The sequence below is a fragment of the Perissodus microlepis genome, chromosome 17, assembly GCF_051167445.1.
Source record: "Perissodus microlepis isolate ML-2025 ecotype Zambia chromosome 17, ASM5116744v1, whole genome shotgun sequence".
Classification (NCBI taxonomy): domain Eukaryota; kingdom Metazoa; phylum Chordata; class Actinopteri; order Cichliformes; family Cichlidae; genus Perissodus; species Perissodus microlepis.
Genome location: NC_140477.1, coordinates 36,950,576 through 37,082,591, shown reverse-complemented (window position 1 = coordinate 37,082,591; position 132,016 = coordinate 36,950,576). Strand labels below are relative to the sequence as shown.

At 44.7% G+C, this 132,016-nt stretch overlaps 7 protein-coding genes and 1 non-coding gene across 17 annotated transcripts in view; 6 read left to right on the top strand and 2 right to left on the bottom strand.

Moving 5' to 3' along the window:
* sbf1 (SET binding factor 1) overlaps positions 1 to 22,945 on the bottom strand; it is a 49,124-nt gene extending 26,179 nt beyond the window's left edge. For 4 of the 8 annotated variants that reach the window (XM_084910092.1, XM_084910091.1, XM_084910094.1 and 1 more), the window contains exons 1-6: positions 22,699 to 22,945; positions 4,433 to 4,518; positions 1,988 to 2,125; positions 1,783 to 1,911; positions 839 to 949; positions 1 to 52 (exon numbers count right to left, since the gene is read on the bottom strand). The exon at positions 1 to 52 is cut by the window's left edge and continues 26 nt beyond it. In XM_084910092.1, coding sequence (XP_084766218.1) covers positions 1 to 52; positions 839 to 949; positions 1,783 to 1,911; positions 1,988 to 2,125; positions 4,433 to 4,518; positions 22,699 to 22,753 — 571 coding nt within the window. In that variant the 5' untranslated portion in view covers positions 22,754 to 22,945. The remainder of the gene's footprint in view (positions 53 to 838; positions 950 to 1,782; positions 1,912 to 1,987; positions 2,126 to 4,432; positions 4,519 to 22,698) is intronic. The other 4 variants (XM_084910097.1, XM_084910095.1, XM_084910098.1 and 1 more) reach the window with 2 other exon arrangements.
* Positions 22,946 to 38,341: 15,396 nt separating this feature from the next.
* On the top strand, positions 38,342 to 50,326 carry adm2a (adrenomedullin 2a). Its single transcript, XM_084910117.1, has 3 exons — positions 38,342 to 38,783; positions 39,026 to 39,280; positions 45,162 to 50,326. Exons 2-3 carry the CDS (start codon positions 39,189 to 39,191, stop codon positions 45,571 to 45,573), a joined length of 504 nt encoding a protein of 167 aa, XP_084766243.1. The 5' UTR covers positions 38,342 to 38,783; positions 39,026 to 39,188; the 3' UTR covers positions 45,574 to 50,326.
* Positions 50,327 to 61,396: 11,070 nt separating this feature from the next.
* glt8d2 (glycosyltransferase 8 domain containing 2) lies at positions 61,397 to 85,832 on the bottom strand. Its single transcript, XM_084910112.1, has 11 exons — positions 85,649 to 85,832; positions 84,466 to 84,670; positions 82,557 to 82,600; positions 80,860 to 80,952; positions 80,518 to 80,719; positions 80,272 to 80,389; positions 80,101 to 80,185; positions 79,598 to 79,710; positions 79,285 to 79,451; positions 74,224 to 74,336; positions 61,397 to 74,143 (listed from the first exon to the last, which is right to left on the bottom strand). The coding sequence occupies exons 3-11, from the start codon at positions 82,573 to 82,575 to the stop codon at positions 73,965 to 73,967; spliced, it is 1,089 nt and encodes a 362-aa protein (XP_084766238.1). The 5' UTR covers positions 82,576 to 82,600; positions 84,466 to 84,670; positions 85,649 to 85,832; the 3' UTR covers positions 61,397 to 73,964.
* ankrd16 (ankyrin repeat domain 16) lies at positions 85,187 to 93,072 on the top strand. The gene is made up of 7 exons (XM_084910111.1): positions 85,187 to 85,695; positions 86,523 to 86,743; positions 86,819 to 86,861; positions 87,222 to 87,330; positions 87,462 to 87,623; positions 89,099 to 89,177; positions 91,897 to 93,072. Exons 1-7 carry the CDS (start codon positions 85,358 to 85,360, stop codon positions 92,058 to 92,060), a joined length of 1,116 nt encoding a protein of 371 aa, XP_084766237.1. The 5' UTR covers positions 85,187 to 85,357; the 3' UTR covers positions 92,061 to 93,072.
* Positions 85,824 to 85,911, top strand: trnay-gua (transfer RNA tyrosine (anticodon GUA)). The gene is given in 2 exon segments: positions 85,824 to 85,860; positions 85,876 to 85,911. It is a non-coding gene; the product is annotated as a tRNA-Tyr (tRNA).
* Positions 93,073 to 93,187: 115 nt separating the features above from the next.
* Positions 93,188 to 107,383, top strand: gdi2 (GDP dissociation inhibitor 2). The gene is made up of 10 exons (XM_084910110.1): positions 93,188 to 93,342; positions 100,303 to 100,410; positions 100,692 to 100,791; positions 100,918 to 101,052; positions 101,148 to 101,346; positions 101,463 to 101,594; positions 103,710 to 103,809; positions 104,363 to 104,534; positions 104,839 to 105,038; positions 106,256 to 107,383. Exons 1-10 carry the CDS (start codon positions 93,298 to 93,300, stop codon positions 106,406 to 106,408), a joined length of 1,344 nt encoding a protein of 447 aa, XP_084766236.1. The 5' UTR covers positions 93,188 to 93,297; the 3' UTR covers positions 106,409 to 107,383.
* A 126-nt stretch (positions 107,384 to 107,509) lies between these two features.
* Positions 107,510 to 110,170, top strand: asb13a.1 (ankyrin repeat and SOCS box containing 13a, tandem duplicate 1). Of its 2 annotated transcripts, XM_084910115.1 has the most exons (6): positions 107,510 to 108,027; positions 108,550 to 108,737; positions 108,969 to 109,125; positions 109,201 to 109,335; positions 109,563 to 109,754; positions 109,868 to 110,170. In XM_084910115.1, the coding sequence occupies exons 2-6, from the start codon at positions 108,645 to 108,647 to the stop codon at positions 110,023 to 110,025; spliced, it is 735 nt and encodes a 244-aa protein (XP_084766241.1). In that variant the 5' UTR covers positions 107,510 to 108,027; positions 108,550 to 108,644; the 3' UTR covers positions 110,026 to 110,170. The 2 variants fall into 2 exon arrangements, with proteins under 2 accessions (XP_084766241.1, XP_084766242.1); XM_084910116.1 differs by having other exon boundaries at positions 107,510 to 108,737; positions 109,213 to 109,335.
* A 1,033-nt stretch (positions 110,171 to 111,203) lies between these two features.
* LOC146370044 (ankyrin repeat and SOCS box protein 13-like) lies at positions 111,204 to 119,087 on the top strand. Of its 2 annotated transcripts, XM_084910114.1 has the most exons (6): positions 111,209 to 111,374; positions 113,779 to 113,966; positions 114,071 to 114,227; positions 114,305 to 114,439; positions 114,989 to 115,180; positions 115,443 to 119,087. In XM_084910114.1, exons 1-6 carry the CDS (start codon positions 111,332 to 111,334, stop codon positions 115,568 to 115,570), a joined length of 843 nt encoding a protein of 280 aa, XP_084766240.1. In that variant the 5' UTR covers positions 111,209 to 111,331; the 3' UTR covers positions 115,571 to 119,087. The 2 variants fall into 2 exon arrangements, with proteins under 2 accessions (XP_084766239.1, XP_084766240.1); XM_084910113.1 differs by having other exon boundaries at positions 111,204 to 111,374; positions 114,989 to 115,556.
* Positions 119,088 to 132,016: the final 12,929 nt, after the last annotated feature.

The following is a 132,016-nucleotide window of genomic DNA, read 5'->3' as shown; positions in this document are numbered from 1 at the left end:
AGGCCAGGACCTGAGGAACTCTGTCTAAACTACAAACTGGGGCCTCATCTGTCTGTAACACAGAGGAACCAGTGTACAGTAGGGCGCACACAAATGACACACACGGGTTACAACATCTGGAGCAGGAAGTGTCAGCTAGTGTGCGTTCAGAGAAAATACACACTTCCTACTGTACGTGCACCGTGACACGAGTCATCTGTGTTTAAAAACAGATTATTAGATCACAGTTTCCAGGTGGTGGAATTAAAATAAACATGACCTTAAAAGAAAATATGAAAACAATGAATGAAGGGGAAATTAAAAAGTAAAATGAGGAACAAGTTATTACCACATTTTTATATGTGAAATACAGGGTTTATTAACCTGCTGGAGTTTTCTGCAGATTTCCAGCTCATCTGTGATTGGTTAAAAAGGTGTGTGCATATATGCGTCCACGATATGACAACGTGAGGTTAGAGCACACACACTTTGTTACTGCTGTTCAACACGACAGGTCTTCAGTGTTTCTACCAAGCCTGTGACACCAGCGCTCAGCCACAGATGAGAGAAACCCACAGAAATGCACAACCAGGTTATACAACAACCTTTAAACACAAAGAGCGCTGGATGTTCATGCTGAAAACGCAGCTACACTAGCAGGCTGTGCAAAGCTTTGCTTCTATACACACAGCTGGCTGAGCAAAGCATCAGCTGCCACTTAAAGTCTGACATTAACACATTTTACAGAGCCTGATCGGTCAGGGAGAAACGGCACTGGTTTAAATGACCCCTGAACTCAAATCATCACCTCTGGCAGGTCATGCTGCATCGTCAACGTGACAAAGACAGGAAGTTATACCTGGGAGCCTCCAGCGATGGGGATGACACAAGTGAGGAGATTCCCGACAACCGTTTCCAAGGGCGCAGACAGACCATCTACGTGGACGGTGTAGATCAGCCCCAGGCAGTTCTGTTCAACCAAGAAACACAGAGGTCAAGGGTCAACGACAAACCCAGCACCACGAGGCCACAGCAGGGTTTCACACACAGACGGCTGGAGACTCATTTACACAGCAAGGCCGCAGGTTCCAGTGCAGTCAGGCGTTTGTCTGAAGCCAGCATGTCTGTCTTCAAGTCGCAGCTAATCTCTAATAATGCTTGAAATGATCAGAATCAACAAATTCAGTTGTATTTTGCTTCCCTGTGAAAGACGACAATAACACCACTCAGAAAGTTCTCTTTGGTGATGTGCAGCTTTGTTATTGTGAGCTCAAATATGGGCCTTTTTTCAGACATTTTTATGTCTCTGTCCCAAACTACAGTTTCATGGTAAGAGAGAATGTCAGCCTCTAGTCTTTACCAGACTTTAATGTCCAGATTTCAGAACTGAAGGTGGCGGTCGGGGCTTTTTAAAAAGAAGTACTACAAAAAGTAATTTTCTATGTCCAAACTTTGCACTGTAAAGTCTTCGTAAACCACGGACGCTCGAACAGAAAATGCTCTGAAACTGTGATGATTTGAGAATGATTTAATAACTTGTTTAGAAAGCTGTGCGGTTTCTTTCATGTTGGACGTCCATGCATGTGTAGATACACCCGTGTGCATACACCGCCACCTTTGCCACAAACAGAATCAGCCTGCACACATAATCCAACTCCAGCCAATCAGCTTATTAGTTCCTTCTTCTTTCAACATTCACTCATCGTTTAAATAAAACGTATATTAATTGAATGTTGTTCATCTTGTGTTGTGTCATATCTACATACATAAATGTCACATGTGGAAAAGCTGTGTGAGCCGTACCCTGAACACCTCGGTGTGATCCAACTGGGACACCAGCACCAAGCTCTTGGGGGCAAAGATCTTAGCTGGTTGGACGACGGAGAGCACCTCATCTGCTTCGTCCGCCTCGCTGGCCTCAGCCTTCTGCAGCTGAACACAGGGTCACACATTACTGTCACATTCAATTATTCAATTTTAGTTAAATCATCATTTGACACCGTCTCACCTGGGGGTTGTCCAGGCCCTCCCAGAAGGTGAAGCAGGCACAATAGTGACGGTCCGAGTTGATGTCAGTCAAAACCGCTACGAAGAAGGAGGGAGGCAGCTGATCGGGAACCAGCTGCCAACCGCTGGGTTGGCAGAACTGAAGAGCAAGGAGGAGGGGAGGAGGGGTGGGAAGGTGGTGGCAATATTGGGGCAAGAGGTGAAGACACAGTGAAGGAGAGAAAGATAAACATTAGCAAACGTATCAGACAATAGTAGCTCACATGGTGGGACAACACCTCGATTCATCCAGGGCTGGGCTTCCAGTGTCCCAACAAAACAAATGGTGAAAACATCTCCAACTGCACCACAGCTCGCCATGAGCGACGGCTCCATATATGACAGTGATATACGTGGGCGATCGTGGCGATCGTGGCTCAAGAGTTGGGTGTTCGTCTTGTAATTGGAAGGTCGCCGGTTCGATCCCCGGGCTCTCTGTCTTGGTCGTTGTGTCCTTGGGCAAGACACTTTACCCTCCCGCCTACTGGTGTTGGCCAGAGGGGCCGATGGTGCGATATGGCAGCCTCGCTTCTGTCAGTCTGCCCCAGGGCAGCTGTGGCTACAACTGTAGCTGCCTCCACCAGTGTGTGAATGTGAGAGTGAATAAATAGTGGAATTGTAAAGCGCTTTGAGGCTATATAAATGCAGTCCATTATTATTAGTAAATCAATTTCCGATTTCAATACAATCGGTTATAGTGTGTAACATTTAAATATTGACTTGTAAGAAATGTAACTGGAGCCGTCGATTCTGTCAGAGTGTTGACACAAAGCCCACAGAATCAATATTTACAGGGTTTTTCTTTGTCACTCTTGTGTCAGTTGCTGTCAGTTAGCTGACGTAAGCCTGATGTAAACAGGGACCTCCAGTCAAATAAAGCCAAACCGTTCATGTAGCATTTTTAGTTTTTGTCGTCGTCCGTTTCTGAATCACAGCGCAGATATGCTTTTAACTCGCCGACCCCTTTAACCACACTGACTGCTCAGGCCAGACAACCGACCTAGATTCAGACACTATCAATGGCCGGGACTGATCCGATGACAGGATGTGAATATTTCACAATGGCTTTGCAGTTTGTTATAGATTCAGTAGGGCTGCTCAATTAATCGAATTTTAATCTCGATTACGATCTGGGCTTTCAACGATCATTAAAAATGACTGAGCCGATTATTAGCCCCTCCCTCGTGCTTTACTCTCGCGCTGCTCCGTGTGGCAAATCGAGCGCACCTCTCTGCGTTTCGAACACGCGTCACAACAATTAAGAGCAGCGGTCTCCAACCTTTTTTGCGCCATGGACCGGTTTATGCCCGACAATATTTTCACGGACCGGCCTTTAAGGTGTGGCGGATAAATACAACAAAATAAAACTAGTACCGGTACCGAAAAAAAGAAAATGTATTCATAACACACGTGAAAAGACCCAGGAAAACTGAGTAAACGATAAAAACGATAACAAAATAACGCGGAAAACCGATAAAAACCCTGAAAACCACACATTTCACAGCTGAGCCTCAACTCTCGCGGCCCGGTACCAAACGACTCACGGACCGGTACCGGTCCGAGGCCCGGGGGTTGGGGACCGCTGATTAAGAGGACCCGAGGGAAGCTCGGAAAGCTCAGCAGAAGTTATTTGGAGAGGAGAGTGACTGCCGCTGGTTTAAAAGAGAGGTAAAAAAAAACATTATGGGTTGGCGGAGTCAGACGTGGATCAAGTAGACACAGTGTGTAAACTTTGCTACGGTGTCGTAGCTGCACCACAGAGCAACACTGCAAAGTTCACTAAACACAGATGTTTACATTTTTCATTTATTTCTTATATTGCAAACATTTGCACTGTTATCAGTATTTGCACTATTTTATATTATTTTTTGACAATCTTTAAAGTCATTATTCAACACATTGTTATTGTTAAATAAATATCGTCAAATAATCGAGATCTCAGTTTCAGTGAAAATAATCGTGATGATCAGTTTTGCCATAATCGAGCAGCCCTAGATTCAGTACATAATTTCAACCTAACGTCCAACCTTTATGCAGAATATCTAATCATAAGCTAGAACATATGCATAGGAGTGAAAGTCACTGTAAGCACTGAGGGTTTCTCGTTAGGCCTTCGGACAGTAGCTAACTACTTTAAATGAACTGAACAGGACAGAAACGTGTATTTAAAGTGGATACGTGAGGTCAGGCTGGCATGGATAGGTTCAATATGAGCATCAACAGCACTGCAGTGAAGGTCAGTCCTCCACAGTTTCTGCACATGCTCACCTATGCATGACAACGAAATAAACAGTATTTGTTTAAATCACGTAAATAGGGCCTATAGCTGCCGAGGGGATGGAACCGCTAACGTTGACAGATTTAACTGTCTTGTTCTGGCCCCGAGGATCACAGATACATGACTTACCAGCTCTACGCCTTGTGGGAATGGGCTGTCCTCCCAGTCTTTCTCAGGAAACCGCTGGAGAATGCGACCTTGACCTTCACCTTCCACTGTGCAGAGACAGAGAGACAAATCCAGAGGTCTGAGTACATCCTTACAGCTAGCTGCTGTCTGCTTGTTTCTACCAACAGTCCTCTTAGACCTGAAGCATGAATGAGTGAAATACTCATGTAGTTTTTTTGCCTGAATGCAAACCTGGAAGCTGCCTGATGAAGCCAAAGTTGAAGTGACACGTGATCAACAAGCTCATGTGTAAAACCCATGTGTGCAATAAGACTGTAAATGAACAGTTCTAATGATTCCAGCTGTATTCACGAGCTTATTGTCAGGCCTGTCCTTTAAATGGGTTCACGTGTGCCTGCTAAACATTAGTGAGATGTGTTAAAATGCTTGTTTGCTGCTGGTTAATGAGGCCATTTCCTTTGTTGGTCAGGGCCTGGCTCATCACAGCGGCACAATGACACAACAATGGCGGACTTATGTAACCACCACAAGCCCGTCTTTCAGCCTAGGTCCAGCTGAAGCCCAGAAGGCTGCTTAATGGCGGCATTCATCCGCAGAGAGAATACACTCAATCCACGCAGTACAAAGGATTGATATACAGAACACAACAATATAATGCTAAATAAAGAAGAGGTGCTCACCAGCATTAGACAAACCTAAAACATTATGTACCAAATGTGTCTCAGAGAAAACAACAGAGCCTGTGGGCCTTTACTGAGAAACGAAACCAGAAGTACAGACGATACAAAAACAGAAAGTAGGCCAGCTCCCAAAACACAGGGGAATTCATTCTGTCGCCTGTACACGAGTGTTACGTGGACGCTGTGGGGCGAGGCTGTCAAAGATGACGGCTTCGTTTCCTTTCACTTTAAGACGAGTGCCCCTCATTCCCACACTGTGCCAGCCATGTCCTTAGAGAGCTGATGCTGACCCCACTGCTGGAGAGGTAAGCTACACACAACAACTATCACTTACTTTGTCACCACAAACTTCTTTTTGATCAGCTGATATAAAGCATATGGACATGTACACAAAAGGCATGTGTGGAACGCAAACAATAAGCAAAGAGTCCCACAAAAACAAAAACCCAGCAGAAATGAGACGGAGGACGAGTTACGAGGTTGTTATGATCATTTCAGGCTCTATGTTACAACACTTTGACTCCACGTATCAAGTCTGCAGAGCCAAAACTGATAAAATGAGCCAGCAACACACCTATGCCCTCTAACTGACAACAGGACCCCCACTGCTGCACTGACCAGGTCAGAGCCAGCGTCACTGTCTCTTCATGCTGTCCGTTTGTCTGCAGAGCTGTTCAGTTTCTCCCAAATGATTCTAATAACATGTGGCTAGAGATACATTATGTCAAGTTTAACATCAAACATAAAGAAAACAATGAACTGAGGAAAAAGACTCCTGTGGTCATTTACACAGGCTGCCCAGCAGAGTCGACCGTTAGCACTCTGTGTTACTGACAGTCACGCCAAAGAAGGAGGAGCAAGACTGTGTTCACAGCTTTACTGCGATTGGCAGCAGCGAGCAACCAGAGGCTGGAAAAAGGAAAGTATATTTGCAGACTTCAAGTGATTAGGGGCAAAGTAAGTGAAGCCACTACCAGCCAGAGTGAAGAATACGACCAGAGTGTGGAACGCTCATGAGTGACGTGCAATGAGCAAATCAGTTCCTCTGTGTGTGGTTGAAGAACAAGCAAGCATAAACACACTGTGGTGCAGGTTTGTGCGAACGAAGCTAGAAAGGATAAAGTATACTCACATCTTAGTATCACAGTATTGGACTGAAAACTGGCTCCCAGTACGAACTGGGCTGTAATGTTTGCCTGCATCCATCATTCTCAGTGACAATGTTCAAATGTGAATAGTTCTGTGTCACTGATCTACTTACTTCTTGTTATAAAGGACTTCAATAGTGTTTGCTTTCATTAAGTGCTATACCCTAAACGCCCTACTTGAAGTTGCACGAGTACAATATATGAAGTCAGAGAACATGACTGCGCCTAAGACACAGTCTGTCTAAAGCCTAATCCACGGGCCCCCACAAGTGAAAGCATAGGTGTCAACAGACAGCTGCAGCAGGCATGAGGGTAAAAGGCCACAACAAGCCCCGAGCTACAGTAACACCTCTGTACCATCTGCTGGATCACAACTGACACAACTCCTACGTAAAATCACTGTCAGAGCTGATAGAAGCACAGCCAACTAAGAGACAGGAGACGGGTGCAAATGTAAATGTGACGAGTTAGTCTACGAGCATTTGACCAAACCTGTTCATGGGGATTTTGGGGGTGGGGGTGGGAGGGGCTACCGAAGGTTATTTTGAAATGTATGACTTCACTCCATCAGAAAGTTACGACAGGTAGGTTAGGGTGACAGACGTGCTGCGTGCGCACAGATCAGGGCTCAGAAAGGAAAAAACTCAAGAGACCATCTCAGGAAGACAACCACAAGTTGTCTGCTTCAAACACAGCTGTGTGGAATAAAAGCTCAAAGTTCAGAGTGCAGATCCAACGGTCCGATGGTGAAGTGAAACTAAATACATCTAAAAAGTCTTCAGCTCTTACAGGGACGGCACGTTGAGTGCAGCTCAAACACAAACTTTTCTCTTGTAGCCTGACGTACACACCAGAGCAAGTTCACAAGTTCATTAATACAACCTGGCTGATGAGTGAATTCAGCTGCTGGCTGGCTCTACATGCATCATATTCAACATTAAAACTATTTTCATTGTTCTCACAATAGGAAAGAGGATCTAATCATGTTACAATGCTGATATTTATAAGTAAATGATGCATCAAAAGGAAAGCAAACCTGAAAGCGAAACAGGTTTTGCAGCTGGCAGCGATCAGAGTCAAGTCCCGTCTGTAAAAGTCATCATAGCGCCTGTTCTAATGTCTACATATACACATGCTATACCTACATTGGTATACTGGAGAAGTACAGTTGTAAAGCTTGAAATAATCCTGTAACCGTAGGTGGAACATGCTGTGCAGACTGCTTCGATCAAACTTCCCATCGTTAAGTCTATTTTTTCCAGCTCCTGCAGGAATTCTGTTCTGTATCATTGGAGTGAAGTTCAGTTTGTTGGGAGACACTTTGCTGCTCCATGAAGTCCATGACAACAGCTGCATAAGAAACAAGCTTTGTCTTTTGAAACAGAAAAGGAATAAAAGTACTGCACAAGCAGGGAAGTCCGTACTGCTTTGCTTTGGTCAAATGAAGCCGTACATAGCCTGTATGATGGTCTGCAGGTAGGCCACAGCCCGGGGCTGTCACCTCCAAAACATTCAAACTCCTCCGTTTTGTCCTAACAGGACGCACTGTAACAGCATGTGTCTCGTTTCCACATCCAAGCTAGCACAGTTAGACCGACAAATCAGCTGGGCCAGTATACTGTGATATTAAATATACACGTGGCAGTCCTTCACCTGGTACAGTGTGTTAACATGAGTGACACACCCATATTAGCAAATGCAGCAATTCAAAGCCAGCACTACGTGAACCATGGTGAAGATTAAATTCTTTATTTTAAACACACTCATGCTGGACGTGATTCTGCACTGAAACCATAAGCTGCATGTCACTGAGGTGCAACCTGAAACCCATCTGGAACTGCACAGCTTGATTAGATATATCAGAAAATGATAACGTGATAATAACAAATGTGATTCACAATTATATTCTGTTTTGTTAGCATAGCATTAGCGTGTGGCTCATGGCTCGCTTTCAACAATCACTTTGCAATTAAAACGAATCGCTAATGGGTCCTTAGCCCATTAGCCCCCAGTCATACATCCCATAAAGCAAACATCAACACACAATTTAAACAGCAGCCAGAGCTCAGCAAAGGGTGCAGTGGTTCAAGCAGCAGCAGCAGACAGCAGGCATGAGAGCATACAGAGCTGCTGCTGATGCAAGACGAACGTTTCAAAGAGCTCAATCTCAGTCTGAGCGGCGTGACAGGAATGTGCATCGAGTAGAGCGGCCTTGCAAGCAGATGACATCCAGCTATCAGCCTGACCTGTTGTTACACAACAGCAGGTTAGTGAATGGATATGTATTATTTGCACTGAGGCTTTTCATCCTTGGCCATTCTCAAGTTTTTCATTATAACCAGGTTCCAACATGTCCTGGTCCATGTTTTAAAACAACATGTTTCTGGGATCAGTGTCCTTCACACACACAGGCTCCGACAATCAGCTGGTTTTTATTTTGAAAGATCAGCTGCTGCCAACCAGCTAGCACCAGCTTGGCCCAATTTTCTACTTACTGTGTAGCTGACCACGCCCTTAATAACATTCAAAGACTGGCCCCAGAGTTACACAGGGTGCTCCACAAATTCATCCATCAACTACAACACTAGTCCTTGTTCTGCTGTAAAGATGTGCTTGAGGTTGAGGGCCAATCTAACCAGAACTGTACCAACTGGAAAAGGGGTTCATGCTACATCAAGCTCACTTAGGCACAGAGCAAAAGAAGATGTGCTGTTGCCAGCTGCAGTCCAAGATGGTGCTAGTTATGTTTCACTGCTGACCAAGTCACATTTTCCTGTCAAGGATAATAACGTACATTTCATCTTAGGAGACGACAACGTGGCCAACATTTTAGGGGTAGCATCACGGTGCAGTTCCTGAATCTCCAAAATCTCAAAAGTAGCTGAAAAACTGATAAGTTACACATGGCCATTTGGATACAACTCACTTTATGTCAGAGCTAAAGACCTAACCAAACGTCAGCATCCTGGTTATACTGTGGTTCTAGCACTTCTGACCTGAAGTGAAGCACCTCGTATCTCTGCCACTTTAATGCTATTTTTCATGTCCACTCGCAGCAGAGCCGTCTTCTGCTGACAGTAGGGCTGGGCCATATCGTACCGTTCACGGTAATACCGGTATAATGTTGGGCAACAATAAGAAAATGAAATATTGCGATAGAATATGGGTAAAACGTGCATGCGCAGTGCCTTTGTTTTCATACGCACATGGCGGAAAAAGCATGGCGGCGACGCAGAATGAGGAGGGCGAAAGCGGATCGTTGAATGAAACGGATGAACCAGAACTGGTTTGTTAAAATGCTGCAGCTTCAGTGGTGTGGAACTGGTTTAGCTTTCGTCCGTCAGATACACAACAAAGCACTATTTTTGGTAGAGCATGCTAGCGGGCCGTCGTTATTACCGTGTTGTTTGGAAAATACGGCACACTTAAAATCAATCCTTTGATTTTTCTGAAAATCGTCAGAGCCCCTTATAATCCCGTGAGCCTTATGTATGAACTCTGGTTGTGTTTACTGACCTCGAAACGATTTTATGTACACGGCGCTCGAAAATCAAAAATCAAATGTGTCAGTACGACTTTGCTAAGCTACGAAGCCGCACCGCTTGATGGATTGTCGGAGCATTACGGCTGTCGTAGGCGGAGCCTCGCGGAGTGATACGTACTGCGCTTCAACATAATATTACCGTATTGTGTGTGTTTAACCTCTTTTTAGGTTTTGTGGATGTTATACATGGTTATGCTGAGGATGTGTCGGCCAGTTTCCACTGGAAACGCCTTTTGGTTAAACTGTCAGTGAGGAATTTGCATTTGCACTGTTAAACTTTTATATAACTTTAATGCAGATAAAAAACAGCTGCTTGTTTAAGTGAAAATACATTGATGGGTTTTTGCACTAATAAAGTTGTGGAGTTGTAAAGTATTTTGTCTAGTGTCAATTATATCGTCAGTTATATCGTTATCACAAATTTTCAAATGTATATCGTGATATTTTTGGTCATTTCGCCCTGCTCCAGCTGACAGAAGTAGTCACACCTCCAAGATGTGTTCAGGTTGTGTTGTTCTAATTAAATCACAGTGATAACCTCTCGAACAGTCGCTCACAGTCTTAGTTCATGTGAACAAGGAAAGTGTGCACAGGGCTGTTAATTATTAACCTACCGATATAATCTGTACAACTGCTCCGATCACATGCTAAATCAATCTTGTATCACCCACAACATAAGATGGTCAAGCTCATACACACAAAGACCTGGAACGTTGTAAAAATGTCAAAGAGAATGAGAGGTCACAAGTCACACCGACTTCAAACACCTCAAACAACAAAAGGAACCCCTCCAAACGAACTGGTTTAAAACCAGCCGTCCACAGTGCTAACGGAGCAGGGTTAAAGCACTGTACTGTGTTTCAGTTTAGACATCCACCTCATGAATCAGAGTGTGACAACAGTTATGCTTTTACAGTGACAGAGACATGTCCAACTAACTCTTCCCCATCTAATCAAACAGGTTTCTCATTCAGCTTTGAGCTATACTACTTTATCCCACAGTTACAATTGGAGCCACAATCCACTGTGATCAAGAACACATGAAGATGACCAGGTCATGCAAAGGTTACCAAAAATGGTAGAAACACAGCAAGGTGAAAGGGCAGGAGAGGGGAGGACGTGGGTCAGTGTGTGCGCCACATGTATGACTGCTGGCAGTGACACAGGATGAAGGAGCCTGAATGATCATGTGATCCCTGAATGATGGCATTCGGGGTTGAACTGAGTGTGTAGCTCGCTGTGTGTCACGCTCTTGCTGCTGAAGCAGACCGCAGCTTCTCGCAAGCTTCCAAACCACAGTGACACGACATCAGGCCGTTTCTACGGCGACAGCAGTCAGGACCACAGAGTCTGGTGTCTTTTCGTGCTGGTGTGTGTGCAGATTTGTAACTATGTAGGCTGGTCCGAAGCAACGCCACCACTGAACAAGACCCGGGGAGGACGTTTACATGCACTGCAACTGTTTTTCTGGTATCTCACGTTTTAAACTGCTACAACATGTCCAATGTTTCCCACCCTTTTAACAGCAGCTGTTATTTATTTAGCAATCAAAGATCAAGTTACAAGTGAACACTCCCCTCACTTTCCTATTCTGGAAGTTTCAGTGCTACAAGTGATCTACCCGAGCCCTTACGAGCTTCTTTGCCCCAGCAAGGTGAACATTTGTGGTCCTGGATATCATTCAGCTACATTTCCAGTCTTTCTTCACCATCTTTGACAGCAGATGGCCAAAGAGTCTTTGTTTGGATGGAGAGCCTTTGCCACTAGGCACAACCTCCTGCAGACAGGGAGCTGGTTGATGCGCTGTGGGCCAAGCTCAATCTGAAAGGATGGAATTGGAGCACGTCCACAAGATAAGAATTTCTATAGTCACAAAGCACTTAACAACTACACGAGGTAGTCGTGTTGAGCATCTTAAAAGAGAGTGTTCAATAATTCATTTCATAAAACATGAGCTTGCTTCCTTTCACTTGTGCACTCAACCCATTACAGACACAATCTTCTCTTCTTCACAGAATCTTTGTGTGGAAAACATCGATAATGCCAAGATGATGCAGTTGCAAATGCACACATCATTAACACATTCTCAGCTTGCATGGACTGAATCTTTGTTCAGATAACATCTCCAAAGCAGAACTGAGGCCTTCGTGGTGAAAAGCTATGACTTCATCATCACCACACCCTCTGTCCTGCTCTTTCTGCTGTCCGCCCAGCTTACACACCATCGCTCACTCGTGCCATTTGTCAAATATACTCATCCAGGACAGTGTTTCTGTGTGTGATCTAAAGCACACAGGCTCCTCGTGGGTACACAGTATGGTTCACTGTGCCTGAAATCCATACAGCCGCTCAGCACATTAATAAGAAACACTTGACATTCAGCAGTGTCTCTCAGTTTGGTGTTGGATAACACGATACCCTCAAATAAGACAATCCCTGTTCAAACCTGACTGGATGAGCAAAGACGCCTTTTAAGAATCAAACACAGAAAAAAAGGGTCCATCTGGCAAACGCCGTCGCCCTGGAGACAATGTGGGACGTTTTCTTTGTGCAAAAGCTCTTCAGCAAACTCACATCCTTCCTGCAAAAAGCTCCCCCCCCCTCCAAAGCGCCAAACAAAAAGAAATGGCTTTCCAGGAGAGGAAACGGCCTCACAGAGAGGCCCAGCAGAGTGACCAAACTTTCAGCTGTAGGATGCCACTTGCTTCAGATCTAACACGTCACAAGGCTGATGATTGATAACATGAGCTTAATTTCTTCTTACTTTCACATTTGGAGCTACATGTTGTTTCCAGCTGTCCTCTGCTGCCAAACACATTGAAGAGCATGGGAAAAAAGCCAAGGCTCACACAACACAGGCCATCTACTTCCCAGTCTCTCTGAATCAAATCCACCCACCATTCAACTTCCACTCGACTCTTCAGACAAACACCGTCAGCCTGTTACTCATTCACATCATGTTCAGACACAGCATAAGACAACACAGAATTATTGTTTTCATTCAGATATATATGTGCGGCTCAAAATAGACTTTATACGGCTTAAAATCAGTTCACATAAGATGAGAATCTGTGGATTCCAATCCCGATCAAGGAAATCCCTCAAAGAAACCTCACAGAGCAGCACGTTGGTAACCTCACTGTGGTTTTGCTCGACACTGATTGGCCCAGCATAGAGGAGAGAGCAGTGCATCTTCTACCTTTGTGCACTCTCCTCTGCTAGAGCAGCAGAACAAACAAAAACACAACTGTTTGAAACTGTCCGTGTTGCCAGAGTTTCTGGGGGTTTGACACATAAACCGACCTCCTGACTCTGCCTGTAACCCTGGAAGACATTTTTTCTGTGATGTAAAGCAGCGGGCCCCAGCCCCGGGCCATGGACCGGCACCGGTCCGTGAGTCGTTTGGTCCCGGGCCGCGAGAGTTGAGTCTCGGGTGTGAAATTTATGGTTTTCAGGGTTTTTATCGTCAACTCCGTTTCCCTGGGTCTTTCCCCGTGTGTTATGAATAAATCTTCTTTGATACTGGTACTGGTTTTATTTTGTTGCATTATCCCCGACACCTTAAAGGCCGGTCCGTGACAGTACTGTCAGATATGAACCGGTCCGTGGCAGAAAAAGGCTGGAGACCGCTGCTGTACAGCACGCCTGACAGCATCACTCATTTCAATCAACTGAACTCTCAGTTCTGAACTATGATCTTTGATATCCTGAGCTTTAACACTTAGGTCAGTGCTTTTCATTATCAGTACTCGGCTCGAGTCAGTTTTAGATGTTTTCCATTACAATAGAGTACCATGGCCAAAGGTCCCGTGCAATGTGACAGGGACACCACATATAGTATTTAAAAAAGCAGCAGGTAGCAGTTATTACCACCTAATGGAAAACCCTAACCACCAAATAGGGTTGAGCTGAGTAGCTGAGTAGGCACGAGTCGAAAAGGGCTTTTGGTGAGTGCCATATGTAATGATATCTCATTAGCTAAGCAGATATTAAAATGCAGCTCTAAAATACTTTTGAAATCACAAAACACTTAAAGACTTGTCCTCCTAAACAGGTGCACCAATCTGAACAAAGCATTGCATCTAGTGCAGCTCTGTGTAACCTCAGAAAACCATTTCATTATTAACAACCACAGCTTATGTGCTACATGCAAACAGTGATCAGACACAGTGGATTTAGATTTCACATGAAATATCTTTACTGGTCCTTAAATTCTATATTTGTATAGCTGAAAGCCATTCAGCAGCAGTACACGGCTGTAATGAGTAGTAGTTGGTACTGTATGCTCTCCAGCGCCATCAACCAACCACCTCATAAAGAAACTGAACTTCCCCTGTCGTAGTTCTTTTAAACACAGTGGAGAAACTTCTTAAAAATTTGTAGCAAGTTCTCTGAAAATTGCCCCACACACACACACACACGCGCACACACACACACACACACACACACACACACACACACACACACACACACACACACGTGTGACACATCTATGAGGAGGACGTGGGGCACGGTGGGCAATGAGGGTGTAAGAGCTTCATCAGGCTTTCAATACTTTGGGAAACAAACCACAGCACAGAGTAAAGACGCGTTAATTAATGAAAGCAGATTCTTCATCACCTCCTTACAGAGAGGAAATATGGTCCCGGCGAACACGATGTAGATTCTGCTTCCGTGTTCTCCCCCAGAGCACGGCAACAGGAAACCTGACTCAATAGATGTGTGCTATTGCGCCTTATCTCCTGGCACCCACACCTCTGTCTTTACTCAGAAATGCATTAAATCCCTTTAATCATTTCATTTGTCTTTTCTCCCTCTGCAGTCTCCTATGTCACACTAACTTCCATGGCATTAATCACCTACACACACGTAACGGAAATGACATCTGGTTACTTGGGCAACCAACAGCCAAGAAACAACTACGTGTCTCATAACCAAACAGGAACCAGACTACGAGACAATGAAGGCAGACAGCTCTGTCGGGACAGCCCCCAGAACACTGTGCAGAGGTTATCAGGCACCCCTCATTTCTTTATATTTTACGTTTTAGTCCTTGGACTCTAACATTTTCAGAGGATTTTTGCTTGTTTGTTACACCAGCTAACAATAACGCATGAATCATTCAACCAATAAAAAGACATTTAACTGAAAGCATGAACCAAGTGTTTGGTCTACAGAAACTGGACTCGAGAGAACAAATGAAGACTTTCAGGCCTACAGCAGACAAACAGTATCTGAAAGTGACGGCCTTCAGAAACAAGAGGGCAAAGAAAGCTGACAGACTTCAGCTGATCCATACAGTGATCCCTGAAGACTCAGCAGAAACGCGTTCAACAGAAAAGAGTCTGTCAAGAAGCCATTCTCAAGGCACAGGCTGACCAAACGGCACAAGAACTGGACTGAAAACCAGATCATCAGAGTGACGAGTCCACATCTGTGTTCTGGTTCAAAGTGTTGTCAGTATGTATGAAGAGGTCACAGGGGGAGTTTCTACAGCCATCTGTAAAACATGGCGGAGGCTCTGTCATGGTTCAGAGCTGTTTCAGCCAGTTTACTGTGACAAGTTGGGGCAAAACATAACAGCTGACGTGCGCACAGCACCACCCGGACACATGGGTTCATTAGCACAGCTAGCCCTTCCCTACAACCATGTGCCAGCTCCTCCCTTCTCACAAAAAGATAATGAAACAAACGGATATTTTCCTGGAAGTGCACAGGTGCACGTCCCATTAGCTGAGCATCACAAACACTCACAGACCCAGAATTGTCCTGCACATCTGAGTATGTCATGTCTGACCGAAGACGAGTGCGTTCATATCGCAGCTGCAAGCTCTAACTTTAATCCACACAAATACATGATGTGAATTCAATTGATTAAGCTAATTATTTGTCCAATATGTAGTTTCACTAAGCCACTCAGAGTCTATTATACAGAGTTTTATAAAAGCTCATTCTCATGACTTTTTCAAAGATCTCTGTTCTTAGAAATGTGTCTGAAATTTTCACGGATTAATTCATTGATTTTTCAAGATTTTTCACACCATACAAACACGTCCATCTACTGCATTATATAGCATTTTAATTAAAAGAAGACCAGGTCTGTTTTACAGGAAGACACGCAGTAAATGTTTCTTCAAAGCTACATGACATGATGTGACATTTCTATCATACTTCTAAGCCTGGTAACTGTTAACCAGGAATGTAGCTAAAGCATTACGTCAATAAGTTTCAACGATGTTGTTCTGGGGGAGGAGAGAGCAGCCAGGCACAGACTGGGTGGGGCACGCGACCTCTAATCTGTATGTTCAAACCAATCACAGGCTTCGTATGAGATTAGCACAAGCACAGTGGGTAACTGAGGGGCAGATTTGATCTGGAGTCCATGTTAATAGAGATGAGACTTAATCTTGTACCACTGGTCAAGTTTCAGTAGTTCTTACTGCAGGAAGAATAACAACAAAGCACTAATAGCAGGACGTCTGCACAGTGCCAGCTTAATGTTGTTCCTTTTCACTAATGGTATTAGTTTCTTTTAAAAAATGTAGAAGATTAAAATGAGCATCATCCTCTTACATACATAGTGATGTGGTTACCACAACAGGCAGCCAGCTGCACGCAGCCAGCACTGGTAACCCTAACAACCCCCATCTCATCTTTAAATCAGAAGTGCTCCGGACACGCTGGAATCACCCCGCAGGGTTTGCAACGATTGCTCCCTTGAGCTCTGACGGGCTAACTGTGAGCGGCACTGACTCAGCCTTTGTCCTGTGAGGGGACAGCGAAATTCTCAAAATTCCAGGGAAACCATCAAAGCATGAGGAGGGAGGTATCCATAGCCCCCTTCACACACACACACACACAAACGCACACAGAGTCAGTTTAATATATTCTGTTGTCTCCACCTTTAAACAAAAAGTGTTTTAAACCATAAAGTGTGTAAAATTGATGACTAATCCTCAGATCACAGATTTTAACTGCAGTGAGTCTTAAAACAAGCACACTGACTAACACAACCATGGATCCCTTCATATAAAATCAGCATCACAAAAACACAAATTTGTCCTGCACAGCCTCAAAGTACAACTTGAGTACGCCATGCCTGACAGAGGAAGAGCTGTCTGCTGACAGAAGTGGTCCATATGGCCGGTACGAGCCTTTATGTAGAAGCATGTATCTGTACCCCAACACACACACACACACACACACACACACACACACACACACACACACACACACACACGGGGCCCTGGGGCCGTCGTCTCCCTCATGAATAACAAGCATTCAGAGAAGCAGACAGACTGCTGTATGCAGCACGAGGCAACACAGCGAGACTACGGCCAATCAGAGTCACCGATTACAGTTGGGTTATTGCATGTTCTTCTACTGAACCACCATGAGAATAGCAACAGTACTAACTTGGCTAACTTAATCCATGTGTCATGTGTGCCGCATCCTGCACTCTATCCCAGCACCATCCTCACCTAAACTAGCGCTGCAATGACTCGTCGCCATAATTGAATTGTCGACGTGTCATATACTAAAACCATGTGTTAACAGTTACTGAAATAATCCTACACTAATCAAAGAAAAAATGGCAAATTAGTTGACTCGACTCGAGTCCTAGTGAGGACACACCTGAAGCTGAGCATGTATGACTCTCACAACACTCAGCATCAGGACAGCCATCACTGAAAACAGCAAGCAATAAAAATCACTCTACATTTATAATCAGTGAACTCGACCAAAACTGGGAAAACTTTCAATTGAGCCCAAATGCTGCCACTACTAACTCAGTCTGTGGGTCACCATTATTGTTTCAAAGGTGGTCTTTCCCTGTGTGCTGGCAGCCTGTCCAGGTACTGCCCCCCTGCAGCAGCTCGGACAGAATAGGACAGGTGGTTTTCAAATATCCACATTTTTACCAGTCGGTATGCCAAAACTGTTCTTCACAACCAGCAGACCACATGCGGGTAAACGTTGCCATGGTAATAAAGCAAACACTCAGAGACAGCCACAAACAGGCAGGCCATCAAAAGTTGCATGCACACACACACAAACACACACAAAGCTGCAGTTCACCACAACCACGGCTGTGACCCAGCGTCACTCTGTCCCCCCTATGAAAGGCAGATTGTGTGGGCTATTTCTGGAGGGCCTGAAAGGCTGCTGCTCTGGAGCGATGGAGGAAGTGGTTGCCCACAGGCAGGCACTGCTGGCAGCATCACACACACTCCTCTATCCTCCCCAAGCCCCCTCGCTTCATCTCACTTGCAATATGAAATGTTTTTATTTGCCCCTGAGCCTTATGAAGCATCACGTAAATCTGTCCTTGCATTTGCTCACTCAGTTCTGAACGCGCCTGTAAGCACCACAGAGTTACAGCTTGGATACTCCAACCATTCAAACTGGCAAGGTCACAAGAGGCAATATGTTCGTACCAGATGATGCCAGCACATACATATTCCTATATTTCTACAAGAACGTGGGTACAGAAGATGTGCGTTCTTATTTGATTGTTATAGAAAATATTTTAAATAAAAACACGACAAAGACTGATGCATGTGAGATATGGTATCAAGTCTTCTGAAATGTTATTGGTTTCTGTATAACTTTATAACACACCACCTTTAGGATATAAAATCTCACAAGTAATACTTTTAGACATTTGTGTTGGACTTCATCATTATTAGAGTGAGTTTTGAGTAATGGCCAAACCGCTTTGTGGTGGGGTCACACCAACTTCTAATCAGGTGAACACTTGTGCCAAATTTGAAGAAATTTCCCAAGACAACGTAAAGGCAAGCAGGTGGACAGATAATAACATCATGCAGATTAAGAGAGGGTATCACAGGTAAAACCTACTAAATATCATTATCCTAGCTACGGTGGCTGCTGTAGGACAAATAACTCTGGCTGCTGTTCATCTGTAGTGAGTAGAGCCTGTTGTCCACAGCTGTCAACATGTTTTTACTCTGGAGGAGGCTGTAAAAATGTGACAGGAGTGCGAGACGAGTCGATAAATCAGTGCGAGTCCCTTCTGACTGCTGGCAGCCATACTGAGGTGAACTGTTGAGCATATTCTCCACTTTCTGTCTTTAAGCGCTGCTGGTTTTGCCACCGTTAGCCGTTTACTGGCATCCGTAAAACTTTCTTTGAAGTCGAATACTGTTTGGCACTTTGCAAATAAACTCATACAGTGTGAGAATGCAATCAGAGAGCAAGTGTGGATTTTAGAACACAGACCAAGACTGTTAACTTGTAACCAACTGTTGCCGCTGTTAAGCCGGCTCGTTAGCTGTCGGTAGACGGGAAGGTCACATGTCTAATGTGCAGACAATAACTGCAACAATATCAGGAATAAATGAGCATGTTGATGCACATTTTCCTGTGTTGGAGGCCTGACTTTTGATCTGATGATGATGCTTGAGATGAGGAGGAAGACTATGACGTTTTGTTGGTTTTTGCTTCTTTGGTGAAGGGGACGCCTTCTCAGATGACAAAACACCAGGTCTGATTGTTCACATGTTGAATGTGAAATTTGCTTTCACAGCACAAGAACGTGTTCTGTTCTCGTCCGTCTTTAGCTCCACCCACCACACGAGGAGGTGGAACGGTGACATCTATCTCAGCCGCCGTATTCACGGTGCTGGGACAATGTGGTGCCTTCCACAAACCGCTGCTCACTTCTATTTATCTTTAATGTACCAACTCTAAGTTTATAACAATACATCAGGTTGTTCCAAGATGTAGTAAATGTATATTTATGAGTACAATATTCATTTTTCTGTCAAATAACCTAAAAAACAACTGACCGCACCTTTAAATGCTTTGCAGACATTCATATAAAAATCAGATATGACTATAAAGCAGTGCTGCCGAGTGATTTCTAAAATACATCCTGATTGTGTGTGTACAGTGTAAATGCTCTATCAAAAATCTGCAACTTCACATCGAGTATCATCACACGGTCCAACCCTAACACGTCTCGGAGACACGCTGTATGCACGCGGTGTGTGAAGAGGAAGTGATCCGAGCTCTGTCACAGCTCTGCTGCCAGTAAGATTAACAAGCTTCAGCGCTGAAACCAAAACACACTTTTGTTCTTTCTTTACAGGACGTGTTTTCTACGTGGAATCACGTACTGGAGCTAGTTTCAGAATTACGCTCTAAATCACTTATGTGAAGTTCATCGTTGCTACAGCTAAATAATGCATCAGCCTCAGTCATTCGTTCAAGTCTGAGTCGTGGCAACAAAAGTGGTGCCAGAGGCGAAACATGGAACTTTAAACCCAATCTCCACCACAATCACTGCTACAAATCTGTCCAGTCAAGAGTCACAGCACACTGATTGATGCCACTGACGTCCTGTTAGCAGTGTCACAACTCCACTATGACAGCGACACCATGACACACACGAGCCCCGATTCATGCTCGGTCATCCCCTCTGTGCCCCTCTCCGTGTCCTCCTTACTTGACTGCAAGCTGTGGAGATGTTTTTGTGCGTAAAAGGAGGCTGGCTGCCAGAGCTGTCACTGCAGCCTCAAAACAGCCATCCTACATTCTGTTTAGGGCCGCCACAATGACCAACACCCTCAAACTGAGTGCCAGAGGCACACAGACCAACTACAATAGAGCCTGTGTGTTTGTGAGTCTTGAATGAGACCAACTCGCAGAGGCTCAAACCAAACACGCCTCTTTCCTGGTTTTCAGACACGCACTGGGGGACAATATGGATTCTCACTCTAAACATAAGTCTCCCTCTGGACTTCTTCGCCTGAACTTCCTGTTTGGGCCTCAGACTGTGAATCCAATTGGTCGCCAACTCGGCACACGGCTGTCAAAACACTGTGACATGCTGAGTTTTTCAAGAGACCCTCTCTAGGACAACCACACCTCGGGGCAACTGCGAACTCTTCCCAAGCCGCAGGCAGCCATCTTGGCTCTAAGTAGGGCTCCACAGATTGTCTAAGGCGGCATCTTAGCAGAGCAGAACAGTTCCCGGATAAACAGAGGGACGAAGGTTCAAGGTTTTCCCTCTGGGTCGCATCCGTTAGAAAGTCAGCAAAGGGACACAAAAAAATCTGACAGATGGACGTCGTGTTTGTAAACACCCACATGGTTCCTCTGAGAGGCAGATGAGCAGCGATGATGTCAGCCCCGACAACCTGTCAGTGCCCACGCTTGCAAAACATTCCACTAACTGAGTGACAAGCAGCAACCACCCAACTAACATAAGCACACACACACGTAGACAGGATGCATGAAATATTTAGACACAGGAGGAAACGCCACTGTACTGCAGAATTCCTGGTATTCTTATACTCGAGGACCTTTCATTGTTGATGCGAAGCCAAGTGTTTTCTTTACAGTCAGTTAGTGCCAGCACACTGTAGCTGCAGCATTGGTAGAAACCAAAGTAACCCTGCATAAACACATGTAAAGTCAGAAATCTCCAAATAAACAATAATGGAAGCTTTGCATTTGGAACCAGAAGAAACTAGGAGAAGATGGACCCACCAAGCACGTGGATGAAGGCAAAAAACGTCCTCGTTGCAAATGGGGACGTTTACCACAACAACAACGCCTTCAGCCTCTAGAAAGGCAACGTTAGTGTAGCCACACCAAAAATCATCATCACCCTCAAAGTGTTTGGTTTTTATGAGGCACGGAGCGTTTGATCCATTAAGCCACCGTGGCTTTAATGTCTGCTTCCCAGATGCTTTTTACTGGCATGTTCTGCTCTGCAATGCATTCAGGCACTGTAGCACAGGAAGGGGAGTTTCTGCAGCGCTTGCAGCGTCCACGTTATAACATCCTGTATTCCCCCCTTCTGAAAGAAACATACAACACGCAATAAATGCATTCATGTGTCAGAAAGGGGATGTAGGCCACCCCAGCATCACGATAAAAGCCAGTCCAGAGCCTGCTTTTAGCCACAAGGGCCTCGTCATGTTACAAATTTGCCTCTTCTGAATAAATCATAAGCAAAAGGAAAAAATCACTCTAAATAAAAGACAACCACGTTACAAGTTGCATGCTTCCGTTGGATAGGCGAGCTGAATATTTCATGATTAAACGGGCCATTATACTGCACAGATCTAGGCCAAGGCTCAGGCTGAAGGGAGGGGGGCTCAGATAACGGTCCAAACCCCGTCCCAGCAACGCGAGGGAACACAGCTCCGGTCCGAGGGGGCTCAAGAGGGGGGCAAAGCCATCTAGGTTAATCCAGACAAAACACACACAAAGAAAACAATAAGCAATTGCAGCAGGAAGAAGCATCGATTTGTACTTTTAAAGTGATTTGATCAAGTCCAGGTGGACGTCAACGCAGCGTGGCTACTCAGGACCCTGCAGCCACAACAACACTGACAAATCGCTGTCACATCCTGTGTTAAGCTACCCCTCAAAAAAGTCATTTTCCCAAAACGCCACTTCTAAGGCTTGCAAATGAGAGAGAACGGGCAAGATGCGGGTGAATAAATCCGTCTTAAGTCTCACCGACCAAACTGAAAGCCCCTCAAAGCTAGTCCTTCTAACGTTAGCTCTTAGCAAATGAAGTTAGCCCAAGTTTTCTGTCACCGGAGTGAGGCAGCTCGGTTTCCGAAGCTAAAACGCCATTGGAAGTTGGCGGTTGTAATGGAGTTCTCCAAGCAGCTTCTCCTACAGTCACAAATGTGACACACCGGCTGACAGCCTCGCATTCAACTACACTAATCCCGTGAGGCCTGCGCGCCCCGGTCTAAAGTTGAGGGCTAGCAGCCAACTGACAGCGCCCAAGTCGGTTAGTTGTGAACGGGGGCCTGGCCCGTCCCCGCCTCCCTCCCCTCCTCCTGTTTGCCCACAGCTAATAATACGCCGTTAAAGCTAGCAGGGCTGGCTAACTCAAACACCCACCTCGCTTCTCTAGGTCGTAACCGACCACAACAAAGTAGTCGGCGAGCCTGGCCATCTTGGAGGCTCACGGCGACAGGCCTTTAGCGCTAAATCCTCTGCTCTTTGTGCCGTCAATAGTCCATTCACATCCTGCCGGCGACAGACACATCACGGGCGACAGTAGCATCCTTCCAGCTGCACCCCGCCGCCATACTGTCAGTCTGCCTTGCCCTGACAGCGGAGAGCCGCGAGTCTGCGCACTGAGAGACTTCCAGGGAGGGGCTGCTCGACAGGAATGTCCCATGTGGGGAGCCAAACCAGCTCAGGGGCCAACAGTCTGACCAAAACCTATAATAAACTCAAAGAAGTTTCGACAGTGCCGGCGCTAAAGGGGTGAAAGGTGGCGACGGATTTTCAGTGCCCTGAAAGAAAGAGGACCCACAGAAATGTAGTGCAGCTGCCTTTCCTGAAGCGAACAGCCAAACGCAGTCCTCCTTAAGGGAAGCCCAAGCATTTCAACTAAGACGCAGATTCACCACAGAAGCTAGGAAGAGTGCTACTCTTTAAAAAATGATTTATTTATTTATTTTTAGCTGAGTGTTTTTATGTTCACTGGATGTTTGAATCCGTGATTAGAGGGACACACTTTGAGATAAGAGCAGGCGTAATATTAATACAAAAAATACCGTTTTTATTGATTAGTCAGTAATGAAAACAATTGTTGGTTCACATGAGTGAGGTCCACTTCTGCTGCGACAAAGTTAGTAAACACATGATTACTGTGGCAGATTGTTTTTCATCCTCCATCTTCAGATCCCAACATTACAGGTGCAGACTACTGGAGCACCTCAAACTGTTCCTCTGCTTGACCGTGCAGACATTACAGAGATGTCGTATGCAAAGATTAGGTTAGAGCAAACATAATGACACGTGTGATGAACACACACGTTTGAAATGAAAAGCAGGCACCCTCGTTTTGAAGATGATCGGCCTGAATGATGATCTTCCAGACCTATTGCCTTCTTTGTCAAAATTTCCTGTTTGTGTTTCGTCTGAATTGTCGTCAGTCAAGGAGAAAAAAAGAGGAAATTTCAACTTAAAAAGACAGTAACTTTGTCTGTTTTACTCATATTTCATCATGCTGAAAATGAACCCTTAAAGTAATGACAAGAGGCTGGAGCTCATCTCAAAATCGATTTCTGTGAATCATTCCAGGGACCCCCATTTGTTCTCCTGTGTTATGGATGCAACAGCAAGTAACACCTGGATGGGTTTGTTCTACGACATTTTCCCCCACATCAGTCTGAACTGCTGCGACTTCCTCTTTTCTGGCTCGCTCTCACCTCCAACGAGTCCAGAATGCAGCAGCGAGGCTTCTTAGTGGTTTAAGCAGATAGCATGACATCACCACAGCCTGGGCCTCCTTCCATTTGTGCAGTGTTTGTTTTACAGCACTCATTTTAAAGCGCTTTCAGTCTGTCACTTTTCCTCCAAATAACATTTTATGATGGGGAAAACATTCATAGCCTCACCTGGCAGGATGATATTCCCAAACTGTAAAAACTGCTCAGTTATCATGACAAAAATCATCATTCACACTGGCTCCAAGTTCCTCAGTGGTGCCTGCAATCCCAGATGACCCAGCACATCCTCAGAGGCCCCGTGTTCAGGCCCCGGCGGCTCGGGAGGGATCTAAATAATACTAGACAGTCAGTTTTACAGTCATTGCTATTTGGCGTACTACTTTTACTGACTTTTCCATTTTTTCATTGTGTTTCAGTCGTCTTTTAACTTGATCTGAAATAAACTTTAACGTTTGGGGGTTTCTTTGTTTTACATGAGTACTCTGCTTCTGGCTGTACAAAGCCAATGTTTAATATGAAAACATTTAATGTTTTGTTCCAATAATACATTTAGCACATAGCTCCACTTTGAGTAGGTTGAGAATTCATATTCCAAAGGAATGTTATGGGAACCATTTAGCGGCACAGATTAGGCCCAAATTACCATTCAGACATTAATTATCTGCTCCGTGTGAGCAGAGGTCCACACCCTCAGCCTCAGTGCCAAACCATACAAAGATACTGTCAGATTTGCCAAAATGTTTGTGGGGCATTATTCCAAGTTTGTGTAGCCAAAACATTCCCCCAACTCCACCGTCTCTCATCACGGCTCCACCACACTGATCGAGGCTACAGAGAATGGTGCTCCAGACTGCAGTGTCAGTTTCTATGATGCAGTAAGGAAGGCCTAATAGCCCACATCCGTATGGCCTGTCCTTGCTGTCAGCACTGTAACAGCCTTGAGAGACTCCCAGCACTTCCTGTGCTTTCACCTTTGACCTAATGCTCCTATCGCTCTCTGGTCGCAAGCTATCGTGTTCATGGGATGTCATGTTTTTTTGTGAAGAGCGTTGTTTTCCCGAAACTCCGTAAAAACTTGGCTCTTCTCCTTTCTCACAGAGTTATCTGTGACCCGGGACTGGGCACGATGACAATAGGCCTCCTCTTTGATAAGAATGGCTTTTGACAACCAAACCTATGTTAAGAGAAGATAACATGTAACTAAGGTCACTGCTCTGGTACTAATTCTTGCTGCTGATATTAATTCTGTTTTAACTTTGAAGCATGCTTGGTAGGTTGCCTGAGAAATGACAGCGGCGCAATGCTTACAAAGATGGGAGGACAAGAGCAGCTCCATCGCTCTAACCCTTCAGATTAAGCAATGCACATCACTGAAACAAGCGTGAACTCTGCAAATGTCCAAATTATTAGTTACTAGTACTATGGCCTTTGACTTTAAATGAACATGCCGAGCGTCTGTGCTCTTAGCTGGAAATGCTCTTCCTCTTTCGTTATCAAGACGCTGAAGCTATATACAGCAGGTTAGATTAGCAAAAGTGAATAAAGATAATCAACCTGTTACTGAGCTGAATGGAGTTGCATTGGCACTCGTGGCACTTGAAAACCAGTCAAAAGATCAGTAATGCTGAAAGATATAAAACCAAATCCTTACTTTAGCGAGACTGTTCCAACCCACCCTCTGACAGCGTGACGTCATATTCAAAAAGAGTCCAGACCGATGCACTATGACCTTTGTTGCACTGTGAACATATGAAAGAGCCCAACATGAGCCGGTTTTTTTGGTCTCCTTGGTTACCTGATGCTAACAAAACCAGAACAGGAGCTACCATGCAGTGATGGGTATCTCCCTTACATCATTTTCATGCGGTTTTGGCGCCTTTATCAATTGAATTTAGACCGCAAGTGACTTGAATATCATTGCATTCTATTTATTTGACATTTAATGCAACATCTTAATATATTTGTGTGTAAAAATAAAGAATCTGGATTTGCATGAATTAAATGAAATCATATAAGTCAAGCCAGATTTGTGCATCGTAACTTGGTAGTTGTTTTTCTTTCAGCATACATAAGATGGCCCTGTGCAAGTAAAGATTACACATCACAGCTTTACTCATTTACTATATTCAGCTACCATGTCTGTCTTTGTGTGCACATTTTATTTCTAGGAATAAAGAAGAAGTGAGGCGACATGCCTGTCCTATCACTGATCCTCTGCTCTTCTGTAGCCCAATTAGAGCGCAAAGCAGGTCTGTGCAGGATGCAACAATCATGTGACTTCCTGTAGACTAACCAACAGACAGGAAGTGGTTTGAAGGCCTCATGCACATCATTGCTCTTCACGGGGCTATTCCAGCAGCTGACTTCCCCTCAGCTCAGGTGAAGCATAGCATATGAAAATGCTTCGCTGAGCAGGTGCTGAACCCTTTAGTTGATTTCTAATGAGGGATGTTTTAATATGATATGCTGTTAAAACACACACACACACACACACACACACACACACACACACACACACACACACACACACACACACACACAGTCTCATGTCTGTCACTGAGGTAATTTGAGCTCTGCATACACAAAGGTAATGTGGCCAAATATTGTATGTACACCAAACTGCTGCTTGCTCAGTTGTAACTGAGTGTTTGTACCCATAACACCGAGGATGAACGACTATAAACAGGAAAACTATTCCATGCATTTACTACAGTAAGCATTAAATGGACTGGATCTTGTACAGTGCTCGTGTTCTCTGCTTGAGCACTCAAAGCCTTTTCTACAACATGCCTCATTCACCCACTCACACCCTTTCATACAAACACTCTTTCTGTTTTTCTCCTCAGGTGTGTCCTGTGAATCATTCCAGGGAAATCCAGGTTGTGAGGGGCCAGTCCACTTTTTTATTTGATAATCTGGGACTTTGACTCAACAGATGAAAAACAAACAAACAAAAAAAGATCATAACTGAATAATTAGAGACTTGGATACACACATCCTAAAGACTTTAACTCCAGAGATCTTACATAGGGCCATGAAAGTGACTCGTCATGAAACCCGCTCGGTAACTGTCCAATAATTCTCATTTTTCTGAACTCAGTAAAGTGTCGTGTCAGAATATAGTTTATGATTATTTACAAATATGTCTTAAATGAATACATCCTTACTCTCTAAGGTTGTTACTTTTTAAGCAACCACATGTATCAGATGAGATGGGCCTCAGCATCCTGATAACACAGAAACTAAAACTCATGGTCATCAGGCTGAATCATAGCTTACTGTTCCCCATAAAACTGTAAGATAACTCCATATAAAACAGTCTGAGTGGCCTTTGCAGTGAACATTAAATCAAGTTTGCCTAATACGTCATTTCTGCTGTACAATCCCTGCAGTGGCTTCACAAGGTGATTACAGAATAACAGCACATCAGTACATGGAGTCGTTAGCTTTCTATGTGACAAGTAGGATCACTTATTCAGTGGTCATGTTGTGCTAACATGCTATCACATTAGCTAGCATTAGCCACTTTAAGCTAGTGGTCATCACAGGTAAGTTTGTACTCCTGTTTGCAGCATTTCAGCGTTCACACGTTACACAGCCACTGCATGTGTGCCATCATAAACCCATCAATTCTAATCAACCTGGCCCTGACCGATCCCGTCTCCTACAGGTAACATTCATCAGGATCTGATGACTGAAGACAACGAGAGAGCGAGGAAGGTTAGTGAATAAGAAGGTTTAGAGGATTAGTAAGGATGAAGGACGAGCGCAGCTATGAAGACGATGGGCAGGTGGACAGATGACGTACCTGTGGAGGCATGGAGATGTCTAGAAGAAAGGGCAGTTTTTAAAATGTTTATTTATGAGGTTTTATATTTAAAATTACATAAAATCCCACAAGACAAAGGAAAGAAGTTCGAAAACAACATCCAAGCACAGACAGAGCCCACACAGCTTAGTCAGTCCACATCAAAAGTACAGGAGCAATGCTGGAGTCTGAAGAAGATGATCTTCTGTGTGAAGTTAGAGAGTTCACCGAGTCCAGAAGATGTGGGGAACAAGTCCAGCAAGGAGTCAGGGTCCGGCAGAGGTGTGGTTTCACATAAACAAGTGCAGTCAAATGATGTTAATATGATTGAGAAAAGGGCCGCAGATTTCAGAAAATTTAAAGTGACGACGAAGCTCTCAATATACAAACATGCCAAACACTAAACATGGGAGGAGATGGTGAATCCAGGCTCTAAGAGTCAGTCTTTTAGCTACAATCACACCAAACATTAAGGCTTTCTGAAGGGGACGTCGGGGAGCAGCCTAGCACTGCAGCTATACCACCTGGCTTTACTCTAAAGTCATAAATCAGGTTATAGACAGTAAATATCTCCTCCCAGGAACTCCTGAGTGTAGCACAGGACCAGAAAAGGTGGCCAAGGGTTCCTTCCAGTGCTTTGCATTCATCACACAATGAGGAGATAGACGGACAAATACTGCCAAGCTTCGTTTTTGTCAGGGTCCTGGGTCTCCTGACCCAGCATGTTTAGTTCTTTGTGATTTTTGTATTATTGTACTTGTGTGAGTTATTCTATGGTTTCTAGTTTCGATCCCTTGCCCTTCATGTTTCTCTGTGTCCCCTCTGTTCTGTGTAAGTCTGTGTCTGCATGTTTGAGTTTCCCTCTGTGTCTTTCGGTTCTTAGAGTCCTCTGCCTTATGGTTTATGTCTCTGTGTTTCTTAGTTGCGGTCTCCACCGTGTCAAGTTCGCGTCTCTGTGGTATACTTCCTGTTTTGCTTTGAAGGTCCGTGTCTTATGTGGATGCGTCCTGCTTTGCTTGTCTCATCAGTCCTGATTTCTCCCAGCTGTGCCCTCCTTCTGTGTCTCCTTCTCCTCGTTACTTCCCAGTGTATTTAAACCCTGTGTTTCTCTGAGTCAGTGTCGCGTCGTCCCTCATGCTGTGTGGATCTCCCTGTGGCTCACTGTGAGTTTAGTTTGTGGGTTTCTCCTGCCAGCGAATAAAGCTGAGTTCTTTGTGTTTAAACCTCGTGCCTGAGTGCCTGCATTTTGGGTCCAATTCCTGCCTGCCGCACAGCAATTCATGACAGTTTTAGAGAAATGCAAACGATGGAGGACTTTGAACTGTATAAGTTGTAATCTGGCATTTCATTGGCCCATCAAGCGTCTGATATCTCTGCTTTCATGTCCTTAACCCAAGCATCTCTGCTGTGGTGCTGTAAGTGTACAACGTGTAGTAAACTGGCTGATTAGGCGTTGACAATAAAAGTCACTATGAGCAGGGGGCTGATCCAGATGGGAGAAAGACTGTTTAACAAAATTCCTGATTTGTAAATAAATGAGCAGAGCATGAATTCAGACTGCAGCTGAGCAAATGAAGCTAAACAACTGTCGATGTAGAGGTGCTTAGTAGTGTGAAGACCTAAATCTGACCAGTGCTTATACACGGGGTCCATCAAACACAGTGAAAGAGAAAGGTGGGCAGGGGACTTTAACCAGATTGTTTAATAGTGAGAGGAATGGAGAAGAAGTGTACTGCTGCCAGTTTGCAAGCACAAGTGTGATGTGCAGAGCTGCTGTAACTACAGAGGGATAGATCTGAGCCATAACGTAACGATATGGGGAAAAGGTTAGAGGAGTTAGAGGAGAGGGGATCGTCAGTGAGCCACAGTTTGGCTTCATGCTGAGTAAAAGCAGTACAGAGAGAGAAGGTCACAATGAGTTTCACTGTGTCTTTGTGGATCTAGAGAAAGCAGACAATAGGCTGCCAAGAGAGGAACTGTGATGCTGCATGAGGAAGTCAGAGTGGCAGAGAAGCATGTGAGGGTGGTGGAGGACACGTATGACACAGCGTGCAGGACAAGATGTGGTGAGGTGTGGGGGAGTGACAAGTGGCTCCAAGATGGGGATGGGTTTACATCAGGGGTTGGGCCTTTTTTGTTTGCTGTGGTGACTGACAGGCTGACTGATGAGGTGGAGGAGACTCACAAACAACCTAATGCTCTGTAGTGACAGTATGCAGCAGGTGGAAGAGAGCCTGGAGAGGGGGGTGGAGACAGGAGGTTAACTTCCTGGGGTCAACCATCCACAAGAAAAGTGAAGAAGAGAGTGCAGGCAGGGTGGAGTGGGTGGAGATGTGTCAGGAGTGATTTGTGACAGAAGGATAGCAGCAAGAGTGAAAGGGAAGGTTTATAAAAGGGTAGCCAGATGTGCAATGATGTAACAGGAGGCTGAGCTGGGATGTGCAGTGACCAGGAGGAGAAGCTGGAGCAGTTTGGACACAAGCATGAGACACTGTGGACGTGTGCACGAGGAGGGAGTGTGGATATAGTGAACATCACACAGCTGCTCCAGGTGCTGAAGGAGAAACTGAGAGTTTGTTGAACCTGACGGTGAGGACGTTAGAGTCATGGACTCTGTCACCTTGGCAACAGGCTCCGTTTCCTCATCTCAGGGTTAGATTCAGGGCAAAAAGGGCTTTTAAAACACAGCATGGCAAAGCCCAGCTGTGCAGATGACCACAAACTAATGTCAGATAGAGCAGCACTGACCTGAATATGGACTGCATGACACAGCTGCACACAGAGTGTAAAGGAGGTGAAACAGCATGAAGATAACACAGATCTACAGCTTACATATTTTAGACGAGATGCACAATTAAGTGACCAAAGCAGGTTTTCACACTGTTTTTAGACGGAGCTGTTAGGATGTAAGGTCACTGTGGTGTTGCAACCTCACACTGAGGAAGCAGTTTTTCTATATGATGTGCATGCACACAGGAAAGAGGAGGCCAACCTGAAGCTGTGCTTGTTTTGGGTACAAGTGCATTCAGCATGAGGTTAACAAAGTCTACTTTGCAGCACCTAATGCACACACTCACACTCGTATTTGATAGGCTGCATCTTTGTTTTTCTTCACATTATGCATGCTGAAGGGCCCGTGCTGCGATTGTTTGGCAATCTCAATTTGATGAAATGAAGACACTTAACATGGTCTTGCTGAAATGAGCGCGGTCCTCCCTGACAAAGCTGACATCTGAACATACGATGAACATACGAGCAGATCAGGTCCTTACACTCAGAAGTCGCTGACAACTTTCTCCGACTTACTGAAGAACTAAACTCTTTGTTTGCTACAGATTTGGGGCAGAGGTGATGTAAACTCTTGGTCTCCTTTCGATAACCTTGGGGTAACCTTTGACCCTGCTTTCACTTTGCGTGATCATGTATAATCTCTGTTGTTCGTGGGTTTAGGTCATCACACCTGCTTCTACGTACTCTCACGTCACACCAGTGACCCAGCTGCACTGACTCACCACCGATTCCATTTTTCATTAAAGATTCGAGTTGTAACTTTCAGAGCTCTTCGTGGACAGGCAGCACCTTTGATCAGCTCCCTGAGGTCATGTGATCAGTGCCTGCTGGCTGTGCATCACATGAGGCTGAAAGGTAAAGCAGACAGAGCTTTTCTAGACTATCGAGCTCTGTTGGGATCTGTGGACTCGGTGGTCTCTTTGAAAAAACAGCTAAAACTCAGCTGGTCAGACTTAACTTTTGTTGTTACTTTTTGTTTTGAAGCACTTTGTGATGTTTGTCCTGAAAGATGCTCTACAAATAAAATCTTTATCTCCAAAACCTGAGGGTGCCTTAAAGCTGCCACACAGACCTGCTGGTGCCTCTCTTCTTTAGTTCAGAGGATGTTTTCCACGGGTGTGTTTCTGGATCATGTCCACTTCTTTCCATAATAGAATTTTAACCTACATTTGCGACAGTGATTTCTGAGCCAGTGCAGTAATCTCTATGAGAGAATCATGGCTGTTTTAAGGCAGCACCTCCTGAGGAGCCAAAGGTCGCTGGCATCCAGTACGGACTTCGGTTTTGTGCCCGATGTTTCTCCACATTCTGAGATCGCTCCGTAATTACAGACGTGCTGTTTTGGACACTGGTGAAACTTTGCTTCCTGATGATGGTCTTTTTTACCCAATAATGTTTTATTAGTTACAAAATATCCCCTCAGCTGTTCACTTTCAGTACCACTTACACATTTGTTGTTCCCGTCCCAACTTTTGTGAGTTGTGTTGCTGCCAACAAATTCAAAATGAGTCGATATTTGTCATGAGAGAGTAATTCTAATCTAAAGTAGTGCTTCTCATATAATGTTGAAGGAGGTTCAGTCTGTTAAAGTTAATCATGCTGAGAGAAGGAAGCTTCCTGAAGCCCTGGGAAGGAAAAAAGGTCCGTCACGGGAAACTTTACCTTGGATCTGGAATTCTACACTTTGAAGGTAAATAAACATTTAAGACTGAATGCCACTGACATACCAGGACACTGGTACGTGCACTAGAGTTAGATTAAAAGAAAAATCAGAGGAAGAGTCTGGATTCTCACTCTGACTCCTGTTTGGTGAGAGATGCTGTTTTGGACCTGACTTTCATTATTAGACTCTGTGGGAGTTTGTCAGCTCCATCATGTTTCCCACAATGAAATCCAATCGCTTATTTGTCCACTGCACTGTCCTGTAAGCCCCCTCCCTCCACACAGCAGTGCACTGGTGAGCAGCCATGTCAAACAAACTGCACTGAGAGGCTCGGACGGAGACAACGGGCCGCTCAGACAAACTCGCTTGTACACAATCTCAAAACAAACAATGCAAATACTGAACAAGCCAAGAGGACGCTAACCTCGCAACAGTGGGAAAATGTTTGCGTTTCAATTCTTCACAGAGCTTCTGCCTGAAACCCAGGACAACACCCTGATCTGAAGTTTATTTCTGAGTCTGAATACGTTGGTAAACGATGTTTGTTCATATTTTGGAGGGGTTAAGTCAGGCTGGTCCTCATGGGAAGCACCAACGTGTACTCAGGGACAGCTGGAGAGGCTGCACTGGGCCTTCTGCTGATGTAACATGAGCTTCACTAGGGGGCAGCAATCATTAGACTACCACAGGGTGGCTGGTGTTGGCTCAGTGAGACAAACTAGAAACACTGTAAAATAGACAAAAAACAAAGAATAAATATGTGACACGGCAGCTTCACCTGGCTGTGTTAGTTTAAAGGCTGTAGGAGGGAGAATCCACAAGGTGTGGACTGTTTCACTGCAGGGGATGACCCCACGCTGCCCTGTTTTTGTATCACGCGCCGCGAGGAAGCAGAAACACGCACGTTTGCTCAGAGGGGCCGCACAGTGAGCTGCAGGTGGTGTGTGTTTGTGTACCCAGCCCTTCAGCTCAGTGACTTCCACGTCACACCGCCTCCGTCTGCTCAGGCGATGAATTTGTTTTGCATCACAGGCCGTCGCACTCCAGAGCCTCGAGGGTCTGTTTATGGACCAGTGCATCCGAAAGGTGCGCTCAGCATTTAAACAAACACGCTTACAGAACTGTGTGTGTCTGTTTGGGTTTGTGCTTCTCCACATTTAAGTCACAAGTGCTGCTTACACACAAAAGAGGCAAAAGACATTCACACCAAAAACATCCAACCAGAGTCGTTGAGTAAAAGCTGTGATTGATCAGTGTGAAGTGTACTGTTCAAAAGAATTCAAGGAACACGTTTGTAGCAACGGTCAGTTAAACTTGTGGGATGTTGATGTGATCAGTTAGGTAGCAGAGAGGGTTGTTAATCTGTTTCAGCTGCTTTGGTGTTGATGAAATAAAGAACAGGGGGAACAATGAGGCAACCCCTGAAACAGCCATGCTCCTGCAGGTAGAGGACACACGTGCAGAGGTTCCTCCTGGCTTCATGGTGAGAGCATGCAGGCAGCTCCTGGAGGATGAAGGGATTAATACTGAAACATAAAGGTCATCTGATGTCTCCATGTTGCACCTCAGACTGTCGGTGTGCTCCATGATGGGCAGAGCTGGGAATGAGCTGGACTCATTCTACGTCCATGTCAGTACAGAGATCCAGCACGACTGGATTTCTGTCCATTGAGGTCTGATGTGTTTTCAAAGTGTCCTGTTTTTGAGCAGAGCCTGACACAGTGAGTGCTGTTAGGTGACCGTCATCAAAACCAGGTTTTCTTTGGTAATGTGTGCGTACGCTGCAGTTTACAGTGATGCTAGCAAGCAAAAAAAGTAGATGAATCCACAGCTACACACTCACGACTTCCTCCTATTTCAGTAACGTTTGTTAGAACATTGCAGGGTCCAGTGCTTTGTCAGGCTTGTTTTTTAAAGATTTACACTTTATGAAGGAGCCAAAAGACAAAGTGTGACTCGATTTATTAAGATGAATAAAACAAAGACAAGCTACAGTGTTTCTGTTTAAACCTGAACACTGAGCCACTCCCATTCACCTCTGCAATGCTAACTTGAACTCATGAATGCAATGAAGTCCTTAATAACATGACACTTAAGTGAAACAGCTGAAAAGTGACTTCTGCGAGGATCCATAAAATCCTCTGTGGTTGTGACGAGGCTGCTCAGATATGGTAACCACGTCCATTTATCAGCACTTTGGTTAGCTGTCTGAATCCCAGCTCCTCATGTGATCATCTCCGTGGAAAGACAAAGCTAGGGCTCTATGCTTACAGCTCTGGAGCTCCAGTGCATTTGAAATGTTGCTTTTTAAGGACCACTGTTTTCCAGTTTGAGCCCAGTGTAGTGACACTTATTAGTTTTACTGTTTATGCAACTGTTCAAAGCTTCATATTATCAGCGGACGTCGAGATCTTTGATCAGTTGAGTACATGTTTGCATGAGTTTCAAAGCCACAGACAGCAGCTCCTTTAAAGCTGCCCTGTGCCATCCTGGGCACCGACACAGTGCATCTTCTCATATTTGCTAATTGCAGATCAAAACAAAAGTAAAGAGAGCTCATGCCCGAGAGATCAAACCAAGCGGGAAGCCTGTGTTCAGAGTCCAGCGGGGGCCGATTCGCAGGCTGCTGTCACACACCAGAAAACTCTTACATAAACGTGTCAGAGCCAGTAAACGGTGGCTTGTTTTCTCAGCCAGTCTGACTGATAAATGAGTTACTGCTATCTGCCTACGTGGGGGAATTTCAGGGACCACTGTGTCATCACAAAGCAGTTGCTGTTGGTGCAGACTGTGGGTGAAGGTTAGAGCAGATTCAACATGCACTATTTAACCTCAGCTCTGATTACAGGAGGTGAAAGGTCAGAACGTCCCTCACCTGACTGCACTCCTGTAAGATGGTACAGTGAAATGTTTAAACCATAACCTGCGCAGACACATCTTCTCACAGATGGATGAAGGGGTCAGCTGTAGCTCTTTCCAAGGCTCTGATGGTGTTATAACACGAGATGATCACAGCAGGGCTGAGCTGTAAGGGGATATTGCTGAGGGTGCAAAGCTGGCAGCTACCTCTAATGAACCTGTCTTAGTGAATATCACTCTACATAAGCCTCACAGTGCACTTCAGGCTGGGATCACACGGCATATTATAGCCCAAACCCAGCAGAAACATCCAAGTCATGCTTCCAACCATGTCTCCAATGTTCTCCTTTTGAGTTTGCCTTTTGAGACCAGTGGTGCCAAGCAGTACTGATCCACTTCTCTCAAACACTCTTTATTGCTGATGGTCTCCTTACAGCAGCTTTTGTTAAGGGTGGAATATGTTAAGTGTCAGTTGAACACTCAGTTCTTGAAGGTGATGTACTGGAAGTGAGTAAAGGATGTGATCAGCTTCTTAAATGCCCCGTGCCGACTTCGTCACAGCTGCCCCAGGCTCAGTGATGCACATGAGGACCAAAAGATGCTCCATGTGCTCCGATCCAACAAAAGAGTTACTGTAGCCCAGATTACTGGAAAACCTCAAGAAGCACACACAGCTGGACCAGTAAAGAAGCTGATGGACTCCAGTCAATCACATTTTTCTATCAGGTCGATATGTGACATTCACAAACGTATGCAGGCAGCGCGGGGCTCTGGACAATGTTCTGCTGTGATCACACTTTGAAATGTACCATCTTCCTAAACACCTTTATGGCAGTAGCCTCTTCCAACGTGAGGATATGCTCTACTTCACCGCAAGGAAACATTCAGAAATGGTTTTACAATCGAGACAAAGATTTCAGTGTCTTCACTTGGCCTCACAAATCCCTAAATGTTAATGAAATTGAGCATCTGTGGGATGTACTGCAGAAACACGACCAATTCATTAGGGGGGCAGGACAAAACAGGCTGTGGAAGAGAGCCAGAGAATAATAATAACTGATGAATAAACACAGAGAGTGAGAAAACTGGATGAAGAAGAAACACTCCCCAGCCCCCAGCAGTCTAGGCAAACTGTGACGCAACTAAGGGAGGATTCAGGGTCACCTGGTCCAGCCCTAACTATATGCTTTAGCAAAAAGGAAAGTTTGAAGCCTAATCTTGAAAGTAGAGATAGTTTCTGTCTCCTGAATCCAAACTGGAAGCTGGTTCCACAGAAGAGGGGCCTGAAAACTGAAGGCTCTGCCTCCCATTCTACTGTTAAATACTCTAGGAACAACAAGTAGGCCTGCAGAGCGAGAGCCAAGTGCTCTAATAGGGTGATATGGTACTACAAGGTCATTAAGATAAGATGGGGCCTGATTATTTAAGACCTTGGGGGAGTTTTTCCTTCCTACTGTTGCCAAACTGCTTGCTCATAGGGGGTCATATGATTGTCGAGTTTTCTCTGTATGTGTTATTTTAGGGTCTACTTTACATTAAAAAGCACCCTGAGGTGAATGTTGGGTTCTATATAATTAAAATTGAACTGACTTGAACAGAGAGGCAATGAGGAGAGGTCAGTATGGGAGATATTGGCTCCTTTAATCCTCTAATCTGGGCAGCTGAGCTGTGTGCTCCTGTTCCTGCATATGTTTGATCAGGTTCCCGTCTTCTTCCTAAGTGCACATCCCTGTTTGTTAGTTTAACGCGTGTTCCTAAGTTGGCAGTAGATGTGTGTGCCTGTGTGCTTGGCCTTCTCTGTGTGTCAGCCCCCTGATGGACTGGGGACCTGTCCAGGGTGTAGCTTGGATAGGCCGCAGCCCCTCGGTGACACATAACTGGATAAAGTAAGCGGTTAGAAAATAGATGGAAACTCGTGGCTTATGATTACAGTGCAGGAGAGTCATAGAGTCAGCTGGAGTCATCTGATTTTCCTGTGTGATCTTTGACACTGAAAGCCTTGTGGCACAACTTGCTGTTGTTCTCTGGACATTTCGAGAGTCTTTTCAAGATTTATCTACTTACTATGAAACTGGACATGGCATATTTAATGCTTCTCTTTTTAAAACCCCAAGAAATGAAAACCAACTTTATTCTCATAACTGAAAAAGCATTAAAAATAAGAACAGACAGTAAAAACAAAAAGCAATGACGGTGTGCTAACCACAAGTACAGCACTGGGATGATTCAGGCAGGAGTCGTTTAACACACATTTTTCATGATTTGTTTCGCAGTATTTCATGTTTTCCACAAACATGTCATAATGTCCAGCTTGTGTCTTCAGAATTAAACATTTTGCATCCGGAGAGAAGATTCTACACGCTGAGCTGGAAACATTGGCAAAAAGCAGCTATGCGCACTCTTTCTATCCAAGTGCTTATTGTGTTTTTCTGTGTCCGTGTTTATTTAGATGCAGAGGTTATGAGCCTGAGAGGATTCTGACATCAGCAAAAGGGCGAAACAACAAACATTACATCTCCGAATTCCTCGCGGAGTCTCTGCTTTTTCTGTCCTGTCTCTGTTTCTACGTGGATCCTCTCATCGCGCCTTCTTGGAAACGAAAGTTGCGCAACTGCCTCTGAGGCAGCATCAGGTGTATGAATTAGCATCAGGCCGACAAAGAATAGTAGGAGGGGACTTGGACAGCAATCCTGCCTAATGAGGTGGAATAATCTTCACAGGATTCATCTGAGTCATTCTGCAGAGTTGTAGGATGCATGTTTAGACTTGTGACATAGAACTGTAAGAGATTACAAAATACAACCGAAAATTACAGCATCTGCCGAATAACCCAAATAAAACCACGCGTGCTTCCTACCAGGAACAGACACCAGCAGCAATAAAGTGTGTGAAGGAAATATTCACGTGTGGAAAATGTGTTAGTGCCGCTTCGCGATAGCCTGACTTACCAGCGAAGCGGAGAGTCTGTGAAGATTCCCGCATCTCTTTCTATCTGCTTCACACACGCGGGCTGAGGGCGGTGATAAGGTGAAGAGGAGGGTTTGACTGCTTGAGAAATTCATGCAAACGTGAGGCATTTTCCTGCGCGTGCACGTGGTGGATTATGATAGCATGAAGTTCTGGGTGATGGTGTTAGTGCTGGTTACTTGTTAGCTCACAGCTGTGCGTCAAGTTAAAGTTCACGGTGCCATTTTTAGCTTTGAAGTACTGATAGCAGATGTTTAGCACAAAAGGTGTCTGGTGTTCAGCTTCTAGGACCTTTAACTTAAAGCTGTAAGTGCTCTGTTCTTTGTCACATCCAGCAGCATCTTTTATAGAAGGACATGAGAACTGGGACTCAAACACAAGCGAGCGCTTCTTGTGATTTTCGTTTATAAAGGATTAGCAGTGGGATGGGTTTGTGTACCATATCAACGCTGGATTTCCCGAGTTTAGCATATTATACCCTCCCAGCACCTTTCTGAAAATTGCCCACCAGGAATAGAGGCAGTGAACTCCGCCTTCTCAGTATTTAAACCCACAATATCACCCGGAGCTCAGAGAACCGGAGAACTTGATCTTGACCAACACGTTTGGATTCGTGGGAACTAAATCCTCCCTCTGAGCTCTAATTGCCTAAAAGGTGAGACTAGTCTTTGCTTATTTTATGTAAAATAAAAACAAATATAAAACAACAGGCAGGACTTCACGGTGACTTTATGGATTTATAGTTTGCAGTTTTGGGACATTTGTTTTAGCATAAAGTAAAGTTCTTGGTGCATCAGTTTGACTGGTGCTATGAACGTTCACACTGTCGTGCTTTTTTAAAATATATATTTGTTTTATTGGCAGCAGATTGACCCATTATTTACTTTCCCCCTAAAGGTTCCATCTGCAGTCTCCAATCCGCCTACCTTGGACACATTATCACACTTTTTATTTATTTATTTATTTTTTCCTCCCACTCCTGGGATTTAACCTTCACCCAGTCCGTCACTTCGCCCCCTCCTACCCAGAAAGAGGGTGTATAGTTGGAGTCGGCCCGGAGATGCGGTTCCTTTTCCCGCTGACTGTGTATTGCATCAGCCTGCTTTCCCTCCAGCAGGCTTTGCCGGCTGAGGAGAGACCCGGCACGAACAGGTAGGACACACCGCTGCACTGCTGCTGTATTAGTGCTACTTTAGTGCCTACAGAGCAACTCTGGACTGTCTGATAGGAGCGAAGAAGGCAGCTGGAGCCGCTGCATGCCAGTGAAATCTTACTGTTCATAGCTGCACTGCATCGGGCAGAAAGCACAACATCAGCGTTGTTAACACGTTTTAATGGACTGTAACGTCGTTACATCCCGACGGGACTTTTCCCGTCAGTAACGTCGTTTAGTTCAAACACTTTTCACTGTTTTTATTCGAACATTAGCGTCATATTCTCACTGGAAACGTTTTTCTAACAGAGATAAATAACGTGCTCTAAAGTTCAAAATAAAGACACGCTGATATTTACTCTTCTGTGAGTCTGACGCACACTGCGAAACGTTGAATCACGAGGGTTAGTGTGTGTAAACGTGTGTCAGCCTGACAGTAGATAGTGTACGCTTGAAGGTCAAAGGCTGTGGCTTTATCTTTGCTGTTCCACATCCACACGGAGTGTATCTCAGTCAAAGCCCACAGAAACCCACAGACCTGCGTGAGTTTGGAGTTTCAGTGTTTTTAGAAGGCGAAATGATCTTTGCAGTTATGAAGGATATGATGAGAAATCACACCTCAGCTATAGGTGACCTTTAACCTACATTTAACCCTGCCACTGAAACATGACTAAAGTGAGTTAACTGAGCCCAGAGTTGCTCTCAGCTTGTTTTCTATAAACAATTCAGATGTTTTTCCAAAGCCCCAAACTTCGCCTTAGTCCCAGCTCTTCGTCTTCTTGCCTTACGTCTCGGTGTCACATGATGAACCACTGACATATGGGCTTTTGTTTGGTTTGGTCTCCCTGACATCGAGCAGGAAAATGTCATTTCCAAAGGTGGGAAAACCAGTTTGTTATTCTGAATAGCCCAGTCGTAGATACCATCACGGGTCATTGTAAAGGATATTGTGATTGGATGAATGGCACCTGTACTTTTCCACTCTTTTGGTGTCAGAGCAGGATTTCATTAGACACGAGGCAGCAAACAGACGTCCACCCGGTCAGAGGCAGGGAGCTCTGTCACAGTGGCAATAAGTGTGCCGGGTTGCATAGTTGAGGATGTGGATGAGGTACAGTGAAGGGCGACCTCTTCTGGTTGGGTGTGGAGCCGTAACTCTGTGCCAGCGCTGATTCTGCAGTTTTAAAGCGAGCGCCGTGGAAGAAGCTGCTGTTTCCCATAATGTGAAAACGCACTTGAATCTAATCCAGTGTAAGAGGATCCGAGGGTGGAGCTTTCCTCCAGGTGGGAAAGCGCTCCTGTGGCCGTGTCTGTCATCTGGACAAACGGCTGCTGCTGAAACCCAAAGAAGGGGCAGCTCTGTTTGCACAGCACCTGGCCGGCTCCGTAATCCCCCATCAGTCCTCTGCTCCATTACAAATGTTAAAGGCTGCAGTTCCAGCTCCGTGTAGTTAATTAAACCTTGTTTTATTGCCTTAAAAAAGCTGATAACAAAACAAGAACAGGAGTCGTCACATTTCCTCATGACTTCTGTCTTTTAGATTATCTCAGATAAATGGACTCCTGAGTGCCTGCAGCTGAGCACTGCAGGTACTGTGGAGTACGTCTGAGCTGTTGTTGACCACTTACAGAGACGTGCAGGTGAAAGGAAAGAGTCTGGGCTCTATTGTGCTGTAAGTGGTTTTTTACCAGAGTGGATACAGAGTGGTCTGCCTCACAGACCGCGACTTCGACACCCTCCTAACGCATCCTGTTCGGTTCCTGTCACCAGCTGACAGCATGATAACAGCGGACACCACCACTTCACATGTTTTTGTCTGCTGGACTCTTGAGCTCAGATGTCTGTCATTCCTTCCACGTCCTGTGTTTGTGTCCATATTGTCTCTCTGTGTCCTGATATGGACACAAAAAGATGTTGTAACAATGCCAAGCAGGCGCTTTCCAAACGAGGAGAAATTGTTTGTTAAGCATAAGACGGGCAACACATACCCCTCATTATCATTTTACATAACATCTGTTTTTGTAGTTGAAAATAGTCTGCAGCCAGACAAGTTAAACATGGCTTTAGGAGTGAAGCGGCTTTAGGTCCAGATTTTGGAAGTGGGAAGCAGCTCATTGCTTGCAGACTGAAGACTTTGAAGCTGGTTTGCGGTCAGGCTTTTGTTCGATGGACTCACTTGGCCCCGGCTTTGTCTGGATCAGCCTGTGTGCATAAGTTGGGCTGCAAGTTTGTCTGAACATTTCAGGGCCGAATAGTCGCGTTTTCACCGAGCACCAACATGACTATCAGAGAAAAACACCTCGCAGAGCATGGCCTGAGCCTTTCTACTGTTTCTTGGTTTGGGGTCCAGAGATTTGATGTTTCGATTCTGAGCATCTCTTTAAACCACCTTTATTCCTCTGGGATGATTTCAAATTTAGCGCCTCAACCCAGGCTTCTTCTTATACATCTACTTTGATTTGCAGCCTGTTGTAAACACTGAACTTGCTCAGGGCTGGTGTGGAGTATGTGTAGAGTACAAGCATCTCAAGGTAAATCTGCACAAACACAGGCTGAAGTTGAGAAGGTTGCCGGCAGGAATTCCGCTGTGGATTAATGTCTAAGACCTAAATTCCAACGTTCACATCCTTAAAGAGCAGGTTTCTGCTCACACAGAGAGCCACGCCGCTGCACATGAATGCACTGTACGTCATGTAAGAGTAGAAGACATGCATGTAAGAGGATCAGTGTGTGGTTTAAGTTCCTCAAAAAGGCATTTGGAAAATAAAAGCAGCTTCCGAGGGGAAGAGAAACCACCTTTTTGATCACGAGTGTCTTGTCTACATCCATCAGAATTATGTGGTTTGTGAACTATAACTTGGCATCTATCAGTTCATGTAATTCACCGGCTGGAGTTTATTCAGAGGCCAAAAAGGCTTGAACAATAGAAATTAGTGCCCAGCTCGTTTCATTGAGACACAGAGATTTCTGTCAGCTTTCGCTCCTCATCCTCGGATGGCTGATTCCCTTTGAAACATCTGTAAACGTGTACGTTTGAAACGTAGTGGGTTTAAATCTGAAGTGTTAGGGTTGGGATTACTGCGGGCCAATCTTAGGAAGGCTCAGGGTTGGGTTTATGTTTCGTTTCCCCTCCATGAGACCTATGGCTGGAATTTAAGATTAGACTATGACTTGCAGGGAGGCCAAATCTGCTCAGAGACTTCAGCCCAGATTTGACTTCCTAAAACAACTAATACAGCTCGTTGTCATTAATAGAGAAGAAAAGGAAACACGGCTGATCTAAAGGTACTGGCTTCACCTTTAATCTAACTGTTAGGTCCTATGAAATCATCAGCAAAATGTGTCTGAAAGCCATAAACTTGGGATATTGCAACACATCAGAAACCAGAAGCCTGGACGTCTTTGATTTCCTGCCAAACACAAAGGTCTCCTTCACTGTCTGTCTTCATGAAATTAAATCAGAATACTTTAATACTTTCTTTTATAATAAAGAACATCAGATGCCTGATGTGGACATGCACCAACTGAAGATGCAGAGCCTGTAAGTCCAGGCCTGTGTGAGGGTTTGTATGACTGGTTAGACTGCAGGGAGGTCAGGCATTGTTCCAGCTGCAGGTGATGTTGGCCCAACCAAAACGCAGAGCTTGTTCCCGGGCACATATTTATTTTTCAAGACCATTAACTAAGTGCACCAGGTGCTCCGATGGTTTGCTCGGGAATCGGAGGCACTGCTGTCATTGATCACAAGGCTTTTCCTACGCTGCGGTGCGTTGCTCCTGGGTTTAAAACATAATCCCCTTTACCTCATTAATGCGCACAATAAACAGAGCTGGATTACTGGCCAGGAAAAGCAAGGGGGGGTTGCCATGGGGTACCAGATGCTTTTCTTAGATGTGAGGCAGTTAGCATGTTGGATTGTTATTATTGCCTACATCACTACAGCACCTTAACATTGCACATGGCAGCTGCATGAGTGTATTTTTCAGCCCCAGTCAGAAAAGATTGATGTTCTTATGTTAAACTTTTGTCCTCCTGGATCCAGGATACAATAAGAAAGAGTCATCAGCACCACAGATTACAGCTGCTATAGACTCGCATCAGTCACATCCATTATCACTGCTGTTAAAACCAGCCTGAAACAATGAAAATGCTGTGCGTTACAGTAAGTATCCGTATGGAAATATACAAACTATACATCCTGTCATTGGGTTGTGTAAATGCGTTTATGAGATCTGTTGTGGGGCCACCGCTGCAGCTATGCAAATAAGCTTTAAGCTTTCACCGTGCAGACCATGTGGGTGTAACTTGATGATGTGGCACTGTGGCAGACTGCGGCCTGTCCTGGAAATAGTGCTTTCCTCCGTCTGCGGCCTACCATTATGCAACTATTTATTCAGCCATCGCCACTGTTGGATAGCAGGTCCTCTAAAGGCGACCGGCCCTGCCAACAGTGAGCCAGCAGCTGCACTTAGCGTCTCTGGGAGGAGTCTCAAACCAACCACAGGCTGTGAAGTCTTGGAGAACTCAGCAGGGAGTGTTCATGAGAAGATAACACGAGTTAGCGTTTCACATGTGGAAGACACGTTTTATAATTAAAATGGTGAAACAGAGCTATTTTTCCATCTTTGCTTCGAAAGGCAAACACGAAAGATGGATTCATTCTAATCCTAAATGTAAACCTCTGGCAAAGATTCCACCTTTTTTAGTTCATCCAGGCACAACATGATGTTAAGCCCAGTGTCACAGCAAAATATTTATCCTGGCAACTTTGGGAAATGAAAATTGTGGCTTTAACAGATGTAGCTGACACTGTGACGCCAGATATTCTTCACCAAACAGCGATCTTATCCCAAACCTTACTGGTGCCAAAGCAAAACCAAGCAGTGAGAAACACCAGTATTTCACAACAGTGTGTAAAACCAAAGAGAAATCACTTGGATAGTCACACAGAGGGGCAGTCCAGTAGGTAACAGGTACAGAAATATGAAGGCACCTACATCCTTTATTCGTACAAGCACCACGTCGTGTGTGGACCAACATAGCTATTCCACAGTCTGAAATGAGACTGAGCTGTCATTGTTTCTTTTTACTTCTCTCGGGATTTTGAGTCACACCGTGCTACGCAAACATGGCGCTAACAGGTCAGCGAAGAAGCGACTGTTTTTGTCAAACAAAGAACAGATGGCGAGTCGGCCACTGCTGTTTGCTGAAAATGTCTGAGCCAGTGGTCCGCCACACTGCACACCTTAACACATCATTTAGTGCCATGTGTATTCTCACGAGACTGTTTGTACAGACGGACCAATCACACAAGAGGTATCCACTGATGCTGTCCATCTTGCCAATAGTTCGTGAGAAAGTGTGTGATCTTTTACATTTTACATGTTGGATGGGGTGATCCTTTACAACTTTCATGTTTGTAGGTTAACTTGTCCTGTGAAGGATATAGATGCTGAAGGATGCTCTGTGCGGTGTTCAGAAGCTAGCATAAAATATTTATTTACCAAATTGCACCTATAATTAGATGTCCGCAGATTTAGCATTGCCCTCGATCGTGCTAACAATCGTGGCAGTGATTGGCACAGTTGATATTTTTGGAATTAGCTGGACAAACAGAAACTCCTCATGGCTTAGCTAGTTCTAGTTAGCACAAATTAGCATGCTAGCTGCAAAACTGTCTCGTGAACGCGTCATAATTCTACCTGCTGAGAATGTAACACATTAACTTCTAGCTTACACTTTTAGTTATGTGTAGCTGCTAGTATTGCTCTATGTTCTCATGCTATCTTGAGTTGTTTCACGTTTCTGGTGCACTTTCAGTCTGAATCCCTCTCACTTCTGTAGAACAGCTTTTCACCTGACGTCTCTTTTCTCCTCAGGTTGGATGTTCTCAACAAACTCATTGGCCAGAAAGAGGATAACACTCCCGTTGCAGAAAGCCAGACCATCAGCACGGTCCCATCTTCAGCCCTGAGCCGATCCCCAAACCGGCTGCCTGGATTCATGAAACAGCGACTGGCATCAGGAGCAAGAACAGCCTCCCCGGCCTTGGCGTGGGCGCGGTCCACCGAGGCTTTGCAGGTTGAGCGACGGGCACCGAGAGCTCGTCGCCATGCCCACTCACGAGGGGGTCACCACAACCATCACCATGCCAAACTGATGCGGGTGGGTTGCGTCCTGGGGACCTGTCAAGTGCAGAACCTCAGCCATAGGCTCTATCAGCTTATTGGCCAGAGTGGCAGAGAAGACTCTTCTCCCATTAATCCCAGGAGCCCCCACAGCTTTGGATGACTTCGATAAAACCTCCAAATAGCCACAGCAAGTCTATCTATTGCTCCATTTATTTATTGTTTCTTAATGTATTATTGATAGTTATTGCATTAGAGTTTGATGTAGTACATAACTTTTATTATACCCGCCTTAGATGACTGTTGCTTCTAATTTTTGTGCACAATATATGGATTTAAAACTTTAAATCAGGACTGATTGAATCTTCTTTCAAGCCCCTGAACTGATTTCTCCCACCATCATGAGAAAGTTTGGCTTTGAGGGTTAGTGATGTCTTTCTGAATCTTCCTCTGGAACGTTCAAAAGAAGCCAAGTGATCTCAGGCTGATGTTTAAATCCTGTTAATATAAGAATGAAGGCTTGTCTTCAACACCATCCGGCGGCCTGGTCCTATCTGCCCACTGACCTCCGCAGGAGTGGTTATCCTGCCGCTCACTGATCAAACACTTAAGCCATTAATGTGGATTTGAAGCTGCAGCGTGAGCTGGATTCCTGTCAGAACCAATGTATTCCTAGAGAACTCGTCGGCGACTCAGTGAACCCTTTTACCTCTTTTCTGTGGCCCCCTTTGTCTTCATTTTGGACTCACATGCAATTTCAGATTGAACACTGACACCCCTGGAGCAGGTCGCAAGTTTCCAGTTGCCTCAGAACTGCGAACTCATCATTCAGCAAGACTTTACCACAGAGAGAGGAGAGGGTCATCATCTGTTGCTTTGGATGGAATGCAAACAAACGGACTCCCCTAAGTATCGCTTTCAATTTTGAGCTGCGGTGGCTGGTTGGCTATCACAGCACAGTGAACTTTGGAGTCATGGATCAGTCCTCTGTGACGCCGCTGTTGCCATTCTCCCTGCTGGAAGCCAAGTCTGAAATATTAGCCTTTTCACGTGATTCATAAGTTCCCTGTGGAAATCAGGACTTTGGACTGACAGCAGTTTAATAAACCTAATGGTTCAGTCACAATGTGAGGGGTAGGTGGGGGCTGGGGGGCTTTCCAAGTCTCCCGCTGTCTGCGGCGCTAATGCAAAATACACAAACGTGCAGAAACTAAAGGCTTGGCAAATGGTAAAAATAAGCCCATGTTCCCATAGTTACAGTGTTGTCGAGTAGTTGTAACGGAGCGATGTGGGCTCTTGGTCTGGACGAAGATGTTACTGTTGATGTTTCTCCGTAGCTCGATATTCGCTTTCAGTTCTAGATCGATCTCATAAAACCAAAAACACAAATGTTCATTTGACCTTCTTTACGTTCCTTTGGACGTCTTATGGACCAACTGAAGGACCTCTGTGAAAACTGCTGAGTGTTTCATTAAAGTGGAGGCTGTACAAGCCTGCAATCTGCTCATGAGCCAAGTCTTCGATGCCAACTGTGTGAAGTCTTTTTTAGGAAGACTGAATAAGAAAAGTTCAGCTGCATGTTACAGTTGGTAAAACACCCTTAATGTTGATGTGTAATGGGCTAAATGGGTTTAAATTAGTCCTGAGATGATGGCCAAAAGCTTTACGACTACATTGCTGTTTTGTAATGAGGGACCAGAGCAACCAAAATGTTAGGTGTAGCAGTGCCCAGTTTCAAATATGTACACGAAATAGCAAAAACACAAGTCCTAACATTTCCTCTCACTCTATTTATATTCACGTCCAAAGTGGTGGGCAGACGATGGACTGAAAATAACCGAGGTGTCCTCATCAAGAGTCCTAGAATTGGGTTAAACCTTACAAAAACTGTAAAGCATATATTTAATTTCTCTATTCCAAGTCTTTACTATATGTTTGGCTACTCTTTATGTCTTTTTAAAGGATACAGGCCACTGTTAGTTTAAAATCACCAAATACCTGATAGTACTTGACAAATCGACTTTACAGTGTGCGCTTCTTTTATAGCCTGATGTCTTTCTCCTTTTTTACATGTTTGCATTTAGTCTCTTTTTTTGCTAATCCTGTCTGTAATTGTGGGGGCTGTGAGGTCACAGGTCGCAATAATCAGAGGTCTTAATCTGTTCAAAGGCTTGTTGAGGTGCAACTCTCTGCTGTAATGGAGCTAATCAGTGTCTCGTGACCGATCATTAAAAGGCTTTTCAAACGCTAAAACAACCTGGTTGATTTCTGTACTTTTCAGAATGTCACTCTCACACACACACACACACACACACACACACACACACACACACACACACACACACACACACACACACACACACACACGATACATGTGTGTGTTTGCACTGCTAGCCTACCAGGAAACGTATCTCCTGTGTTTGATCTGCTCTGGATCGCTGTGCTCCTGGTGCCTGTATTTTAACGTCTTTTGTTTAAACGCAGTGTGTTCTTGTGACATCAGACATTGCTTCATGTGGGGCTGTATGAGCAAACTGTCCACGACCGCTGATACGTCCGCACAGAGCAAGCATCCAGAGCCAGTCAGGCAGATTGGAGGTTAACAGTGTTTCTGTTACAAACAGGCACATCTGGTTTGTTCTTGCTTGTTTTCCATCTGAGAGACACCCGATCTTCTTTAGATCACAGGAAGCACTTTAAAGCATGTCTGTCCAACGTTTGTCACAACTTGAATTTTGCTCCCTGTAACAGACTTATGAAAAGCCCTGATGTACTTGTGTAAATGTGGCTGTCTGCGAATGTGTTTGAAGATGTCAGTGCCTTCCACGTGGCTTCACCGTGAGCATCACGGGCACCTGTGAATATTTAGATAATCAGCCAAAGTATTTAAAAAAGTCATGTATTTAAGTTATCTTTGTATGTTTATGTCTGTGTATCACCAAAGTTTTTCCACTGCTGCTTAAACATGGTAGGAAAAGAAGTCTGAACTGTAGTAAAGTCTTATTGTTACTGTTTTTTTGACTTTTGAAATAAAAAGGTGTTCTGTGGAGTGAGTTACAGTATGATCTCTGTGTGTGTGCACTTCTCAAACATGTGAAGACATACGTGATGGTCACATCAGGTTGTGAAAGTGCCTCTCCAAAATCCCAATTAGGTTAACGAAGTCCACAGCACATATCCACTTTGTGTCGTCGTCCACTCATGTTGCAATGGCCTCGACTGGCTGTTCTGACTCATCTGCCCTAACTAAAGTCAATCATTATGGGGGGACAGTCCTTGAGAAATCAGGATATGATCTGATAGCAGCTGGAAGTCGTATGACTGCACAGAGTTAATGAGTCACAAACGGCGGAGGCTGGTCAACAGAACACCAGCTATTGGTTCATTTGGTGCCCAGCTGAGTGGAGGACAGAAAACAGGCAATGAAAGGCTCAGAGCAGCACTTTGACACAAAGATTGGAGGCAGCGTGCACAAGCATCTCCGGTTTGCTCTCAGAGACAGCGTCCTGAGTTTAGCAATATTTCTTAAATGGAAAAAACGAGAGCGGCCCAGAGACTTGATGTGAGCATTAAAAGTCAAAGATTGGTCAAAAACCACCCAGAATTGGACACAACTGTCGTGCTTTGACTTCTGGCAGGTAATCCTACCTCAGAGAATGCTGCCACTGATTCTAGTCCCCTGTAATGGATGGATGATGGATGAAAGGAAGTAACCCTGATAATGTTTGAGGAAAAAGTAGAAAAAGTCTCTTAATTGTTATCAGTCTACAGAGGAGACTGTAGAAACCATGTTATCATGTTATAGTTATGTAGCATCAGATCAGATCTAGGGTTTATCCTGCTGGGAGGCGTCAGCAGCCCAGCACACTTCAACTGGATAAAGGAAAGTGAATGGATGGATGGGTGGATGGGTGGATGGCCCTTTATCATGCTGACTGGCTGTAGTTCAGGAGGAGAGGAGGTCATCTACTGTTTGGAAGGTTGGTGGTTCAATTCCTGGCTGCTCCAGCCTGCATACTTGGGTAAGATAGTAACCCTGAGTTGCTCTCTGATAGACTCGTGAATGGTGCATGTTGTATAAAGATCTTTGAGTGCTCTGGGAGAGTAGAAAACCAGTCCATTTGTATGTGTTGTGAGCTCTTCATCTTAATGATAATGTGCTAACGCTCAAGTTTCCCAAACTGAGAGGACAGCGGGGTCAACACTGGCGCATTTATAAGGCCGTTCAAATTAGAAATACATATTTCTTCTTCCACCATCTGACCTTTCTACGTGGAGTTGTGTCCTCCTGCATGCCTTCTTTCTGGGTACCGCAGCTTCCTTCCAGTCCTCAGACCTGCAGTTAGTGTGTAAATTGGCCATAGGTGTGAGTGTGAATGGTTGTCTCTGGCTACGTCCACACTGATACACTTTCGTTTGAAAACACATCGTTTTCTCTGCGTTTTGGCCTCCCGTCCACACGTAAACGGCGTTTTTGCTCAAGGAAATCACAGCGTTTTGAAAACGCTCTCCAAGCGGATACATTTGAAGACGCCGTTTTCACGTCGCAGTGTGGACAGCGAACCCGGAGCCTTTCTAAAACGATGACAAACGTTAGTCATGTGATGCAGTCATGTGACCAATTAAACACAGAGAGCAGAGGGCATTATACAGCAGTTGTTTTGTTTGACAGCCCTGTTAAAGATTAATATCAGTCTGTACGTGCTTTTCTTTAAATGCTTTGGCAACGTTGTACCTTTGTGTTACTCGCAGCAACAACTCCAGCTCATTGTTAGTCCATTTAAAGAACTCGGTGCTTTTCATCGACATTCTGCCGCCACGTTTCAAAAGCCGGAAAGTAAATAAGCAGCAGGCAGAAATGAGGCAGGCCGAATCTTCTTGCGCTTCACGCATGCGCAGGACTAGATGAAGCGTTTTCGGCCGTTTCAATGTGGACGCACAACTCAGTGAAAACGACTGAAAACGCTAGTGTGGATGCAGCCTCTGTGTTGGCCCTGTAGAGCAGCGGTCTCCAACCTTTTTTGCGCCACGGACCGGTTTATGCCCGACAATATTTTCACGGACCGGCCTTTAATGTGTCGCGGATAAATACAACAAAATAAAACTAGTACCGGTACCGAAAAAAGGAGATTTATTCATAACACACGTGAAAAGACCCAGGAAAACCAAGTTAATGATAAAAACGATAACAAAATAACGCTGAAAACCTATAAAAACCCTGAAAACCATACATTTCACACCTGAGCCTCAACTCTCGCGGCCCGGTACCAAACGACTCATGGACCGGTACCGGTCCGAGGCCCGGGGGTTGGGGCCCGCTGCTGTAGAGTGCCTAACCTGTGGCCTTCCCGCGAGCCTGACTTTGATTGGCTGAAGAAAATGGATGGATGGATATTTCTTCTCCATGTTTATATTTCCTTCTGCTATCACTTTGCTTCAAAGTTTTATCACTATGTAAAAATCAAATAGCACAGAAGTGCACCAGCGTGAGTTATGTCACATCATTCTGCCTGCAGCTGATGTGTCAGCCAGCAGAAACTGTGTCACATACCAGAGATTACTCTCCCACCTTATCTACCATAAATTTGATCGGTTGACTTTCACAGAAAACCTGTGTCATTATTTTAGGAACAGCAGAAGACTTTACATGATCTGTGTAATAAAAGAAAAGCACGTTGTATCCACACTGTAAAGAACCCGCAGTGTTGTTCAGGTCAAGTGACTGGAGATAGTTGACTTATTGCAGTGATTTTAAATAAGTGGAAACTCAGGAAGCCGGATCTGGTTCGTGTTACTTAATGGAAAAAGGCAAGACAATATTTTACACTTGGCAGAACGCAGGTGCAGTCACATTTTCCACCGCCATCAGTGGAATGCAGCCCCACAGTTACAGAATATGAACACTGTGGGACTAACACCACAGCAGTGTTCTGCAATAATGGAAAATTTTTTATTGAAGTGGAGATTGTTTTATCTTCTTTTATCTGATCCGACAAAAGTCATCACAGTGCCCAAGAATCTTGTTTTGTCTGACCAACAACCCACCATGACTACAATGTAACCATGTAAAATGTTCATGTTTAAGTAAACTGAATATTATTATTATTGTTATATCAAACTTGTCACATAATCAGATTTTCTGTTGTGTCCAGACACTGAGGTGACTTAGGAACGTCCTTGTCTTTGAAAAGCATGTTTGCACGCCGATCAGAAAGGCTGGTCATACTGATCATACTGTAAATGAGTAATGAATCTGTCTCAGATCACTGGACATAATTAATATTTAATGGATTGCCTACATGAAATTACAGCGACCCATTTTCAGCATTCATCACTCATGTGGCACATTGTGTGCACTATTGTCAGCTTACACCATGTAAACTAATTTACAGGAGGAAAAAGCCTTGTCTGAATATTTTAGAAAAATGAACACAAAAAACAAACTAATAAAATCAAAAAAGGACTTTAAGCAGAAGATGCATACAGATTCCACAGAGTTCCCTTCAGGATCAGCACAAGCCGGCTTTAAAGAAGTCACAGTGCCCATTCACAGTTAGACCGCTCATGGATCTCAAACTGGCAGCAGAGCACTCAAACCAGTCTCATCAACACTGAAGAGCTGAGCCCTGAAAACAGAAAGTGGCGTCTCAGTTTGGCCAGAAATGAAGAGAAACCAGACAGAGGAGGACAGGAAAACAGTGCCATGGACAGACAAACACCAGTTTGCGGTTTTTGAGTCACAAGGAACAAATGAAAAGATGGTGTAGCAATCCTTGATGTAATCTGGCAAATATGTTTCTAGATGTTTGGGGTGTTTGGTGGTAAAAGTGGGATTTGGACAGATTCAAAGGGATCTCGACTGATGAAGGCTATCGCTTCATCTTCTCACTGGCGGTCTCTGCTTGTCTGGTGTTCAGCACAGTCACTCCGTCGAGGTGTTGTGGGAACAGTCTGTCAATACTGTATTCAAGAAAATCCCATCAAGTCATTCTTACTCATTTGAGGTTGTCATGGAAGGATGGATGGAGATGTCTCCAGATTACATTGGCAGATTATGAAAGCAAAGTTTGATGAACATCATTTAAGTAAGTAATGTAATGTTTTACAGCCAAAGATATGGAACGGATGGATGGATGGGTGGATGGATGGTGATTTTAGAGGAGTGGACAAATATGCTACTACAACATCTGTAGCCATCACATCCATCCATCCATCCATCCATCCATCCATCCATCCATCACATCCATCCATCACATCCATCCATCACATCCATCCATCCATCCATCCATCCATCCATCCATCCATCCATCACATCCATCCATCCATCACATCCATCCATCCATCCATCCATCACATCCATCCATCCATCCATCACATCCATCACATCCATCCATCCATCACATCCATCCATCCATCCATCCATCCATCACATCCATCCATCCATCACATCCATTCATCCATTCATCCATTACATCCACCCATCCATCCATCCATCACATCCATCCATCCATCCATCCATTACATCCACCCATCCATCCATCCATCACATCCATCCATCCATCCATCCATCCATCCATCCATCCATCCATCACGTCCATCCATCCATCCATCCATCACATCCATCCATCCATCCATCCATCCATCCATCATCCATCCATCCATCCATCCATCCATCCATCCATCCATCCATCACATCCACCCATCCATCCATCCATCCATCCATCCATCACATCCATTCATCCATCCATCACATCCATCCATCCATCCATCCATCCATCCATCACATCTATTCATCACATCCATCCATCCATCCATCCATCCATTCATCCATCCATCCATCACATCCATCCATCCATCCATCCATCCATCCATCCATCACATCCATCCATCCATCCATCACATCCATCCATCCTCCATCCATCCATCCATCACATCCATCCATCCATCACATCTATTCATCACATCCATCCATCCATCCATCCATTCATCCATCCATCCATCCATCCATCACATCCATCCATCCATCCATTCATCCATCCATCCATCCATCCATCCATCCATCACATCCATCCATCCATCCATCACATCCATCCATCCATCATCCATCCATCCATCCATCCATCCATCACATCCATCCATCCATCCATCCATCCATCCATCACATCTATTCATCACATCCATCCATCCATCCATCCATCACATCCATCCATCCATCACATCCATCCATCCATCCATCCATCCATCCATCCATCCATCCATCCATCCATCCATTCATCACATCCATCCATCCATCCATCCATCCATCCATCCATCCATCCATCACATCCATCCATCCATCACATCCATCCATCCATCCATCCATCCATCACATCTATTCATCACATCCATCCATCCATCCATCCATCACATCCATCCATCCATCACATCCATCCATCCATCCATCCATCCATCCATCCATCCATCACATCTATTCATCACATCCATCCATCCATCCATCCATCCATCCATCCATCCATCCATCACATCCATCCATCCATCACATCCATCCATCCATCCATCCATCACATCCATCCATCCATCCATCCATCCATCCATCCATCCATCCATCCATCCATCCATCCATCCATCACATCTATTCATCACATCCATCCATCCATCCATCCATCCATCACATCCATCCATCCATCCATCCATCCATCCATCCATCCATCCATCCATCCATCACATCCATCAATACATCCATCCATCCATCCATCCATCACATCCATCCATCCATCCATCCATCACATCCATCCATCCTCCATCCATCCATCCATCACATCCATCCATCCATCACATCTATTCATCACATCCATCCATCCATCCATCCATCCATTCATCCATCCATCCATCCATCCATCCATCCATCCATCCATCACATCCATCCATCCATCCATCCATCCATCCATCACATCCATCCATCCATCCATCCATCCATCCATCCATCAATCCATCCATCATCCATCCATCCATCACATCCATCCATCCATCCATCCATCCATCACATCCATCCATCCATCCATCCATCACATCTATTCATCACATCCATCCATCACATCCATCCATCCATCCATCCATCCATCCATCCATCCATCCATCACATCCATCCATCCATCCATCCATCCATCACATCCATCCATCCATCCAGCCATCCATCCATCCATCCATCCAGCCAGCCATCCATCCTTATCTGGGGCTAGGTTACAGAAGCAGCAGCCTAACCTGCTCCAGCTTATCCAAGTGAACACAAAGGTGTGAGACCAGCACTTCCACCAAGCTCACATCTCACCTCAGAAAATCAGAATCAGAAAAGGGTTTATTGCCGAATGTTGAGCAGATTTACAACATTAGGAAATTGCAGTGGTACCTAGTGCGAAACATACTATAAGACAAACACTTAAATAAAAATAAAAAAGTGCTTAGCAGATTGATATATACATGAAGGTGATGATCAGTGCAAAACCAGTGCACCTGACCCCAGCACCCCTACAGGAAGAAAGACCAGGTGGGCCCCATGGGCTAAGGCTTTGCCACCAGTGCTTCCTCCTCAGATTTGGCACCACTGTGGCATCCAAGCCACACTCTACTACTCTGAGGGCCGGTAAGCTGTGGGTCTGTCTCCTCACTTCTGCTATTGCTTCTTTCAAGTCCTTTTACTGTATATGCAATAGTGTATTTTAACCCTGGAGTCCAGTATATTTGCTGGACTCATGCTGTTGTGATAAACATGTCACAGATGAATATTCATACTCAAGAGTTCCTAATACTACTCTGACAGCCTTGCTTAAGAAAACAGCTAAACAATAGTAGTGTCCATTACATCTCTTAAGGTTTGAATTTTGGCTCTGTTCCTACATTTAGGCATGTTTGTCTTGGATCACTTTATTTATATCCATATACCAGCGCGGTTTTCCCTGTCTCATGCAAGATCAGCCTCTCCTCGTCTGGGTTTTTGCTTTCTTTCATACTGGTGTGTGTGTGTGTGTATGTGTGTGTGTAGAGGATCTTCAAAGGAATGACCTTTTGCCTAGTTTGTTGGATGTTGCCTCTCACCTACTCCATGGCGCATTTGTTTGCAGCAGTGACCGACCTGCTATGCATGACTTCGGCCTGATAAAAATTTGGCTTTTGGACTTTTTTCCGACCCTTGAATGTTTCAACCATCATCATTACACTGGGCACACTGGGCAAAATCTTGCCCTGCCTTGTGTTACTGGAGGCACACACTGCCTTTCCACAAACAGTATCCAGTATTGTGCAAACACATTTTAAACTGCAGCAACAGTACTGCAGGCTTTCCTTCATAGGTTTCTTTGGACATTTCATTCACTCATTTTCAGTCCCATTCTTGTACCTCACCGTTTTCAGAAGAGTGTTTTTTGTTTGTTAGCCTGTTTAACTTTGACCTCATTCAAGCACAACAATAGCACCTGTCACACTCTGCATTTCAGCCAGCGGTGTTGGGAATCTTTTCAAAAGTGATGGAATAAGGAATCCAGAAAAGGGACAGATTTTCATCCAGACCACAACATTATTAAAGCAATGTGGGATAACCTTACCAGAAAATAAAGGAAGCCAAGCAGCTTTAGCGTGTGTGTCAGGAAGCCTGGAGTACTTTCCCCACTACTGTAAAGACTACAGAAAGAAATAAGAAGAAACCTGAAAGTGAGTTCAGGCTGTGGTTCAGAAGATTGACTTTCGAGCTTGCTACGATTGTACAAACTCTGTTTTTGCCTTGTGCTTTATTTTCATGTATGCTAGCATGTTTCAATAAGTCGTGCACATATTTCCCATTTTCCTAGCAAAATATAAAGACATGAGGGGTGATCGTGATGTTTGAACAGTACTGTGCTGGACTTTTCTTTTTGGAACTTTAATTTGGAACTTTCACTTAAACACAAAGTGCTGCAGTGTGGCAAGAAAACCCTATGATTAAAAAAAAGTAGTGAGCCAGCAAGAAAACAAACCAGGGAACACTCGAGGACATGAGCGAGAAACAGACTGAGGAAGAAAACATTTACATGGACTCATTTTTTGTGCAATTAAAAAGAATAAAAAGTAATTAAATAAAAAGAAATAAAATAAAATAAAATAAAATAAATTCACGTCCCCTCCGTGAATATCATAGTGGAGGGGTTTGTGTGTCCCAAGGATCCCTGGGACTCTGTTGTCTGGGGGCTGCCCCCTGGTAGGGTCTCCCATGGCAAATTGGTGCTGGGTGAGGGATCAGACAAAGAGCGATTCAGCAGACCCCAATGAGTGCAAGATCAAGGAAGCAGTCCACCCTGCCCAGGATAGGGTTACCGGGGCCCTGCCCTGGAGCCAGGTCTGGGGAGGGAGCATCTAGTAGCCGGGCCTTAGTACATGGGGCCTGGCTGGGCACATCCCGAAAAAAAGGGACACTGACCCATTCTCCTGCAGGCCCACCAGCTGCAGGAGGTGGTGTAGTGGTCGGGTGCGATGTGTGCTGTGGAGTGGCCAGAAGCGGAGGCCGTGGCAGACTGATCCCCAGCTACCAAGACTAGAAACTAGGATGTGGAACATCCCCTCTCTGGTGGGGAAGGAGCCTGAATTAGTGCATGAGGCTTAGAGGTACCAACTAGATATATTCAGGCTCCCCTCAAGGCATGGCTTTGGCTCTGGAACCAGTATCATGGAGAGGGGCTGGACTCTGTCTCAGTCTGGAGTTGCCCCTGCTGAGAGGCGGCGGGCTGGGTTGGGTAGGGATGGGTATCGTTTAGGTTTTATCCGATACCGGTGCCAAACCGGTACTTTTGAAACGGTGCCGGTGCTTAAACGGTGCTCAAACCGGTGCTTAAAGAATGGAGAACACAAAATTGGTCCAAAAACCTCTCATGTTCAGCTGTTTTTTGTAAAAAGATAACAATGTTAGCCTTTTCTGCAGCTATGGGGCATATATGGTATCACTCTTGGCTGGAAGCAGTGCTTAAACAATGGAAAAAAACCTCTCATGTTTAGCTGTTTCCCACTTTTTCTTTGGTCATTTTAGCCTTTTTGTCCAGGGTGAAGGGAGCATCTGCCATCAAACAAGAAGACAGCCGCATGTAGCTATGATGATGTTTGCTAGTTCACCTTACATGCATTAATGTAATAACGTGGTTAGCCTACTCAACGTAAATTACACACGAACATTAAGCTACTCACGCAGAGAAGAACGGCTGCTGCTGCATCATCATCCGTCATCATTTCTGCTACACTGGCAGGGCTAGGGGCCAGGACTCTCCTCTTCGGGTTTTTGGGGGATGTTGCTAACTCCGGGTCCGATAACAGGCACCACACCCGCAGTAGATGTGCTCGGTGTGAGGTCTCGCAGCAAGCTATCTCGGCTTTTAAAAAAAACGCTATGCGTCGCCAGGTGTTTCATCAGATTCGAGGAGTTACCTCCTTTGACAGTATCACAGTATCACCTTAAAGAACTTGTTGCAGGCTGCTGAGTTTGCATCTTTTGCTGTGAAGTACAGCCAGACTTTTGACCGCTTCGCCTTGCCATCATGGCACCAGATACTGGTACCCATCCCTAGGGGTGGGTATCCTGGTATCCCCTCGGTGTGCTGCCTGTACGTTGGGTTTTTACCGGTGGACAAGAGGGTTTGTTCCCTGTGCCTTCAGGTCGGGGAACAGGTCCTGACTGTCGTCTGCGCTTATGCGACGAGTGGCGGTTCAGAGTACCCAGCCTTCTTGGTGTCCTTGGGCGGGGAGCTTGAGGGTGCCCCACCTGGGGACTCTGCTGTCCTGCTGGGAGACTTCAACACTCATGTGGGCAATGACAGCGAGACCTGAAGGGGTGTGATTGGGAGGAACGGCCTCCCGGATCTGAACCTGAGTGCTGTTTTGTTGTTGGACGTCTGTGCAAATCACAGTTTGGCCATAACAAACACCATGTTCGAACATAAGCGTGTCCATAAGTGCACGTGGCACCAGGACACTCTAGGCCACAGGTCGATGGTTGATTTTGTAATCATATCACCAGACCTGAGGCCATATGTTCTGAACACTCGGGTAAAGAGAGGGGCTGAGCTGTCAACTGATCACCACCTGGTGGTGAGTTGGATCAGGTGGCGGGGGAGTTTGATGTATAGTGAGGGTGTGATGACAGAGGCCCCAGTCCGCGAGATCTTCAATGCACACCTCCAGCAGAGCTTCAACAGTGAGACTGGGGACATGGACCATGTTCAGCACCTCCATTGCAGAAGCCACTGCACTGAGCTGCAGCTGCAAGATGGTTGGTGCCTGTCATGGTGGTAACCCCCGAACCAAATGGTGGACACCAGAGGTGAAGGGAGCCACCAGGCTGAAGAAGGAGTCCTTCATCCTGTCTTCCTTGTCTCACCCCAACCAATCACAGCAGATGGCCCCGCCCCTCCCTGAGCCTGGTTCTGCTGGAGGTTTCTTCCTGTTAAAAGGGAGTTTTTCCTTCCCACTGTCACCAAAGTGCTTGTTCATAGGGGGTCATATGATTGTTGGGTTTTTCTCTGTATGTATTATTGTAGGCTCTACTGTACAATATAAAGCGCCTTGAGGCGACTGTTGTTGTGATTTGGCGCAATATGAATAAAATTGAATTGAATTGAATTGAATTGAATTGAATTGAATTGAATTGAATTATAGGGCTTGGTTAGCCTCTGGGACTTCGGAGGCAGCTGATAGGGACCGACAGGCCAAGCAGAACATGGCTCAGGCAGTGGCTCAAGCAAAACCCCGGGTGTGGGAAGAGTTCGGAGAGACCATGGAAAAAGACTTTTGATTCTGGCAAACCGTCAGGCGACTCAGGAGGGGAAAGGAAGGATGGATGGAGAAATGAAATGAAAATGAAAATCCATTTAAAACTGGTTGTAACAGCAACGTTGTCCACCAGCCTTGGATCCACACAGGAAGAGCAACAGTCTGATCTGGAAACCTGTAAAGTGTAGTATGGGGTCAACACATAAACGAGTTTTCTCTGTAAGTAAAACACTTCAGACACTTTTTATGTGTTTAAAGTTGCTTGACAGTTCTGGCTGGAGCTCCGCCCACATGCTATATTTGTACCTTATGTTTGTGATGGGCAACCAATCACAGGAAAGTTGGCTTGGCTAGAAATGAGCAGAATAGGTCAAGTAGGTTTGACTTGAAGTAAGGAATGAACTGAAATGATGGATCTTCTGGACAATGCACTTTCTTAAATAATCACGGTAAACAATGTTATGAGAAAAATGAAAGGTGCTGGGAGACGAAGCCTGTTTTACTGCTTTTACATCATTTTACATTTTTCTGGGGAACCCAACAGACGCGTAATAGGTACCTGACATGAAGAATGAACGTGGAAATATGCACTACTGACTGTGGCCTAATTTCACTTTATCAATAGTCAAGAGTCATTTTGTCCTTTGGCCAAGTTAAATTCTGAGTGCGCTTTCAGAAATCACGCTCCCCAGTTATCTGGTGTTGGGCGGTTTTTGCTGGAATAAGACAGTGAGTCACTGGCTTGAGCAAGAATGTGTTACCATACCTAGCAGAGGAGGCAGGGCAGGGATTTGAAAATGAAAGAGGTTAGTGTCCTTACATAAACCACTTTTTACTAAGACGGGTCCATGCAAAGCCTCATGCACCTACAGACAAGGTCACATTCAAAAATGTGGATAAAAGAAAAGAGGAGCACAAACACATGGATCATGCACAGATTCCTCTTGTCACTTTTCATTTATTTCACAGGCTGTGGTTGTCATAATACACCAGGAGACAGATCCACTTTGGCTGCTTTAAGCCTTTGGTAAAACATAATTTACCTCCACTGATGACAGTTTTTAACTTGAGTGGGTAAAAGCAAACTCAGGATGCAGGTCATAGATTCCCACCGAGGGACCGTTTAGGAAGCCAGTGTGAGATACAATGAGATATGACACTTCGGTCACATGTCCTGTCAAACGTAAGCCTGCATGTTCTGCTGCACATCACTGGAGCCGGACTGTGATTGGCCGTAATAGTGCAGCGTAAGTTTAGACACTCGTGGTTGTGTGTTACAGCCAAAATAACTTCACTGCATAACGCAAAAGGAAGCCAAGACCCACAGCATGCTATAGCAGGAGCGCTGAGACTGGGTGCTTATGGTGATGCAGGTGACTAAACATGACACGCAACTATTGAGGCGAATCTTTACTTGAGAGCAACAGGTACAAAAATCCATCCATACGTTCAGTTCTCTGGAAAGTCTATCAAGATAAGGAGGATATATGCAAAAGGTTTTACAATCCTGGCTGTGACTTCCATCCCCAACACTGATGATATGAACAGAGTCACCTACAGCTGTGTACGGTTATGCTAGATTTGTTGGTTCTACTTTTAGTGATGGATTGATACACATTTGGTGTGTGTGTGTGTGTGTGTGTGTGTGTGTGTGTGTGTGTGTGTGTGTGTGTTATGCTAATGAAAGAACATGTCACTAAGTCTTATATGGTTTTCAGAGAAGTCAAACATTTGGATACACACAAACATTTTGTTGTGGTCTTTTCGTGTGATTTACCGTCAGTTAGATACTCGCAGTCATCCTTTTGTTTATCTGTGAGTGTGTGTGCGCACATGCAGATGTGTGTTAATGTGTCTCTAAATTTAAGAGTGTGCATCGTGGCAGAGCAGAGGAAAATAATCTGTGAAAGCCTTGCAGGCAGGCAGTGATGTCACACAGTCTCCATAAGTCATAGATAAACGTGACTCGACACACACAGACACACACATACACACACATCCACGCCCACTCGAACACACACATGCAGACAACTTATAATCTTAAATATAATGTTATCTATAACCCCCAACATGCAACTAATGTATCACCTACAAACAGTTTGTCTTTTATGCGCACCCACCCACCCCCACCCACACACACACACGCACACCCACCCACACACACACACACACACACACACTGAGCCTCAGCTCTCCGTGGCCTGTCTGCCAGCTGTGGAAAGCATACGTGCAGTCTCACACATAGCCTCCTCTCAGGCCACAACCCTTTTCTCTCACCGGTTATTAACACAAGACCTGGATTATCCTCTGCTGTGTGTCTGTGGTCTTGTGTCAAATACAAATAACTATTTTATTGCTATTAATAGAGAAAAACAGAGCCTGGTTGTTCACGTACGGCTTCAAAGCACAACGTTTTTGACTTTTTCCATTTTGTCTTGTTCCAGCGGTGCAGGAAAAACTGGTGAGCTGACTTTACTATCTGGCCTTGTTAGGCATACTTAAAGGTGGACCACACCCACTGCTGCTTTATTACAACTGAAACAGACTGATATGATTAGATCACCCTCCTGCTGCTGACTCATCCAGGTAACACCTGGAGTGTATGAACAGCACCACACTCTCCATGATGCTCTCAGATTAGCTTTTATGGTAAGACTTATCACTCATTACTATATATGAGAGCACTTTAGTAATCCCGAAAGACGAATGCCACAGGAAAGCTGACAAACAAACAACTGACAAACAGCACTCATAAATGTCCATAAATCAGATTATGAAAGAAGAGAAACATAACTAAGGTTTAATATCAGTACATAATAAACAGACTTTACACTCATTGTCATTCTTTATTTAACAAAAATCAGCCAGAAGCGGTGTCTGAAAGTATGATGATTCAATAACTTGTAGAATCACTTTTCATCAGCAATACCTCGAAGTAAAGAAGCCTCATGGTGCTGTGGAGGAATTATGGCTCCAGGTTTTCTGGGATTCACATATGCACAGCTCTCTTAAGCTCCTCCCACCACATTTTGGGTTGAAGTCTGCACTTTCAGCTACTGCCGCTGGATTTGCTGCTGTGCTTCGGGTCATTGTCCTGCAGCACGATGTGATTTCATCCAGTCTGTAGCTGTTGGACAGAAGGTTCATCAGATGTTTGGTGGTGGAGAAACGCCAGCAGAGGGGGTCTGCCTTCATGTGCTGGGATTCTAGGTTGAAGGTAATTGTGAAATCATGACATCACTGATGACACAGTTGCTTTGCAGGGATGAGGTAGCAGGACAAAATAATGTGCAGGAAAGAACTGCTTCTACACCTCAGACCAAGACCTCCATGATGAACTGCTCGCAGGTGTCAGGTTGAGGCAAACAGTTGTTTGAGAGAGGCAGAGGCTTGCTGTGCTTCTGTGTTCCTGCAGAATGGGACCGTGGGAGAAGTAAAGCAAACTCACTGAAGTTTCTGATAAACTAACATTAAACGTTTGCAAACACCAGGATGCGTTGCAGCTGTTTTCAAGTAAACTGCTCCCGGCTAATCCACCACTGCCTCCAATCACCTGCCCCTTCTCAGTCCCATTGAACTCAAATTGTCATCACTGACAAACAGTTTGTTTTCCAGAAGTCTTTGCACTAACTGATGGACTGATGGACATAATATGTCACCCAACAAAAAGACAGAATGATTGAGGAAGCCACAGAGCACATCAGGTCACCAGTCTGACGCAGGGCTAACAAAGAGACAGACCTATGAACAATTTAGAATCACCTCACCAGCTGCATGTTTTTGGACTGTGGGAGGAAGCTGAAACCACACAGGCTCAGAGAAAACATGCAACCTTCACACAGAAAGACCCCGGCCAAATGGAGTGGAGTCAAACTCACGACCTTCTTGCTGTGAGGCCACAGTACTAACCACCACTACCTCTGATCACCAAACCAACAGCCCCTCATCCAGCTGCTCCACTTTAGTCTGCAACCCTTTATCGTCTCAGCTCTACCTGAAATCTGTTTGATTCGACTGCTCTGCTCTGGATTTCTTTCTTTTTATTTGCTTGGATTAGTTCTCCAGACGCTGGACACTGTTCAGAGTTCTGCTTTGGGTGCTGCTCATGACAGCCAACAACCTGCCTCCGTACTCTGCTCTGGCTAAATCCTCAGTGGTTCTAGTTAAAAGTGGTCATAAGTTGTTTTGATCCCACAAACCCCAAAATTCAGTATTTGGTGAATAGTCACAAAACATGAGCTGACAATCAAAGTGACCCCCACCCCCACCTACCCTAATGTTGACCAGGTGGAGAGAATCAAGCAAACAGGAATGGTAGGTGTATGTGGTAGGTGTGGCAGGCTATTTGAGCCAGGAATTCGCCATTTGGGCAAGTAACTTGGAGGGCTTTGGGAATGGAGTTCAAGGTACTTCCGAATTGTTGTTGTTCAGTGAGATTACTGTCCAAAAAACATTTTTCAACCCTTGTCTTTCCAACCTGACTTTTAGATTTTGGCCAAAACTCACAAAAGCCCACAGGATAATGTGCCACAGTTCTCCTTCCTTTGCAGATATTAAATCCTGTCATATCTGCACTTAATCCATAAGTGCATATGATCACTGGCCAACACTGTCAGAGCCCACCTATGTACTATGCCTCTGAGGAGATTTACTAGGTAAACAGTTATTGCTCACAGCATTTATCCTATATTTAAAACGCTGGGAGGAGTTAGACTGTTCGGCAGGCTAAGGTGGGGTTGGTAACTGTTTTAGAACGTAACAAAGTGTCTGTAAATTTCCTCCTGCCTCAGCTTCTTGCTGGAGGATTGTGTCTTGGTTTAAAAGACGGTGAAGGGCATGTCATGCTTTCACAGAAGTGTTTCTGCCGGGGCAAACCGTGGGGATGTGGAGGAAAATAGGACCCAAAACGCAGGACTCTTCACTGCAAATTAATGGATAGGCTGGTGTGGAGGAGAACGATGCTGGAGACAGGTGGAGATGGAGGCCCTGAGGTGGAGCAGCCAAAAGAAGAAAATTATTTCAGCTCCAATCAAATGAATGCGGCTATTTTCACAGGTATTACAACACAGTGTTGCATCCACAAAAATTTCACAATGTTGACGGTTCGAAGTTACAAAGTTAGAGGTTAGCACTAACTTAGCATGCTAGCTAACATCTAAAGATGAGTGAAAAGCTAAAATGTATGACACCGCTATAACTTTGGACATAAAAAAGCAGAAAAGTTTTCCTGGATATCTGAGCGTGAGTGTCTGGCAGTTTGGCGAGGCGTGTTTGTGCAGTGTGGAGTGGATCTCGGAGCAGAGCGAGAGGAGCGTGGATCAACGTGTGAGTGTGGAGCACGTCTTTCTGCTACCTACCCGTGGATCCCTGGAACCCCGGACCATTCTCCCCCAGCTTGTATATAAAACACGTGATGTTGTGAATAAGGAACTGTTAACTTTAACACTTGAGTCCGTCCTGCCTGCCATGTAACCTGAAAACATGCTTGGTGAGTAACTGGACTGTTTCTAGGGCAGATGGAAGCTTAGGCAGAGCTACAATGTGGGCAACTTGAGATAACCAGCCGATGATGCTGAGTAGACTGTATTATCTGATGGGGGACGAAGGCCAATGATGAAATCCAATGCGATTTGGGACCATGGCCAACTAGGAGTTGAAAATGGTCTGAACACCCCAGTGACTAGCAAGCTGGATAACTTATCCTGGGTCCAAACTGGACAAGCAAGGTCATACTCACAAACGTCTTTGGCCAAAGACAGCAGCCAGAACTGACGTTGTAGAAAAGATATTGTTCAGTTGATGCAGGGATGACACATGAATTTAGCTGTTTGGGCCCAGTGGATTATCCTAGAGCAGACATTTGTGGGTACATAGAGCCAATTAGGTGGTCCACTGGAACTGGTTCTGGATCTATATCTGGATATGGACCTGGACCTGAATCTGGTTCCCTCCTCTGAGTCTTCCGGACCAAGGTCTCAATTTTCCAAGTCAAAGAGGCAATAACACAGGACGGAGGTACCGTCTGGGGAGAAGAACTGTCTGGACAAAGAGTCGTGTTTACGTGACCAAGGACAATAAGTGACAGAAAAGGGCCCACCTGGCTTGATGCTCGTTCAGTCTTTTCGCCAGGTGTAGGTATGAGAGGTTTTTGTGGTTTGTCCAGACTTTCTTTCAGCTGGAGAGAGAAGCGAGAAAGTTATGCACAGGGATGCATTTTAGCTGCATCCTGCTGGGACAGGACCAGCCCAACACCTGACTCTGAGGCATCCACCTCCACTCTGGACCAGGGAGGGAGCTGCAGCAAAACACTGCTTCAGGCTGTCGAAAGCTTTTTGAGCTGTGGGGTTTCACTGGAGACCTTGGGAGAGGTGAGATTTGTTAGAGGCGAGGAAACTTTACAGAAGTTAAATGCCATCAGACTGTTTAACTCCTCACTGGAGGGGAGAGGGAGGAGAAACAGGGGGACAAGGGAGGGGGGAACAACTGAGCTGTAGGTGCTTTTCTACACTGTGCAATATTTGCAATATTTGTTTTTTGTTTTGTCTTTTTTCTTATATTTGACTGTGCAATAATCACTGTGCAATATACTCACTCAAATGAGCAATCCTATTTATCCATATTGTATATTCTGTATCTATATATGTGTATATGTGTATGTATGGTGTATTTATGCTTGTATCCTTACTCTCATTCCCCTTAATGTATCTGTAACATGCAACTTCTTTCGGTGCTTTGCTACTGGAAACTGAATTTCCCGGAGGAACCCACCCGAGGGATTAATAAAGTTTCATCTAATCTAATCTAATCTAATCTAATCTAATCTAAGTCCCAGGTAAACCTATAGCAAAAGTTAGCAAACCCACAAACATGTGGAGTTGCTTTTTTCCAAGCATTCAACTGCTTTAAATTCAACTGGGACTGATTTTAATTATCCCTTCTACACACTGAAACTGACTTTGCTTTAAATTCTTCACCCTTGACGTAGAGTCGGTTGTCAGATGGACGTGGGTTTTGTGTTCCTGAAGAGACCTGGAGAAAATGAGTATGTCATAGGTAGACAAACACAAAACCCAAACGCAGAACCAGAGACAGACAATCAACTTCAAAACCAACTAGACTTTATTGTCTGAATCACGAAACTACTTATGAGGAATAACTAGGCACAGGGTGTTCTCAGGAGCACAGGGGAAGGAGGGCTCATGGTGCGTGGGAGTCCGGTGTGGAGTTAAGAGATGCACGGAAATGACCTGAAGATTTCGGCGAGGTCATGATGAACTTTGGGTACAGACGCGGTTCAGGGGTTCAGGTGACTTGGCAGTGGTGGTGGGTTCTACGGGAGGTGTTTTAAAGAATTAATGGCAGTTTAGCTCTAATCTGAGATGCTATTTGTTCTGCAGTCAATATTTTGGGTTGTGGAAGATGAGCCAAGGGTGACTGAGGTGTGTTGGTAGCTAATTCTCCTTTCAGTCCATCATTAAAGCTACAAAAAGGCTCCGTAGAGATTTTCTCCTCGCAGCCTGTCTCTTCGCTCATTGTCCAGAATTCTAGAGAATCTGACATATTCCACTTACCGTGTTTAAGGGAGAGCAACCTGTGAGCTGCTGCATCCGGATTTGTTTTTAAACTCCTCAAAGGAAAGATTTGGGTTAAACTGCTTCTCCCCACATTAATGCTCTTCTTTGCAACAGTTTTCTGTTGACAGTCTGAATATGTCTGACTTTGCTGACCTAATGCCAACAAGCACTGTATTAGAAAACCTAGCCTAGTGAGGGCGGGACTAACAGGACCCGAGCCCGCTGCGTCCAGCTGCTTGGATGGATCGCTCTGTCTAAACACAGGCAGGATTCACACACAGGGCTCCAAGTCAAAGTACACTGCATACAGTTTTAAAAACACCAGAACTTTGCACTTTTTCCAGACAGTTTCCAGACTCTCTCAATTCAAACAATGACAGGGAATTCTCCAGGCAAACCTGAGCACAAGGAAAACACAGGTAAGTATCTCTCTCTAAATGGAAACATGTACTCAAGGCAAGGAACACTAACTGTTGCCCAAAAGCAATCCAGTGAGGCCTGAAGATCTGCCACTCCCTGAAGAAGAGGCCACAACAAGGACGTCAGGAACAGGTGCATAATTACAGAAATGTGGAGGCCTGCTTCTGCACCAAAACCAGAACACACACACACACACAGGACAGAGCACAGAGAGCTAGACAACGAGTCAGCTGGTGAGGACAGACCGGGACACCCCTGATGATAGAATCACTCTCTCAGTGTGTCTCACATCACTGGGCAGTTATCAGCTGTTTGAGCTGGGTGCTGGGGAGAGTGCCACTCTGGAGTCAAAGGAAACAGAGCCACCGTACAGCCACATGTCAGGTTATAACTTTGAATAGGTCTGCACTATTACACAATGGCAGCAGTGAGTTTCAGTTTCACACACATATCAAGAACTATGTTTTGGTTGTTGAAATGTGCAGCGCTGGTCTGAGATAAGGGTCTGGCACTGAACAGGCTTTAGAAATATCTCTGTGATAAAGAGGTAAGTGCGTTGAGCTCGGAAAAGAAAGGAATCCGTTCATAAACCTGAAGAAAGTGGTTCTGTAACATGTTTGCATCACGGTTTTTTCGCATGTTTTCATTAAACAGCTCCAGTTCAGATGTCCTTGGGATGCTGAGCAGACACGTGATTAAAACAACTCCACAACAACCTGAACTTGAACTCCGATGCCCCGATGACGTCAACAGCACACACCCCCACCTCTGACGTGTTCGGTGCAAGCTCCCAACGTCCAGAAAAATCATTCAACGACTGCAGGAGGTGTGAAGGGGAGGGATCCTTCAAAGTCCCTGTCTTCTTTCCAGCACATACACCCAGCCTACAGATGCACACAAACAGTATCTGTGACCTTAACACGACATTGTTATATTGTTCAAACCTGTTTGACTTTGAAGGAAAACTTGAATAACGTCATTCCTGGAATTATAAACATAATAACAGCGAACATCCACTCCTACAGCTAATAAGCATGAACTAGGAGTATCCCAAAATGCACAACCTACTGTAGTCATAGCATCAGCCACGCACAATTTAGCATCTTTGATTATTAGATTTAGTTCTCATGCCAGTCGTTTAGAAAGAGCAAACACTATCATAAGTCCTGGACTGGTAGTTAAGACCATAATCTCTGATGTCAGAGAGAAAGAATTTCTTAAACTCACAAAAACTAAGAAGCAGACGAGACTGACTCCCACTGTGTTTGCATAAGTTTGAAAGCTACTTTTCTTTAATCAAAAGCAAGAGAAATTCCCGGATTATCTCCCCTCTATTCCACAGTTATCTCTGATAAACTTCAGTTCAGTTTAATTTTATTTATATAGCACCAAATCACAACAACAGATGCCTCAAGGCGCCTTATATTGTAAGGTAGAACAATCACATGACCCCCTATGAGCAAGCACTTTGGCGACAGTGGGAAGGAAAAACTCCCTTTTAACAGGAAGAAACCTCCGGCAGAACCAGGCTCAGGGAGGGGCGGGGCCATCTGCTGTGATTGGTTGGAGTGAGAGAAGGAAGACAGGATAAAAGACATGCTGTGGAAGAGAGAGACAGATTAGTAACAGGATTCAGTGCAGAGAGGTCTGTTAACACATAGTGAGCGAAGCAGAAACACCCAGTGCATCATGGGAATCCCCCAGCAGCCTACACCTACTGCAGTGTAACTACCCAGCCCTAACTATATGCTTTAGCAAAAGGAAAGAGTCAATATGATGTGAGTTCGGCTCTCGAGTTCACTTCATCTTAATCATGAGCAGAAAAATGTAACAAACAAATATTTAAACTTTGAAAGTAATTTTAGACACCAATTCAAACACAAGTGAAAAAATCTCAGTCAGCTGTGAAATTATTAAACAACCTCCATCTGCAAACAAATGATTCACAATATAATCACGCTTGTGAATACCTGAAGAAAGGAATACGTAGCTACACAGTCGAAAATAAAAAGATCAATGTGACTGTACGTCTGATCCTATTTTATGACTTGTATTGCATGACATCGGTGAGGTCATCTACACTGATTACTGGCAGTTTGGGGATGTTACTCTGTGGTTTAGTTCACTACTAAAAGAGTTTCACAGACTTATTTCCAAAGGAAAACAGAAGGTGATTCAGTTCATACTTTATTCGTTCTGTGTAACACTTTATCATACGGCTCATCTATATTATAAAAGTGACCAGCTCCGATTCAGGGTCCACAAACAGCCACTGCGTGAGGCCAAACAGCCCAGCAGCTATTCACTGCCTGCTTCCTGTTCACAGTCGTTGGGCTAAGATCCAGTCTTCCTGCCCTGAACCTCAAACTAAATCTGGCTGCTTTCCTCAAACTCAATAACAGAAAATCTCTTTGGGTGTCTGGAACGTTCTGTTTGACTGTTCCAGGGCTGACTTGCATCCCATTATCAGAAAGGATGAGACAGATATTTGCTGTGTCAGGACCAAGAGTCACATCCACTGCATACTTCTAGGCCCGCTTCACTTCACAGTTACTGCACAGCTCGTACATTTCTGAGCGTCTCCTGCAGCTTATCAACAGTTCTCTTTCTGCCTCCACATAACGCCTCAACTTTGCCCTCGGTCCAGTTTTCGGTGGATGGAACAGACTTCAGGAACGGGAAACTTTGGAGGAACTGGAGTTTTTCCAGATCTTAGATGAATCTGTCAGCCTATTCCTCCTGCAGCTGTTTGCATAACGTGAGCAGCAGAAATAAAAGTGCAGTTTAACGTGAAAAACAGGGACACGAGCGTCGCCGTGTAGTGTGCCGTAGTTGCTCAGAAGCTGTGTCTGCATTGGAACGGTGAACACATCCAGACAGATGGAGCACAGACACTGCAGACAGGAAGCTGCTCTTATATCTATGAACAAAAGCACATGTTATTACAATATCAGCAATAAACAAGCAGACATTTAAAGTAGGGAAATGGAGAAATAAAAGCCTGGAAACTGCAACACACAGATGAGAAGAGACGTGGGCAGAACAAGGATGAATTAGGCGTTTTTCTGACACTGTCCTTGTGAGCGTACTCCCTGTTCTTGATTTCTCTTTGATTTCTGGTTCAGATACACTGACTTCACTGGCTTTGCTCACTGGCTGTACTCAAAGTGTCTTTGCACTTCTTTACAGAGAATCCTGTCACTCCTCAGAGGTGATCCAGCTCTTCTATTTCCACGCTGAAATTACAAAGTGAAGCCTGTACTGACCTGAAGCGTCCACATCCGCTGCTTTTCTTATACGATGCAGTCGGACAGAGCTGCAGCGAGGACACAAAAATAAATGGACACACAAACCAGACAAAGCTTAACACTGAAGGAAAAGTTGGAAACTTACACATCAGTGGATCCTACACAGATCCTACAAGTAGATAAAGAGAACCAGATTAAACAAGGAAATAAAAATATTTTAGTTACTCCTCTTTTTAGGGAAAGTGACCACGTGTGTGAGGGCGGACAGCTCAAGGACAGAGAACATAACAGTGAATTTCTCAGCATGTCTTTATCCCGTCTTCCTTCTCTCCAGTCCCGGCAGATGGCCCCGCCCCTCCCTGAGCCTGGTTCTGCTGGAGGTTTATAAGATAAGATCACCTTTATTAGTCCCACGCGTGGGAAATGTGTTTGGTTACAGCAAAAAGTGACAGTGCAAAGTTACATAGCAAACATTAGAGAACACAACTGTACAGAATAGAATAGAATAGAATAATATATACAACAGGATAAGAATAGAATACAAATGCGATATACAACTGAGTAAAAATACAACTTTGTCAGAAAAGAGTGTTGCACTTAGTCTTATTGCACATGTGTGGATGTGTTTGATCAGTTGGAGTCTTTGTTGTGGAGTCTGACAGCAGTGGGGAGGAAAGACCTGTGAAATCTCTCCGTCCCACACCGTGGGTGCTGCAGCCCCTGGAGGAGCTGCTCAGTGCTGTCAGAGTCTCCTGCATGAGGTGGGAGATGTTGTCCAACAGGGATGACAGCTTAGCCACCATTCTCCTGTCACTCACCACCTCCACTGGGTCCAGAGGGCATCCTAGAACAGAGCTGGGCCTGCGGATCAGCCTGTTCAGTCTCTTCCTGTCCCCAGCAGAGATGCTGCTGCCCCAGCAGACCACACCGTAAAAGATGGCTGAGGCCACCACAGAGTCATAGAAGGTCTTCAGGAGTGGGCCCTTCACTCCAAACGACCTGAGTCTCCACAGCAGGTACAGCCTGCGCTGCCCTTTCCTGTAGAGGGAGTTATGAGACCAGTCCAGTTAAAAGGGAGTTTTTCCTTCCCACTGTCGCCAAAGTATCTACCTTACAATATAAAGCACCTTGAGGCGACTGATGTTGTGACCTGGTGCTGTATAAATAAAATAAACTCATTTAAATAGAATGAGGTGCTATGGTCAGGTGTGTGTTTGTTTTTTATTTTGTTCTCAGGAGGAATCATGTGTCTGTCGAATGCTCTTACCAACAGTCAACTGCAGCAGTGACAGTCGCTGCTTCACATCAAGTACAGACAACCAGGAGCATCACGCCCTCTGGTGGCTGCAACCAGTAACGGGAGCTCATGTTGTGAAAGGCACAGATCTGAAAACTTCAGGCTGCCTTCTGCTCACACGTGAAGTTTGTGGGGCTGAACAAGCCAAGCAGTGAGTGCAACATGAAACTAAAGAGGAATAACAACAATAGAAAGTGCTCATCCCAGAAACAAATCCACTGTGACTTCTACTTACATCCACTTCTTGCTGTGAACTTTGTCGCAGTTTCAAACACGCATGAAGTGTTTTACCTTTTACCATTGCCATCATATGAACTACCCAGTGTGCCTGGCAAGAGTGGTTTTAACAAATTGCAAGTTATATATTTATATCTGCACTCAGCCACTTTTATAAAAGGCAAATTAAGAAAAGGAAACCTAAATGGTGATTACCGTATTTCCCGGACTACAAAGCGCACCTGAATATTAGCCGCACAAGCTAAAATCAGGGGAAAATCCTGTTTTGTACATACATTAGCTGCACCTGACTAAAAGCCGCAGGTGTTTCAATGTTGACTTATCATATGTAAGAGAATATGCACAAAGGGAATTGTCAGGAAAGAGATGGCTGTTTGGAGACACACCCCTTTTATTAATATTTTGAAAAACAAGTTACGGGTACATATTTGCATAACTTTTTAGGTATATGTACAAGTAGCGGTAATTACAAGTACGGAACATGTACTGTGCTTCATAAACGAGTAACAAATGTAGTACATAACAATAACCTACAGCACACCAGAAAAATAGATTCGGCCTACCTTTTAGGCTCAGGTGCAGCGACACGGCTTTAACAAGAAGAAAAGTCAGTCATTCCCCACCATCTTCCTCTTCTTCCTGAGCACTAAAACCACCAAAGTCCTCTTCTCCAGTGTCGGAAACGAACAGGCTCAGGGTGGCTTCGTCATCCACTCTCAGCTTCTTTCCTTCGTTGTCACTTTCAAAACCAAACAAATCCTCGTTGTCAGTGTCAGAGTCAAAAACACCCTCTGAAGGGCCGTGGCGGTGTCCTCCTCTCCATCATGCAGCAGTCCAGCCCTTCGAAATCCGTTGGTGATCATGGATGTTTTCACACTTTCCCACGCTGTCAGAATCCACCGGTGGAGTTGAGCATAACTTGCTTTTCGCAAGTTTATCGCCGCTCGTCATCCACGCCTCCCGCTGAACGCGTAGCGCTACTTTGAAGTTTGTTTTTCACGCTACTTGTACGGCACTACGTTGCCTGGTGGATGGACATGTGACCAACATACCACTCTTGAACCCCGATACTGTGTGTCTGATCACATGCCCTTCCTCCAGGCAACGTAGTGCCGTACAACAGCGGAACAAACAAAACAAATCGTCTTACGATATGACAAAAATCATGGACAATCCATAGAAAAGCCGCACCTGACTAAAAGCCGCAGGGTTCAAAGCTTGTGCAAGAAGTAGCGGCTTATAGCCCGACAATTACGGTAACTTAGTAGATGTTTGGTTCGATTGAAAATCTGACTGCACAAGTTAAATAACCGCAATATTCTGTCTGAGGAAGCATGAATGTAACGACTGTTCGCTCAGAAAGGTCAGCCTCACAGATGAGACAGAGAAAAGAGGCATGAACAGAGTCACTGGATTCATGTCTGGGAACGACGAGTGTGCCTGTTCAAGTTCACATGAAACGTGCACTGTCTGACCTGCTGGGGGCGCAAAAGAGACCACCGCAGCCTGTCGTTACAGAGCGGACACTGACTGCCACGCGAGACGACGTTATATTTGAACCACTTTTTCACAGTCCTCAGGGCTCCTGGGGTCACTTAGCCCATCACTGTCTGGAGCTGCACACTAAATGAAACGTTATACTAATGTATCAGTAATATATCCTGGGTAGAAAACTATTCAGTTGTATTGTTAGCTTAAGGATAGCAATGACAGATATATGAAGCAGTATGGAAAACATGTAAACATAAGAAACAATCTGAAATGTTAGGTTTGAAATACAGTTTTTATAACATTTCACAAACACACAACAACGCCTGTGTTCAGTCTCTTATGTTCTCTTTGAAGTCACTGCTGAAAGAAAGTCTTTAGATTGGTCACAGTTTGGTTTCTCGCTGTTTTTCAGTGTTACATTCATGGATTTACTCTTTCGCCCCGTCACTGTAAGCGTGTGTCACGTGACCCTCTGACCGGCTCCTTGGTGCCGCAGCCACAGACCTCAGCTGTCGTCGTCAGGACGTTCCAAAGAGAACCGTCCAGAGGGGTCTGGGATGAACCACTTCTCCCAGCGATCTAAATGCACAGCAGGGTAATTCCAGGGTTTGAACGGGCCATTCCAGTGCAGGAGGTGCGCCTCCTGGAGGAAGTTCTCTGGGTAATGGACATCCGGACTCCAGCCTGGACACACAGCGAAGCTTTTTGGAAACTGAGCTGACGGTGGCACTAATATTCCAGCTGTGTGTGAAGAGCAATCTTACCCAGGTGCCTGACGTGCCACAGAGGGTCCAGTATCGTGTATTTGTCGTGAAACACGATTAGCATGGGTGGGGTTGCCACGCCCCCTGCCATGGCACTGCTGTATATGTTTTGTCTGTTGGTGAGAAGGGTTTAAAAATCAGATGCTTCAAGTGGCCAGTGAAAACAAAACAAAGAGATCTTTTTGTTATACACCAGTGAGCCTGCATCAGTTACGTCTGCAAGGCTCCGAACAAAACAGTTTACGTCACCCATCTGCTAATGGGATCAATACGCTCGTGGGGGAAAAGTACTTTTTAGTGCTTAAACCTAATCAATGAAAAAGAACAAGTGACTGAAGACAAACAATAAATGAACAAATGAAAACCACATAAACAAAGATAAAAAGATAAAACTCTAAGCGATAATTACAGCTTCCTGACAAACCCCGGCTCTTCAGGAGACGACTCTTTTAGTGTTGCTTTGGCCGGTGTGTCACAGCACGCATGCAAAAGGACACTGTGCATAATTCAGACATGCCAACCGCATCTGAAAGAACTCTGTAATTGGGATGAAGTAGGAAAGAATTTCGGGAACTGAGTAAAGTTCAGTTCCCCTCAGCGTGGCCACAAGCTGCATGCTCGTTCATGCAAACGAATAGTTATGTCTATAACTTCTGTTCCCTGAAGGAGAGGAACGCGGTACAACACATAAGTATGGGATATCACGCCCTCGCGTGTCCTGGCTGAAGAAACCTTTATTCACGCCTTTAAGGCAGATGACGTGTGATGACACGCGCACGGCCCCGCCTGCACATATAGCCGCTGTCATCACAGTCATCCCTCAGTTCGATAGCCGCTCTTCACCGAGCCAAACTGCTCAGTGGGGCCACCTTGTGTTGTACCTCGTTCCTCTCCTTCAGGGAACAGAAGTTATAGACATAACTATTCGTTCCCTTTCAGTCGATTCACTCGGTACAACACATAAGTATGGGACATATATACACGCCCCGCAGAGCAGCCACCAAACCGGAATCGGACCACCACATCCTTAGTGAGTGGTAGACCCAGCAGAAAGGACAGCATGAGCCACCGAAGGGGCTGTAACGTCCAACCGATAAAACCGCACAAAAGTGTGCGGTGATGCCCAAATAGCTGCCGCACAAATATCAGCTACAGGCACCCCTTTAAAAAGAGCCCATGAGGTTGCCATCCCCCTGGTGGAATGAGCTCTCACCCCCTGGGGCAAAGCAAGACCTCTGGTGCCGTATGCCAATGAGATAGCTTCTGTAATCCAGTGGGACAGCCTCTGTTTGGACAGAGCTCTATCTCTATTTGGATTAGCGAAGCAGACAAACAGCTGGTCACATAAACGCACATTCTGAGTGCGCTCAATGTAGGTGCGTAGCACACGCACTGGACAAAGAGAATGCATCCTCCTCTGCTCCTCAGATGCAAAAGGAGGGGAGCAAAAGCTCCACAACTCAAACTCCATTGAGCTAGAAGATGCAGGCATGATCTTGGGAAAATAGGCAGCATTTGGACGCAATACGACCTTGAGACCATCAGGAGAGAACTGTGTGCAGGAGGGATGCACAGACAGCGCATGAAGGTCACCCACTCGCTTTGCCTGAAGCCAAAGCAAGAAGTAATGCAGTCTTATATGAAAGAAATTTCATATCCACAGACTCAATGGGTTCAAACGGGGGGCTACAAAGGGCCTCCAGCACCAAAGACAAGTCCCAAGCAGGGACACTGGACTTAAGCACGGGCCTCAGCCGGCAAACTCCTTTCAGAAAACGTATGGCGAGGGGATGTGCACCTGGTGTCACCCCGTCAAAGCCAATATGACAAACAAATATAGCTGCTAAATAAACCTTAATTGTCGAAAATGAAAGGCCGTTATCCAGCAGCTCCTGCAGGAATGTCAAAACATCCACAATAGAGCACTGAAATGGGAGAGTGTGGCGGTCCTGGCACCATTGCTCAAAGGCTCACCATTTGTAAGCGTACAAGCCTCTAGTAGATGAGGCCCTAGCGCTCTGAATTGTCGCTATCACACTAGGTGGCAAACCCTTAGCAATCAAGTTTAACCTCTCAGCAGGTAAGCATGAAGGCGCCACAGATCCAGGCACGGATGAACCACTATTTGCCCCTTGCCCCTTGCCCCTTGCCAAATAGATCCCAAATCTGAGCCACTATTAAAGGGTGTAACCTCCATTCTCTCACCAGAGGACCCCCCTGGAGAGGCCTGAGCCCGATAAATCTTCTGCAGCTGCGAAGCAGAGAATCTGCAGTGCTTGGACGGCAGAGTTGCGGGGCCGCCAACACCATGGTTATGGGACGGGGCCGGATAAGCAGCCAGAGACGGCTCCATAGGGGGTGGGTTAGCTAAGCCAGCCCCCTCGGCGCCGTCCAATTCCATGTACTGTCCATAGCCGGGCACAGTGACGCGGGTAGACTGAGGTTTGTCCCATGATGCTGTTAGCTCGCAGACAAAGTCTGGGAACATGGGAAGGCAGTTTTTGGCCGTTGCGAGCTCCGGTGGGAAGAAAAAACCCGCGAACCGCGACGGCTTCTGAGCTGGCGGAGGAGAGGGCCAGTCCACCTGCAGCTTCGCAGCAGCACGGCGAAACAGGGAGAAAAGAGAAGCCCATCAGCGCTCCTGCATGGTTCCGGCTCGTCATCAACTAACCTGTTAACATATTCCATTTGGTCAGCCCAGCTAATTGCGGGGACATCGACTGGATAATCCTTGTCCTCGGACTCGGACGAAGCCGGGGCTCCAGACTCGGAAAGGAGAGGGTCATGCGGTGGGACAGCGGAGCGTCCCAGCACTTTTTCCACAAACGTCACCCGTCTTTCCAGGGTCGAGCGCCGGAGCTGGCGACAAAACGCACAGGCTTCGGGCTCCGTCAACGCTCTCCTAGCGTGGATGATCCCCAGGCAGACAGGGCAGGCATTGTGCTGGTCGCTGTCGTGCAAAGAGAAACCGCATCCCTGAGGACAAGGGCGAACAGAAGGTTTCTGCTTTGCTCGCTTCGGTTTGGAGTCCATTCCAAAACGCAAAGCAAAACGCTGCACAGGAAAACTTGAAATTAGCACTCCGCGGGCAGCCTACGCACCAACTGCGCGGTGGAGACTAACACTAGGGCTGCCACGATTAGTCGACTAGTCACGATTACGTCGACTATTAAAATCGTCGATGACTAATTTAATAGTCGACGCGTCGTTTGAAGCTTTGTAAGATCCCAAAAGACGCAGGAATAAGTAGTAGGATTTAAGAGTGTAATAACGGACTGAAACAGAAGATGGCAGCACTGCATGTACAAGGATGCCAGCTGCCATTAAACTCTGAAGAAGAAGAAGCTGTGTCCGGTATCGTAGCTGTGTCCAAATTCAGGAACCGCATCCTCCTGTGCCTGCATTAGTAGGCTGATTACGTTACAGAGACACGACGAAGACTGTCCAAATTTGAAGACTCCGACAAATGCGGCCGACAAATGCACCCTTCACTTCCCCAGATTTGAAGGATGGGTCGGGTGTATACTTCGTGGCCCAACCTATCCCAGAATTCATAGCGCGGCCCAGCTCAGTTTCCAACAATGGCGGCAGCTAGTTAGTTTTAATATTACTCTTATTATTCTTTCTGGGTCACAAAATAAACGTTTAACATATTTTCAGGCGAGAATGTAGCTGTGTAAACCTCAAATATCTGCTCAGTTTATCAAGACACCACATATTTTCAAAAGCGCTCCGACGTTTTCGGAGACTTCTGTTACCCACTAGCTCGATAGCTAACTGGGGTTCAAGGCTCACTAGAGCCGTGAGAACACCGGACTCCCGGCAAATCGTTTTCAAACCCACCGCCGTCTTTCGCTACTCAGGTTAAACATGATATATAAGTCACTTAGATAACTTAAAAATGTTATTGTTTGGCTTTTTTTTAGTATTTTATTTGTTCCTGAGTAAATCGGTTTGGCTGAGATTAAATTATAGTTTTTACACAGCTGAATAAACGTCAAGCAGACAGCTGATTATCAGAAGTGTGAGATGCTCGAGAATTTACTCCGGTGTCCCGTTATATTTTAGATAGCAAGGAGTTTATTAAACTTCACCGAAACAATCTGCAAATTTCATTAAAATTTAATAAACTATCATCTTGTCTTTATTTTTAGTTAGCACATACCTTAAACACTTAAAGCTGTAAGCTAATGATAGTTATATAAGAGCAGATGCTGCTGGTGCAATAAGCTGTACGTCCAATGGATGACGATCTGATTAGTCGACTAATCGCAAAAATAATCGGTGACTAGTCGACTATCAAAATAATCATTTGTGGCAGCCCTAGCTAACACCAACAGGGGCAGCCCAACTCAGCAGAGGTGTTCTCAGCGAGGTGAAGAGCGTAAGAACTGAGGGACGACTGTGATGACAGCGGCTATATGTGCAGGCGGGGCGTGTCATCACATGTGAATAAAGGTTTCTTCAGCCAGGGCACGCGAGGGCGTGATGTCCCGTACTTATGTGTTGTACCGAGTGAATTGACTGAAAGGGAACAGCTCTGTGTACTTATCTCACCCCAAACTACAGCACTGCTGCAACATACAGAGGCTAGTTAGCTAACTGTAGTTAGGAGTGGTTCAATGGCTTTTTACAGTATATCTGTGGGATATCGCTCGCCATCACAGCTGCTTCACTCTAAATGCCAGACACTGGCCATCATATGCAAAACTGTAGGAACATCTGCAATAAAAGGTTTAAATCCACAAACACACTTTTAATAAGCTGACAGATGTAACTACAGGTAAGTCATGTAGGGAGTAATGTGTGGCTCTTCAGGGTCAACTTAATAAAGTTTTATTGGTTGAAACCTGACACAAAGCCTTTATAACTTACAACTGTGATCCTTACAGGTTTGCTGTGCATTGTCGACGTATAGACAGTACCGTATAGAGATCTAAAATATGTAGCATTTGACCTTTGACCTCTCTTTCAAGGTAAAATAAGATCAAACTTTCATAAACCAAATCTACTGTTCATATTGGTAACATTTAGGAAATGACACTAGTTTAAGGAGTATACCTGAAATTCTCCTCCATCCACTTCTCCAGCTCTTTGGTGACCTTCTGCTTCTTCCACTCGTTCATATCTGCCACAAAGACTCCAGGGTTGAAAGAGCAGTCGCTGGGGTTGATGCCCAGGTCTTTCACTTCCTGTTTCCTGTAGTCCAGGAAGCCCATGTAGGTTGTCTAGGGGACGAGCTCAGAGGAGAGAATACCAAATAATAATGACTGAATCCCTCCCACATGTTACTATGTCAAATAAAACCTCTTTAATGTGAGATTTACACGAGGCATAAAAGTCTAACATCATAACAGAAGCCGTAAAAATCCACCTGCATCCCGATGCTGCGCACCGTCTCGTGTGTGGAGGGAAGGTCGCAGTCTGTGGCGAAAGCAGCCGCGTGTCCTGGCTTCAGTTGGATATTAAACAGATCCCTGATGTCACCTGAAACACAACCAGACTGCAGTGCTATATTTGTCCCCATCCTGATACTCGTCACACTTTCATGTTTCAGATCCTAAAACTCATTTTAATAATTAACAAACAGAACCCGAGTAAAGGCAAATAATGATGTATTTATTTAGAGATCTTCTGGGTTTAGTTAGTTCTCTAGGAGCCAATAAAGGGCTCCTTTGACTTCACTGGGTGTCATGTCAGGGTCTACCTCTGAATTCAGCCGTTTAATAACTCTGTAACTCTGTGTGATGCTCCTCGTTAGCACAGTTGTGTCTAATGTAGAAGATTACACATGTGTGTAAAGATCATTTAAACACTTATTGAATCATTCAGTTTAATATGGAATCATTTTATTAGACTGACTGTAGACATGCGTACCCTGCACGATGATGTCATCATCTAAGTATATAACCCTCGAGTGGAGGATGTCGAGCAGAGGGAGGTAAAACCGCACAAAGTTGAGCTGCAAAAACAAAGTTTTTTATTTCTTTGAGACAGGAACTCTGTGCTTGGTTTGGCTGATGGCATGGATGCAGATGCAGCACTCACGGGATGTAAGAGATCAGGTCGAGATGAATCTGGCTTCACTTTTCCAACAAGGACCATCGGGTTAAATTCCACTATCTTGTAGCGGATGCCTTTGAGTTTTGTCTTCTCTATGTACCTCCTGACACGTGAAACAAAAGGAGGATTAGGTGAGAAATACTCACTTTGGGCAACAATACTGGGAGAAAACCACTGATCTCCATATTTGGAACAAAGTGCGGTTCATATTTTTGTAGTTCAAAGATACACCTCGTGAGTTTGACAGCATCACGAAGAGTAACAACGTAGAAGAAAACACTGGCGTCTGTGTTGCTGATGATGCTGTTGATGGTTGCCATGGAGGCACCCATGCGCTCCTCTGATGCACAGATGACGACGGGCACGACATCATGCGCTTCTGCAGCGTGTTCCTGAGAAACTTGTCCTGCATTCTTGGGGCTTTTCCTGTTCTCTGTCAGGAATCAGGAGTTTAGACTGGTTTATGCTCAATTTCAGTGGGATCATTTTCACTTAAGGAAAGTAACATATTTCACATTTGGAACATTAGTGAGTATTTCTCAGATTAAGTAGTGAAGACCAACGCTGACGCACCTGAGAGTCTTGGCCGAGTGGAGGCTCTGAGCAGTGTACTGCGCAGGAGGAGGCACACCATCAGCACCAGCAGCACCAGCAGGATCCGATTGACTGAAACGTGATCGCTCAGTGTTTGAGTGCAAAACTAAAGAAGTTTGTCTCAAAGCAGATTGATGCCATAAAACAACAAAAGCTGTCTACGTTTAGAAGGAACATCATAAACCACAGACTTGTGCCTGACCTCATCTGTCAGCTTGTCCATCATCACTGTGTCTCATGCACATCCTGCACCATCCTCACATGTCCTCCTTTGACACGCTATCACATGCTCTCTCTACATCAGCAGAGACAGAAACTCCCTCTGACCCTCTCTATTCCTCTCCATCAACTGATATCCTCATGTTGGTGTTGTCCAGGATCAACATTGGATCTGACCAATCACACCGTTGTGACATCATAGCTGTCCACTCAGGGAAACAGGCCAGGGTCAGGATGTGATTGTGGTTAGGGCTGTGTGATGTGATGGTGTTTCCATCACTGCAGTGTGATTGGTCACTTGCGATGTTGAACCAGGACCAACATCAGTTTGTTGATCCAGGAACATCAGCACGGCGACATCAGATTGAGCCTCCACCAACACAGTCAAAGCAAAGTACAAGTAAGAATAATAAAAAATAAAAATGAGGCTCTTTATATTCCCATTTCCTGTGTTGTAAAGCACTTTGTGATTTTTATCTGTGAAAAGCGCTATATAAATAAATTTTACTTACTTACTTACTTACTCTTTACTTTGCAGCCAATGGCTGAGCCAGACAACAGTCTGCTGTTCATTAGCTCAGGTTGGCTTAAAGAGACTGAAAGCTTTAAACCAAAGAAAGAAAAAAGACTTCACAGAGACACCGGCTGCAACTATAGGCAGGTAACTGCTACCTTTATGCTAGCAATGGTACAGTGATTCTCAGCCGCACAGCAAAGAAAGAGAATAAATCATCCCATAAATAATTAAGTGATTATCAGCTGTTACTATAAAAAGTAAAACATGTCCATTTTCAAAATGCTTTGTGTATTTCTTAGTTTCCTCCAGCTGTGAGACACACCAGAGAGGAAGGAGGGTCTGCAAACACAAGCTTACTTTGGTTTTTGTGCAGCCGTCCGGGTACTGTAGCTAGCGCTAACTGGAGTCTGCACAGCATCCTAACTCGTTACCTAGAATTGTCCACGGATTATTGAAAGCACTTAAGGATTGCTCTCGCAGTATGAGAGAATCCAGTTACCAGTCGATTTAAGCGTTAAAGGTTTGGCTAGTAGAAGTTGGATTTCCTGAAGGCGAGTAAAGTGGAAAATGTGCCTTTTCTGTAGAAAGAAAACAGCGTGAAAAAAACTGGAGTTACTGAAATTTGCACACATGCAACTTTTACTTTTTAACAACCGCATGCAGTTCAGGAATAACTCGTTACAGCCTGCTGCCATCTGCCTATCCCATTCCATAGATATTTGGTGCATGTGCATGGCTGCTTCCTCTTCCTGGGGAAAAATGAAGCGACCTTTACTGGCAACAGCTGCCCAGTGGATGCACAGTGGACGTGAATGCAAAGCACATGCAGACAACACAATCTGCTAACGCTACTTCTCAGCTACAAGAACATGTCAGCTAATACTGCTGGACAACATGAATCAGTCTTTATCCATTTGCATCACACTTTAGTTACACTTACTTTTTCTCAGGAGAGCCATGTTTTATATTTGCTTCCAGGGACATCTGCACACACACCAAAACAGAGAAGGAGAGAGCTATGAAGCCACTTCTGAGAAGCAAAAGATGAAATATTTTGTAATTTGGCCCCTCAGGGAGGGGAGCGCTGAAACGTGCCAACACAGCTAACAGCCCTGAAACCTGCCTTTATTTCTAAAGATGACAGCTCTCATATGTTTGCAGTGCAGGGAGTGTTACTGTCAAACAACCTGATGGCTGCTGTTTAGAAGCAGCGTCTTCTACAGCTGTGAATAATCTGAGGTAGTCTGACAGAGTACAGCTTTAACCCTACGAACACAAAGCAGAGAGGCCGTCTGTGCAGGAACAATCAGTCCTTACGTGTTCCTCTCTCAGCTGCTCGCTTTAGGGGTCACCGCAGCGCAGCATCCGATCTCGCCCTCCCTCTAAACATCACTCCCACTCCTGCCGGACCTCATCAGTCTTTGGCTGCTTTTTAGTCATTTTGAGGACAGTACCTGACCATACTGGGATATTTCTTTTGTTTGACCAGTCACTCAACACTTACTATTAATGTGTAAAAAAGGCATCCTGTCATAAAACATACAGCTTTTCCCATTTCTTTAGTTGAATCTGCAAAAAAATGCCCAAAGACATAAAGCAGTATTTTACATAAACAAGCTGATTCCCAAAGAGCTGACATATGCTGTGTACACGTGGACGACAAATGAATGGCAGGCCTGTCACGGTGTGGTGTCGGGGATCGTATCAAACTGGTGGGATTAGGAATGATAGCAATGGAATCGTAACACTAGCAGGAAGGAAGCTCGTATCTCTGAAGAGCGAGACGCAGGCGATCATTCCTAAGCCAATAGGTTTGTTTCTAAGCTCGAACAAAAGCTACAGTGAAAAGTAACACAAAAAGAACTTTACATGAAGCAGAGTGATGTGACCAGACACAGATTCAGTGAGACAATGGCTGACACGTGGCTGAGTCCAAAGTATTTCCTTCCTTTCTGGTGCCGGCTCCATCGGGGCATCTGTTTGCCTACCAGCCTTTCAAACCTTTATACAAATACAACAAATGCTCACACAGTGAACGGAGGGGGTGAAATCTCCCCTTTCATGAGACAAATAAGGGATTCTTACTAACACCCCATTAATTATGCTTTAAGTTTAAAATGTAAAATCTGCCCAGAGAGGATGGCAGCTTGATTAGCTCATAATGACGCCTACTCTGCAGCCTTTCACCAGAGCTGCTGTCAGCTGAAATACAACAGGACTTGCAGTTTGTGTCCTGCATTTGTTTCTGGTTTATTTGCTGGTCTTCAGAGAATTCAGAAACATCTGGAACTGTTTAGCTTTAGCTGGGAAGAGCAGAGCTGCCCAACAGCTGGGCAGCATTTGAACAACTCATCATTTACAGAAGTTACACTTTAGTATTCTTCTATGTAATATGTCCTCTTAATGCATCTCAGTGCAGTTTCACATTGTCAGTGTCAGTTTATACCAGTGCCACAAAATAGTTTAACAAGTGAGTGATATTATACTTAGATTTAGAAAACCACCTTTTCACCATCAGCACAAAGTCCTCACGGTGTGTGAATGTGTGATGGTGCAGTGCAGAAACCATCACTCTGAAAACAGTTTGTGTTTGTCCTCTGTGCAAAAAGACCCATTAATGTAGAGAAGTAACAGATCCCACTGAAACAGATGCTTTCACCGAGCGCTGAGAGCTGAAGTTAAAAGCTTAGATGGAAATCTTTAAGCAGAGCACGTTAGTGTAAAATGACAAAACGTTCTATTGTTTACTTAAACGGCAAAGCATGAAGGTGTGTCAGTGCTGCTTTGATACGACAGCCATCATTTGTTTTTAAGTGCAGTACAAAGTCAAATGTCTGAAACACACTCACCAGCAAGAACAGCGTGGAGGTTACAGCTAGTCCCATTCATGGAGCTGATGGTCCGTGTTGTAAAACCTCTGAGGACTGAGACTCACCCGCTTTTCTCTCCCCCCACCTTTTCCTCCAGATGTGACTCATCTTGTTGGTCTTCTTCTTGTTAGCCAGATGCTGGATTATCTCGTTTAAAAGACCAGTGACGGCAATATCTGATCCACTTTTGGTATTTTGTGTGAGAGAAAAAGAAAGTCTGTGATAATTACCCTCATGAGATGTGTTAACATTATGCCAGTAATCATTTATTAACCTAAATTTTCTTTATTATTTACATTAATAAACATTACATTACATTAATTTTGGTCGTTTAGACTCTAAACGACCAAAATTGTCTTTAATGTAAAGAGCAAAGTGATTTGCAACGTGAACTCTCTAAAGTTTAGAGAGCCAAATCACGTTGCTACAACAACTACATCTCCCACAATCCACATGGCCACGCCCTCCTATAAGGGCAATGATGTTCTTTCTTTCCTAATCCAAGTGACGACATTCTAACCTTGTTTTGACTGTTGTATAAAAGGTTTCTCATCAAATTGTAGCAATATTTACACACTGTATAATTCAGGTCATTTTAATCTAAAATTGCAAAAAAAAAATCTATTAGTGCTCATAATAATATTTAGAATTTTGATCACGATATAAGTACGTAAAAAACCAAACACTTGCGTGCTTTATGTTGGTTTCAGAGGTACAGGGTTAGGTCATGGTTGGCCACGTGATTTTAAGCAGCTCAACCAGGAATCGCGCTGGTAAACAGGCCAGCGTGTGTTCTTCAACACTTCACAGTAACTGTTCTTATTTTGGCCCGTAGTCCAGTTTCTGCTCCAGCATTTAACTTCCACCCAGCATGGATGAAAACACTTTGAAGCTGCTAGTGAAGCTCACTCAGGACGGACAGTTAGCCGCGCTGGAGAAACACATAACATTAGGCGGCTCGACTGCGGCGCAAACTGTCAGTGGCAAACACTTCGGCAAGTCGGGAGACACCTTGCTGCACTACGCCGCAAGGCATGGACACCTGGACATTGTAAAGTACCTGATAAAGAGGGTTGGATTGGATGTAGAGGTGTACAACAACGACTACAAGAGGCCGCTACACGAAGCTGCCTCCATGAGCCACAAGGACTGTGTTAGCTACCTGCTCCAAGAAGGCGCCAAAGTGGACAGTCTGAAGAAGGCTGACTGGTGAGAAAGAATCTGTTAACGTGTTACTACATTACTGTAACCCTACTCTATAAGGAAGGACGAAGAAGTCAGCGCCATCTTTCCCGGGTTCACTTTAAAGCTGGCTTCGCTGTGGGAGGAGTTACCGCCCTTCGATAGCTCAGTTGGTAGAGCGGAGGACTGTAGAGGCTGAATGCTGACATCCTTAGGTCGCTGGTTCGAATCCGGCTCGAAGGAGTGACGTTTTTTTAACTCGACAGAACAGGACAACTATAAACAAATGGCGTAATATTAGCAAAATATACCTGAAGGAGCTGCTTTACTTATTTTTAATATACTTCAATAAATTTGTGTTTCTAGTTGGAAATCGAAGGGGCTTATTGGTAAAAATAGCTGACAATACAATACGTTATTACAAATTAAATGTACATTATTTCAAATTCAGACTTTACAGTCCAGCCCTGTTATACACTGACTGTTCTACAGTGGTGCTCAGACTGTATCTGTGAGCTCCGTTTGGGGTGTATTCAGTACGGTCGTTTAAAATTAACATGAAAGAAATTGTAATATTATTTTTTTCATAAGCTACTCTTAAAATGTGAAGATATTACACGTTGTATAATATGTTCCATGATTGTAGCGCAGGAAACAAATAAAAACAGGTCAGTAGGACAGCATCAGCACATTTGTTATCTTTCCAACTTCACTCCATATTTCCCCTGGTTATCCACGCCCCCTAGTGGCTCTATTAGTAAGTACGGGACAGATCTTCTACATAGAGTGTATGAATATATCCACCAATTGCAGTAAGTTTGTTTGTCAGAGGAGATTTGTGTCTCTGCTCTCAGGACTCCGCTGATGATGGCGTGCACTCGGAGGAACCTGGACGTGATCCAGGAGCTGCTTTGCCACGGTGCCGACCCCGCACTGAGAAACAAGGACGGCTGGAACTCCTTCCACATCGCCTGCAGAGAGGGAGACCCTGTGGTCATACAGCACCTGCTCCTTGTTGCACCAGACGTCTGGAGGACGGAGAGCAGGACACGCAGGACGCCACTACACACCGCAGGTGTCTGTACTTACAGTATGTGGAGATGTGACGTGAGGGGAAATTATATAACTTACACTTTCTCTGTTCATCCAGCAATGCATGGATGTGAGGAGGTGGTTAAGGTCTTGCTGGACAGGTATGTTGAAATTTTACATGGAGACTAATTCTGCTGCATATTTAACGCCAAATCCAGTCAACTCTGGATGTTGTCTGACTTTAGTTGTCAGCAGTTCTTACATATATAGCCCATGTCAACTCAAAATGCCCTAAAATGACAAATTCACAGTATAAAAATGTATTTAAATGTGATGCAGAAGTCAAAGGATAGATAGATGTTATAAAATTTAAGTTGTTTTTTATGACACTGAAAATTTCTGCACTCTTAAATTTATGCGACTTCTTTTGGCACAAATGCAGCTCCACCTGCTTGATGCTGATTCGCAGCTCACAGATAACTTTGTCTGACTGATCCTTACATTTACTGGTGTTTTTCCAGATGTGGCTACACGCCTGACAGCACTGACAGCTGTGGAGTCACGCCTTTCATGGACGCCATCAGGAATGGACACATCTCTGTGGCCAGGCTTCTTTTAGACGAGCACCAGGTGGAGCAAAGCAGTCCCCTGCAGTAATGTTTCTGCACTGACGTAGTTATATGTAGTGTCTCCCCCTGACCTGTGTGTGTGTGTGTGTGTGTGTGTGTGTGTGTGTGTGTGTGTGTGTGTGCGCGCCACAGGCATCTGCAGCAGCTGCTGACATACTCGGGGCTCAGCCAGTGCACCAGGTAGCCGTCACAGGCCAGGATGAGGCTCTGCGGTTTCTGGTGAAGGACTTGAATGTCGAGGTGAACCAGAGGGCGACCAGCATCCAGCTCACCGCCCTGCATTACGCTGCCAAGGTCAGATTTCCCTCTGGTCTCCTTCAGCAGTCTGGTGGGAAGTTTCGGAATGGTTGGGAAAGATAAATAAATAAACGGGCAGCGTAGGAATGTAAGGAAAGGGACCAAGATGGGATGACTTGAGAAGTTTCAGGTATTTTGCTGTGTTGTTGTGTGGAGTGGTTAATATTTACTAACAGCAGAGCCTCGTCATGGCTCAGCTGGTGGAGCGGAGGATGTCGAGGCGTGACGCTGAAATTCATGGGTTGCTGGTTTGAAGGAGGAATAGTTTCATCCTTCAGGAATATTACATTTATCTTTCCAAACCTTTGTGTCAAACATGTTGCCCGAGAGCCGGAATTGGCCCGGCAAACACTCTAATCCGGCCCACTGCACAGCTTTGGAAAAAGTGCAGAAGTGCATCTATTTTTACTGTATTTTCATTAGTTTTACAGCTTTTGAACTGATAAAGACCCATCCCCACGCCTGACGTTCATGCTATATGAATTAAATAACGTTTTTCCACTGTGTGGGAAAACGTTACTGCAGTCAGTTCAAACTTTTACAAAAGGACATTTTCTGTGAACTGACAAAAATGTCATATTTTATAATTACAGGACAGTCTTCACAATGAACTAACAGCACTTTTCCTGTAGTTTGACCCCTTTATGGCGTAGTTTCACTGATCCAGTCCAGATGAGCTAAACAACAACAACAGCTGGTGATAAGCTAATGTTAGACGTGGGTGAAAAAAATCCCACTTTCTCTCTGATAAACAGTTTGATTACATTTACACATTGTATGACAGTTTATTTGCTAAGTGTCCAACAATGTTTGATTCACTGATATTTAATGTTAGCTAACAGCAGCTAACAGCAGCTAAAGCAGTGCTTACTGAGGAGGATATCAGTATCACTGTAAAGGAGAGCACTGACATAGATATTGACAGTGGAGGTAAATCGTGGACTGACAGCGTCTCTTCATTAGAGTCAAGCAGTGGCTTGTTTGTCCTACAGTGGCCAAGATATGTGGAATTGTGCACATGTATTTGGAGGGATGAGAAAATAAAACATGTCTGTAACGTTGGTATATCACACCAGTTTGTGTTTTCTTTTTGCACGCGGTTCCTATAGCACAGTGGTTCCCAAACTGTTTTTGCTTGCCCCCCTTTGTTTTACAAGAAAAATGTTTGCACATATTTGGCAATGCTTCATCTCCTGCTTTGCGTTTGTGTGGGAGCCCCGTCAAAAACCTGCCCGTTATGCTAGCAGTGTCCATACCCCCCCCCACAATGGCTGTGCTCTTTATTACAAGAATTACTGGAAGCTGTTTTATGTCGTCTGTGATTGTAGCCATGAAGAGTGAATGAACAGTTTTCTCAGACTGCTGATACAAGACTCACATACCGAACATAACGAGAATAAAAGCAGAAGCCTCGAGGCAAAGCACGGGCTACAGATCCTTCTCCGAGTCACACTGACATGCATCTCTTTCAGGAAGGCCACACGTCCACTATAAACACACTGGTGGAGCTGGGAGCGGATCCTCATGCCCGGGACCAAAAGGGGAGGACTGGTAGGATGACCTTCTCAGTGCCTTTATGTAGTTATTTTCTCTGACCATGCAGCTTAATCAGAGATAATTATTATCTGTGATTATTTAACAAACAACGCCATCCATGAACTGTCCAGTGTGCCGTGTGTTCTGCAGCTGAAATACTGTTTTTGTTCAGCCAGTTGAAAACATAATACGGATCATGTGACGAGGGGAAATAACACATGACCTTTTCTGGCTTCACGCACACTAACAGTCAGGATACTTGGTACACAGTGATGGACGTCAGCTGGTTACGTGAACACTGCGTTTATCAGTCTGGTGATGAGTGAAGTTTTCATGGAGGAGGCGATGTTTGCAGCATATGACAAACAGAGACAGGTCCACAGGCAGCAGAGCAACTGATTTCAAATGAAAACAATAGAAACATATGAACAGTTTAAACACAATACAAGCTGAAAGCAGCAGTGTGAGTGTGTGAGCTTTGACATGTCGCTCCACTTTATTAATAAAGCTTTGCCTGTTTGATGTCGTGAGGAATAAAGGCTCAGCGTCGCAGCTCTGTCATTAAGACAGAAATGAATGTTTAGATTAATGCTTTGTTTTTTTGAGTAATTTTATTTCACGATTCTTATCGATGCTCATCAGGGAAGACTTTAAGAAACCTTAGACCTTCCTACTGTCCATGCATGGAGTTCTGTGGGAGCTTCCAGGAATGATGGTGCTATATTCCAGAGAACTGATTGGTCAGTAGGCGGTAATCTCGTACCTACTGATTTCTTATCTCATACACATCTTGCACTGGAGCAGGTTATAGGGATGCAGCATCATTTTCCACGCCATGCACCGCTGCAGCAAGTGAACCAACATAAAAAAATCCACCATTTTTAGTTTACAGGCTTCATTAACTTTTGGTTGGACTCTTTGAAATAACGTGAAAGCTGCACAGTTAATATTGGGTGAACGTCTGTGATGGCTTTACTTCTGTTTTTGTCACTAACGTCAAACAAAGAAAGATCTGTTCCTGTGTTTTGCATACACCTGTGCACGTCCCTCGTTTGCATTCATTCAGTCTGAAAAATGAACCTGCAGAGACTCATCAGCGCAGTGCTCCATAGTAGAGATGGACCGATCCGATATTACGTATCGGTATCGGTCCGATACTGACCTAAATTACTGGATCGATATCGGAGAGAAATAAAAAATGTAATCCGATCCATTAAATATCAAAAAAGCACCTCACAAAACTTGCGACACGGCGTAACTCGGCTCATAACCGTAGCACGTCGGAGCAGTGTGGTCACGTGATAGAGCGGCTGTGTGTATTTGTAGCCTGCTAGCAAACATTTCATCTCCGAGGAAGTTATGTCAGAGAGAAGTAAAGCAAGTGTGTAAGTTCATCTCTGAATGTTTGTAAAGCATTCCCACGTTAAGCTTAACAACCGATATATGGAGCGACTGCCTCTCTCTCTCTCTCTCTCTCCTGCTGCTACTTCAATTGTGAAACTGATCAATGATCAGCTGATCGGCTTTTCTGTCGCGAGTCCGTCTCTCTTGTTTGTTTTTGGCCCACTTTGCACCAGAAAGAGGAAACCAGCGGCTGAACAACAGCAGCACGTTTAAGCTTGATAAGCTGTTGTTACAATTTATTTAATATTACTTTCTACACCAGGATCTTTTTCTACGCAGCTGACGGCTGGTAACTGTGCAGGGGCGGATCTAGCAAAGTTTAGCCAGGGGGGCCGATAGGGCATGAACAGGGAAAAGGGGGCACAAAGACATACTTTTCTTTCTTATTCTCATTTAAAATGTCGAGCTTTTAATAAATAATTATCTGACTCTTACACCCAAAGTTTTAATCTGATGTAAAATATATAGAAGTCCATTACTGTATATAGTAACTGTTAAGTCTAATATACCCTAGTAAGCTGTAGTACTTTTTCCTTTGGGAACCATCTGTGCAGTCTGCAGTTCTGTTGAAGAAAGATGTTGAATCTATTTAATTATTCTTGAAAAATAATTTATTTCTGTGAATTTTTTTCACCCTGCATCAAATTAAAGTTGATTACATTGATTAAGCATCATGAGGAAGAGGCTGGTTCCGTATTTTCTTTTGCTGGGAGTTTGCAACCCTATTAGTTAGGTTGTTTAATATTTCTGCTAAGCACTCTTTAAAATACCAGAATAGGGAGGATGGAGCAGGTTTAAGTTTATTAGATTGATCAGTGTTGCTGAACTATGAAATATTTTGGGTGCAGTGTTTTGTTTTGTTTTTTTTTTGTTTTGTTTTTTTTTACATACAGGTATAACAGAATAGCTTTAGTGTTGTTGTTGTTTTTTAACTTGAGTATGAACTTATACAAAAAGCAGCAAGATATTAAAAAAACAGTTTTATTGATTAAAAAACACACTATATCAGATTCATATCGGTATCGGCAGATATCCAAATTTATGATATCGGTATCGGACATAAAAAAGTGGTATCGTGCCATCTCTACTCCATAGTGACCTGTAACATCTTCAGCGTTATAGAAACAGCACCAAGCTTCTGAAATGGGAGAGTCGTCTGTTGGCTCTCATAAAACTCATTTACAGGAAATATGTCGGCACAGTGAATGAAACAGATTTGGAAATAGGAACAGAGTTAGTTTGTCTTTTCATTGTCATATGGTGATAATGTCACCACCAAAACTCAGTTATTACAGGAAGCAGTTTTTTACTGCTGTTTCTCTTCTCCCAGCTCTTCACATGGCGTGCATTGGGCAGCACGCAGACGCAGCCAGGACGCTCCTGCAGCTCGGCCTCAAAGATTCTGAGGATGCGTCCGGCACAACCGCCAGGCAGCTGGCCAGGAAACCCCACGTAGTGCAAGTGTTTGAACGTGACCTTGCACACAGACCCTAATCAATCCTTGAGACATTGAGTTCTTAATTTATTGAAATAAAGAAAAGCTGAAGCCTAATAGTGTGATTCAAGTTATTTTGCACAGATTGTGTAAAAACTGTCACCCTTGTGTTTGCTAAAAGACGCAGGTTTAGACATGATCATGCTAACAGTAATCTCACTTTACCTGATAAACTCTGCATCCTGCCAGGACAGTTCGTGGGAACGCTGACACAACACAAAAATGCAGCTTTCATCGTCGGCCACTACATTTGATACTGTTTGACAATCTGCTTGGCTGCCTGTTGTTTCTACTTAAAAATATGTTGGTCTTGATGACTATCTATATGAGCTCAAAGCAGCCCACACACCGATGTAGGACTTGGGACTTTTCTGTTTGCCAAACAGGTGTGTCATGCATATATGTTGTTGCAGCAGTTGAGCATGTTGCCCACGCTATGCTCAACAGGCAAAGTTGCAATTCACTAAAAAGTTCTGTACATTTTTGGGACTGTGATGGAAACTATCACAAAGAAAATGAAGCCACAGCGTTTGTTTGCTGTAGTTTTTTTGTTCAGTTTCACACAAGCGAATGAAATGACACAGTACGTGTGTCAAATGTCTGTAATAATTGGCAATCAATTGCTATAATTGACACGTAAGGCATAAAACCAATGGATGCACTCCTGCTAGAACCCTATGATTACAAGACAAAACACCGGCTCAAATAACAGCTACTATTAACTACTGGTGTAGAAACATGGAAAACGGGACTATAATAAAGCCTAACTCAGTGGACCAGAAATACATATGTTATCCTTATTGTACTTTATGCTTAATGAGTGAGTCACATTTAAATATATTTGGCCGTATTGCGTTAAAACAGTTTCTGATATTGTTATTTAGCTGTGGATATGTCACACTACCTTCCGGCACTGGTAAGGTTTCCCACATCAACACAGTGTTTGGCCCGTATCTACTTTGTGGGGATCTGGTCACCCTACCTGATCCCTGCCGGCTGTAATGCCCAGGTGCAACACTGTGCTTTGTGAAGCAGTGAGTCCACACCATTGGCCCACACAGGTACCCGGTTCGACGCTTCTTCACGCCTCTTCCTGCAGTGACTGACAGGCTGAGAAGCCCCGCCCCGAAGGCGCCTGACGCTGAGCCGCAGCCCCTTCTCACTTGTAGCCCCGCAGATCTCCATTTTCTTCTTTCCTCATATTCCGGAGCGGAAGAGCAAAGACTTTTAGAAAAAATGGATGAAGAATACGACGTTATCGTTCTGGGCACCGGGCTTACGGTGAGAGAGAAAAACATACAACGCGTGGGCGTGATTTGCAACCTGTTAACATCGCGGTTAACGCTGGAGAAGACGGGGCCTAATCAGCAGGGTTAATGCTAAGTAGCTAGCTTAGCCGCTAACCGAGCGTGAGCGTTTACGTGTTAAGCAATGGAAACTAAATGAAGGCGCTAACCCCAACTACTAGCTCTATGCTATCGGCAGCTGCTTTCAGTGTCTGAAAAAGATTAACGATAGCAACTGTTAACTCGCTCGAGATAAGTTGAAACGCTCAAACTGTTTTGTATCCTTAATAGGTATTGTAGTACCGCTTGAGTTTAATTGGCGCAGTTCATTGTCTGGATATGCAGAAACTGAGCGCCAATTAAGGCAGCTTTTCTCAGTCAAGATAAGATTAGTCTACGGATGAGTAGTCTGTTAACGTTAGCTGACCTACATTAAGCTATTTTATTAGCCTGCTAACGACGGAGCACAGTCCTGTTGTAGCGGTGTCATCGAATGTATTCTTGGGGTCGAAACTGTTCCCACCGCCGCTCGCCTGCTGAAAGCAGTTCTACGGCAGCTCGTTGAAGTGTCCTGTCAGCGCTGTTCTGTGCGGCAGTACAACTAAACTACTACAAACTGAACAGCCCTATGAAGAAATCTCAGCAGGTTCTCGTGTTTAATAAAACGAGAAACTATTTGGCATAGAGGCGCATTGGGACACGTTAATGTAACTGCAGTCGCAAACTTCACCAGCAGGTTGAAGTTATATATCCTGTCCGACTTTCAGTTCACTTTTACACCCGCCGCCCACCAAAAACTAACGTACCGAGTGGAGTGTGTGGGATTGGGGATGTGTAGGCTTTGTTTCAACGGACTCTCTTTGCTGGTCGTACTTTTAAATAAAACGATTCCCTCGGACAGACTTCCTGACTTTGTTGTTTAAACATGCCGGAAAACCAGTGGTTAGTTTGGGGCTTAATCACAAGCCAACTTGCTGCTTGTACCATTGTCGTCACCACCTTGTTGAGTCGCTGTACAGTGACGTGTTTTTGACAGCAAGCATCGAGTTGCTTCAGCCCAGGACTTCATGCTGGGCAGCAGAGCAGGCGCACAGCGGGTTAACTTTGAGGACTAATACTGGGTGTGGTTCCAAGCAAGGCTGAGGAACTGAAAGTACACTGCCAGAAGCCAGTTTAGTTAGAGCTGGTGGCCAACCACTCAGAACCACAGCAGACTTAAAGACTGAGGTGGCATAGTGTAGTTTCACACGGAAGTAATTCAGTCTGCAAATAAATGACTTCACTTCTGTATTCTGCCACCTTCTCCTTTTCTGCTACAACACAGACAAAGGCGTTGCTATGTTTACTAACTGAGCAGGTTATGCAGGAATCTGTGCAAGCCGGCCACCAGGAAACTTCATCTGACTTTGTTTCCTGTCTCTGGGGCAGATGCTTAATTAGAAAGGGATAGCTGTGTTGTACATGGCAACAATTAGTCTTTAAACGTTTGTAAGTGCACGGTAACAGCTGTCACTGTGAAGTGTACTCTGTGCTCTAGGTCTTAAATGGAAATTGTTAGGCAGGCCTTCTTGGATTTTGGGAGGTTTATTATGCGGGGGGCAGGGGGACGGGGTTCCCCATCTGTCCACTACTGACGACACATTAGAGGAGTGGCTTGGCACAAGATGCCAAACTCTAAGTGTGGCCCGGTTCTCATTATGATGCTGATGCAGCTTTTAGACTCCAGCCAGGAGATGTGAGTAGGACAGCATTTAGTTATTGAGAAGTATAAAGAGATTGTTGTGACAGCTCTACAAGTTGATTGGCCCAATTAAGCCAGTGACAGTGTTTCTATCAATGGATGAATTGATGCTCACCAATTTGTGGGTTTTCTTACAGTTTATAGTTTGACATTAAAACCCTTCATCAAACCAGCAGTCCTGATAGTTTAAACATAAGTGTGTTATCATCTGAGATGGTGATAAAGGATGGAGAATCTAGACTGCGGATGACTAAAAGGCGTTTTGTTGAAAAGACTGAGGCATAATAATGATGATAATAATAATAAATGTTATTTAAAAGCACCCAAGGACACTTAACAATGGAGTAAAACACATAGTAGAACAATGACAACCAAGAACAGTAAAAGCAAAAAGCACACGATAAAATAAACAATTAGTTTACAGTGAATATGCAGATTTGAACAGATGAGCATAAAACGTTAGGCATGTTTTGCCTTCGATTCACTCGAGCTGTCCCTGGCTGCTCTCTGGCTCAGTGGGTGGGGCTCAGGCATCTCCTCCTCACAAACCATGTGTTACCTGAGGCTAAAATGTGTGCGTGTGTTTTTATTTCTTTTTCTTCCCAATGAGTGAATAACTGAAGAAGAACGAATACAAGTGACTTGGTAGCAAAGATGCTCTTCACATCTCAGGTGTAGAAACATTTTAGGTGGGAGCTGAAGAAGAGATGGGAAATCCCATTAACTGCACAGTAACCTCATACCATACGAGGAAGTCTGTTACAAACTCAATGACACTATTCATTGTTTTCAGTTACGTGACCAGTGCAGAGCCCAGAGGACAAAACCAACAGTTAAAACTAGGGGTGGGCGATATATCGAGTATACTCGATGTAACTGTCAAGTATAAATTGGCATGGCAATATTAACCCACTGGCCCACTGCACTCTGTGTTTATATACCACCAGATAGGGAAAAATATGGCGGGAGCTTCAGACGAGCGAGGGAATGAGACTCGCTGCCGTTTGGATTTCACGAGGAGGATGCAGAACACAGTGCGGTCATTTGCAAAACATGTCGTAAAACTATTGCTGCTAAAGGTAGCAGTACTACGAAATTATTCCACCAGCTTAAAAGTCATCTGCTGCAAAATGAAGACCGTTTTAAACTTGAGGCATGTCAGCGTCTCCCCACACACCAAAGAACACGTTAAATAAACCAGCTGTGACACCTGTGACTGCTCTTAGTCAGTCGTTTTTATAGTCACTATCTAGACTTTTGTTTCTGTAATTTGAGGTCAGCAAAATGTTTTTATTCCCATTGTCAGGTAAACCATTTCTCCATTTTAAATAACCCACTATTAACTATCTGAGTTGATGTGTAGGAGGGATCTGCAGTGTTTGCAGAAGTGCTTTACTTTGAAAGATTGATACTTAAAGTGCAGTAAAAGTACTCAGTCACAATAATGACTACAGGTAACTGTAGTGCAGAGGCATGATGGAACACAAGACTCCACTTATGAAAAGTAGCGTAGAAGTTAAAATAAGAGAATTTGAAGCACTGCTGATAATCTTAGTGAGTCAAGTAATACAGAAGTTATGGAACTGATACAAGATACTCGGGCTGAAATGTTCGGGCTAAGACGCTCAAGAAGAAGATGAAATTCAGGCTAGGAAAAGAGGAGGGATTCTCTTCTGCGAGGAGTACACCGCTGTAGATGAGACAAAATTACTGAATACAAAACCAGGAAACTGACTCAACCAAAAAGGAAGCAACAAAGGGACTTACTGAAAGGCACCAGTTAGTTTGTGGCTAAACAAACTTAAAGCAGAGATGACTTGATGGGTAAAAGAAAAGCCTTAAATATAATCCAGATTCAAGGCTCTGCTAAAAGTCCGATGTAAAAACCAAAGGTGAAGTATAAAGTGGGTTGTGGTTGAAAAGCTGAGGGTCACAAACTGCTGACCTTGAACGTCCTCTAACAGGCCAGTGTTTTGTTAGGTTGTAGGTGTCAGTGGTGTGTGTATGTTTGAGAATTTACTGATGAAATGATGAAGTTATACAAAAAGCATAGAGACTGTAAAGATGCGTTACACTCTGCATGTGCTGCTGTAAAATGCTGTCATAAAGGAGAGATCCTGTGGATGTGGCACTTTCTCATTTTATAAGCCCATCACATGTTTGCATGTAGACCTTTAATCTGCCCATGGCTGTGCTGGAGTCAACCGCACAGTGCAGTTCATTACTATAGAGTATAGCTTTATTTTTGTCTTAATCTGCATTTGTAGGTGATCAGATTGATTTTAAATTCTGATAGTAAAAATGCCTGAAACAAATCTTCAAACTGTCTTGTTTTATCCAGCTGGCAGGCTCATTAATGGTCACATGACATGAAGAAAAGCACGTAAATCAGTCATATATATCCACAACTGACACCAACTTTGTACATTTGTAGATCTTCAGTTAACTTCTTTACATTATTAGTAAATTGAAAGTCAGGTTATATTTGAGACATGTGACTATGATGTTTGAGAAAGCCATCCAGATGGAGTCTTTGTTGCCCCCGACGACCCCTTCCCTTCTCATATTTGTGGGTTTCGTGTGTTAAATATTGAACTGGGACTTTGTCACTGCTTGTGTTGTTTTGTGTTGGTGTAATGTTTTGCCTGACAGTACAGTGAACTGGCACGATTTCCCCCTCTGTCAGCATGAATCCTGCCGCTGACAGTCCTCCGGGCCTCTCTCAAAGTCGCGGTTTTTATAGGCAGCAGCAGGTTGGCTTCAGTCACGTCTCCTCAGAGGAGTGGCTGTGCCACATTACAGCAACTCTGGCCCACATATTTAATTTTATTTATTTGGTGTGTCTGCATGAGGCTTGGAGCAGTCGTCACGATCCAGTTTCACTGGAGCAAATGAAACTTTCTTTGGACAAACGTGCACAGTGTTGCAGAAATGATGCAGAGATGAGTGAATGAGCAGGGCGTTTATAGTTTTGCATGTTTTAAATTTTCATTTTGTTTATCCAGTTTGTATCTTTTTTTTAATTAAAGCGCAACATTGTTTCCATTTTTTTTCTTAGATTGTAGTTTTTATATTATTTCAGTTTATTTGTATTTTTAACTGTTTTTTTTTTAACAGCTAGTTTTTGTGCAATGGCTATTTTCATGGGAAAGGTGGTTTACCAGTAAGCTGTAGTATTGTGTGTACTGGCACAGGTGCTGTACAAGTTGACAGTAAGCGTTAGGTGGCATCAGTCAGTGCTGCCTTAGTTTGGTTGGTATGTAAGAAACATGCTCCTGAGCCTAACCTTTCATTCAGTAGAACAACTTGTTTTAGAGTAAAATCCACAGTCACATGATGCTCACACTGTTGGCTAACTTCTACAAGCCCTCAGCTCTAATCTTATTGAGTTTGGGTGGGAATTCCACTGTGGCAATTCTTATCATGTCCAACCCTCTGAAGCCCAGTGGATCCTCTCAGCTCTGCACAAACATGTCAGACATGCCTGCTATACTGTTCGGTCAAAGTTGGTCTTGTGGCAAATTGAAAGTCATGGAAACAGTTAGGGCTGCACGATTTTGCATAAAATGAGAATCACGATTTTTTTGCTTAGAATTGAGATCACGATTCTCTCACGATTTTCTTTTCCAGTATAAATATTTCTTGCACCTATTAACTGCACATCAACTTCGTAACAGTTGAGACTGAACATAAAAACAATAAATAAACATAAAAACAATAAATGTCTCACATTTTGTCATTGCCGCAAAATGTTGTACTGCTTGTAATTCCGTGTCCACCGTTGCTCAACACTGCGTGTATAGAGCAGGTAGTGCAACATTTTCAAAATAGTTGCGGGACGGCACCGTGTAGCGTTTGTGTAGGATGTTGATCATTTTCCTAAATCCCTCGTTTTGCACAGTGTTGATGGGAACCATATCTTTAGCCAGGTGATAAGTGATGGCCTCCATAATTTCTTTGTGCCTGCGGGAGGTCGACGGGTATGGGGAAGCGCTGCATAAGGTTCCCGTTATTGATGTTTGGGTGGTTGACGGGGACGGATTTTCTCCTGTCACTTTCTTGGCCTTTACAGCTTCGTCATATTGCACTTTATGGTGACGTTTGAGGTGGTTATACAGATTTGTAGTGTTACCTTGCGGTGCTGCTACTATGGCAAAACACAGCTTGCAAATGATAGTTTTTCGACTCTCATTATCTTCTTTGAAGCCAACAAACTTCGACATGGAGGAACAAGAACCTTTTCTTGGAAGTAATTTACAGTGGGGTTGTCATTCTCACCGCCATCAGTTAACGTTTCCTCTGCGGTCATTGTGTTTTCTCCCCTCGGGCAGTTTCACGTGCTCTCCGTTGTTTTTTCCCTGCCAGATGGCTTCTGTATCACGTGGTATAAGGCTCCGCCCTTGTCATTTGTTGAGTAGGAAGAGTGAGCGCTTGTTTTCATGCAGATTATGTCCCGGATCAAAATGCGGTACAATCGTCATCTTTTTTTTTTTTTTTTTTTTATTTAATCGTTGTCATTTGGAAATGAGATCGCACATAAGTGTGAATCGAGATCGCAATTTTCTAACGATTAATCGTGCAGCCCTAGAAACAGTAACATGTGGGACATTGTAAAGTACAAATTACCGTAACAGAAACACTGCTTTTGTTTTAAATAAAAAAAGCTGCAGTTTAACCCTGCGAGTGTGATGGTAGACGACCTGACCTACTGAGTCACTTCACACATTACAGACTGTTGCTAAAAGTATCGAGACCGACAGGAAGTGATGGGAGGCAAAACTGACATGCAGAAGGTTAGCTGCAGAATCAGGGAGGTTACACTTGCATGGTGTGTGGTACCGTCAGGATGAAGGCGTAAATCTATTGTTGTGTGACAAAATTTCATTTCCTGAATTGGCTGCAGTTTTAAAAAACAGATTTGTTGGTGTAACTGTATAGATCTTAGTGTTTCTGCATGTGTGTAAACATAACAGCACGTGCTGGACTGCAGTAATCGAGTTCTGAACAACCAATGAAGTAATGTTTCACTGCAACTGCATGCAGTTGAGCTGACCCTGGTAAATACAGCTATTCCTGTTGAGTAAATCATTTTTATTATTAGTGGTTTTTGTCATTATTATATTATTATATCCTGTAACTCGTGTGTGAGGAAAGCACTCTGAAGAACTCTGTGGTTGATTTGAGTCTAACTTCTGTGCTTGCCTCTCCCAACAGGAATGTATTTTATCAGGCATTATGTCAGTGAATGGCAAAAAGGTTCTGCACATGGATCGCAACTCCTACTACGGAGGTGATAGCGCCTCCATCACACCTCTTGAAGACGTAAGTTGACCTCTTACATCTCTGATTTCTCTTTTGTATTGAGTTGGTTGTTTCACCACAGTGATGTGGAGTTAGGATGAACGTTTGTATTTTAAGGCTGGTAATGGCTTCTTTTAACATGGATACATTTTGTTCTGAAACACCACACGTTCCTCTTCTATCCAGCAGAGGTGGTGATGATAGAATTAGCATATTTCATTTTGTGAAAGTAGGAAATTAAGATGCCTCTGTGAAAGTGGAAGCTGTTGCCTGTGGGTCAGATGTTATGTGTCTCACTACAGCTCTACAAGCGCTTCAACCTTCCCGGAAGCCCTCCTGACTCAATGGGAAAAGGCCGGGATTGGAACGTGGACCTTGTCCCTAAATTCCTCATGGCCAATGGTATAGTTTCCCTGATCTTTGGTAGACAAGAAACGATATAATATAATAACTGGGCAACGATTAAAAGGATCCTTAGAAGTGATAACGATGAACGTTTCCATGAATGAAAGTATCCCTTTGTTGCAGGTCAGCTGGTCCGCATGCTGCTGATCACACAGGTGACTCGCTACCTGGATTTCAAAGTGGTTGAAGGCAGTTTTGTGTACAAGAAGCCCAAAATCCATAAAGTTCCCTCTACGGAGACGGAGGCCCTGGCATCCAGTGAGTCTAGTTAAATACTGAACAGTTTAGTGGAAGGTTGTTTTGTTGCTCTAGTTATGGATTTCCTCCTTTTCTAAACTCGTTCTCACTCAAAGGCCTGATGGGGCTGTTTGAGAAGCGGCGCTTCAGAAAGTTCCTGGTCTTTGTTGCCAACTTTGATGAGAATGACCCCAAGACTATGGAGGGTGCCGACCCAAAGAAGACAACGATGAGGGAAATATACAAGAAGTTTGACCTGGGCCAGGAAGTCATGGACTTCACCGGTCACTCCCTTGCTCTCTACCGTACAGATGAGTTAGTAGCCGCCTTTTGTCTTAACAGTGTCTGTAATTGGACATGATTATGATGGCCTCTGCTGTGAAACGGTGCAGCTTGTAGCATTTAGATTGTTCTAATTGTTCTGCCCTTAGTTACCTGGATCAACCCTGCATGGAAGCAATCAACAGGATAAAGCTTTACAGTGAGTCTCTGGCCCGATATGGCAAGAGCCCATATCTGTACCCACTGTACGGCCTGGGAGAACTGCCACAAGGCTTTGCCAGGTAGGGGACACTTTCCATTGTTAGACACGTGTGATGAATATTTTGTTTGTACCAAAAATAATCATCGTAAAGATGTTAACTGTGGTTTAGGGTTGGATATTCTGCTTCGTAGTCTGATTGTCCCCTATCTACCCTAACAAAGTTGTCACACTGTTTTTAGGTTTCGGTTTCATTTACCTTCCTACAGTGAGTTCTGAAAATTTAATAAGCTACAGTATAGGTTGCTCCCTTATTCACAGGGGGGTTGGCACAGCAGGTGGCACCACGTTTTCAATCTGGCAGTTTGGCAAACCATTAGATCCTAGATTTAAACAGAGCACTTGTTTTTACTCTAACTTTGATATATTGTAATATACGCAGCCTTTCTCTTTGCAGCAGTTATTGTATGCACACAGCCCAGTCACTTACTTCCAGTGTGTGAATGGGTGGATGACTGGATGTGTTAGGGACTAGTAAAGCGCTATACAAATACAGGCCATTTACCATTTGTAACTCATCCAATGTGACGACACTCAGTCAAATCCTTCATTCAGAGCACGTGTGCAAACCAAACTCTGTGAGGAGACCAAAGTAGAGTTAAAGCTGAGATGCTGGTTTACATGTGAGCTTGAGTTAAGGAGGAAACTCAAACTACACATTTTCATTATTTTATTTTTTAAGTAAGCATTTTTATTTGAAGACAACTTTGTATATTTTTTCAATACTTTTTTTGAGTGCACGACTGTTAGGCTGCTTCAGAATATATTGCGATGACTAATATGGGCTCAAAATGTGGTCGTAAATATTTTGTACTTGTAAAAAAGATTTGTGTGTGCGTAAAAAAGATTTGTGTGTGCGTAAAAAAGATTTGTGTGTGCGTAAAAAAGATTCGTGTGTGCGTAAAAAAGATTTGTATGTGGACTTAGAAAAAAAAAACCCTGCAAGTTACAAGTACAAATTTTGACCCTATTTTTCTTCCTTTCATCTGATTGGTCAATGTCATGTCAGTCACAAATGTAACAATCCAATCAGAGAACAGATGGGTTTGGCTGTCGGAGGGGCGCTTTTTTGAACTGCAGGTCCTTGAAGGGTGATACAGTTTGAAGCTGGAGGATCTCTATATAAATATCCGATAGCAGCTAGGTCCCCTAACTTTCAGTAGCTGTTGAAAGGATAAAGTTGTGCTATATCAGTGGTTAGAAACACCATTATTACTTTAGGATTAGTTTAACACAAAGTCAGGGCTGACCTGGGACCATTGCTGTGAGTCACAGTGCGCAGCATAAAAGTCCTTTCACATCAGACGCAGGATGTGCTGCTAATGCTAACTGCTAACTAAAAGCAAAGGATCCAGAATTTGTTGCTGGCTGCTGGGCTCTGTGGGTTTTTGCAGCAGCTCTACCTGTACTAGATGCACCTGCTCCTTGTCTTTTCTATCTCTGACTTTATGTCCTCTACAAGAGTTTCTGTTTTTTTTGCTGGTTCTTCAAATGTTCAATAAAAACATGTATGCTAATTCATAACGAAGAAAGCTTTGTAATGAAGACTGTCATTTCCAAAACACTGCCCGCCCCCACCCTGCGGTCCGCAGCGCTGTTGAAAAGGCTGTGGAAGTCCCTGTATTAAACACGTAGACCTGTGACACAAAAATCACCAAACTCGGACGACCACAGACTGTTTTCCTTCGTGGTGATGAAGGAAAACGCTGGGTTGGCATGTAAAAGGGCATTTATTCCCTTCAAAGACCTGCAGTTCAAAAAAAGCGCCCCTCCAACAGCCAAACCCATCTGTTCTCTGATTGGATTGTTACATTTGTGATTGACATGACATTGACCAATCAGATGAAAGGAAGAAAAATAGGGTCAAAATTCGTACTTGTAACTTGCAGGGTCCACACACAAATCTTTTTTACGCACACACAAATTCTTTTTAACGCACACACAAATCTTTTTACGCACACACAAATCTTTTTTACAAGTACAAAATATTTATGACCACATTTTGAGCCCATAGACTAATAATCCACATGGAACTTGATATGTTGGACTTTTTGTTTGAGGACGTTTTCTTTAACTGGACTTTGTTACATTGAGGTTGGGTGTGGTTTTGACTCTTGAATTGTGACTCAATTTCCAGGCTTAGCGCCATCTACGGTGGGACGTACATGCTGAACAAGCCAATAGAAGAGATTGTGATGGAGAATGGGAAGGTGGTGGGAGTCAAGTCTGAGGGGGAGGTGAGTAACGCAGGTCCCAGTAGTGCTGAAGGCACTGCCAGACTGGTTCCTCCTTTTATTATGTTCACCTATCCTTAAGAGTAGAAAAGCGCTGTATTAGAACCAGCATCTGCAAAGACTGTGATGTCTCAGGGGCGATCGTGGCTCAAGAGCTGGCAGTTCGTCTTGTAATCGGAAGGTTGCCGGTTCGAGCCCCGGCTCCGACAGTCTCGGCCGTTGTGTCCTTGGGCAAGACACTTCACCCGTTGCCTACTGGTGGTGGTCAGAGGGCCCGGTGGCGCCAGTGTCCGGCAGCCTCGCCTGTCAGTGCGCCCCAGCTGTGGGTACAATGTAGCTGCCCTCACCAGTGTGTGAATGGGTGGGTGACTGGATGTGTAAAGCACTTTACAAATACAGACCATTTACCATGTTTTGCTCTGATGGAGAAATCGCAGTGACAGTGATTGGTGGCCAGTTGAACTATGTAATGACGTTTTACAATCTGAATGTCCCTGCAGTTGCTCTTTGGTGTTGTTCACTACTTTAACTTTCTGAACATGTTTGCAAATCACAGATTGCAAGGTGCAAGCAGCTGATCTGCGACCCCAGCTACATTATGGATCGTGTCACCAAAGTGGGTCAGGTGATCAGAGCCATCTGCATCTTGAGTCATCCTATAGCCAACACTGGCGACGTAAACTCGTGCCAGATCATCATCCCCCAGAATCAGGTCAACAGGAAACACGGTGAGCAGCCAGCCTCATGTTTAGGCCTTTAGGATCAAATTTTCAGTCAGCTGTATAGTGTGCTTGTATAGTCAGACCTTAACATCCTAGCTTGCACAGTAAGTGAAAATCCTTTCATCCCCACACCCCAACCTTCCACACCAAGCATCCACCCGATGTGCAGTTACGTTCTCGAGATGCACGTCAGGTTTTAGTTAAGGCTCAGATCTGATGCAGGGTTTAAAATGTCTAACATCAAAACGTTGAGCACTGGCACTAAATGACAACATTGAATGTGACACTAACTTGAGTTTTTCTTTTGCAGACATCTATGTTTGTATGATCTCCTTTGCACACAATGTGGCTGCGCAGGGTAAATACATCGCCATCGTTAGCACCACAGTGGAGACGGGTGAGCCAGAGAAGGAGATCAAGCCAGCCCTGGACTTACTGGAGCCCATCGAGCAGAAGTTTGTCAGCATTAGCGACCAGTATGCACCCACTGACATTGGGACTGAAAGTCAGGTATGAAGATGAAATATTGTTTATACTATTACACAGTTTGTGTTCTGGACAGTGGCATCTTCAACGTGACACAGTGACCTACCAGGAAGTTAGCCCTGCCAGAAACACTTCTGTTGAGTTTGTTTTTGCCTTTTTCCAGTGTTTTGTGTGCTTTCACACCATTTTTCTATGTGCTGGTGTTTTCTTCAGTTTCACTTGACCTCCGACCGTACACTTCCCAGTATTGCTACTATTGCCAAATACCCACAGAGGAAAAACATGTCATTTCAGGATTTTTCATGCATGTGTCCGTATCCCTCATCTTCATCTGTATTTCCCATCAAGTTATCAATCTCTGAACTTGTGGAGATCTGTTTTTTTGTTGTGAATGTTTTAATCTCTCAGTGCTAACACAGTGGGAGTTGATGTCACAGGTAAACCTGACTAGAAGTATTAAAAAAATGGTGTCTTTTAGTTTTATAGAATTTGCAGCACTGAAGTCAGATCCAGACTGGGCTGAAGTCTGTTTCTGTCAGTTTCCAGCTTGATCTGAATGGCATATTTAACATGGCTAAAGTCAGCGATGTAGTTAATGAAGCACACAGCGCTGGTGTCTTATAGATGTGTGACTAGCACACGTGCTGTCTTACAGGCCGTATTTATCACACGATAAAGGCAGACTGGGTTTAATCTCTGTGCAGTTGAGCTGATTTGTCAGAGTGCACATCTTCAACAACTGCATGTTATCCTTCTGTCGTTAGCTTTAGGTTGTAAATCTGCCTACAAGGCTAAAAACCAGTCAGCAGATATTGTTATTAAATGTCCTGGACATGACTGCAAAGTTCTGCCATATATCTGTGTGCACTGCAGTTTCTTTGCTTTAATGCTGGGTTTTTACACGAGGCACACAAAATGTGCTCGATCAGCTCCGCCCACAAAGGTTTACAAAGCCATTAAAGCTCCTCTGTGACCACAGAAATAAAAGGAGGATACTTTTGTAACTAATGATTTGTAGTGTGCGTAGTTGACATGAAAGAACACACTGCGTGCTCTTACTGCCACCTGGTGAACAGTTACAGTTACAGTTGAACATCTCGGGCGCTTTGATTGGACTTTCTTTTAGTTCTTGGAGACTTTGTTCTGTTGTTGCTTCTACTTTGTACGGATGATTGTTTTGGTTATTTCACAGTGTTTGCTCTGTGACATTAAGGCACACTTGGACTTTTGTTTCCCTCTAGATCTTCATCTCTCGGTCCTACGATGCAACAACTCACTTTGAGACCACCTGTGATGACATCAAGGACATCTACAAGAGGATGACAGGCTCAGAGTTTGACTTTGCTGAGATGGAGCGCAAGAAGAAAGACACCTTTGGTGACGATGATTCGTAGAGGCAGCCAGTCCTGCAACACTCTGATAATCAAAGACAACGGAAATCTTATAAAAAATAGAAAACTTACACAAAAAAGTAAAGACCAGTGGGCTGACTGATTACTCGAGTACACAGTTTGCCCACTGAAGAAGTTGATGATGCATAGAGAGAGGCGGTATAGTTTTGTTGGATAGGGTTCAGGGAGAGCGCTATGCTTCTTCACATCATTCAGGTGGGTGTTGCACTAAATACTGGTTATATCTAATAGACAGTTAATACCCTACATTTTTCTAATTCATCATGCTAAGACGATGCGTAGTCCAAAGATGCCAAATGAAACGATTCATAATCAATAGTATCTGGAAAAGATGTACACTATATACTCGGCTGATATTTTGTATATGCAGGTATTCTTTTCGTGTCAGGTTCTGTGAGTTGTGGCTTGGCATCGTGTGTCTGTATTCAGTTGTGGTGTGTTGAGCTGAGTGTTCCTCACAGGATGTGGCAGTTCCTGCACTTTCAGGCCGGTAACAGCAGAGCGCCGTGCGAGGCAGCACCTCAGCATCCACATCATATGGTCCGGTTTTGTAAAAGTGCTTTAGTGGTGTATGGGCTAGGTCTCTTTTCTTTGTTTGATCCCCTGATTGTGCGACAGCATACAGTGAGTTCTGTCACAGGCACGACTGTAGCTCAACATAAACCTCCTGAACCGGTTTCCAACACTTTGAGTTACTATAATGCATCTGAGAAAAATGTATTAGTTCCTGTATTACCCAAAATAATCAAAGACCCGAGCATTAACAGCAGATTGATGACACATGTAATTGCTTAAGAAGGACCAAATGTGTACTGCAGCAGTATTGAACTGATGGGAGCCTTGTGATATCTGGTTTTGAACAACTGTTGTTAAAAAAGGAAGAAAAAAAACTATCTTGGGGCTCAAATGATTTCTGTACTGCAAAGTAAAAAAAGAAAAACTTTGTCAAAATCCAAAGCTGTGTGAGATTTATTTATTTCAGTAGTTTCAAGTATGCAGCAGGCTTTGTAATGTCTGCTTCTACACATCCTTACCCTGACAACATGTGGTAGTGCATCATATGGATGAAAGCTGAAACTTGTAATACTGGGTCATCAGGTAAAAACACATTTCATGGATCTGACGCACAAACACATGCTGATGATTCGTGCCAAGCTGAAGAAACTAAAACACAGCTTCTTGGACACACAGCAAGTCTGTTTTCTTATGAAGGCATCTGTGGACAAACGTGGTGAGCAGAAGGAAAGCTGAAGCTGTCCAAGCACCACTGTAGCCTCGAATCACCCACCGCACAGTCGTCATACCTCGTTGGCGTCACTGTAAACGAGCCTTTAACACCTTAAAGGTAGGTAGTCTGATTACTGACTCGCTTTAAGAAAAAAAGATTGTCCCAAGTGACCAAACTAGGAAATGGATTTCGACACTTCCGCGTTCGCTTTATGAGCTCTGCAGAATCCTCGGTTCGTCTTCAGATCGCTACTACAATTCCCATAATGCCGCGGTGGCTTTCCGTTCGACTCTGCTGTCTGTAGAGCACCGTGTGTGGTAACCTGTAATCATGGAGGTGACAGCAGCCCGCCGCTCGTTTCTGTGCGACATCGGTAAGCATCGTCAGCAGTTAATGGTTTACACCTCGGCTCACATCCACAGGAACGGCTGACGTCTGATTATAAAACCGTGTGTTCGCTGCCAAACGCGGGTTTTAACCGGGAAATGTAGGCGGAGAATAACAGTCCCGTCAGTGTCGAGAAAGTTCAGCCGCTACACAGACCAAGTCATTTGGTAGCTTACTGGCTTATAGCTAGATAACATGCTCGGAGTTCCTCTGTAAATGAAGAGCAAATGCGACATTTACAAGACTACACTAGAACTAATGGACGTATGTGCTAAACATGATGAATGAGGGCAAAAAGACTTAGTTATTTCTGTAATCAGTCGAAACATTGCCCTTGTTCATATATTTGTAATGGACACTTTGCCATGACACTGATGGATATTGACAGAATAGACTTATTCCACCCAGTACTGCTGCCATGGTTACTGGGTTTACACATAATGGAGCTGGTTAATGGAAGCTGTTTCAGCCGTCTCTTTGCTGTTGTGCTAATGTGTGTGTGTGTGAGGCTTCTGAGCAGACCGCACTGCTCTGCACGAAGCAGCATCCCACGGCAGGACTTTGCAGTTGAAGCAGCTGATAGAAAACGGAGCGTCCGTCAACATGGTGACTGTGGATAACATCACTCCTCTACATGAAGCCTGCATCCAGGCTCATCCAAACTGTGCTCGCCTGCTGCTGGAGGCAGGAGCCCAGGTGAGGCACAGCTTCACTCTACAACCCGGTGTAGAGTCTGGGAGTCGCGCACCTTAACACAGCGGGTACAAAGTGATGCTATCTGGTGCAGAATCCCACTGCTGGGCAGCAAGAGTCACTCCCACTGTGACAACCTCACAAACGATGTTTGTTGTTCAGGTCTTAACATGGCCCTACAATTTTGTAGATTACCTAAAGAATAGCTAGATAATGTTCTTCTGTTTGTTCCAGGTGGACGTACGCACCATCCATGGTAGCACGCCTCTTTGTAATGCTTGTGCTGCTGGCAGCCTGGAATGTGCCAAGCTGTTGTTGGACTATGGAGCCAAGGTGAACCCGTCCCTCACAGCTCTCACTGCCTCACCGCTCCACGAGGCCTGCATACAAGGTAAACCTTCAGCAGGAACAACACTGTCATGCTATCACATGTCTCCCTATAAACAACGCTTCACATTCCTCTCAGGTAACCCCCAAGTTGTGAGACTGCTGATAGCCAGCGGTGCCAAGCTGGAGGCATTTGACGTCCACTTTGGGCCTCCCCTTCACATAGCTTGTGCTAAAGAACATCTGAATTGTGTCAAGGAGCTGCTAACTGCAGGTGTGTTAAAGGTGCAACGTATGGTTGTTTTATTTCAGTTCAGTTGGTGATAGCCAATTTCCTACAGAGAGTGCTGCAGCCAATCAAAGCTGTCAGAGGGCGAGGGGCGGGGTTCATTCTGGATCACAGGGCTGAGACAGACAGCTGTTCACTCATACTAACAGCTATACCATCTAACCTGTGCATGTCTTTGGACTAAGACCTTTAAATGATTGTGAATTATGCAGGTGCTAACGTGAATTCAGTGAAGTTCCATGAAATAGCGTTGCATCACGCAGCTCGGGTCGGTATGGTGGAAATGATTGAGCTGCTGGTGGAGTTTGGGGCAAATGTGTACGCCAGCGACAACCTGGGAAGAAAGCCTATAGACTACACAACACCTGCATCTCCCTCGTACACCTGCCTCAGGTTTTATGAAAGTAAGGTTCTGCGTTGTGTCTGAGTTACAGCAAAAAAGTTCAAGTTCTTACGTTCTTGCTCTTTTTTTGCTTTTGAGGCCTGATCGTCTTTTTAAAACATTTGTTGTTGACAGGTAATCCTTTGAGCCTGCAGCAGCTTTGCAGGATTGCTGTGAGGAGGATGCTGGGTACCAGAGCATCAGAGGTCCTGAGCCAGCTGAATATATCCCACCGCATCAACAGCTACCTCCAGTACTGTGATCGTCCCATATCCCTACAGACTTACACATGAACATTTAGTATACAAGGTTTAAAATGTCCCCTGAAAAATGTTTGCCATTCAGATGAAACACATGTAACCAGGATGAAAATCTCTGTACGGAGTCAGTTCACCACTGTATGTCAAATTAAACCAATTCATTGCTGAATGAGAACAAGTATAATCTATATAAAGCTCTGTTTCAGCACTCTGACAATTTCCAACACATGTATAACACATAAGGCAATTTCCTTTATCGGCTCAGCTGTGATGGCCAGGGGTCTGTCAGCTCTCTCTACTCCACATTACGCGACACTGGCCAGACTACCAGAATTACTCCAAGAGCAAATCAGTGACTCAGGTCAAGTTATTTTACCCTGCTGGGATAATAAGCTGGCCAAAGGAGGAGATAGAAGTCAAGACGAGGAAGCTCCTGACCATGCATGGAGGGTCAAGTCCAGAACTCCGAGCACAAGATCCATAGAGGCTGGGGTCTGTCACACCAGGCAAGACCCCAGGCTGTGTAAAGATGCCCCTGAGACGGTCGATGAATGGCTGTCCTGTTTGGGTGTTGGTCACCAGGAGATGCTACATGAAAGGAGATGCTACAGTTGTTTTGTGTAGGATAAACAGGGTAGTGAGGTGCACTGTGATGGATTTAGAGTAAAGAACAGTGTGTGACTGGTGCACAGAGGTGCTCGTGATCAGAATTAGATTGCATCAAGGGTAGCTGATGACACTTAGATTAATTCACTGAATTCATGCCAACTTTATACCATCTGGTATGAAAACAGCATAAACAGTGTACTGTCAGTGTGGGGAATGGAAATCAGCCAATCAGCTTGTCAAATATTGGGTTACAAACTGTTGACTTCAGTGAAACCTCAGAGCAGCAGCAGTTACACAGGTCAGCTGATCAAAGCCTGTTCAGAGAAAATCTACAGGAGCTCTCAACAGAAGATATTGTGAGTGGGAAATCTTCCTGTACTTTCTCCACCTGCAGGGCAGCTACTCTGTGGTTCCAACACGAGCTGCTGTGTGTTAAATACACCAGATTACAGCTTTGATCGTGACCAGGCGTTTTGTTCAGGACAGGTTGTTTACACCCCCCTAGGATATTATTTAACCTGAGTTGGAATAAATATTAGTTGCACTCTCCACGCGTGAAACGGTTTTATTTGGGGTAAAAACTACAAAGTCCAACATGCCCGCGGAGGTCGGGTTTTGTCACGTGACTCCTGCCGCACGTAGAGCGCGAGGACGCAACTGTTTACAAACAACCGCAAGTCCCCGCGTTTCATGCCAGCCTAGCTTGTTCTGCGGGGGAAGCAGTCGGAGGATGGACACTGAAAAGTCTCGGCCCTATTTCTTTGGCGACATCGGTGAGTACGAGAGCAGACAACAACGAGACGGTCGTTAGTCGAGTTTGACGTCAGCTTGGCAGGACTGGCAGCCGGCTACCGTAATCCTTGTTCTGTAGCTGGCAGGTAATGACAGCTGTCATGTTATTACACAGAATTTATTCACCTGGAAAACGTGACGATGACGTGAGAGACACCTTCGCTGCTGCCCGCATGAGCCTGCGTGGGCCTGCACGGGCCTGCACGGGCCTGCACGCGCACACACACCGAGCAGTGGCACGCGGTAAAAAATGAAAACAATCTTCCTTATTGAACTCACGCACTGAGCCGTGAACCATAAACTACAATCGATCACAACCACTGATCAAAGAGCATTGATCAGTGGTCAGTCTTGACAATTAGCGTATTCTAGGTCAGTGGTGCTAGTTTGAGTCATCGTGTAAATGTCCCGTTTATAAGGTTGGGGACACCTGCAGTCAGCTGGGACTGAAGACGTCACTGGATGATGACGAAACGTTTCTCGCTTCGTCCAGATGAACAGAATCAACCTTTTTTCCTTACTTGGATGATTAAGCACGCATCGAGACATACATTTGACTTTGTCTCTGTAGAGGATGTGATATTAAGGATGCAAAGATGCAAGAAGCTTTATGACAGCGCGGTCTGAGATGAACATCCTTTGGCATGTTTTAATTTATGTCCACTTTTAGATTTGACTAGGCAGCTTGTACTGACAGAAGGCCACCGGCACACAGTATGTGTGTCTATGAAATGGATTGATTATGGATTGTGGGAGGAAGTCCATGCAACCCCACAAGGAGCAAATAAACCTGGTACAAAGGGTGCCAGGAACAGGAACTTAGAATCACACACACACACACACTGACCATCACGCATTGGTCACCGAGTGGTAGTAAAGCTTGAAAAGTACTAATTCCATATATGTTTATATATGTCCACTTTATTTATAGAGCAAAAACACCAAAATACACCAGGACACCAACAAAAAGGGAACTGCAGTAATCTGGGCAAGTTGATATAAAAACATGGCTCAATCTGTCAAAATCCTTAGGAAGAAAATAAAGCTTTACCTTAGCAAGAAGTCATAGCTGAATAAAGCCTATAAAGCTTATTTGCTTTGTGAATTTAAAGGAGCTGTCAAAGAATATGCCAAGATACCTGACAGAGGAGTGAACAACAAAGCGCTCAAGAATGGTTTTGGAAAGATCTGATCTCCTAAATACCATAACCTCCATTTTGCTATTGTTAAGGTGGAGGAAGTTTGAGTTCATCCAGACTTTTATACCAGCAAGACAGTCCGATAACAGTTTCACAGAGTTGTCTTCATGCATGCTCAGTCATCCAGGTAAGTAAATCCCAAAAAGCTGATTCTGTTCAACCTTTTGGGATCCAACGTCACTTGGATGAGTGATGAAACGTTTCTCCCACTGAAAACGCTGCGTCCAAGACTTGTTTTTTCTTTTTTTATGAATGTCATCAGCAAAGCAGTGGGAAGAGATATTATATTTAAAATAAAAATAGACCCTAGAGCCAACATATATAAGGAAAATAAGAGTGGCCCTAGGATGGATCCTTGAGGAACTCCACAAGTAAGAGGTGCTGCAGCTGAGGAAGAAGCATCTATCTGGACTGAGAAGCTCCTATTCATAAAGTAAGACTTAAACCACTGTGGAGCAGTTCCCTTAATGGCCACAATGCTCGAGCCTTCATAACAGGATACTGTGAGTGTCGGCTTGGATCTACAAGCGTCCGAAAAACAGGGGTTCCCAAAGATGCGCGGTGAGATCTAAAGTACACGGCGTGAATGCTGATTGGCCCGAAGAAGGCCAAGACAAAGATGATTGGACTAGAATAGTGATGTCACAAACAGCTTGAGAGCGTGGGAAAGTGGAAGTGATGTGAAGTTTAGATTTAGCCGGCAACACCTGGGAGCAGACGGATGTGAGCTTCCTTATTGAACCTACACGTACGCTTCATTTAACACTGACAAAGACACAGGCTCACACTGGTTTACAGCAGCAGGCAACGATGGACAGGAAGACCCTCCCAGTAGGGACCAGTACCTCAAATCTGATATTTTTCCAGTAGAAACTGTTGAAATCTTTCACAAAGTATTTTGGAAGCTGTAGAGGTGAATGAGTGGGAGGTTTTTAAATGACTGTTAGAAGAGATTAAGCAACTTTTACAGCATGTTGATATTTATGTAAACAGTCCTTCAAGATTCCTAAGGACACACCAGGTTTGTCCTTTTTCCATCGTGTCTGCGTTCAGCCCCGGGTCTGCGAGTGTATAGGTGTTCCACAGGTAACATGCAAACTGAGAAACCCCAGCAGAACAGCTACTATAAATGAGATGGTGGAAATGTGATGAGGTTTCAGTTCTTATTGGACGTGCTCCTCTGCAGGCTGCTGGGCGGAGCGAACAGAGGTGCACAAGGCAGCGTCGCTCGGCCAGGCCTCCCAACTGGAGGAGCTCATTCAGGGCGGAGCCTCGGTCAACATGGTGGCCGTGGATTCCATCACACCGCTGCACGAGGCGTGCCTGCACGGACAGGCCAAGTGTGTGCAGCTGCTGCTTGAGGCTGGAGCTCAGGTGAGTCACAGACACAGTCATGTGATCTACAGTCTGTCAAACTGTAGATCAAACGAGTAGAAATGGCTTGATGAAAAACACTCTGTTCCCCATGATGCTGTCAGGTGGATGCAAGGAATGTGGATGGAAGTACCCCGCTGTGTGATGCCTGTTCAGCTGGGAGTTTGGAGTGTGTGAGGCTTTTGCTGCAGTACGGTGCCAAGGCGAACCCTGCCCTCACCTCCCGCACAGCCTCACCCCTGCACGAGGCCTGCATGGGAGGTGAGAGTGTCGCGTGTTGTGCTTTTGTCTGTGTTTTTGGAAAATAAAAGTTAATTTTATATATGTTTGTATTTCAGGAAACTCTGAGTGTGTGAAGCTGCTGATTTCCATGGGAGCTTGTCTCGAGGCGTATGACCTTTACTACGGCACCCCGCTGCACGTGGCCTGTGCTAATGAGCACACGGACTGTGTTAGAGAGCTGCTCAATGCAGGTGAGGGTCTGCACAGTAGGATGAATCACAGAGTACAACACAATGTAAGCTACCTTACAGTCAGCGTGCTAACTGTAGACCAGCAGGTCGGTGTCTAAGGAGCAGATGAGAACACATTTTTAGCCCCTTTATGGAATTTCTATTTTGTGCTTTTTACCCCGGAGCCGTAAAAGGATGGTGGGTACTGTTGTTGGTCACGCTGGGACTGTGAACGCTCAGCTTTGGGAACACGAGAACGAGGCAACAGAGGATTTTCATCCTGATGCCACAGGCGTGTGAGGGTGGCACGGCCGGCTGCCAGGACTGTTTAACAGAGAGAGGTTTCCAACATGCTGTTGGTAAAAACACGAGTGTTCTTCAGACATTATTGGCACACAATCACAGAAATGCTCCAGAAAGAACAAAAAGCACCACCGTCAGTAATGTTTGCCCCCCTGAGAAACTGAGCTTTGTGTTGAGGCGCGGCACGAACCGCCGCGGTGCAACGATGTGTGTTAAATAACCACACCGACGTCTTCCTTCAGGCTTCAATGTTTCTGTTCTCCGTAGGCGCTAAAGTGAACGCCGCCAGGCTGCACGAGACTCCGCTGCACCACGCTGCTAAAAGCATGCGGGTGGAGACGATCGAGATGCTGGTGGAGTTTGGAGCCAACATCTACGCTCGAGATCAACACGAGAGGAGACCCGTGGACTACACCACGCCGGGCTCTCCCTCTGCAGCCTGCCTACAGTCTTATGAGAGTAAGTTTAATGAGTGTGCAGCACCAGCAGGAGGCACGAGAGGATCGTTTTCACTTCCACGAAGCGCCAGAAAGACGACACCTGACATGTACCATAATATTCTGATGCACAGCTGCTCAGCTGTCTTTCACTTCTCCAGCTTTACTCTGACAGTGAATCAGTATTCTAGAGGCTAACACGTCATTTTGTTCTTGTGAAAAATGTCATATTGTCATTTGCATGTGTTATGAACAGAGATTTGACATGTTTTCCCCGTGTTCAGCCTCTCCTCTGAGTCTGCAGCAGCTCAGCAGGTTGGCAGTGAGGAGGAAGCTCGGCACCAGGGCTGTAAATGTCATAGGCCAGCTGGAGGTCCCTAAACTCATCATCAGCTACCTCTGCTATCAGTGAGCGCCACCTGCAGGAGGAGCCGACCGGTGCTCAAAGGACTGGAAACTGCACAGCACTGTGTTAAATATGAGAACAGCTGGCACAGCTCTGGAGCTGCTGCCTGAGATTCGTTTAGTTTAAGAACCCTGCCATGCAAACACTGCAGCAGCTATTGCACTCGGCGTTTTCAGGCTGTGTGATCGCATTAGTGCTGCTGTAAGATGAGATGTTTTTAACTTTTTAAAGAGAGCAGAGTAACACTGATTTTCACTTGGCTTGCTCTCTAACACACACACGCACACGCACACACACACACGCACACGCACACACACACACACACACACACACACACACACGCACTGAACATGTTCTTTGTTTCTGTCTCGTTTGCAAAGCTAGTTTAAACGTGTGTGTTGAACGTGGACAAAATATGTGGATGTTGACTCTGATGTTGTGACATCACTACCTGTTAACAGGAAGTGTTTAATCAGAACTCGACTCTGTGCTGTAAATGCCTCTAATGCTGTTGAAAACACACGATACACATTTAATGTTTCGTTTCTATGCTGGTCGATAGTTTGTGAGTCTGAGAGGAAGCACAAAGCAGGAAAACACTGCTGCACTGCACATCTTTGGGTATGACCTCGAGTCGGGAGGAAACGAGAGTGATGTTAGTCCCGCAGCTACTTTAAAATAAGCTCAGCACTTCACTCTCTGCATGTGATACGTTTAGTCGACTTGATGAACTCGCAGTGATGGCAGGGACAGCGAGCGGAAACATAAGCAGCACTGACAGACTCGTCTCCTCTACAGTAGCTTCTGTTATCAGAGACGGCGGCTCTCACACCTTTGCTTCTCTTTGAACTCTGTTTGACTTTGTTAGTTAGATGATGTGTGGATGACTTGTTTGCCAGCGACTAATCTGAGTCCTAAACAGCTTCATAAACAGTCTGTCTGCCACCAGAGCAGAGTGTGCTTCTAATCCGTGACTGTGTAAGGCTGTTTATTTTTAACTGGAAACGACGCTCAGGAAGACGAGGACGAGATGCTGCTTTTGGAAGCAGAGGCATCGTCAGCAGCTAATGGTTTCTGGATCAAACGCTGGATTTGCTGGGACAGCGCAGCACAGACTCAAAGTATGAAATGATGAAGTGGGGCATGGCGTGCAAATGAAAGACAGCTTCTTATAAGAGGAATACCAAGCAAGTCTGCTGTCAGAGCTGCAGCGTGAAACTCTGCAGATGCTCCCTGCTGGTGCAGTTCCAGGAGACGCTGATCCTGGTCACTTATTTATAGCCTTGTGGCATTTATTCCATTAAATCTGCTTCATAGGCGACGCACTGAGCCCTGTCAGGTCTTTTTAACAGGAGGCACGGGAAGCTGGTATGAATTCCTTAAAGTTCTTTATATTGTTTCTTTTTCCCTGTCTGGCAGTTAATAACTGTGATTTATCCTTGGAAAGGGAGTCAGGCCACACTCCTCTTTATCAGTGTTACTGGATTATGTGTCTGTAAATACCTGCAGCACATTCTTAATAATAATAATAATATTAATTGTCTTAATAATCAGCCAAACGTCTCAGGAACCGTTTAACTTCTGGGTCGCTGTGTTTGAGATGGATCTCATAGCTGCTCACAGCAGAGTTAAACAGTGCAGAGACGGTTTCTGATGACGCAGTCGTTGTTGTTTTTAACACCACTGCTGATCTCAGAAAGACACCGTATTCACAAATCACAACTTTCACTGGCTTGTGCTCAGGTTACATCACTTACACAGAGAGTGGACGCACATCTGTGAACTCACACTGCTGCAGAAGTGCTTTACAGCTGGATTCTGTTGAATGACCACTGGGTGGTGATGAGTGTCACACTCTTTGCTCTCTGATCTACGTCCACACTAATGCATGGTTTTCTCTCCGTTTTGGCCTCCCGTCCACACTGAGACGGCGTTTTCGCTCAAGGAAAACGCAGCATTTTGAAAACGGTGCTTTGCGTCGCAGTGTGGACAGCGAAAACGTAGACTTTCTAAAACAATGACGCATTTTAACTGTGTGAAGACGCTGGTGTGGACGCAGAGCGTTGTCAAATCTATCTGGGCTAATGTGGACGTGGCCTTAGTACAAACTTTCATGTGTGGGCTCAGGGACGTCTCTCAGTTTCACAGGCAGGTACACTCCTCTCGTCACATTCACCAGCAAACGGCGTCTTTGTGACTGGGTAACAATGGTGGCTCCGTCCTTTATAGTTTCCATACTTGCAACTATTCCATTTGAAAATAACAGCAGCAGCAAGCCTGAGTCACACAGGTCGCTCTGAAACTCCCGTTTACCAGGGAAAACGTGGATCCCACACCCAGCTGCCGAGTAGTCGCTAGTGTGAAATTGGCTGCAAAGATAGTTAGTTAGTTAGTTAGTTAGTTAGTTAGTTAGCAAATGTTGGTATTTTCCATCCAAACCACAAGGAAGTTCCTGGTGGAGCCTCCATCACAAACCCAACAACCACCCGTGAGCTGGTTGGAGAACCTTTTATTGAGGAGAAAACAACCAGACGGTTTCATACTGAGGTTAGTTTATGTTGTGTGTAAGAAGCAACTCGACCATATACATTAGATCCTGTAAAGCCTCCTCTCACTAACATTAAGAATTTATTAGACACAAGATGAGCAAAATTATCGTGTAATACATTTCCATGTCGCAGAGCTTCATGTTATAGCCTGAACCACGAGAACTCTCCTCCTTTCTTCCTCTCACATCTGATGACATGAAGGATCAACTCTGTGCACGTGCGGCCTGCTGACATCACCCTTCAGCGTTTTAACTTCTCCTCGCTGCTATCTTCAGCTGCCAGCGGGCACAGTTACCTTGCCCAGCTTTAGAGAGCACGGGGCGTCTGTCGGCGCTCGTGGAGATCAGCACCTGCTGTGTTGACTGTTGGTCTGACAGAGCTTCGGCAAGAATTCAGAACCAATATTTCATAGTTCACGCCTTCATCCAAATCTCTCAGTTCTCTCCCTCGTTTGGCTCTCACCCCAAACGTGAGCGGGCTTCACGATGCTGGCCTGTTGTCATAAATACGCAAGCTGTAAAAAGTTCATCAAAATCTAGATTCCTAGAAACTTACCATGTCAGGCTGTTACTCATTTGAAAGAAATGCAGCCGGGGTCATTGTAATGTTAGCCTGTAAATGGTTTGGAAGCACAGCTCTCACGGAGCGCTGCCTTCAACAACAAATCAAATCCTCTGCTTAAGGCTGAAAATAACTACTATGAAATGTGTTTGGTTTCAAAGCCTTGGGCTGAAGAACCCGACACGAGGGCAGCGTCCAGCTATTGAAGATAAGAAGCGTCTCTCAGTCCATAACAGAGCTTTGAAAGCAAAGCTTCCTATAGACAGTATTTCTTTTCTGCTGATTGAACAGATGCAGTTCTCTCTCATGTTTGGAGCACTGATTAAAATCCTGATCAATAACACACAATGTGTCCTCAGTATCCATGTTGTTAAACTGCTCTGCATGTGATGAATAAACTTAAAGTGCACTAACGATGTGTTTGCTGACCTTTTTTCCTGCATGAATTCAGAGAAACAACAGGACCTGCATGCTGGCCGGGCCATCATGGAGGCATCGGTCTGTGTCAGATCACAACAACAGGTGCTGAACTTATTCTAGAAAACACCAGCATGTGACTGTTGACAGCACTGTAGCGTGGCTTTTTATTTCTCCCGTGTCGATTCTTATATCGTGCTGTACACAGCATTCACACTCCCATGGATGCATCAGAGAGCAGCTTGGTGTTAGGATCTTGCCCAAGGATGCTTGGCAGGGATCGAACCACCAACCTTCCAATTAGTAGGTGACCTGCTCTGCAGCCGCTCCACGGTAACCAATAACTGAGTCCAAAAGTCCCAAACAACCAAACATGACGCACTAAAGCACAACAAGGTGTTTATAGATGAAACAGATCTGTAAAACTGCAGGTATTAAAGATGCATGTATACACAAATATGTTGGCTTGTACAGATCACTCATCATGATCAAATACACACGACAGGTAAATGTATCATATAATAAAGCACACTGGCTGCTTCTCCCTGTTTTTCCTTCCCACTGTCACCAAGTACTTGCTCACAGGTGGCTGTGTGATTATTGGGGATTCCTCTGTATTATTCTGGCGTCTTTACAATATGAAACTATCCCAGCTACCACAGGACTGACACACACAGACACGCAGCCATTTGGATTCAAACCAACAAACCTAACCCTGCGTGTCCTAAGACTGTGGGAGGAAGCCAGAGTAGCAAACTCCACAGAAAGGCAGGTGGAGGAGTCGCACACAGCACCTTCCTGCTGTGAAGCAACAGTGCTAACCACCACACCAACTTGGAGATATGTTTATATATATAACTTGATTGGTTCAGGGTTGTGTGTGACGTGCACAAATACAAAGCTCAAACTCACGTTTACATGGAGCCGTGTGGGTCAGAGGAAAGCTCATGTTTATCTAATGTGCTGAATTCAAGCAGCTGCCATTCACAGCTACTAACAATGTTATTAACTCAGTTTCCTGCCCTTAGCTGCCACAGCAGCACCTCCTGTGGTCTCTGCTGTACTCAGAGTATGACGTGTGCTCTTCTGTAAGTAGTTTACGTGAGTTACTGCTGCCTTCCTGTCAGCTCAAAGGAGTCTGGCCATCCTTCTCTAACCTCTGGCATCAGAGAGCTGCTACTTCCTGGATATCTCCTCTGTTCACACCATTCTCTGTAAACCCCAATGACTTTGGGGTGGAAAGATCCCAGTAGATCACCAGTTACTGAATTTCTCAGACCAGTCCATGTACCAACGATAACCACACCATGTTCAAAGCCACCTTAATCACTCTCTCCTAGTTTGAACTTTAGCATCTCTTCATGTTAAGTCAGTATATCCTAATGCTGCCATGTGATTGGCTTATCAGATATTTGTGTTATGGAAAAACTTAGCAGGTGTATCTATGGCAGCAGCAGCTGAGCGCATGTGACTGGAGTGATGCACAAAATGTGGACGCTCAGGAGGAAGAGGACAGGACACGCATTTCCTGTTTAAAGTCAAGGAAAATAAGATGCTTTGTAACTTTCACACTTTATATTTCACTTAGATTTCATTGACTGTAGTCTTGTGATTGCTGTCAGAATCAGTGCTGTTTATAAGCACTGTTTGCTGCCGACATGATTTTAGCTCATGCAGCAGCCCGCTCAGTTCCCCTCATTTGCCGCTAGGTCGCGCCATGGACAAAGAAATCCTTTGTCATGCAAACAGATAGTGTATAATGTTGGTGAGCATGAAACAGGCTGTGTCAGCATGTGTTCAGACCCCGAGGGAAAAGAGAAGATGAGCTTCTGTGGCCACTCTGCAGCTTGTGGCTAAATAATTTGGCCCAGCTGATTTCCTCACATCCCTCCCTCTGCCTCCTGAGGACCACATCTGTCATTAGGCCATAAACAGATGGAGCATCGCATCTTGGCGGTAAAAGAGGAGCAGGGGAAAATCAAATGGAGCCAAGCAGATTGTGGATTGGAGCGTCTGAGCAGACGGGAACTGGGAGGTTTTTGTTTGAGAGATAAACACAGAGCTGGATGCTGTGATGGTCCAGTGCTTCGCTCCTTCAACAGACACTGCAGCCTGGAAATCACCACCCTCAAATGAGCAGCAGATGTGATCACTGCGCTGAAGGCTAGCGTCACATTTGCAGGCCACATGCATGTGCACTAAAAGTTCATATCCAGATGTTCATTAAAGTGGGTGGTGTCTAGAAAGAGCAACTGGAAGCTTGAGTTCAGTGACCGATGGGGGATATGATGACTCCAGCTGTAGAGCAGGATGTCAGGTAGACTGTCACAGGTTTGGATCTCCAGACAAAGCCGGGCTAACTGTTTCAGGGTCGGGGTCAGATGAGCAGGGCTGCACTGTTGGATATTTGACAATAATGAACTTGAGATTCCCTTAGAATGAGAGCAGAATCACTGGTGGGAAATACGGACTTATCCCCGAGCTTCCTCTGGACGTTTCTGTATCAAACATGCAGCGTGCCTGAACGTGCAGCTTGTTTCTCTTCTTTCGTTACACCGTCTGTGGCCTCACGCTCACTTTTCTTGCTCCCGTATTGATGTTTTGTGCCTGGGCTGAGATGGACGACTGTGCTGCCGGATCAGAGTTTTTTGTTTTTTTTGCAGAAAGGCCATGTCGGTGACGGAGCAGCTGTTGGAGTTCTTTCGTGCATTCATGTCAGAATAAAAGCTTCATAGAAAGAAAGAAAATAATGCTCTTATTGTGTGGTGTAACATTGTTGTTGCTGTTACAGATTCACACATAAATACACTTAAAAGAAGAGGCAACAGCGCTCTTACTGGCAGCTGTCGCCTTGTCCTGCAGTGCTTTTATACTGAAGGTGCAACGTCCACCTTTTAAAAGATTTACAGCTGTTTCACAGGAACGTCATTATCATGGCTGAGAGTCGAATGATTAACAGACTCATACACGTGCAAACGATGGTGCAATAACGAACAGTGTGTTCATCAAAAATGAGCACATATATGCATTGTAGTCTAAAACCGTGTGTTCTCTGTGTTGGACTGAACACGGCTGTTTCTATAATGTGACATACATGATGTGACTCGTGTTGTACAGGCACACAGCATGCTGGGACTGCAGCACACACACTCCATTAACACGTGTTGCTCAGAGAGCCCAGACTGTCATTTCTCCTCAGTCACACGAAGCTGAAACACTGTAACTGCTCACACTCTGCTGCAGCACAGTGTCCACAGCCCCGTACCTGCACAGACCGGAGGGATGGCCTGGCATACATCTTAGGCTTGTTAGGCACCACACTCTGGTTTGTGTCTCTTTGGATTTTTTTCCTTTTTTCGTCCACGTGCTGGTAAAGTTTAGTCACCGTAAACCACTCGGTTAGTGTCAGGATGCTGTGGTTTGGGTTAAAACACACTTCGTAACAGCAGCTTGGCTCACTGAGGCTTTAACCCACAGAGTCGGGGAGAAGATGCCAAAAGCAGCTGATATATCATAATGATGCTGGTCCTGGATCAATACTGCCTAATCACATTATCTGCACTGACCGATGATGTAACACCAGATCGTCCTGCCAAAACACGAAATGCCCCCTTTTATAGACAGGCGTAGACTTAAATACTGGGAACATTCATGTCCTTGTTTTCCACTGAAGTGGCAGATGTGTGTGTGTGTGTGTGTAAACATGATCCCAGCAGCACACAGTACCTGGCAGTGTTTTAGTCTTCACAGAGAAAAATAGCTGGTGTATTTTAGGCAAACGTATCCAGCATCATCACTTAATGAGGCCGTTCTGGTGCACTAAGTATTACCAGCAGTGTGTCAGTAAACCTGCGTGAGAGGGTTTTATTTCCAGTTCTCATCAACATGAATCTTCTAAAGAACAAACATCTACTAAAAACGTTCATGCTGTACACTAAAGTGTTGCTAAAGGGAACTACAGCTGACTCACTCTGCGAGGCGATCAGATCCTTCCTGTCCGCTATCAGGAGCACCGAGTCTCGGTCTGAGGGTGGACACTGAGAAATTCCACAGACACCACCCAGCAAGCAACAAGAAAAACATAACAATGACATAAATCAAGCAAACATCCATCTTGTAAATTATAACATGAGGCAAAACCAGCAGCGATGCTGGAAACAGATATAGAAGATTAACGCTTTAATTATAATCATTTATTGATTACAACAGTAGATTAAAGGCTGCTTAATTGTCTGGCCTCCGCCCTCACGTCTGCTCCCACACTCACAGACTGCTTTGGTCTGACATATTCACGTGTGTCTGGATCACAGCGCCCGGGGTTATACGCACTCACGCTCACGAGCGCACAGGGACACTTCAAAAGCAGCGCGATGGTGGAGACATCTGGTAGTAGTTTCTGAAGGGAGTCCCCCGTCACGGAGTTTTCCAATCTCAAATAAAGTTGCCTCGGTGCGAATGAAGTCAACAGAGTTTCCTTCCCAGACGCTTTCCCTCTCAGTCTTTGTTTTTCAGCGGCTGATGCAGATCCAGTGAAGCGTGAGAGGCCTCGGCCCGCACGACGACCGGCTGACCTTCTGCTGTTCTGTGGAGAGTTCCTTTACTTCACGGGGAAGCTGAATGATCTGCCTTCGTTAGCTGCTGCTGCCCAGGACGAATAAAAGATCCACGGGCCCAAACACAGCAGAGGTCTAGTCATCACACAGCAGGTGGTAACTCTAAGCAGCTGTTTGACAGAAGAGTCGGTCACAATCAGTTTGGCCTCAGAGGGTCAAATGTTCTGTGGCAAATGTTTTCTTACTCCAGATGGATGCAGCACAGACTGAGAGTGAAGGAACACTGATGTTGTGTTTCTACAAATGTCACCTCATGGTGAGAAACAGCACCAGCCACCTGTGAGCCAGTGCGTGAAGGATAACAACAATGTGGTTGGTTGAACAGTCGGCCTGACCGTTACCATTCAGTATCATAACACATGACAGGTCCTTCCTAAGAACACTGACTGTTCATTCTCAGCCCAGATTTAAACTGAGTCATGGCCACAGCGCTGCTGCTGAACAGATTCTTCATGTGTGTCCTGACCAAAGGCCGACGAAGCTGGAGAACCAATCAAAAACATCTTTCAATACTAAACAGGTGAGCTCACTGCCAGCCTTCAAGCGTCACACGCTGAGAACGAACACACTCGTCACTCTGTGAATACCTGAGGATGAAACTGTACAGTAGTTGCCCTCCCTGATCAGACTACGTTACACCTGTCTATTTACGCTTCATGTTCAACCGGGCAGCTCCCATTAAAAGCAAATATTCACATACCAGGTCAAGGTGAGGTTGTATAACGAACCTGAAGAACTGTTAAATCATTTGAAGAATGCTGAGACACATGGCTGCCAGTCGAAACTAAGCAAATGCAAAGTTTCAGTTTTATTGTTCCTTACATGAGCTTAGAGCTCAGCGTGAGCTGTGTGCAGGTTTCTGCTGTTCGATCCCCGCCTGCTCCCGTCCGTGCAGGACGCTCACCACGAGTGTGTGAATCGCAGAGAGAAAACACACCAAAAAGCAGAGAAGGAGTGTTTGTGTGAGGCCGTTGCCTGTGGATGAAAGCTGCACGCGTCAGTGATTGTTGATGAGCTCTTTCTGCCACACAGACACAGTGTTGCACATTAAACAAAGATGTTCACACACAAGCAAATGCTCGTGTGTCACTTTTACTTTTCTATCCACAGTTTGTTCGTTTTGTTCACTTTGAAGCGACACACGAGCACATTTCTGTTTCATGCACATATTCAACGACTTCACGTATGTGAACATTTAAAGAATGTCAGCCAGATGTTTCAAGCACTTTATTAATTAGCTAAAGATGGAAGCAACTTTAATTGGTTACTTTAAACTTAGTTTTTATTGATAGCCTTTACTCATTGTTCCAGCAACAGTCCCGTTATTGTTAATACTGTGAATCAAAGAGTGTTTCTGTTGTGTTCAGCAATTAAAATCATTATCATAACAACTATTTGGACATTTTACTCATCAGTATTATACAATTATAGTGTTTGCAACTGGGCCCGATCATTGTTTGTCAGAGTTCACACTGTAGAGGTTTTTATAAACAACTGAATTAAAGTTGGACTGAAATGATTTTCCTCCTAAACGCCGTCTGACGGCTGATAAATGTTCATGTGAGAGTGGCTTTGTCCTGTCTGTGTGAGCTGATGTCATTATGTCACCTGAAAAACAAATGTGGAGAACAGAATGTGCTGAAGCTGCTGTTTGGTTTTCAGATTGTGTTTCTCTCCCTGACAGCTGCTAATTACACGGTCCTCACCTCAGTGTGCACACGCTGAGAGCTCACTCTACATACCAGCAGAGATGTTGGTGCTGGGGCTGAAGGCGGAGCCGTCAGGTTGTAAATACTTTGGCACAATGTGTGTGTCGCTGCTTTGTATGCTGAGATTCTTGAAACCTGTGCTTGTTATGTACTGAATGCCACATAAATATGCTAAATATATGATGAACGTGACCCCATTCTTCTGTAATAACACAGCGGTGAAGCAGTTTTGGCAGGTACAAGTCAAGTTACCTAACTCGTTGGCTCCCGATGCAAATCACTGAAATGTGATGTGTGTGAAGTTCCAACACGAGTCGTATCCTGACCCTGTGAGTGTGGTGGGAGACCTCAGGCTGGGCCCACCCCACCGTGCTGGACCAGTATTATATGCTCACTTCATACACTTGATGATTAAGATGACATGAAACAATTAAATCTGAATACAATTATTAGCAAAGCCCTGTAATCCCTGTGTTGAACTGAACAAGGACAAATCAGAGGTTAAAGGTCAGTCGTGGTAGAAATGCAGGAGATGAAAGCACAGCGTTCAGAGACACGGTGGCAGGTGAGTGAGCGATGGACGCAGTCCTGTTCCAGCTGTCACTGCTGCAGACACAGCTGCGTCACCACCGTTAAGATTCATCTCTGACCAACAAACACGCAGATTAAAAAAGACTTTTTGTGTTAAACATACAGAACGAATTATGACCGAGTCAAACGTGTGTAATTACCAGTGTCATCTGCAGGAAACAGAGCTGAGTAAAATTCAGTTTAGTGATGTTTCTAACATCAGGGTCAAAGAACGCATGTCGATGAATAACACAGTATGTTGCTGCCAAGCCTGTTTGAAACAGGAACAAACATTTGGGCCTCTTTACAGCAGGAACCAGCAGAGTGCATGTCTGTGAGGAGCGTCCGACTCCGAAGCTCATGAACTTTGGCTGAAATGATCAAGTTTGATAAAGTCTAAGTGTTTACAGCTGCACTGCTGTGATGCAGTTTTGTTTTGCAGCCTGCTGCAATGCTGCCCGGAAACAACAGCAGAGTATCTGAGTCTGAGTGAACACATGACAGTCGGTTCAATGGCAGCTAAGTGATCGTGCCTTTGCTTCAGCTGCACCTTTGGAAGAGCCTCCCTGCTTCTACTCGTGCCTCAGACTCTATCCAGTCCTTCCAATCGAGATGGAAAGCTTACTTATTTAACCTGGCTTTCTCAGTTTATACCCTTTTTAAACCTATAATAAAGTTTATTGCTGGTTTTTGCATTCATGAACTGACCATCCTCCTGAATTGAGCATAACTATTTTTCTCTTCCGGTCTGTGAGTGCCTACCTTCTGAATTGATGTATGCTGAGTCTCTGTATCATTGTGAGCACTTTGGTGCCTTTGGGTTTTTCAATGTGCTATATAAATAAAACTGTATTGTATTGTAAGTGTGTGCATGCATCTTTGTGTAACCCCTCGCTGTGTTTGCTGTAGGTGCGTGTGTGTGTCTGCAGACACTGTGTGCCTTCAGCAATAAAACAAAGACTTAAACTTTCCCCTGCAGCATTAAATCGCTGCTTCTCTCTAAACTCTAATAATAGTTTATTGAAAGATCAGATTAGCCTGAACAGATCAGCCTGGCGCCTGAAAGGAGAGCAGTTTGAACCTGCAGCCGTCCTGCCCTGCTTTCAAAGCTCACATGCTTCTTTGGTGCTGGCTGGTGAGACTGATGGCTTCTGTCATCGTCTCGTGTGTTTATCCCCTGCTGATGTGCCAGAGAAGTACTGAAGCTAAACGCTCACAGCTCAGTGACATTCATCCAATGCAGCCTCACGGCAATTTGTGCAATTCTCACAGCCATGAGCTGCACTGTCCATGCTTTTCTGGTTCCCTGTGTCCAGCAGACAGAGTGCTGACATGAGGGTCCGCAGACCGTCGGTGATGAAGTGAAGAGTTTCGCTGCTCACATCAGACCTCCAAACTTCACTCTACAAAGTTTTCACTTCTTTTTTAACACATTAGTATTATAAAATACTTCATTAGGAAACTAAATGCTTCCTATAGAAACACCAGTATCTGTTTTCTTCTGCTTGTCCTGTTCAGACTGCTGTGAAAGATGATGGAGCATCTATGCTCACATTCATACCTGTAGCTCATTTGCCAGTTAGTCAGACTCCACACATAAAGGCTCCGATGGATTTGAAGCCAGGACATTCTTCCTTTGAGGAATCGGAGGAAAACATGTTTGTGTCCATGATGCCAGCAAGTAGATTCCTTTTTTATTACTTTCTCACACTTTGATATTAGTTGATAACACCAAAGCTGCTCTAACCCTGCAGTTTGGCCTCCCGCCCACTGAGACGGCGTTTTCAGTCAAGGCAAACGCAGCGTTTTCAAAACGCTCTCCAAGCGGAGCCTTTCTAAAACAATGATGCGTGTTGGTCATATGATGCAGTCATGTGGAGGGCAGTCATGTGACCAATTAAACTAAGATAGCAGAGGGCATTATACAGCAGCTGTTTTGTTTGACAGCCCTGTTAAAGATTAATATCAGTCTGTACGTGCTCCAGAGAGCTTTTCTTCAAATTCTTTAATTCTCACTCACTTTTGCAACTTTGTATTTTTGTGTTACTCGCAGCAACAACTCCACCTCATTGTTAGTCCATTTAAAAAACTCTGACTGAAAACGCTAGTGTGGACGCGGAGCGTTTTCAGACAAAAACGCCGTTTTCACATTTATCTGGGCTAGTGTGGACGTAGCTGCAGAGCGCACTGCTGTGGAGCTGTGAGTGCTCCACTGTCATACAAACACAAAGCTGTAGGAACATGTCACAGCTCAGCAGCCATGGTGAAGCAGGCAGCGTCTGAATGAAAAGGAGAATGATGGATCTGCAGTTTCAGATGTGTCTGAAATCTTGGAAGCGTGTTGGTTGTGTTCACATGTTTACTGGTGTATTTCTGTAGTTCTCAGGTGAATATCTCCTTCATAGAGCAGGCCTTGTGCAGTGCCTCTGACCTCTGACCTCTGACGATGAGCTCCTGACCTGGCATTCCCTCTCTGCACCTCCACCCCGCACATGTGGATCTGTCACCTCTCATGCTGACGCAGCATTTTTCTTTTCTCTTCACGTTTCCACGTTTCTACACTTTCTCATCGCTCCAAAGCCTGATTACTACGCCGACACTGTAGCTTTCCACAGGAAATGCTTACTCACACTTTCCAGGCTCACTTGTGAAAACTGGAAAATCAGCAACGGATCAGAGAGCAGGGAAGGGGACGAGTGTTATTCCTGGAAACGGTCCACACCTCCACCACGGCCGCCTGCTGCGCCACTAACCCAGTTGTAGTACCTCTGAGATGTGTGTGGGGAGGGAGGGTAAAGGTGAAAGGGCAGCAGGTTTGCAGCGTGAGGTGGCGTGAGAGAGCGAGCAGGCCGACACATCGGAGGAGAGTGTGCGTTTGTGCGCACTGTTCAGAGCACTGAACAGCCCTACAGATCCACCACAGAGGCTCTGTCACTTCCACCCGTCGCTCTCCCTCACATTATTCATTTGATAGAGGCATTAAAAGCACCTTGTACCATTAATCTTGATTTATAATGACATAATAACCTGAAAGACCACATCTTTAAACTGTGTGGGCTCCTGACAAACGTGTGTCTGTCTGCTGTTCAGGGAGACATTTCACTGAAATACAGTGAAACAAAAACCAAAGACAGTAAAACGTCTGCTGCAAATATAGTGATGAGTCTAAGTGACTTTGTACACAGGCAGGTGATTGCTTGTGCTTTATAGAAAATATACTATGGCACATGTTCAGCATGCATTAACACTGGCTGAGGAACTCCAGAGTAACTTATCATATCTAATCTCAGGCCTGCATCCTCTGAACATCACAGATTTAAGAGGCCTAACTGTTAATGTCCTCTTTTTTCCTAGCACATGTCCACTTGTGTTTCTAATGCGACGCCCCGACAAACCTCACACGTCTCTAAGCGAGATATCCCCTCGACCCTCTCGGGATATTTCGTAACGTCTGGATTCCTTGCACCGCGGCTGTGAAGCTCAGCGCAGACGTCTGCTAAGGCATTTGATGTGACGTTGGGACCAGCCCAGCCAAAATACGAGCTGCTGATGCGAATGGAGTGAAGTTTTCCATCGGAGGCGGAGCGCTGAACGTCTGCAACCAGGGGCCAAGCGGTAGGAACGCAGACACATGAAATACGAGACAGAGTGCGAGCGGTGTTTTTCATTGTGTTTGGAGCTCAACTGGACGCATGAGCATTTTCTTCCAGAGGATATTCCTCCATTTACTGCTTTAATGATGGGCTGTCTCCACCATCTTCCACAGGTGTAACCGGCCAGCTTCTGGGATGCTTTTTCCACTAAGCTGCATATAACCCCTCACACTGGGCACGCTGGCATGGTAGCAATAATGCCATGTGTGCCCTGCATACGTCTGCATGTATGCAGACCCCTGTAAGTTTTTCCAGTTGGCAGCGTGAAATGCTGCGAGTTTATTGGTCAGTGTCGGCTTTCTGAAGGAAAACCCTCTTTGAATATTTTACAAGACAGTTGAAATTCTTCAGGGTCCTTCGAGCAGATCAGTTTCAGGGAAATTCATCTGCTCAGTAAGAGACTGTTGACACAGATACTCTGCAGCTGTGTGTGTGTGTGTGTGTTCTGTGTTTCAGGGTGGCAGGCAGGTGCACTGTCAGGCTTTTAGGCCCTGTGACAAAAGGTCAAAGGTCAGATTCTTATGAGGGAGCTAAGCAGTAGGACATTTGTCAGCTTGTCAGTAAGAGGCCGACTGTGGATGTTATGGAGGACGTGGACCTGCAGTGGGCTGCAAACATGGTGTGTAAAGAATAAAATGCTGACACCAGTGATCCCAGTATGACCTACAGGTGAGTCAGTAAGACTGGAAACATATACATATATGTGAGTACACTTCATTACATAACAAAGTGTACTGCCATTGCCTGCTGCTGGGTTTTTCCTTTAATTAAGTGACTTGCATGTTGGTGTTTCTTCCTGTATCCACTCTACAGAGAGGGACTATTTTCCTTATGTAACAAACCCACATCAGGTCAGATCTGTCACGGCTGCATTGGCAGCTCTTACTCTCTGTTTGGTGCCTATAATGGTTTTTAAAGGAGATGAGGTTGGATTACGGCTGGAATGACACAGCCACATCCATCTTTTGTTACACTCATTATATAATCCTGGTGCAGACACTGTGGCAGAGACTGTTGTCTAGATTTTTGTCAGTTTGCATTAATCTTTGCAGATTAGCGGCTTTGTGCTTCGTCACCCACTGTGTTCACATGACCTGCTTTATTTGGACTGTAATTACAGGTGAACAGGAACATTTCCACGCAGGTAGAATTCGTCAGGCAGACTTAAGAGATCAAGTATAATCAGCTGACTCCCACACATGTGCTACGACACGCACCACATCATAACCAGTACTCTGCTCCACAGACTGTATGGCTTTAAAGCAGCTGAGCTGAAGATAGAAATAGTTTCATTGTTACTATTAATTGGTTCTTTGATGAATGAGCACAGAGTGTTTCTGACACAGTGGGACATCATTTCTGTGAGTGTGGATTAGCACACGTCCTGTAGTGAAGGATGCGCCAAAAATAAGACTCAGTGATGCTGCTGTGATTCAGCGGCTCACAGATGAGGTCAGGTGGGCGTCAAAAACAACATCGTGAGCTACAGTGAGAGGAGGCAGCGGGTGGAGGAATGAAGGAAGCAAATGAGAGGGTGTGGGGTGCAGTGAAGGAGCGAGGAGTCGAGGACGTGATGTCGTACCTGGGCCAGTGCACAAAAGTCATGAAGAAGAGAGTACAAGCTCACCAAACAGACTGTGGAGCGAATAGCATTAGTCTGGTTTCCTGGATGATCGCAGTGGAAACCTGGACAACACCAGTCTAGACTTTCCTTTAGAAACCACACGCATGAGGTTCAAGCAGGACTGGCAAGGATATACCTCGAGGGTGAACTCCCGCGCCGACTGAGAAATGAGCTACTACTTCATAAATCAACCAGTAATTGCCTCCAGACTCTAAGTGCACGTTGATTAAAGGCCCAGCGCACACAGCTTGTGTACAGCTGGTGTAAATCTAATCAAAGTTCAAGTATATTTAACTTTTGGATTGTTTTGAGGAGATCGAGCACGCTGTGATCTCGTCATCCATCACTGTGGGGAGCAGCACAGTCTTTTCAGCTCTTGGCCAAACAGAACAATGCAAACAGCTAAGCTAGTTTGTGGATGCAGCAAGTAAGCGTGTAAATTCCTGATTGTTTATGTTGACACTGAACTCGTCCTGCTCACCACCTCTCCTGCTTGGACTTCGCTTCCTTCCACATACTTGTCTGAACTAGACCTCGCCCCCTTTTTCACCTCGTCAACACCTAAAATATGGAAAACAGCTGCCTTCAGCTGGATTTCCCAGCATGCCATTGCATTTGTAGTGCTCCCCTGGTCCGCCTGACCTCACCTGCAGTTTTAAACACTCGGCTGTCTGCACGGAAACACTGACAAAACTCAAACGTTCCACTGCTGTCCACAGCTTTTGATCCACAGCAGCTAATACCAGAAACATGCTC

Coding starts and splice junctions, on each gene's coding strand:
- glt8d2 (XM_084910112.1), bottom strand. Junction 80,720..80,859: donor CACTCGGCCAAGACTCTCAG/GTGCGTCAGCGT, acceptor GATTCCTGACAG/AGAACAGGAAAAGCCCCAAG. Junction 74,144..74,223: donor GTGGCACGTCAGGCACCTGG/GTAAGATTGCTC, acceptor CTGTGTGTCCAG/GCTGGAGTCCGGATGTCCAT.
- gdi2 (XM_084910110.1), top strand. CDS start 93,298: ATGGATGAAGAATACGACGTTATCGTTCTGGGCACCGGGCTTACG. Junction 93,343..100,302: donor TTCTGGGCACCGGGCTTACG/GTGAGAGAGAAA, acceptor CTCTCCCAACAG/GAATGTATTTTATCAGGCAT. Junction 105,039..106,255: donor ACATTGGGACTGAAAGTCAG/GTATGAAGATGA, acceptor GTTTCCCTCTAG/ATCTTCATCTCTCGGTCCTA.
- asb13a.1 (XM_084910115.1), top strand. CDS start 108,645: ATGGTGACTGTGGATAACATCACTCCTCTACATGAAGCCTGCATCCAG. Junction 108,738..108,968: donor TGCTGGAGGCAGGAGCCCAG/GTGAGGCACAGC, acceptor TGTTTGTTCCAG/GTGGACGTACGCACCATCCA. Junction 109,336..109,562: donor CAAGGAGCTGCTAACTGCAG/GTGTGTTAAAGG, acceptor TGAATTATGCAG/GTGCTAACGTGAATTCAGTG.
- ankrd16 (XM_084910111.1), top strand. CDS start 85,358: ATGGATGAAAACACTTTGAAGCTGCTAGTGAAGCTCACTCAGGACGGA. Junction 85,696..86,522: donor AGTCTGAAGAAGGCTGACTG/GTGAGAAAGAAT, acceptor CTCTGCTCTCAG/GACTCCGCTGATGATGGCGT. Junction 86,744..86,818: donor GACGCCACTACACACCGCAG/GTGTCTGTACTT, acceptor CTGTTCATCCAG/CAATGCATGGATGTGAGGAG.
- LOC146370044 (XM_084910113.1), top strand. CDS start 111,332: ATGGACACTGAAAAGTCTCGGCCCTATTTCTTTGGCGACATCG. Junction 111,375..113,778: donor CTATTTCTTTGGCGACATCG/GTGAGTACGAGA, acceptor GCTCCTCTGCAG/GCTGCTGGGCGGAGCGAACA. Junction 114,440..114,988: donor TAGAGAGCTGCTCAATGCAG/GTGAGGGTCTGC, acceptor TGTTCTCCGTAG/GCGCTAAAGTGAACGCCGCC.
- adm2a (XM_084910117.1), top strand. CDS start 39,189: ATGCGGTTCCTTTTCCCGCTGACTGTGTATTGCATCAGCCTGCTTTCC. Junction 39,281..45,161: donor GAGAGACCCGGCACGAACAG/GTAGGACACACC, acceptor TTTTCTCCTCAG/GTTGGATGTTCTCAACAAAC.